This window comes from Hyla sarda, chromosome 12, assembly GCF_029499605.1.
Source record: "Hyla sarda isolate aHylSar1 chromosome 12, aHylSar1.hap1, whole genome shotgun sequence".
NCBI lineage: Eukaryota > Metazoa > Chordata > Amphibia > Anura > Hylidae > Hyla > Hyla sarda.
In genome coordinates, this window is record NC_079200.1 from 44,295,275 (window position 1) to 44,439,453 (window position 144,179).

At 45.4% G+C, this 144,179-nt stretch overlaps 1 protein-coding gene across 4 annotated transcripts; it reads right to left on the reverse strand.

Annotated features, from left to right (window-relative positions):
* Positions 1 to 7,801: 7,801 nt before the first annotated feature.
* On the reverse strand, positions 7,802 to 113,778 carry TLK2 (tousled like kinase 2). 4 transcript variants are annotated; one of them, XM_056547865.1, is made up of 21 exons: positions 113,021 to 113,776; positions 86,338 to 86,423; positions 76,688 to 76,759; positions 75,761 to 75,830; positions 63,760 to 63,803; positions 63,313 to 63,414; positions 60,599 to 60,691; positions 60,401 to 60,493; positions 40,095 to 40,205; positions 39,504 to 39,640; positions 29,613 to 29,765; positions 29,266 to 29,332; positions 29,062 to 29,159; positions 28,514 to 28,595; positions 27,661 to 27,752; positions 19,582 to 19,671; positions 9,822 to 9,991; positions 9,411 to 9,549; positions 8,812 to 8,923; positions 8,556 to 8,663; positions 7,802 to 8,451 (listed from the first exon to the last, which is right to left on the reverse strand). In XM_056547865.1, exons 2-21 carry the CDS (start codon positions 86,416 to 86,418, stop codon positions 8,278 to 8,280), a joined length of 2,088 nt encoding a protein of 695 aa, XP_056403840.1. In that variant the 5' UTR covers positions 86,419 to 86,423; positions 113,021 to 113,776; the 3' UTR covers positions 7,802 to 8,277. The 4 variants fall into 4 exon arrangements, with proteins under 4 accessions (XP_056403840.1, XP_056403839.1, XP_056403841.1 ...); XM_056547864.1 differs by having other exon boundaries at positions 75,761 to 75,833; XM_056547866.1 differs by lacking the exon at positions 63,313 to 63,414 and having other exon boundaries at positions 75,761 to 75,833; positions 113,021 to 113,778.
* Between the last annotated feature and the right edge of the window lie 30,401 nt (positions 113,779 to 144,179).

A 144,179-nucleotide genomic window follows, 5' to 3' on the forward strand; every position in this document is an offset into this window, starting at 1 on the left:
GGGGGTGTAAAGGTACATACCAGGGAAACATTTGGCCTGGACAAACTTGAGACCCATGGCAAATATGTTGTAGAAGCATTTGCACCAAATGTATAGCTCAGATGCAACGCGCTATTTCTACAGCATTTCTCCTGCAAAACTCGTCATGGTTCACCCTTTTACCCATTGGAAAAAATACTCTTCCTTCCTACTTTCTACATAACCCCTTAAAAGGGTAATCCAGAGAAAAACATTTTTTCCTCAAAACAACTGGTGCCAAGAAGTTAAACAGATTTGTAAATTACTTCTATTAAAAAAACTTAATCCTTCCAGTTCTTATTAGCTGCTGAATACTACATAGGAAATTCTTTTCTTTTTGGATTTATTTTCTGTCTGTCCACAGTGCTCTCTGCTGACACCTCTGTCCATTTTAGGAACTGTCTGAGCATCTGAGCAGCATATGTTTGCTATGGGGATTTTCTCCTGCTCTGGACAGTTCCTGACATGGACAGAGAGCAATGTGGACAGATAAAAAATAAATCCAAAAAGAAAAGAATTTCCTCTGTAGTATTCAGCAGCTGATAATTACTGGAATGATTACAATTTTATAATAAAAGTAATTTACAAATCTGTTTAACTTTCTGGCACCAGTTGGGAAAAAAAAAAAAAAAAAAAAAAAAAAGGTTTCCACCGGAGTACCCCCTTTAAGTTCAAAGACCATTTTGACCTTAAAGGGGTACTCCGGTGGTTAAGATTCTTGGCTATATTGCATCTTCTTTTAATGTTCATGTTTTTTTGCAATTGACATGTATTATATGTTTGTGTAGCATGTGTCTTTTTTTCTTACCTGTTTGTGGGCCAGGAAGTTCTGTATTGGATCTCACACTGTCGTCCAAAGAGTTGGCCATGTTAGGATTGGGCTGTGGACAACGCGTCAGGGCTTTTTTTTTCTCTGTTCTTTCAGAGCCCGGAGGACGCAGGTCTGTATGAGAGAAAGAAGCCTCGCCCCCTCATCTCCCCCTCCCGGAGGACGCAGGTCTGCATGAGAGAAAGAAGCCACACACCCTCATCTCCCCCTCCCGGAGGATGCAGGTCTGCATGAGAGAAAGAAGCCACACCCCCTCATCTCCCCCTTCCGGAGGACGCAGGTCTGCATGAGAGAAAGAAGCCACGCCCCCTCATCTCCCCCTTCCGGAGGACGCAGGTCTGCATGAGAGAAAGAAGCCACACCCCCTTATCTCCCCCTCCCAGAGGACACAGGTCTGCATGAGAGAAAGAAGCCACGCCCCCTCATCTCCCCCTCCCGGAGGACGCAGGTCTGCATGGGAGAAAGAAGCCACACCCCCTTATCTCCCCCTCCCGGAGAACACAGGTCTGCATGATAGAAAGAAGCCTCACCCCCTCATCTCCCCCTCCCGGAGGACACAGGTCTGCATGAGAGAAAGAAGCCTCGCCCCCTCATCTCTCCCTTCCGGAGGACGCAGGTCTGCATGAGAGAAAGAAGCCATGCCCCCTCATCTCCCCCTCCCGGAGGACACAGGTCTGCATGAGAGAAAGAAGCCTCACCCCCTCATCTCCCCCTCCCGGAGGAGACAGGTCTGCATGAGAGAAAGAAGCCTCACCCCCTCATCTCCCCCTCCCGGAGGACACAGGTCTGCATGAGAGAAAGAAGCCACAACCCCTCATCTCCCCCTCCCGAAGGACGCAGGTCTGCATGAGAGAAAGAAGCCACAACCCCTCATCTCCCCCTCCCGGAGAACACAGGTCTGCATGATAGAAAGAAGCCTCACCCCCTCATCTCCCCCTCCCGGAGAACACAGGTCTGCATGATAGAAAGAAGCCTCACCCCCTCATCTCCCCCTCCCAGAGGACACAGGTCTGCATGAGAGAAAGAAGCCACGCCCCCTCATCTCCCCCTCCCGGAGGACGCAGGTCTGCATGGGAGAAAGAAGCCACAACCCCTCATCTCCCCCTCCCGGAGGACAGAGGTCTGCGTGAGAGAAAGAAGCCACGTCCCCTCATCTCCCCCTCCTGGAGGACGCAGGTCTGCATGAGAAAGAAGCCTCGCCCCTTCATCTCCCCCTCCCAGAGGACGCAGGTCTGCGTGAGAGAAAGAAGCCTCACCCCCTCATCTCCCCCTCCCGGAGGACACAGGTCTGCATGAGAGAAAGAAGCCTCGCCCCCTCATCTCCCCCTCCCGGAGGACACAGGTCTGCATGAGAGAAAGAAGCCTCGCCCCCTCATCTCCCCCTCCCGAAGGACGCAGGTCTGCATGAGAGAAAGAAGCCACACCCCATCATCTCCCCCTCCCGGAGAACACAGGTCTGCATGAGAGAAAGAAGCCTCGCCCCCTCATCTCCCCCTCCCGGAGGACACAGGTCTGCATGAGAGAAAGAAGCCTCGCCCCCTCATCTCCCCCTCCCAGAGGACACAGGTCTGCATGATAGAAAGAAGCCTCACCCCATCATCTCCCCCTCCCGGAGAACACAGGTCTGCATGAGAGAAAGAAGCCTCACCCCCTCATCTCCCCCTCCCGGAGGACACAGGTCTGCATGATAGAAAGAAGCCTCACCCCCTCATCTCCCCCTCCCGGAGGACACAGGTCTGCATGAGAGAAAGAAGCCTCGCCCCCTCATCTCTCCCTTCCGGAGGACGCAGGTCTGCATGAGAGAAAGAAGCCTCGCCCCCTCATCTCTCCCTTCCGGAGGACGCAGGTCTGCATGAGAGAAAGAAGCCACGCCCCCTCATCTCCCCCTCCCAGAGGACACAGGTCTGCATGAGAGAAAGAAGCCATGCCCCCTCATCTCCCCCTCCTGGAGGACACAGGTCTGCATGAGAGAAAAATCCGGTTTGCATTTACATTGTAATAAGTCATATAGACGACTATGGCATGCATCAAGGTTGTAAACATACAGCCAAGACACCCGTAAAAAATATCCTGCAACGAGCCTGAATAAATTACTGGAAAAGAAAGGCAGTCACTTCATTTTCAGTAATTACTTTCTTGGTAATGACAAGCCTAATCATAGTATCTTGGTTATAGGACAATTTTTTGAAGCTGGAACTGGAAAAAGATAACAAGTGGGGTTCACCTGTAAGAGTTTTTTTTAATGCCGTTTACCCGTTCGGCACAAATATTTTGTTAACTATCTTACAGGTCATGATGTTACCAAAGGCTATGGCTGCATCTTCGCTATTCCAACTGAATGTCACTCTGAACAGAATGTCAGTCTGAACAAAAAACAAAATTCATAGATTGATTTTTCGATTGCCAGGTCCTTGCCACTTGCACGTTGCAATACGACAACCACTGACTTACATTAGCTGTTATGTTATATAGATTGTACTACTTTTGCTCAATAAAAACTATTTTACAAAACTAATTTTGCATTGTAACGCTGCCTGACCCATGGCCCATCCCCCCCCGATCCTACAGTTGTAAGAGGGAATATATTTGCAGGACTACTTGTAGTTTGGATCATAGTACCATTTTGTACACACTCTGCTTATTTTTTTGTTGCTTTTGTAAGAGATTAACATAAACTGCCCTTTTGACACTGTATTTTAGGACATTTTTTTTTTTCTTCCAAACAGAAAGTTACAGTGCTGGATAAGCATAAGTTGCTTATACGGGTTGCCATACATGTGACAATACCAAAAGTCATTCTTCACTTCAAAAATAAAACCTCTCTCTTTATGTTGCTTTCATTGGTGTAGTAGGCCCTTAGAACTACTCACAGATTTGTTTTAAGACTTAACTCCACTAACAAATAGTAAAGCAGCTAATATTTGTACTGTGGTCCAGATTTAATAATGTACCTGTGCCACACTTTGGCTTGTTCCTGGCTGTCTCTGTGGCGGTGGGGCATGGACTTTCCATTGTATGTATTATTAACTTGCATCTTTTTTTTTTTTTTTAAGCTTGCCAGAGAGTGAATGTCGCCCATGTGACTTTAAAATCTGATTTTAAAACAAAACATCAGATTGTGGTGCATACGTCTGTTGCAGCATAACACTTAAAATGGTACAAGGTCCAAACAAGCAGCATACTAGAAAATCAGATGTGTAGTGCTAAAATTACTATAGACTATGCTCCCCAAAAGTAAATACTCTACCACTGAATGGAAGACAGACATAGCGATATACTGGGAAACAACTTACCCCCTATCCAATCTCCAGCTGAGTGGGCCATCACTCTATAGATGGGTATGTTAACAGTCCTATACAGGAGTTCAACATATGGGGGGGGGGGTTTAGGATGGTATGGAGGTTGGGCAGTAGGGGGTGTGAATGCCCTTAAAGCCAAGTCTGCGTACTTTTACACTATAACAACAAATCTGGGCTTTTGCGCTTGCAGTTCTCACAGCACAGATCACATGTGAATTTGTTTGAAAATCCCAGTTGAAGTTACAGCAATGTAGAAAAAAAAACAACCAAAAACACCACATTTGCACCAAAAACATTAAACTTGCAAATGTATTTTTAATATCAGTATTTTTTTTTTTTTTTAATTCTTGGATGTTTCATCCTAGACTTTCAGTTATGAATTAATACACATTTTTTCCTTCAAGTCAAATGAACAGAAAAAAAACAAAAAAAAAAAAAACAGTATTTTATTATAATTATTCCTAGAGCAAAGTGAAACCCATATTAACAGAAACTAATCATTTAAAAAGAAAGCATGGAAAAGGAAAGGGGGGGGGGGAGCAGACAAGTACAGTAGGTTGTATTCTGTGAAGGAGTCTGGCGATTTTATGACATTTACACTCGTCACAAGTGATTTTTCCTTTAGGAGGAATGAAAATAGGAAGAGGTTTTAAGATTTAAAAAAAGCAACAACGGAAACCACCACGACCGCTCAGGAAGTAGTATTACCATGAAGCATTGCAAAATACTAAATTTAAATGAAGTTTTCTAGTTTGAGAAGGCACTCCCTTATTGTCTTGCACTGGCACCAAAGCCACTCATTTATTGGTTTATATCAAGTCAAGTTTCTGTTTTCCTTTACAGCGGTTTTGGTTTTATTTTTTTATAGCCAAAACGCTTAAATCCAAGAAGCAGTTTTATATTATCGTACAGCAATAAAAACAAAACTGCCTCCTGGACATAAGTGAAAGCTTGATGTGTAAAGGTGGCCATCAAAGGCTTCTTGTGGGACCTCAGTGAATTTTTATTTTTTAGAACTCATGAAGTAAATGATAAAAAAAAATAAAAAATAAAAACAATCAACAACATATTCAATTTTGTCCTGGTGATTGTTGAAATGAACACAGTGGTGGCTTTACCATAGAAAACATTAGCATTAGGCCATGGTCACACATAAAAGGATTAGTTGCAAGTTTGTAACTAAAGCTCAGTATCATGCATGGGTAATTCACACTGTGGGTTTGATGGCATATTGCAGATTACAAATTCTGCATGCCCTGTTGAATGCCATGGGAAATGATCGCAGATAGGTGAAAACCGCTGCAAAATCCAGAATTTTAGAATGAAGCATTTCTGTTTTACTAAAATAGACGCAAAAAATGGAAGAGCAATAGTGTAGAGCAACATTCAAAAGTTGCAGATTTGTTGCACGTTTTTAGTGAATGTTCCGTCCCAGAACCTGCACCATAGTATAGTACAACACATGTAAATGGGTTTTTGACAACCTCATACTAATGCAGATCTTTCCCTAATTGACTTTAAGGGAAGACCTGTTATCACTTTCATGCTGCAGCTTCTCCCTCCCCGAATAGACTTGATTGATATATATCTCTTCTTGTTAAAGTATAGGGTGAGATCTATCAATCAAGACCAGCAGGGTCGGTACCGCCCCAATGACTCATGGTTCAGAAAGTATGAAAGTGATGACACGTTCCCTTTAAAGGGGTACTCCGGCGCCAAGACAAACTGGGGCCCTCCAGATGTTGCAAAACTTCAACTCCCTGCATGCCCAGACAGCCGTTGGGTTTCCGGGCCTGCAGGGAGTTGAAGTTTTGCAACATCTGGAGGACCACAATTTGAGACCACTGCCTTAAAGGGGTACTCCGGCACTAAGACATCTTATCCCCTATCCAAAGGATAGGGGATAAGATGCCTGATCGCGGGGGTCCCGCGTGATCTTGCAAGCAGCAACCAGTTAGAATCAGTCCCCGGAGCGTGTTCGTGGTGCTGCGTGCATGATCACGGGGGTCCCCAGTGGCGGAACCCCCGCGATCAGGAATCCTATCCCCTATCCTTTGTATAGGGGATAAGATGTCTTCGCGCCGGAGTACCCCTTTAAGGCAGTGGTCTCAAATTGTGGTCCTCCAGATGTTGCAAAACTTCAACTCCCTGCATGCCCAGACAGCCAACGGCTGTCTGGGCATGCAGGGAGTTGAAGTTTTGCAACATCTGGAGGGCCCCAGTTTGACACCATTGTTTTAAGGATAGGCTGTGGATTTTAAAACCTGCAGCATGCTTAAATGTTGCAGATTTGTTGTGTAGTCTACACTTTTCAATGCACAGGCTAAAATGTACTGCATGCATTTAGCCACAGAATTGCTTCAAAATCCACCATGCCTGAACTCCCCCCTAAGCGTTCATGCTGCATAGAAAACTAACCCCACTGTGGTTTGGGGAAGCCATAGGTCTGCAAGCAGAAAGCAGTAAGAACAGAGGAAACACATTGGCCTGAATTGCTACACATCATTATCATGGCTTATTAGATGAACTAAGCAGCAGATGTTCTACACTCTGATCCAGACAGTTGGTTAAAGAACCAGCAGGCTAAAGGAGTCCTGAAGATACAAGAAAAAAATAAAAGAAATAAAAAAAAGCCAATTGTGTAATCTCTCATAAGATCTACATTTTTGTGCACTACTGCCACTGGTGTTGACTGCTGTGGCCCTCTGCACATCAGTCACATTTCTTAACTTTCAATACAAACACATGATAGTAGTTGTTACTAAGGCATCTATAATAATTTGGCTTCTAAGAGAATTGTCAACGATGACTTAAATACAAAAGTCACATTCTGCTTTAAACCTCAGTCACTCCAAGTGTATATGCCAAAAACAGCATTCTACGAAAAGGTGTAAACAGGCATATTACACGCCAGCATAATGTGAAATATTAAAGAAAAAAAAATTGAAGGATCAATGCAGAGGCATCATAACACAATTTTACGTGAACATTTTTTTAAATGATTTATAAAAGGTGCTGTGATAGAGGGATGAGCAACCCATCTGTGCTTCTGCTGTTAGAACACTAACCCAGAGAGTTAGGAAAGTACTTTATCGCCAGGAGAAAAAATAAATAAATATGCTAAAAGGGCTGCTTACCCCTAGTAAATACAGAAGAGTCTGACCTGACCACCACTAGATGCTGACTCTGTATCTCCCCAGACCTAAGAAAGAAACCCACTGTACCAACCTTCTCAACATCCCAAAAAGGTAACCGATTTAATTTGATACCTTTAAAAAAAAAAAAAAATTACGATAGGAAAGACCGATTATATATTGTCCCTAGTAATATGGATTTCACTTTAATAAAAACTAAATCTGCCAGATTAACCCTTTAGAGAGGGCTCAACACCTGCACATACTGAAAGCATCCAATGCGTAGAATGCTTTACCAGTAGGCCCCTCAATTTACTATGATGAAAATGAGTGGAATAAGTGATATATCCAAGTTTCCTAGTGGCTTGACTGTAAATGTTTTGTTGACAAAATGGATGTCTAGGCATGTGCAAGTGGTGGGTCCACTTCAATGGAGAGGTTAAAATCGTAACTCCTGGGAACAGGCCCTCCGATTTTTTTATTGATAAGGAGGAAAGAAAGCCATAGGATATAGTTTACCCTTTCTGGCTATTTTTCTTACGTGTTTAATAAAATGGATGAAAGGGAAAACAAAACAGGTTTAAATATCAACAAAGGGCAAGTACAGTCTACTAAGTTCCCGCTTCTGAAAACGTAATCAGTAAAAAGTCAATTCCGTGTATGCAACGGTTTTCGGCTGTATAAAGGGTCCAGAAGTCCATGGAGTGGGGTGGGAAAGGGTTTATGTCCATGTCTACAGCCTTGTTATTTGTAAGAGGTCCTTGCCAAAAGGATTCAGGCTCTCTCCCAGCACGAGTGTCAATTCTTACCAAGAATGCATCAGATTCAGAGATTTGTGGCTCTACTAAGCTGGAAAATAAAAAGTTCCATGGAGAACTCACTACTCTCCATCTAAAGGAAGAGAAGTATTCCAGAGTAGCCAAATAACTAACTGCTCTGCCAGCTTTGCCACTGTAATAGGGCAAGGTGCAACGTCTCGTGTTCCAGTCTTGCAGTCTCAGTTTGACAAGCTGTTGTTTGAAGAACCAGATGTTGAAGCTATTGCAGCAGTGGCTGGGCTACTGGTGGAGACTGACTTACGGATGTGTGGCAGTAGATAGGGGTCAGATGCCAGCTGGTGGACATCTATTCGATCTTCCTTCCTATAGGCAAGGCAACGACGGATAAAAGCCTGTAATGGACAAAAAAAGTGGAGTAAAGCTTTTTTTTTCTTTTTGAAGAAAATTTTGTATCAATTTTACACACTCAGCAAAGGTAGTTACACAGGTTAGTTACCTTGGCTTCTGGGGTGACAACTGGTTTTGGAGGAAATTGCACCTCTGTGGCTTTCAGGATGGTGTTCTCTTGTAATATGTCTTGCTGAGACTGGTTGTGACCAAATGGCTATTGGAAAACAATTTTAGAAAGGTCAATTAGCCAGGTAACAGGATATTTTATTGGTTGTTTTATCATGTTTGTGTTATACATCATGCAATGTCTACAAATAAATTAAGTTATTTACAGCAGTTAACCCATTTAAGACCAAAATTACCTTTCGCCCATACAGACACTGGTAGAATATTACACCTACAGACCACACATCCACTTTGTTAGAGATTTTGGGGGGTTCTTTTCCAACCACAAAGCACTCTGGAGGAAGATACCTGGAGGAGAAAAAATAAAAATCGGTGCACAATACTGAAACTGGGGGATTCTGACTTAAACTACTTGCCACTAGGTATGTAAGATAAAGTACACTGTACTCGCCTCACCCTGTGAAGCACTGCCACTCCAGTGTCTCTGCTTAATTACCCTAATAAGGTGCTTTTCTTAATGTTATAAACACATGATTGAAAGGTCCTCAGAGTCATCAGGAGAAGTAAACAGAGGTATGGGGGGCTGCTCAAAGATGGCACTAGACTGCGCGATTCCATTCTCCAGTCCACCGCTGCGCATCTCTTTCAGCTTCCAAGATATCAAAGAAGGACCTACCCACATATCACTTGCCGCAGCAGTGTCTCTTCTCATTCAGAGCGAGCAGGTCCTGCTCCGACATCTCGGAAGCAGAGGGAAGAGACAAGCTGCATGGTTGGGATGCATCACACTGACAGCATAACTCCTGGTTCACAAGCCATATTCAGTGATACTTACCAGTATGTACCAGCTCCTTGGGATGTGAGCTCCATGCCATCTACAGAGTTATAGCTATCATCATCCATTATTTTAGAGAGTCCAAAATCTGTGATTTTTATCTCTCCGCAGGCGGTACCATTAACCAAAAGAATGTTACCTAAAAATGAAAACAATACATTTTAGAACATACCAATTGCTACAGTTTCTGCTGGTTTGCATTGGAATTCCATAAGGATGCACTATTTTAGATAAGAATAGTCAACCAAAGGAGGAAAAAAAACACATGAAGCTTACTAGTAATGTCATTAAAATTAACAAAAGCCTTCTGACCAGATCATACCAAAATGTAAGGTCAGAATGTACTAAATAATAGAATGATGTAAGATTTTATGACAAACACCTAAATACTGAACAAAGAATACTACTTGCCTGGCTTCAGGTCATAGTGAATGATTGGTGGTTTTATCTCATTCAAGTACTTGAGGGCATTTACAATCTGCATTATGATGGAACGAGCCTCCTTTTCTGACATAAGCTTGTGTTGCTTCAAGTAGAAGTCAAGGTCGTTACCCTCGCAGTACTCTAACACTGTGCAGAACCTGAAAAAATATCAAGGTTATTTAAGAAGGAACTATTTTTATAAATTTAGCAGAATGAAATCGATTACCTTGAGGAGAAGACAGAAGCAGTTTTGTAACTGCTTGACTTTTCTTTTCCAGCCTACATAGTGCTCAACAAGCACTAGATAGGGAATAGAAAGAGCAGCTAGGCCACTGCCTCTACTGAAACTGGGGACAATGCGATTGTTGGCTCTAACGTGCTGATATGGGCATCTGGCATAGATCAGCACAGCAAGTGACTAAAGTATTAATATTTTAATAGCTTAAACCCTTCGCACACCAGGACATATATTTACATCCTATACATGACCGCGAGCTTCGGAGCGATGCTCGGGTCATGCACGGCAGGTCCTGGCTGCTGATGGCAGCCAGGGACCTGCCGGTAATGGCCGACATACGCGATCATGCGGATGTCCAACATTAACCCCTCAGATGGAGTGATCACTACATATCACGGCATCTGCTGCAGTGCGGCTACAATTTTGGCTGAACTGATGGCATGGCCGCAGGGATCAGACCAGCTAACATGGCGGATGGATGTCCACTCACCTGCCTCCCCCACCTTCCTGGTGTCTTCTGCACTGATCTGCCTTCCAGCACAGCAGAAGAAAGGCAATAATACTGATCAGTGCCATGCCCTGTGTGATTGCTATAATTAGTCCCCTACGGGGAGACTTTTTTTTTTGAAAATTCCCCTACCCCAATAAAATGTAAATTGTCCCCTTTTCTCATTTTACCCCCCCAAATTTTTTTATTTTTTTTTTAAAGGAGATTTTTTTTTACACTTACAGTAAAATCTTTTTCTTGGAAGATCCATTGGGGGACAGAGGAACCATGGGTATATCTTGCTGACACTAGGCATAACAAAAAAAAAAGTCGGCTCCTCCCAGCAGGATATACCCCACCTACTGACTCAGAGACGCTCAGTTTTAGTCCCAAAGCAATAGGAGGAACCGAAAAAAATACAGAGTCAGCAGGAAGCCCAGACAAACAGGAGAACCAAACAGACTGACAGGCAACTGACCCTCAGATCACAAACTAAAACCCAATGGGGGTGTGAAATGTGTCCCCCAATGGATCTTCCGTGAAAAAGATTTTACGGTAAGTGTAAAAAATCTCCTTTTCTTGTTCAGCTCCATTGGGGGACACAGGAACCGTGGGACATGCCAAAGCAGTCCCCGGGGCTGGAAAAACAATCAATCCGGAATTAAGCGGACGGCAAAGCCACCGCTGCCTGCAAAACCTTACGCCCCAAACTGGCGTTGGCAGATGAAGAAGTGTGCACTTGGTCTTCGGTGCACACGTTCACCAAATTTTACCAAGTGGCCGCCTTACACACCTGGAGAGCAGAAGCTCTGTTGAAGACAGCCCAAGAGGCCCCCACAGAGCGAGTGGCGTGAGCCGTAACCCGGAAGGGTGGACCCTTCCCCTTAGAACGATACGCCTCAGAAATGGTAGACCGGATCCACCTGGAGATGGTGGACTTAGAAAACCTTTGCGTCGGCCCTCCGGCAGAACCAACAGCGAATCAGATCGTTGGAAGGAAGAGGTGGCCGAAAGGTAAACCCGCAAAGCCCTGACCACATCCAAGTTAGGATGAGATGGAGCCAGACAGAAGGAGGGAAGAACTCCTCGTCTCAAATCTCCCTTTTATCTCCAAACTCCTGGAACGCTTGGTCTACTGCCGCCTTATCCGCTATCTCTCCGAGAACTCTCTCCTTGACCCCTTACAGTCTGGTTTCCGCTCCCTTCACTCCACAGAAACGGCCCTAACCAAAGTCACTAACGATCTTCTGACGGCCAAATCAAATGGCAATTTATCTTTACTGATTCTCTTGGACCTGTCTGCGGCTTTTGACACTGTGGATCACCAACTCCTCCTCAGTAGTCTCCGCTCCACCGCTCTCAAGGACTCTGCTCTCGCCTGGTTTACCTCCTATCTCTCTGGCCACTTCTTTAGCGTCTCGTTTTCAGGCTCTACTTCTTCTCCTCTTCCCCTTGCTGTTGGGGTTCCCCAGGGATTGGTCCTGGGTCCTCTACTCTTCACTCAACACATCCCCCATTGGAAAAACAATCAGTAGATTAGGTTTTTAGTACCGCCTCTACGCTGATGACACCCAACTCTATACCTCCTCCGCCAACATCACCCCTGCACTCCTACAGAATACCTGTGACTGTCTCTGCTATCTCAGACATCATGTCATGTCCTCTTTATATCTGAAACTAAATCTTTCTAAAACAGAACTTCTTGTCTTTTCTCCATCAACTGATACTGTACCTAACCCTGACATTTCCGTCTCAGTATGTGGTACTACCCATAACTCCAGGGCAGCAGGCTCGCTGTCTTGGAGTTACTTGACTCTGATCTGTCTTTCACTCCCCATATTCAGTCTCTTTCACGTTCTTATCACCTGAATCTCAAAAACATTTCAAGAATCCGCCCATTTCTCACTACTGAAACTGCTAAAACTCTCATTATTGCTTTGATTCACTCCCGCCTCGACTACTGTAACTCTTTACTAATAGGCCTTCCATTCTCCAAACTCTCTCCTCTCCAGTCCATCCTTGATGCCGCAGCCAGACTCATCTTCCTCTCCAGCCGCTACACTGACGCCTCCTCCCTGTGCCAGTCACTACACTGGTTACCAATTCAGTCCAGAATAAAGTACAAATTCCTCAATCTCCCACACAAAGCTCTCCACAATGCTGCACCTCCCTACATCTCCTCTCTCATCTCCGTCTACCATCCTACACGTTCTCTCCGATCTGCTAATGATCTCACACTAACATCTTCTATAATCCGAACTTCTCACTCCAGTCTCCAAGACTTAACTCGTGCTGCACCGGTTCTCTGGAATGCTATCCCTCAATCCCTCAGACTCAACAACAACAACGTCCATAGTTTCAAACGTGGCCTAAAAAGACATCTCTTCAGACAGGCCTACAACAGTCTCTAATTGGCCTCAACATATCCTCAATATATCCCCACACCTCTTGTTTGAATAGTTATTGTGTAATTTTATGTCTGATACTTGTCTTTGTTTGTACCCCATAATTGAAAGCGCTGCGGAATCTGTAGGCGCTATATAAATAAATAAAGAACGATATCCTCATTCAGATGAAAGAAAGAAACCTCCTTTGGCTGAAAAGAAGGTACTGGCCGGAGCACAACCTTGTCCTGATGAAGTACCTGGAAGGGAGGCTGACAAGAGAGAGCCACTAATTCCTACACCTGACGAATGGAGGTCACTGCAACCAGGAAGGCCACCTTCCAAGAAAGGAAATGAAGGGAAATATCCCGGATAGGCTCGAACAGAGCTGACTGCAAAGTGCCCAGGACTAAGTTCAATTTAAATACTTCTAGACCATCATCAGATGGTCCAAAAAACCCATTCTTCCCATACACCAAAATAGAATGTTAAAAGTGCGATATTACCCTCCATACACCTGTCTCTTCTTTTTTGTGGTTGCAGGACTAAGTTCAAGTCCCAAGAGGGAGTAGGAGACCTGTAAGGAGGATGAGCTACCCCTAGCAGAAAGGTGCGAACAGAAGAGTTAAAAGCTAGAGACCGCTGAAAAAGGATAGACAGTGCTGACACTTGAACCTTGAGGGAACTAAGTGTCAAATGCGTTTCAAGGCCCGACTGTAAAAACGCCAGGAGATTCGGTAGGGAAGAACGAATTGGAGAAAGAGAGTGGGCCTCACACCACCGAAAATAGGCTCGCCAAGCCCTGTGGTAAATCCTAGCCGAGGATTGCTTACGCGCCCTGAGCATGGTGCGAATAACCCCGGAGGAAAAACCACGGGCCCTCAAAGTCGTGGTTTCAACAGCCACGCCGTCAAACGTAGCGTAGAATTGGGGTGGCATAGTGGGCCCTGGGAAAGAAGATCGAGATGATCCGGTAGCCGAAAAGGAACATCCGCCACGAGTCGAACCACGTCGGCGTACCAAGAGCGGCGAGGCCAATCCAGAGCCACCAGAATGGCTGAGACGCCTTCCGCCTTGAGTTCTCAGCACACGGGCAGAAGAGGAAGAGGCAGAAACAGATAAGGAAGGGTGAACCGAGAATGACGAGAGCGTCCACGGTCAGCTCCAGAGGATCCCGAGACTTTTTCACGAAGGCCAGATCCTTTCGGTTTAGGTGGGACGCAAAGAGGTCCACGTTCGGAATCCCTTAGAATCGACTTAGAAAGTTCGCTTCCCAGTTCTCCACCCCTGGAATGTGGATCGCTGATATGGAGGGAACCAGGCGCTCCGCCCATATCAAGATCTTGGACACCTCGGCCATGGCAGCGCGGCTGCAAGTGCCCCCTTGACGGTTGACATACGCCACGGCCGTGGCGTTGTCCGTCTGAATGCGGACCAGGTGGCCCCGGAGAAGTGACTCCCAGTGCTGGAGACAAAGGAAGATGGCCCGGATCTCTAAGACATTGATAGGAAGACAGGCTTCCGATGGGACCAAGGCCCTGGACCGTCCGGTCCAGAAGAACACCCCAGAAGACCAGCCAGTTCAACAGAAGGAATGATCGACCGCTCAGGAGGAGAGCGGAGCCACCAAAGAAGCGACTGGCGAGCCGAGTCGGGTAGACTGACGCGACGATCCAAGGACAGGGGAGATCCGTCCCAGAGAGACAGAATGGCCCACTGGATCGGGTGGCAACGAAATTGTGCGAATGGAACCGCCGCTATGGCTGCCACCATTCTGCCCAGCACTGTCATGCAGAAGCGAATGGGCACTGGGTGTGGGCGCCTCAAGAGACTGACACCCTTCAGGAGAGCACTCCGCTTGTTTGGAGGAAGGAAAACCCGGACCTTCCCGGTGTCGAACTGGGAGGGAGAAAGGTTGGATTTCTCCACATTGATCAGCCACCCGAAACTGGACAGAGTCTGCAGGGTGACGTGGAGACTCTCCACATTTTGGACCAGGGACGGAGCCTTGATCAGTAGGTCGTCCAGATAGGGGAGGACCGACACCCCTCGGGAGCGGAGTAGGGCAATGACAGCCGCCAGGACCTTGGTAAAGACCCTGGGGGCTGTGGCCAAGCCGAAGTTAGAGCCACAAACTGGAGATACGGATCTGGAAGGGCCCCTGGGAGAGTTACCACGCAACCGAGGGTGCTGCCTAGGAGGGGGCGACCTGGAGCGCACGCGGTGGGAAGACCTGTGCTCAGGAGAAGAATCAGAATAAATGACCCTGGGACGTCTGTGAGAGCGCCATGCTCCTGTCGCCCCTACCTAGAAAAATAAAGAAAAAGGAGAGAAAACCTAAACTCTAACGCTATAAAATAATAAAATAGACCAGGTCTTGAGAAAACCAGACCTGTGCCTGCCTCCTAGGACACTAAGCTAAAATTGAGTGTCTCTGAGTCAGTAGGTGGGGTATATCCTGCTGGGAGGAGCAGACTTCTTTTTTATTATGCCTAGTGTCAGCAAGATGTACCCACGGTTCCTGTGTCCCCCAATGGAGCTGAACAAGAAATAAACATATTTGGTATCGCCGCGTGCGTAAATGTCCAAACTATTAAAATATGTTAATGTTCCCGCACTGTGAACGCCGTGAACGTTTAAAAAAAAAAAAAATTCTGTTTGGTCACATTTTACTCCCAAAAAAAATAATAATAATAATTATTATTATTATTAAAGATTTTATATACACAAATGTGGTATCAATAAAAAAAAAAAAAAAAAAAAAAAAAAAGTACAGATCATGGCACAAAAATGCGGCCGCTGAAAAAGTTATAGGTCATCAAAATAGAGGGATTTTACATGTACTAATTTGGTTGAAAAGTTTGCGATTTTTTGTAAACCGGTACAATAGAAAAGTATTGTAATCATAGGTATCATTTTAATCATATTGACCCATAGAATAAAGAAAACCTGTAATTTTTACCGTAAATTGTACGGCATGAAAACAAAACCTTCCAAAATTTGCAGTTTTCTTTTCAATTTCCCGACACATAGTATATTTTTGGTTGCGCCATACATTTTATGGTAAAATTTGTGATGTTATTACTAAGGACAACTGGTCACACAAAAAACAAGCCCTCAAACTCGTCTGTGGATAAAAATATAAAAGTTATGATTTTTATGAGTAGGAAAAAAAACAAAAACTCAAAATAAAATTGGCCTGGTCCTTAACCGCAAATGTACGTTTATGAAAGTCTATTTTTCCTGTGACTTATGCAAATGAACATTCATAAACGTCCAATACATTTTCTATCACCATGTCCGGTGGCATGGTGATAGAAACGTCATCGCAGCTGTTCTGGACCAATCAGAATGATCCCCTGCTGATCATTGTCAGTCAGTCAGATTTTGAATTTTCTCCTTCACTTTGCTGCTATTCCTGTGAAACACCTGGGTTAACACTTACTAAATGTCATTTTGACTACTTTGAGGGGTGCAGCTTTTATTATAGGGTATTTCTAATATAAAGGCCCTTCAAATCCACTTCAAAACTGAACTGGTCCGTGAAAAATTCAGATTTTGAAAATGTTGTGAAAAATTGCTGCTAACTATACAGCCCTAGCTAGAAAATAATAAAAGAAAAAATGGAGAGAGCTCCAGACCTGTGTCTGCCTCCTACTGACACTAAGCTAAAACTGATTAGCTCAGTGCCTCAGGAGAAGACTTTTTTTTTTGCCTAGAGTTAGCCTCCTAGTGGACAGCAGCATAATACCCATGGTCTCTGTGTCCCCCCAATGAGGCGACCAAGAAATGGGCTTGGTCCTTATTGACCAAGGACGTATATTTACGTCCTTGGCCGACTCCCGCGGTGAAAAGTTGAACGCCGCGTCTAAACCGAAAGTGAAAGCTGCCCGGCTGCTCAGCGGGGCTTATCGGGACTAGCGCAATGAAAATGCGGTGTCCCGATCAGCTGGGACACGAGTGGAGGTCCTCTTACCTGCCTCCGGCGTGTCCCCTCGGCGATTGATTGCTCCAAGCCTGAGATTCAGGCTTGAGCAATCAACCGCCAATAACGCTGACCATTGCAAAGCTATGGCTTTGCAGTGAACAGTGCTGGCAATCAGTGTGTGTGCAGTGTTATAGGTCCCTATTGGAGCTATAACACTGCAAAAAAAAGTGTAAAAAAAAAAAAGTTAATAAATGTGATTTAACCCTTTCCTTAATAAAAGTTCAAATCACCCCCCTTTTCCCATAAAAAAAAAAAAAAAACACCATGTAAATAAAAATAAATATAAACATATGTGGTAACTCCGCGTGCGTAAATGTCCGAACTATAAAAATATATCATTAATTAACCCCTTAACGACGCAGGACATATATTTATGTCCTGCGACGGCTCCCGCGATATGAAGCGGGATCACGCCGCGATCCCACATCATATCGCGTTGGTCCCGGCGCTCATCAACGGCCGGGACCCGCGGCTAATACCACACATCGTCGATCGGCGGTGTGCGGTATAAACCCTTTAGAAGCGGCGGTCAAAGCTGACCGCCGCTTCTAAAGTGAAAGTGACCCGGCTGCTCAGTCGGGCTGTTCGGGACCGCCGCGGTGAAATCGCGGCGTCCTGAACAGCTGGCAGGACACCGGGAGGGCCCTTACCTGCCTCCTCTGTGTCCGATCGGCGAATGACTGCTCCGTGCCTGAGATCTAGGCAGGAGCAGTCAAGCACCGATAACACTGATCACAGGCGTGTTAATACACGCCTGTGATCTGTGTAAAAGATCAGTGTGTGCAGTGTTATAGGTCCCTATGGGACCTATAACACTGCAAAAAAAAGTATAAAAAAAAGTGTTAATAAAGGTCATTTAACCCCTTCCCTAATAAAAGTTTGAATCACCCCCCTTTTCCCATAAAAAAAAATAAAACAGTGTAAAAAAAATAAACATATGTGGTATTGCCGCGTGCGTAAATGTCCGAACTATAAAAATATATCATTAATTAAACCAATGGCGTACGCGCAAAAAAATTCCAAAGTAAAAAAAAGCGCATTTTTGGTCACTTTTTATACCATAAAAAAAATGAATAAAAAGTGATCAAAAAGTCCGATCAAAACAAAAATCATACCGATAAAAACTTCAGTTCACGGTGCAAAAAATGAGTCCTCATACCGCCCTGTACATGGAAAAATAAAAAAGTTATAGGGGTCAGAAGATGACATTTTTAAACGTATAAATTTTCCTGCATGTAGTTATGATTTTTTCCAGAAGTGCGACAAAATCAAACCTATATAAGTAGGGTATCATTTTAACTGTATGGACCTACAGAATAATGATAAGGTTTAATTTTTACCGAAATATGCACTGCATAGAAACGGAAGCCCCCAAAAGTTCCAAAATGGCATTTTTTCTTCGATTTTGACGCACAATGATTTTTTTTTCCCGTTTCGCCGTGCATTTTTGGGTAAAATGACTAATGTCACTGCAAAGTAGAATTGGCGACGCAAAAAATAAGCCAAAATATGGATTTTTAGGTGGAAAATTGAAAGGGTTATGATTTTTAAAAGGTAAGGAGGAAAAAAAACGAAAGTGCAAAAACGGAAAAACCCTGAGTCCTTAAGGGGTTAAACCGCACAATCAATGGCGTACGCACAAAAAAATTCCAAAGTCCAAAATAACGTATTTTTGGTCGCTTTTTACATCATGAAAAAAATTTATAAAAAGCGATCAAAAAGTCCGATCAATACAAAAATGGTACAGATAAAAACTTCAGATCACGGCGCAAAAAAATAACCCTCATACCGCCCCATATGACGGAAAAATAAAAAAGTTATAGGGGTCAGAAGATGACAATTTTAAACATATACATTTTTCTGCATTTAGTTATGATTTTTTACAGAAGTACAACAAAATCCAACCTATATAAGTAGGGCATCATTTTAATCATATGGACCTACAGAATAAAGATAAGGTGTCATTTTTACTGAAAAATGTACTGCGTAGAAACGGAAGCCCCCAAAAGTTACAAAATGGCGTTTTTTCTTCAATTTCGTCGCACAATGATTTTTTTTTTTCCGTTTCGCTGTAGATTTTTGGGTAAAATGACTGATGTCACTGCAAAGTAGAATTGGTGGCGCAAAACATAAGCCATCATATGGATTTTTAGGTGCAAAATTGAAAGGGTTATGATTTTTAAAAGGTGAGGAGGAAAAAACGAAAGTGCAAAAACGGAAAAACCCGTGGTCCTTAAGGGGTTAAGTACCCAAGATTATGGCTGTTAAAACATTGTGTGGAAACTTGCTTTAATTGACACTGTCACCAATGAAAAACCTTTCTGATGTCACATGAGAAATGAAAAGTACAGGTCTGAATGTTTTGACACAAACCAAACAGGAGAAAAAGCAGGATGAAATGCATGCTTAGTGTGTTCTCTCCTGTGTCACATGACTGAGATCATCGCATTATGTAAGCCTATGGAACAGTTTGTCACAGACACAGACCAGGGAGAGAAGTGTGCGGAAGCAAGCAAACATTTGTTCACAATTAAATATCAAACGAAGAGTGTAATGTCCACAAAATGCATAGGCATGTCACAAGATGATGTTAATTTACACTCCCCAAAAAAAATAAAAAATAAAAAATTGGAATGAGATCAGCTACTTACGAGTCTGTGTCAAGAGAGAAATAGTCATATAATTTGACTATTCTGGGATGATCCAGCTCCTTGTGAATGCGATATTCCCTGCAGGCATGTCTGTGGAGATAAAGTTAACATATAAAACAAAATAAAAAATAAAAAACACTGTACTAAGCAATTTAGTTAAAAGGAAATGCTGCATATTTCTCCATTGACACCAATAAGAGACAAAATGCCCAATTAGCAATAAATTGTAAAGTTAAGCATTTTGATGCTGACAATATTCAACTACCGTATTTATCGGAAGATAATGACATCTTGCGGGTAATGGTGGATTTTTATAAAGATGCATATTCGTCCAAGACTACTTGCTCCGCGACAGCCTTGGAGGACTATGTTAGTCGGGTACGACTGCCTTCACTTTCTCCGGAACAGAGGGACAAGTTAGTGTCGCCCATCTCTCTGGAGGAACTGGAACTCGCATTGAAAGATGCGGCTAATGAGAAATCCCCGGGCCCTGATGGTCTGCCGATTGAGGTATACAAACGTTTCCAGGGTGTACTTCTGCCTCAGCTGTTGCGTGTATTCGAGTCAGCGGTGGACGAGGGTGCTTTGCCCAGCTCCATGATGGAGGCAATTGTTGTGCTCCTTCCTAAACCTGGAAAGGACCTATTGAATGCTGGGTCTTATAGACCTATATCTCTTTTATGTACCGATGTGAAACTGCTGGCTCGGGTGCTTGCTAACAGATTGGCTGGGGGGGTTTTATCGCTAGTACACGGGGATCAGACGGGCTTCATGCCGGGTAAGTCTACTGTGGATAATATACGTAGAGTCTACCTTAACCTACAGATGATGCAGGAGGGGAATGGGGCTAGGTCACTGGTCTCATTGGACGCTGCCAAAGCGTTTGACAGTGTAGAATGGGATTATTTGTGGACGGTCGTGGAGAGGATGAGATTTGGTCCAAGATTTCTGTCTTATGTTACATTGTTATATCGGTGTCCAGTTGCTAAATTGAGAGTCAATGGTCACTTGTCTGACTCCTTTCCACTGCAGCGGGGTACGCGACAGGGGTGCCCCTTGTCGCCACTGCTCTTTGCATTGGCTATCGAGCCCCTAGCCTGTCTCATCTGAACGTCATCAAATGTGAGTGGATTTAGGTATGGCTCTATGGAGGAGCGGATAGCATTGAATGCGGATGACATGTTGCTATTTTTGGGTGATCCTGCCTCATCGTTGACCCCGGTTAGGTCTATCATTTCTCAATTTGCCTCTCACTCCGGTTTGCTCATTAACTGGGATAAATCTGTATTAATGCCCCTGGACCCTTTGCTGGATATCCCGCAGATCTCTCTCTCTCAGTTACAGGTAGTGACTACTTTCAAATATCTTGGAATATATATTACTCCGTCTCTGCACGATTATATTCCTAGGAACCTGATCCCTATTCTGGACAAGAGCTCTCAGAAGGTAACCGACTGGTGTAAACTACCGGCTTCAGTGGTCGGCAGAACTAATCTGGCTAAGATGGTACTGATGCCGCAGTTACTTTATATTTTACAAAACTCCCCAGTGTGGATTCCGATGTCATACTTTATACGTATTCAGAGATTATTTAGCTAGTGGCTAGTGTGGGAAAGGGGTTCGGATAGGATTAGGCTGGAGACACTACAGAGAGGTAAGACTTCAGGTGGATTGGCTCTGCCTAATCCATGGTTGTATTTTATGGCTTTTCAATTACATCAAATTAGGGGTTGGGCGGGTTTGGACACACTGGGACCTACTTGGCGACTATTTATAGCCAAACATAGGGGGCGAGTTCCTATACATCTGCTGGAGATTGGAGCCCTGACTAGACCTCCTGACTCTTCTCCCACTACTGTCTTATTGTGCAAGCTTTGGGGCCACACGCGCAAACTGCTTGGCATTACTGGATGCACTAAATTTACCCTGTTGTGGCATAACCCTGGCTATTTTTTTCTTTTTCGGACGCCCGTTTTTTGGGAGAGGAAGGGATTGTGTAGTCTGGACCATTTGGTTACTTGGTTAGGTGTTTTGGGGACCTACAGGAGGAGTTTTCTTTGCCGCACTCTGCATTTTATAGGTATCTACAACTCTGACATGTTTATGAAACGCAAGGTAGATCGCACTCCATGGTGATTCACTCTAATAATGTCTTAGACTCGGTTGTGTTAAAAAGAGATTTGGCTGGGGTAATTTCCTGGGTGTATAGTGAATTGTTAAGCTTTCATCTTGAAAAATTTCCCCTGACTGTTCGAGGTAGGTGGGAAAGAGATATTGGTGAGTTGACAGATGGAGTGGTCTACTGTTCTGGAACTTACCCCTTGTATATCTTTGTCTGAATCTAATAGGCTTTCTCAGCTTTTTCTCTTACATAGAGTTTATAAAACTCCAGCTTTCCTTCACAAGATAGGGGTGAGATTTGACTTTACATGCCCAAGGTGTGGCGCACTGGAGGCAAACTTGTTGCACATGATTTGGGAATGTGCTCAGTTGGAAATATACTGGAGAGAGGTTCTCGCTCTAATCCGAACAGTGTATGGTGTGACCCTTGACTTCCTTCCTAAAGTGTGTGTGTTGGGTCTGATAGGGTGCGACAAGGTTTGAGACAGGGATATTATGTGTCTTATATCAGGCTAGAAAAATCATTGTGCAGTTCTGGATTAGACCAGACTCCTCCTGTAGTGGCAGACCTGGTAGCTAGAGTTCATGATATTGTTCGCTTGGAAAAAGGGATCTACCTAAAAAGGCAAGTGGAAAGGAAGTTTGATGGAGTGTGGGGCCCGTGGGTGAGACACTTCAACCCCCCTGATGATGAGCAATGATGGACTGTTCTGGTACTTTCTGGAGGTGTGTAGGAGTGTGGAACGGATGGTCTTTTGTGGCTAATGTCTTGGTCTGGTTCCGGATGGATTGAATGATGGTGATGTGCTGATGTTCTTTGTGCTGTCCCATATTCTGTCTTGTGCTTGTTTACTTGATTCCTGCTCTGGGGGGGGGGGGGGGGGGCCTGGCACGACCTACAATTATGTATTTGTCTATGTTGTCTATGTGGGAGGGGGAGGCGGACTGTTTGTTTGTTTGGGGGGGTGGAAGGAGAGGTGGCGGGTTGTTTGCATGTAAGCTGTTTATTTTCGGTGTTGGAAAAATGTAAAAGTTTAATAAAAACATCTGATAAAAAAATTAAAAAAAAGGAGGGGTGGGAGACTGGTACGGCGGAGCCGCAAGGGCCACGCCTTGCAGGAAAGTACGAACGTGAGAGTTGGAAGCCAACGGCCATTGAAAGAGAATAAAACGCTGATCCAGACCGGATTGCAAGAAGGCCAGGAGGCGCGGAAAGGAAAAGATAACGGGAGAGACGGACTGAGCCTCAAACCACCTGAAATAGGCCCGCCAGGTACGGTGGTAAATCCTAGCGAAGGAAGGCTTACGAGCCGCAGCATGGTGCAAATCACCCTGGAAGAATACCCCCGAGCCCTGAGAACCGCGGTTTCAACCGCCACACCGTCAAATGCAGCGACAGTAAATTGGGGTGGCAGAGAGGACCCTGGGAGAGCAGATTAGGGCAAACCGGAAGATGCAGGGGTACATAGGCGACCAGCCAAATTACATCGGCGTACCACGGGCGTCTGGTCCAGTCTGGGGCCACCAGAATGGCGGGAACGCCCTTCCGCCTTGGACTTCCTCAGAACCCTGGGCAAGAGAAGCAGAAGGGGGGGGGGGGAGAGAAGAGGTAGAGAAGACTAAAGGACAACCATGGAATTACAAGCGTCTTCACCGCCAGAGGGTCACGTGACTGCTATAAAGCAGGGAACGTCTGTTGTGGGGAGATGCGAAGAGATCCACGTCCAGTGTCCCCCAAAGAGCACAGATCAGCACGAACCACTCCGGATGGAGAGACCACGCCTCCAGATTCACGGAGGAGAAAATCCACTTCCCAATTCTCCACGCCCGGAATGTGAATCGCGGAGAGAGCAGGCACTCGAGTCTCGGCCCAGAGCAGAATCTTTGAGACCTCCCCCATCACTGAGCGGCTGCGCGTGCTGCCCTGGCGATTGATGTAAGCCACTGCCGTGGCGTTGCCTGATTGGACTCGAATGGGATGACCATGAAGGAGGATCTCCCAATTGAGGAGGCAAAGAAAAATGGCACGGATCTCCAGAAGATTGATGGGGAGGCAACCCTCCTGAGACCAGCGAACCTGGGCCATCAGATCCTGAAACACACCTCCCCAATCCAGGAGAATTGCATCGGTCGTGATGACCTGCTACCGGAGGAGGAGAAACTACCGCCCCTGGAGAACGAGGTGAGAGTGTAGCCACCACAGAAGAGACCGACGGACAGAGGGGGGCAGAAGACTCCGGCGATATAGAGAGGAAAGCAACTTGTCCCAACGGGACAAAATGGCCAGATGGAGAGGGCAACAGCGGAACTGGGCGAAAGGAACTGCCTCCACCCGGCCCAGCACCTCCATGCAGAAGCGAATCATTACAGGAGAGGGGCGCCGGACAGAAGACGGACACCCTCTGACAGGGAGCACCGCTTGTCCAGCGGAAGACTAACACTGGCAGCAGCGGTGTCGAAAAGGAGACCCAGAAAAACAAGGGACTGAGTGGGAGAAAGGTGGGACTTTTCCCAGTTGATCACCAAACCAAAGGCAGACAGAATCTGAACAGTGAAATAAAGGCTCTCCAAGTTTTGGGACCGTGATGGAGCTTTGATCAAAAAATTGTCCAGGTAAGGGAGGATCGAGATCCCCCAAGCCCGAAAAATGGCAATCACCGCCTCCATGACTTTGGTGAAAACCCTGGGAGCCGTTGCCAGGCCATAGTGAAGAGCCACGAACTGGAAGTGACCTGCTGGAACCGCAAAGCGGAGGATGGGCGGGAAAAATGTGAATGTGCAGATAGGCGTTCCGGATATCTACTGAGTAAAGGAACACCCCTTGATCCATGGATGCGACCAACGAGCTGAGGGACTCCATGCGAAAGTGGCATAAGCGCAAGTGGCGGTTGAGCAACTTAAGGTCCAGAATGGGGTGAGCAGAGCCCTCTTTCTTGGGGACTACAAACAGATTTGAGTAGAACCCTGAAAAACACTCCCCTGGAGGAACTGCAACAATTACCCCCTGAGTAAGGAGCTTACTCAAAGTGACCTGAAAGGCAGCCGCCAAAGAAGGGGAACAAGGAGGATGGGATCAAAAGAACCGGCCCCGGGGAAAGGAAGCAAACTTTAGCCAGTAACCATCCGATAGGACGTCTTGAACCCAGTAGTCCTGAACCTGCACCAGCCAAATGTTCCGGAAAAGAGACAGACGTCCTCCCACCCGAGAAGAGGATATGGGTGGCGGAGCCCCTTCAGGAAGAGGAAGGCTTACGGTTACCGGACTTGGCTGAGTAACAGCCAGCATGGTTGTCTTGTCTCCAGGAAGGACGTGCTTTGAAAGAAGGGTCTTTGCGTGCTTGGGAGGGCGCCTGCTTGGGAGGACGACCCAGTGCAAAGGACCGAAAGGAAGCAGTCTTCTGACCGGGGTCAGAACGGTGGGGTTTGTTTTGCGGCAGCAGAGAGCTTTTACCTTTAGTAGCTTCGGATATGATCTCATTCAGCAGTTTCCCAAAAAGCCGAGATCCTGAGAAGGGCAACTCAGATTTCTTCGAAGCAGCACCTACATCCCACGCTTTCAGCCACATGGACCGACAAATCGCAACCAAGTTACCTGAGGCAAAAGTCGTACATCGTACAGACTCCAAAACAGCCTAACAGAGGAAGTCCCCGGCCTGAAAGAGTTGAAGAGCGAGATCCGCCAAGTCCTCCCGAGGAGCGCTGGACAGGATGCCTTGGCACAGCTGAGAAGCCCAAACCGAGGTGGCCTTGGATACCCAGGCGGAAGCAAATGTAGGTAACAAGGACAAACCTGCCGCTTCAAAGGCAAACTTCGCCAAGTTCTTGATCTTCTTGTCCGCCGGATCCTAAAAGGATGCTGCATCCACCAGAGGCAGAGTAGTAGACTTGGACAGATGCGAAACTGGAGGATCAATTGCCAGCGGTGTCATCCACTTGGAAATCAGATCCAGAGTGAAGGCAAACAGCGCTTGTATCTTCTTGGTCCCCTGAAACAGTCTATCCGGATGCTTCCAAGCCGCGTCTAGCAAAGCATCAAATTCAGCATGAGAGCTGAAAGCCTTGGGGGAACGAAGAGGGCAGCGAAAATAAACTTCCGGATCAGGATCCGAAGTTCTTGGGTCCTCAAGGTTAGTTAAACGTGTCCCTGATGGCTGACACCAAACTGTCCACCATATCCGACACGGCAGAGTGCTCCTCTTGATCAGAGGTTGCGTCCGACACGTCATCCAATAATTTCCCTGTAGAGTGGGAGCGTGCGGAGGTTGCGTGAAATGAGGCGTATTTGACCTGGAACGGTAAGTCTGAGACCTGGGACGAACACCAGGGGAGCGGCCCCTAGAGATTGCTCTGCCGGTAAGCTGGGGAAGAGGATCGAGATCTACGGGAAGAATGGCTATCCCGATTGCGTTGCTCAGGAGAAGAGCCTGAAGAAAGCACTTTTGGGCGCTTATGAGAGCGCTTGGAGAGAGGGTCAGGAGAAACTGAGCGGGAACCCCTGGGGGAAGAGCGCAGGAAGACCGCTCCAAAGCCGAAACCACTGACCTGGAGACCCTAGCCAGATCGGAAATCAATTGGGAAAGGGAGGAAACCCACTCTGGAGAAAGGATGGGTAACACGCGTTCCAGGGGGCATCCTGAGAAGTACAGGAGGGATGGAGCGCGGGATGGAGCGCGGGGTGGAGCAGGTGGATTCGTTGGAACTACCAGGCATTTTGGTCTTTCAGCCCAAGAGTAGTAGGTGACTATGGCTGCGGCCGTCTGTCTGGGTGGAGGCTCGGGTCTGGGGTCGGACATAGGAGCTAGTAAACAGGGAAACAGCAAATAAAATGGAGCAATCTCACCCAGGTCCTGTGTCCCACAGCTGGAGCTGAGAAGCAGGCTGAACTGTCCTGAGGCTGGAGCTGAAGAGGCAGCCAGCTGAAGACAGATGATCTGCAGAGCAGAGGATGGAAGAGGAGGAGCGAGCTGCACAGACCTAGGGAGTGACCTCCACACGAGGATGGACCCCATTGGAGGAGAAGGGGGAGGAGTACCGCAGATGGACCCCCCAAGCATGCACACCTAGCTGATAGGTGCATCAGTGACCCTTGGTGCGCACGCAAGTAGACTACAGGTCAGAGCAGGAGGAGGGCGGGAGCCTGCCGGCATACAGGAAGTGGGCGGAGCTAAATTCCAGACAGGCTGCTGCGAAAAGTAAGCAGTGCCAGGGAGTGGGAGGGAAGCCCCAACAGTGCTGATAGTGAGCCCTGAGCAGATCACTATCCCCAGCACCAGAAGAAAGAAAAATTCCTCCAAATGCCCAGAAAAAGATAAGAGAAAAAAAGAGAGAATGAGGGAGGGGGGATTGAGAAATATACTCACCCTGCATACAGCCATACTCACCTAATATGTCTTCAGCCAGCTATGGTCACCTGCATCATACCAGGCTGAGACAGCAGGATAAGCATGGAAGATAGGGGAAACCAGACCCAAGGTGCAACCCAAGGCACTGGCCGTTGGCAGGAAGGGGTTAACGGTGCATACTCTATGCCCCGTATCCCTTATGGGGGAACAGGTAGCATCAACATGCACCAGGGGCCTGAAAAAGCGTTTTTTTCTGCAGTGACAGACAAATGCATATTGTTGTTCTTTAAAAACTGAATTATAAGTATTTGAATTGTATTCTAGGATTTGCTTGTCTTCAGGTAAGACTGGATAACTTGCACATTATCAGATGTCTTTTGTGAAGATCTATAGTATAATACCATGTTATAAACGGATTATCAATATAAAACTTTCCATACTCCAAATTTTCTGGCAAAATAACAAAAAAGAGGGCTTAGGGGGAAAAAAAATGATTAAAATAAAAAAAAAATGTTTTCCCCAATTTTTACCCCAGCCCTTCCCATCTCTACTTACAACTACAGATTCCCTTTAATTTAAATATTACTGTGCGGAAAATGCACCATTTAATACTTACTTGTGGTAATTCTCTTTCTTTTCATCCCTCCAGTTCTTATTCAACTGGTGGATTTTCACAGCTACGTATCTTTGCTCTGTTAGGTCAAATGCCTGCAGGATAAAAATAGAAATGCATAGATATTAAAGTGTCATACTGCCTAAATTAACAAAAAAATAAATAAACAAAAAAAAACACAAAACAATCAGGGTAGGGTGATCAGTGCTGTATTTTGCTGCTCAAAATCACTGTGGTATTTTGCTACCCAATGACTTTAATGAGAAAGAAAACACGCAGCAGTAAATACGCAGCATATTACAGCACGTGTGACCATACCCTAAAAAAAAAAAAAAACACCTTAGTGATGAAAGGGCCATAAACCAATGTACAAAAATAATCTTATCTAAAAACAGCTTGTTATGCCCCTTTCATACTACTGGGGAGAATAGTGGGAGAAAAAAAATAGTGCTTGCACCGTCTTTTTCTCCCGCTATTCTCTCTGAAAATAGAGGCGCCCGATGGACCCCATTGACTATAATGGGGTCCATTGGGACCAGTTATTTCCCGTTGCGCCCTGACAAAATGATGTCCGCCAAACTCAAAAAAAAAAAAAAAAGTGTGATGGCCGTAATTGACGGGGTGCAACGGTAGTTTGAATGTAGCCTTAGTGTTATCAATAAGAAACTTCTGGCAGTTACATTTTATTGACCAAAAGAAAAATGTGGTAATATATTTAATAATATTCAAGATATTTACTAAGGGAAACAAAGGAACTCTTACATTTTAAAATAAAAATTAAATGAGGGGGGGGGAAATGAGTCTCACAATCTTCTATTTTAGTTTTTTATTACTATAATAGACTGCACTTACTTACCTTATACACTTCACTAAAACCTCCTCTACCTAGCAGGTGAAGCAATAGATATCGGTCATTTAGCGTTGGATGGTCTTTAAATCTGTAAAAAGTTACATAAGCTGGAGTCAATATCTTAATGAAAATATTTTTCCTTTTAATTAAAACAAAGGATTACAAAACTAACCTAAAAAAAAAAAAAAAAAAAAAAAAAAAAAAAGCATTTAAAACAGTGACAAATTGAAGGACAGACTATTAAAACAACTTATCTTTGCAACCAAGCTAATACTGCTTCAATGCACAAAAAAATAAAAGCAATTAAGGCACCTTAGCAAATATTCTTTTCCCCATTTTGTGTATACGTCCCTGTGTATATACCCATCCACCTGACCCCCCCTACTCCTAGTTTACCCACTGAATTGCGCAGAGTTGGATAACCAGTTGGGGCAGAAGGTAGGTTCTATGACTGCAGGACCAGATTGTACAGTGTTCTGTTGGTAAACCTCCTGCTATTTTTATTTACTTATTTTTTTAAAGCAACAGTGGTGATCATTATGGAACCTACTTACTGTGAATTATCTTCATTATGTATTCGTTTCAACTCCCTAATGTGCAAATTCCTTACTCTTTCAAGACGTTCTAGCTCTGCTTGTATTTCAGCTTCTTCCTGCAAAAAGAAATGCGTTAAGAGGTTAGAGACAAAAAAAAAAATAATTAAAAAAAAAAAAAAAAAAAAAAAGGTCCTGAAACTTAAACAAAAACTTGTTTCTTACTTTTTTAAGGTGACCTAGTCGGAGTTTGAATATTTCCTCCTGTTCATGATACTCTGCTAAAGTTAACCTGTGAGTAAAACAAACCTTTATAAATACTCTAACACAATATGCAGTTCTGAGAAAATATAAAAAATATATTAAAACTATGGAGAAGATTCATCAAAACCTGTGCTGAGGAAAAATTGATCAGTTGCCCATAGAAACCAGATTGATTTTATTTTTCAGAGGCCTTTTAAAAAAAAAAAAAGAAAGAAGTGCTCTGATTGGTTGCTATGGGCAACTATTCCTCTGCACGAGTTCTGATTAATCTTCACCTATAAAGACAATACGTTTGTTTCTCCACTTACGTTTCATTTTCTGCCCCATTGGTCTTGTTTTTACGTTGCTTCTGCTCATTATTAGCTGGGGGAGTCTGCCCCATAGCAGGAGGCTTCCGCTTAGCCAACAATTTTCTTTGTCTCTCAATTTCTTCCCTTTGAGAGTTTATTCGTTCCTGCTGCCTAAAATAGAAAAAAAATTAACAAAAGCAGACCATTATCAGTAAACTTACTACATAATAAAAAAAAAAAGGGTCTATAGACACCTATATTAACTCCTAGAGGCTGCAGGGCATAAATGTACACCCTTGACATCTAGGACTTAAAAGGATATGTATCACGAAAAAAAAAAAAATATGTATCCCCTATCCGAAGGATTTATTTGATGGTTTATTACTTTTACACAATAAAAACTTTTTGATAAAAAACTATATTTACATTTTTTTTTATACAGACAATGCTGTGTGATGGCAATTTTTTTTCCGCGAGGAGTTGACGTTTTTAAATGGTACCATTTTGATCACTTTTAATTTTAGTTTTACATAGGTGGCATTGATATAAAGCCATAAATTTGACAGGGTTTATATAATTTTTTTACGGCATTCAATGTGCATGTTGAATAATATAGTTTTATTGCTTGGGTTCTTACGGACTCAGCCATACCAAATGTGTGTATATAATTGTTTGGGGGAGGGAAAGGGAGATTGTGTATGTTTATTTATTATTTATGTTTATTTAGGGGCCTTGACAGATCTGTACTGCAATATATTAAGCCTATCAGTTTAACACTGAAACAGTCAGTGTTTCACTGATACACATAGCAGATCAGACTCCCTCGGGCAGAGCCTGATCAGCTTCCGTGGCTACCAAAGAATTGTGAGAAGGAGAAAAGGCCTACAAGCCGAGCCAACAGAGTGAGATACACATGGGAGTAACCTGCAGGGAGTCTCTCATTGTAGGCAACTAAAGAATCAGGCCTACCTAAAGGAATGAGCCTGCAGAATGAACTCCAAAAGGTGTTTGTGTGGTTAGGGGGGAGGCTAGCCTGAGAACACACACTGGGAAAGGAAACTCCGGTAAGGGACTCTCGGAATCTGCATTTAGAGAAGAAAGATTGACTAGGTATTACATCTCACAGTGAACCCAGGTAACGGTTGTCGAAATACTATCGCCCTATGCCCGGGACATGCAAATCTGGGCAACTATATTTTTCATGCTTTTAGCCCTGTTTTGGGCACAGACGGAACTCTAATTTTAATATGGCAGTGCACACTGTGTATTCCCCCATCCCTGGTGGTCTAGTGGGGTGGATCAAAAAGTCCAGTTAATAACAAAATGGTACCAATACAAAAAGCACATTACGGTGGAGAACAACCCAGTATAAGGGAAAATTTAAGTTTTATAGGAGTCATAAAAAGGCAAAATTTTTTTTTTAGTTAAATATCCGTCCGGCTCCCGTTATTTGAAGCGCGCTCAGGAGCTCTCGGCGACCAGGACCCGCGGCTTGTACCAGACATCGCTGATCGGGCTGATGCCAGGTATTAACCCTTAAGACGCCGCTATCAAAGTTGATCGAGGCGTCAAACAGGAGAAAACAGTTGCCGGTTAGCTCAGTGGGCTGTACAGGACTGCCGCGGTGAAATTGCGGCGTCCTGAACAGCCGAGAGGACAGCGGGAGGCTTCTTACCCTTCTCCACGCTGTCCTATCTATTGCTCCATGCCTAAGATCCAGGCTGGGGCAGCAGAGCACCGATAACACTGATCAATGCTATGCTATGGCAAGGATTGCATGTAATAGTCCCCCTAGGGGGACTTAATAAATAAAGTGTAAAAAAAAAAAAAAAAGTTTATAAATGTGATTTAACCCCTTCCGGTCGGCTCATTTTTGCCCCATATGCGCTTTTAGGTCCGACCCGACCACGGTTTTAGGTCCGGTTGTAAAAGCCCATACGGGGTAAAAATGAACCGACCGGACCGAACGTTTCACTGCGGTGGGCTCAGTAAAATTAATTACATACGGGAGCGCATAGAAAGGCATACGGGAGCGCAAGTTTTTAGCTCTCCCCTGCCGTATGCGCTCCCGTATGGGGAAAAACGTAATGGAAACCCAACCTTAGATTGGCCACAATGTAAATGGCGTTAAAGAAGGGAGGAGCCGACTTTTCTTTTTCCTAGTGTCAGCGCCACCTAGTGGCAAGAGCATATACCCATCAGTTAGGTGTCCACCAATGAAGAGCGACCGAGAAAGATTTTTTTTATGCTTAACGTAAAATCTATTTCTCGGAGGATCCATTGGGGGACACAGACCATTGGTGTATGCTGCTGTCTCTAGGAGGCTTCACACTATGGCAACCAGAAAAGTTGGCTCCTCCCAGCAGGATATACCCGTCTCCAGGCCACTGAGCTAATCAGTTTTAGTCCCAGAGCAATAGGAGATGACCGACAGGTCAAGAGAAAAACCATGAACTGTCCGAGCAACTAGAAGAAAAGGTAACTGAACACCCTTCGGACAGATAAATAGGAACACCAGAAAAAGGATGGGAGCTGTGTCCCCCAATGGATCCTCCGAGAAAGAGATTTTACGGTAAGCATAAAAAAAAAAAATCTGCTCCATTGGGGGGACACAGACCATGGGACGTACCAAAGCCGTCCCTTGGGTGGGTAAGGAATCAGTCAGGTGGACGGCTGGACAACCGCCGCCTGCAATGCCCCATGGCCCAGAGTAGCATCAGCTGATGCAAAGGTATGAATCTGGTAGAACCTTGTGAAAAAAGTGAGCAAAGACAACCGCGTGGTCGCTTTACAGAACTGCGAGGCCGAAGCCACGTAGTGGAGGGCCCAGGATGCCCCGAAAAACGGGTGGAATGAGCCAAAACCCCGAAGGGTGGGATCTTCACCTTGCAGCGGTAAGCTTCCGAAATAGAAGACAGGATCCCCTAAAAATGGTGGCCGTAGTAGGTTGTTCTGTACGACGACCTTCCGGAAAAACAGAAAAAGGAGTCACACTGTCAAAAGGAAAAAGTGACTGAGATATAAGTCCGAACAGCCCTTACCACAACCAGGTTGTGGAGCAAACGCTCCCTGGGATGAGAAGGGACCGGACAAAAAGACGGCAGGACAATGTCCTCATTGAGATAAAAAAGTTGAAACCATGTCAAGTAAGAAGGACGGAAAACAACATGTCCTGGTAGACAACCAGGAAGGGAGAACGGCAGGAGAGCTGCCAGCTCCAACACCCTCTGAACAGAGGTAAGAGCACGCCACATTAAGGAACGCCACCTTCCAGGGAAGAAGGCTAGGAGGAATGTCCCTGAGAGGTTCAAGAGGAGCGCATTGCAGGGCACCTAAGTCCAAGTGTAAATCCCAAGGGAAGAAGGGGACCGATAAGGAGGGGCAGCGTGTGCCACTCCCTGAAGTAGGTCTGGACATGAGAATTGAACACCAGAAGACGTTGAAAAAGAACGGAAAGGGTCAACTTTGACCCTTAAGGGAGCTGAGAGACAAGCCTTGGACCAGCCCTTACTTGAAGAGAAAAGCGGTCGGGGAAAGGAAAACCACGACCGGAGAAAAAGGCAGAGTTTCATACCAACGAAAATAAGACTGCCAGGTATGGTGGTAATTCTTTGCAGAGGAAGTCTTGCGAGCCCTCAGTATGGTGCGAACCACTTGGGAAGAGAAAACCGCGGGTCCTTAGAACCGCGGTCTCAACCGCCACTCCGTCAAAAGCAGAGACAGTAAATATGGGTGGCACAGGGGACCTGAGATAGGAGGTCCGAGTGAGAGGGAAGGCGCAGTAAGTAGTTAGGAGTCTGACCGCGATGACATACCACGCCCGCCGGGGCCAGTCTGGGCCACAAGAATGGTGGGAACGCCCTCTACTGTGAGTTTCCTCAGGACCCTAGAATGAGAGGAAGGGGAGGGAACAGATCAGGTAGGGCAAAGCCCGACCAAGAGAGAGGAACGCTTCGGTTGTGGCGGGACGTGCAGGGGTCCACACCTGGAGCGCCCCAGAGGTTGCCGTCACCGGATGTAGGACCACTCGCCTCGGACGGCTAAGAACCAGCTGGGACCGACCACTTCCCAGTTGAGTATGTCCGGAATGAAGATCACAAAGATGGCCGGAAAGCTGAGCCCCGCCCAGAAGGGAATTTCCCAACGAAGCAAGCAAAGATAGAATTGCCCTAGTCCCAACATGTTGATGGGGAGGAGGACTTCTCGGGGGACCAAGGCCCAGACAGGCCGGTCCTTGAAAACACCTCCCCAGTCCGACAGACTGGTAGGAAGGGGCAGAAAGGAGCACCCCTGAAAAAGCAGGGGGAAACGTAGCCACCATAGAAGGGACCAACAAGACTGTCGAGAGAAGGAACTTGCGGTCGAGAGACAAAGGAGACCTGTCCCACCGGAAGAAAATCACCAGTTGAAGAGGTCAGTGATGAAGCTGGGGAAATGGCACGGCCTCCACCAACCGACCCAGAACATCCATGCAAAAGCAAATGGAAACTGGAGCAGGGTGCCGAAGTCATCGGACTCCTGACAAGTCAAATCGGGCAAAGGCCACGTCGAATTGGAGCCCCAGGAAAGAGGTTGGACTTGTCCTGTTTGACCATACACCCGAAGGGAGACAAAGTCCGGAGGTGGAGACTAAGACACTCCAGATTATGGGCCCTGGTTGGAGCTCTGATCAGGAGGTCGTCCAAGTAAGGAATCCCTGAAACCACTCTTGTCCGTAAAAGGGCTATCACAGGCGCCAGGACCTTGGTAAGGGCCCGCGGAGAAGTGGCCAGACCGAAGTGGAGAGCCACAATAGAAAATGACTGTCCGGAACTGCAAAGTGGAGGTACCGCTGATGACCAGAATATTGAGATGTGGAGGCATGTATCCTTGATGTCCACCGAGGAAGAAAAACTCCCCTTGACCCATGGACGCCAGCACCGAATGGAGAGACTCCATTCAGAATGTGCTGGGTGAGATGCTCGAGAACCAAGTTTGGGCGAACAGAAACGCCTTTCTTAGGGACCACAAAGAGGTTGGAATGAAAACCTCGAAAACGTCCCCCTGAAGGAACCTGGACAATTAATCCCTGGATGAAAGGGAACTGGAACGCGCCCCGAACTGCCTTCGCTAGAGAGGGGGACCGGGGAGTCCGGGAAGGAAAAAGCAATCCCAAGGAAGGGAGGCAAATTCGATCCTGAATGTGCGTGGTCCAGGCATCCCGCCAGAGTAAGACGACCAACCACCCGTGAAAAGTCGGTGGGTGGGGGCGATCCTTCAGGCCAAGGTAGGCCTACAGGTGCCTGATGGGGCCACAAAACGTCCGGAACGGTTAGCCGACCTCCGGGAGGGACGGGTTAGGAAAGCATGAGCCCCCTGCACGTGAAGGCGCCTGGCTGGACCTTTGTTGGTATCAAGGGTCCGCAGGACCGGAAGGAGAAGGACATCCGACAAAGTGGTTCTGCGAGCCTTATCCAGAGGCAATAAGGAGCTCTTTTCGTCTGTTTCCTCACTTCCGGAAGGCGGTGACCGCTTTCCAGGCATTAAGCCACATGGAGCAACTGAGGGCTACCAGGTAGCCAGTGGCAAAGGCAGCCCAGCGGCTGAGCATGGAAGCAGAACACAGAAAATCTCCAGCTGAGGAGCAATGGAGAGCTAGTGAGAAACATGCTGTCTCAAAAGCAAGTTTAGCCAAGGTTTCCACCTTCTTGTCCGCTGGATCCTTGAAGGCAGCTGCATTGGCCAACGGCAGGGTAGACACCTTAGAGAGGCGGGAGACCGGTGGATCCACAGTTGGAGAGGAGGTCATCCGAGCAATGAGGTCCTTGGCGAAGGGATACCGCACCTGAGCCTTCTTCGTTTCCTGAAGCTTCTCTTCAGGGTGCATCTAGGCGGATTCCAGCAGGGCGTCAAATTCAGAGCTGAAAGTCCTGGGTGCCGGACGGGCACAAAGAAAGGAGACTTCTGGAGCCACGTCCGAAGTTCCTGGGTCCTTTAGATGGGAGGTGTCTCTTATGGCCGAAACCAATGAGTACACCACATGAGGCATATCCGTGTGGTCGGAGGCCAAATCGGAAACCTCATCCACAAGCTCTGCAGGAGAATGGGAACGAGGTGAGGTAGAGTCCTGGAAGGGGTCGGGCACGATGAAAGGGAACTTCTGGAGCCACGTCCGAAGTTCCTGGGTCCTCTAGATGGAAGGTGTCTCTTACGGCCGAAACCAATGAATGCACCATGTACGACATATCCGTGCGGTCCTCTGAGTCAGAGACCGATCAGAAACTTCATCCACAAGTTATCCAGGTGAATGTGAACGTGTGAGGTGGCCCTGGAAGAGGGAGAGACCGACCTGGTACGCGGGTCTGGAGAGCCAGAGCGGCGACCATGGGAACGTCCACTAGGGGAGCGACATGCTACAAGTGGGAGCAACAGGGCGAAGCCTAGAGGGGAGCGCCCGTGCCTGCCCAAAGACTCGGGGGATGAGTAAGATGAACACCCCTATGACGCTGCGAGAGCAGCAGTATAGGGAGGGTAGAGGGACCCTCCGGAGAGTCAGTGTAGGGAGGGCCTCTCGAAGAAAGTCACCACATACCGGGAGACCTGAGCCAAGTCGGATATGGACCGGCAGAGGGAGGGAACCCAGGCTGGAGGGGTGGCCGAACCCACCAGGTCTGGAAGAACAACCGGGGTAGAATAGCAGGGGGATCTGGGGGGAGCAGTGGTTCAGCAGAACCGGATATTTTTTAAGTTACAACCTTTGTCCCTAAGGCAGCTGTGAGTAGCATTTTGCAATGCCCATGAGAACTGCGGCTGACATGAGAAAACCTCTGAACCAATAGCCAGAGGGGGCTGTGCTAAACACAGGGGGATCTGTGATTGGCCCTGCAACAAAAAATCCCTATGCGCGCGCACAGCACTGATTGAGGTTTAGTCCGCACCCTTATGCAGGCTTTGGCGGCCGAAGTAAATACAGGCCGGACCTTAAGGTCGCCCGCTCCCGGCCCCGAGCGCATATGCGCCTGCGGGGAAAGGGAGGGAGGGGGCGGGACATACTGTCGGCAGCCGCACTGCCAAAATGAAGAAAAGCAAAGCGAGGCTTACGGTCGGCAGCCGCGTTGCCAAGTAAGAACGGGCGCCGAGCACCCTCAAGGGGTGATATGCGCCACGGCTGCCTCATGCAGCCGCGGTAAAACTGTGAAACACCACCACACATAATAAACTGTGAAACACCACACATACATACCTGCTCAGCCCCAGTATAATAAAGAACCCCCCCATAAAGAAAAGGAGGGAAATCCCTCCTGGCCAGCCCCAACCGTCCCCATGTAAAAGAGTGGGCCAAAAATTGGGGGTCTCCAGATGTTGAAAATCCTCACCTAAATAAAAAATGGGAAAATACTCACCTTAGTCAGAGAAACTTGCCTCATGAAGTCTTCAGCCAGCTTTTTGTCACCTGCATCATGCCGGGCTACCATGTGTGAGCGAGGCGAGCAGGGAGGTAGGGGGACCCGGACCCATGAAGTACAACCCCAGGCGCTGACCGTTGGCGAGAGGGGAAACAGTGAGCCGCAGTTCCTGAGTCCCCACCTGAAAACAGGAAAGAAAATGGAAAAAAAAAAACTTACACATCCCTAAATCTAGGAAAATAATAAAACATAAGACCTGGTCTGGAGAGAACTCCAGACCATATCTACCTCCTTAAGACACTAAGCTAAAACTGATTAGCTCAGTGGCCTGGAGGCGGGTATATCCTGCTAGGAGGAGCAGACTTTTCTGGTTGCCATAATGTCAAGCCTCCTAGAGACAGCAGCATACACCCATGGTCAGTGTTCCCCAATGGAGCCGATAAAGAAAACCCAAATTTGCTAAATAGCTTTTTATTTTCAATATCACGCCATCATTTTTTTTTGTTTTTGTTTTGGTGCACATGTTGTGGAAAAATGAAAGGTGTCATTAAAAGTACAATCAACAGCTAAGGTAGAGAGAGACTTCAGCACTGCAAGCTTCCATTAGTAAATTCAGCTTGGATGAGCAAAATGTACACTCCCTCTCTGGACGTGTTCAGGTGGTGAAAAATCATTAGATAAGGTAGCAGGCAGAAACAGTTCAAAAGAATGGCAATGAAAGCACTCGCCACGTCAAGTGTGATAGATGATCTTAAGTTTAATTCCTAAGACTTTATACCCAGAGGGAGTGAGGGTACAGGGCGGCAGGATGGTGAAGGCAGGGGAAAGAGACTTAACACCGGGGCGATGTTTCATTGCCTAAGGAAAATGTAACTGGCTACCCTAGGCAAATCTCAAAATAGAGTAGCTAGAATAAATTATTCCACCCACAGAAGAGAGAAATGAAAGGAAGGCAGGCGCTTTGTATAAGAGGAGAAAAAAACAAAAACAAAAAACTAACATCCTGCAAGACACAAGGTACAACTTATTTTTAAGGGGATAATGTGACTGACTATACAGCAGGAGCAGTGCACTACACTGCAAGAGAGGACAATCCCACATAGTGCAGTCACTACACCTAAGGAAAGGTGGAATGTGGCTTAGCCTGGGACAAAGTTCTCTGCTCAAATAAGGATGGATGGTAAATGGTGGATGGATGGATGGTAAAAAAGTGTGTCGATATGGGACATGTCTCCAAAGCCTAGCGCGGCCAGAAGGTGTGGAACTAAATTTCCACTGGGAGCCAGAAGGAGTGCAGCAATCCTGCAGCCACAAAGGAAGCAGCCCATCCTATAGTAAAGAGCCAGACAACATGCAACCTGCCCCCCGTGCTGCACTGGACGGGACGGGACCGGACCAAGAGGCAACCAATGGGACTGGAAGGTGTGCTATCAGACTGGACAGTGCACTGGACAGTACATGGGAAGCCTGGGCCAGGAGGAAGGGAGATCACTGTACCACATTGCCTAGGAAGGCCAGAAGGCAGGCAAAAGGTGGGGATGGGACACAGCACTGCCACAATACAGTGGTCAAAAATATAGTCACCTGACAAAACCAGATAACCTGGAGAGGGGAAAAGACCATGACAGGGAAAGGAAGCTAAGAGAAATAAAAAGGAGAAAAAAACAGCCATGGAAGAGAGAGGGGGACCCTTAAGAAGGTGGAAAGTGGAATAGACCTACCCCTCCAGAGTTTCATTGGGGGCACCCCCTCTGTGTATCAGCAATAAGATCGACAGGTGCTAAAAGCATAGGGTGACCCACTGGCTTACACTACACTCACCAATTCAGCATCTTCAGGCGTGTGCAGGGTACATATTGTGGGGTATCGCACTCCAATCTGCAGGGGCAGAGAAGTGGATGGGTGGCTAGCAATGGAGAAAAGAACGAGGCAGCGTGCAGCCTTGTCTCCAGCTCCTGGCACCTCAGGGGTTATTGCATCTAGTGTGTAAGCCTACACAGCTCCCCTGAACAAGGTGAGAGAATGAACCTCAATCACCACCTGAAATGGAATTTAAAGTGTGTTTTGCTAAAATACTCTAAAAGGGTCACTATTATTCTGGCATGGCGGCAGAATACTGTGAAAATAAAAGTGCAATCCATTTTGCCAGAGACTAACTCCGAAATTCACGTGATCAACGGGCTTTTGGGTTTCCTATACAGAAAGTCCCATAGACTTCAATACTTCCAGGATGGGACGTCATGCAGTCCTGTATGATCACGAGTTTCCACAGTATCTTGCTACTGGCCAGAATAATAGTAACCCTGTAACTCCGTCCCCTTTTCATTACAATTTTTTTTCCAAGAGTAGTGCTGTGCAGAAAGAAAGTGAAGGAGGGCAGTGGTGTGGCCCTTGTATTCCCAGCAGCAGAACACTGATCAGAGGAAAGTGATGGGAAATCAAAGCTCAATGTATTTAACATGGTAATACATTAACATATGACATACAATACATATAACCATCAAAGCAAAATAATTTAGCTTACTTGATGAGGTTCTGAAAGGCATAACCATCGGTCCATTGCTCAGTGAAGGAGGCTCCATGGCGGACAGTAGTGAAGTGGCCCAAGCGGAGTCGATCCTGCATACTTTTGTCTCGACATGCCATCTTCTCTTGTTTTGACTACAAGAAAACAATAGTTTTAGGAAAATAGCATCTAATACAAGATTAGGGAAAAATGATGGAACCAGCAAAATAAAACATGCTGCAGCAGAGGAATCTGGGAGGCAAGGGGATGGGACAGCACGGGTCCAGCAGGAATACGGTGGTAGCTGGTTTTCAAATTCTCCTGCCAGATCCGGTTGTTGTATGCCCCAAATATGATGTGAATGCACCCTTAGGTGGACAGAGACTGAATTAAAGCATTTAGGTGGTAATATAAAGGAGTTTTAAACCCTGTGGTCTGCTTTTGTTGATCCATGGGGTTTGGTATTTCTATCTGTATAGTGGTGTCACCTTTCTCTGTACTCTGTTCTTGGAAGAAAAGCATTACTGGGAATCACATCATAAGACTCTATAATGGATTGCTGTAAAAGTTTACATAAATCTTAAAGTGGCAGCAGACAGCAATACTCACCTTCTCTATAAGTAGTTTTTTACTCATTGTAACACATCGGTTTAACCGTTCTTTGTACTTTTCCAGCATTTTCTTTTGCTCATCCATTTGCCGTCGGAGGTCACAATTTACCTACAAAGAGAATATAAGAAGAAAAAATTAAACAAAAAGATTTAAATCTAAGAGCAGCTGGCCCCCAATAGGCTATTACTTGTCAGTCTCAATCACCCAAAAGCTATTAACACTCTCAAATTCACACACTTCTAGTATCAGATGGCAGGATGAGTGGCATTTTCATAGGCATTAGATTCTCTACAAAGTGTGATAATTATCGATTTAGGTTTTACTGACATGGGTGTAATGTGGCTGCAAGTGCAATCTATAGATTTAACACCAAAACAAAAAGAAAACATGGACTACTTCGTAACGATTAGCCCACAAGACTGTGGACCATGCAGTTCTACAATCAACATTTCCAACTTGATAAACACCTTTTTCTAATAAGTCCCCAAAAACATAAGTAGCAGATAATCTAGAGAGGAGCTGGAGTGTTGCTGTACGCTGCTCCTGTGGGGCGAGGAAGTGATGGAGTGCTGCTATTGTGGCGGCATGAAGGTGCAGAGCAAGTTTGGGGGCCCTGAGACGGACACAGCCGGTGTGTGAGAGTGAAGTGATAGTGGAGAGTGAGATTTATGCTGAGAGGCTGGAGCCCCCTAAAAGAAAAGAAGAAGAATCCGACCTGGATAACATGCCTGCACCGTGGTGAGAGCACGGAGGAGCAGAAGTGGCATCGTGGTCGGGTCCCTTGGGACACATACCGGTGGTCGATATAGGACAGCAGGATGGGTGAGAACTTTCCTTTTTTAATTCTTACAATAACCTGGAGCCCATATGCATGGCTCAGTCAGACATAATTTATGGTTTAAATCTAAATTGTGAACATTTACTGAGTGCATTGGTTGCTTCTGAAATCTATAACTCTCTAACTAACATACTAATCCATACTAACCTAAAGTGTGAAAGGCTGCCTGGAGCATGGAACTAACGGAAGTACCATAACTAACAATGTAATCTGTTATATGGTTGGATTAAGATTAAAATTGAGCTACATTTTTCCTCAGAATAGAACGAAGTAATAACTGGACTCTAGTGGATAAAGTTATGTCTATTGGAAAATTGTACTGTATTATGGTCATATGTTGGAAATTTGAGAAGTGGAAAAGTGTGTTGGCTATAGTTGTTAAAATGCCCTCCAAAAGGAAGTCAACTACCCCCGTAAAAGAAAAGAAAAAAAAAATGCGGGGAGAATGGATAGAGATATAGATATATATATATATATATATTATATATATATATATATATTATATATATATTATATATATATATATATATATATATATATATATATATTATATATCGGCTATTTCAGACATTTTGGTGATGCCATATATATATTATATATATATATATATATATGGCATCACCAAAATGTAGGGATCAAAATGTCTGAAATAGCCGATAATTTATACAGATATTCCGGTAAAAGTTATCGGCTATTGGCCTGAAAGTTCACAGATTATCGTATCGGCCCTAAAAAAAAAAAAAAATCTATATCGGTCGATCCCTAACAAAATGTACAAGAAAATGTGTTAGAAGAGGAAGGCCCAACAGTAACAATGCAAGTGATATTGGAGGCAATAGGTAAATGTAACATCTATTGAAGGGTTAGCGGGACAAATAGGGAGTATAGGATCCGACGTCTCATTGATTAGGGAGGACATGAGAAAACAGAGAAAGATGTAAAGAAATGGAGGAAAGAGTATCACATTTCCAGGATAAAACACAAGCATTGAAAAAGTGGAAAAAGTTCAGGAAGAGAATAAGTTTTGATGCAAAAAGTAAGCGAAATTGAGGATAGATCTAGGAGAGGGAACATGAGATTGATAGGGTTCCCAAAGGGGGCTGAGGGAAAGGACGCGGTGCGCTTTATACAAAATTGGTTAACTGAAGAATGTGGGAAGGAAGAATTGTCCCCCACTTTTGGAATCGAGAGAGCACACAGAGTCCCTATGCGACCACCTCCACCAGGCAGTAACCCTAGAGCAATACTGGTAAGGTTGTTGAATGAAGGGGACGAGGAAATAATATTGCGTGCATTGAGAGAAAAAAATGGGGCTGTGTATAAAAGTAACAAGATAATGGTATTATCTGATTACTCACTCGAGACACAAAAAACGCATGGTTTTTAAAGAGGTAAAGAAGAGGATGCATTTTAATGGAGTTAAAATATCCCTAATATTCCCAGCTAAGTTACGGGTGGTATACAGAGAGACAATTTATATTTTTTTCAAAATCTGGAAGTCATTATACAAGTAGGAGTCTTAATTTAATGAGGAGGAATTGAATACTTATCTGAAGGGAATAGCACTACCTTAATATCTGTAAGGTGGGGCAGCATGAGCAACTCCCTGCAGAAAGGTCCGGATATGAGGATCAGACACCAGAGGACACTGAAAGAGAATGGAGAGAGCCGACACCTGACCCTTAAGGGAACTGAGAGCCAAGCGTTGTTCCAACCCAGACTGTAAAAAGGACAGGAGTCGTGGGAGGGAGAACACAACTGGAGAGAAGGAGTGAGATTCACACCATCGAAAGTAGGGCCGCCGCCAAGTACGGTGAAATTATCGCAGAGGAAGGCTTCCGCGCCTTGATCATAGTGCGGATCACTTGGGGAGAAAACCCCCTGGCCCTCAGTACTGAAGTCTCAACCGCCATGTCGCCAAATGGAGCGACCTGAGAGAGCAGGTCGTCCACTAGTCGAACCACGTTGGCATACCACGCTCGCCTGGGCCAGTCTGGAGCCACGGGAATGGCGGGCAGCCCTTCGCTTTGAGCTTCCTCAGGAACCTGGGAAGGAGAGGAAGAGGAGGGAAGAGATAGGGGAGGGCGAAGTACGACCATGGGATCACTAGTGCGTCTACGGCTAGGGCTGGGGGATCCCGGGACTTTCCAACAAACTTTCTGGTTGTGGCGGGACGCAAATAGGTCCACATCCGGAGTGCCCCAGAGTTTGCAGATCTCCACAAACACCACTGGATGAAGAGACCATTAGCCGAGGTAAATTTTACACTCCTATAATGTGAATTGCCGATATGGAGGGAACTGAGTTCTGCCCAGAGAAGGATCCTGGAGACCTCGGCCATCGCTGCGATATGCCACAGCCGTGGAGACTGGACACGAACAGGAGGCAAAAAGATATTTTTTAATGCTTACCGTAAAATCTCTTTCTCGAAGGATCCATTGGGGGGGCAAGCCATGGGTGTATGCTGCTGTCACTAGGAGGTTTGACACTAGGGCAACTAAAAAAAGTCAGCTCCTCCCAGCCAGATTATACCCGCCTCCAGGCCCTGAGCTAATCTGTATTAGTTCCAGAGCAATAGGAGAGGACCGACAGGTCAAGGAAAAAACACGAACTGTCCGAGAACCAGAAGAAAAAGTATAACTGAACACACCCTCGGACAGAGAACCAAGGAGGAACCCAAAACCCGTGTCCCCCAATGGATCCTTCGAGAAAGAGATTTTAAGGTAAGCATTAAAAAATCTCCTTTTTTCTATCGACTCCATTGGGGCACACAGACCATGGGACATACCAAAGTCGTCCCTTGGGTGGGGAGATAGTCAGGCAGACGGCTGTTCCACTGCCACCTGCAGCACTTTATGGGCCAGACTAGCATCAGCCGATGCAAAGTTATGAACCCGTTAGAACCTCGAGAAAGTGTGCAAAGACGACCAGGTAGCCGCCTTGCAAATCTGCGAGGCTGAGGCTTTGTTCTGGAGAGCTCAGGATGCACCAACAGAACGGGTAGAATGAGCCAAAACCCTGAAGGGAGGGACCTTCCCCCTACAGCCATAGGCTTCCTAAATGGCAGACCGGATCCACCGAGAAATGGTGGCCTTGGAAGTAGGTTGTCCCTTACGACGACCTTCCGTAAGGACGAAAAAGGAATCACACTGACAAAACGAAGAGGTGATAGAAAGGTAGGACCTAACAGCTCGAACCACATCCAGTTTGTGGAACAAACGCTCCTTATGATGAGAAGGAGCGGGACAAAAGGACGGAAGGACAATGTCCTCATTGAGATGGAAGGCCGAAACGACCTTAGGCAAAAAGGAAGGATCTGGCCAGAAGAAAACCTTGTCCTGGTGAATCACCCGGAAACTGAGAACGGCAGGAGAGAGCTGCCAATTTAGACACTCGCCGAATGGAGGTGATAGCAACAAGAAACGCCTCTTTCCAAGAAACGAGGCACAGGGGTTCCAAGGGGGCACCCTGGAGGACACCCAGAACCAGGTTTAAGTCCCAAGGGGGAGAAGGTGACCGATAAGGAGGGGCAGCGTGCGCCACTCCTTGAAGGAAGGTCCGGACATGAGAATTAGAAGCCAGAGGATGCTGAAAAAGAATAGAAAAGGCCAAAACTTGACCCTTAGGGGAACTGAGAGACAACCCCTGTTCCAATCCCGACTGCAAGAAGGAGAGAAGACAGGGAACAGAAAAAGTAACAGGAGACAAGACATGAGCTTCACACCATCGAAAATAAGACCGCCAGGTACGGTGTTAAATTTTCACCGAAGAGGGCTTACGAGCCCTGAGCATGGTGCGAATGACTTTGGAAGAGAAAACGCGGGCTCTCAAAACCGCGGTCTCAACCGCCATGCTGTCAAATGCAGCGACTGTAAATTGGGGTGGCAAAGAGGACCCTGAGACAGCAGGTCCGGATGAAGTGGAAGGCGCAACGGAGCGTCGTCCAGGAGCCTGACTACCAGTATGGCGGGAACGCCCTCCGCTTTGAGCTTCCTCAGAACCCTGGGAAGGAGCGGAAGGGGAGGGAACAGATACGGCAGGGCAAACCCCGCACTAGGGCATCCACGGCTAGAGTCAGGGGGTCCCGGGACTTTGACACAAATGGAAGAATCTTCCGATTGTGCCGAGACGCGAAGAAGACCACCTCTAAAATGCCCCAGAGGTCGCAGATCTGTGCGAAGACCTCCGGATGTAGAGACCACTCGCCGGGGTCGTATAAGGACCGGCTGAGGAAGTCTGCTTCCCAGTTGAGCACACCCGGAATGTGAATCGCTGAAATGGCCGGAACCTTGTTTTCCGCCCAGAGGAGAATCGCCCTCAGTTCCAAGATGTTTAATCGGATGAAGTGCTTCCCGGGGAGACCAGAGGCCTTGAACCGTCCAGTCCCTGAACACACCGCCCCAGCCCGACAGACTGGCATCTGTTGTAACCACCTGCCAGTGGAGGGGAAGAATGATCGCCCCTGAAGAAGGGGGGAGCGGAGCCACCAGAGCAGAGACTGACGGATCCGACGAGAGAGCAATCTTGCGATCGAGAGACAGAGGAGATCTGTCCTATCGAGAGAGAATTGCCAGTTGAAGGGGGCGGTAATGAAACTGGGCAAAAGGTACAGCCTCCATGGCCGCTACCATCCGACCCAAGACTTCCATGCAAATGCGGATGGAAACTGGGACCTGGGCCCGAAGGGAGCAGACTCCTGACAGGAGAGTCAGACATTGGTCCAGCGGAAGGCAAATCCGGGCAGAGGCCGTGTTGAATTGAAGTCCCAAGAAGATCAGAGACTTGGTGGGAGAGAGGACATACTTGTCCCGGTTGACCATCCACCCGAAGCGATCCAAGGTCTGGAGAGGGAGATCCGCATTCTCCAGGGTCTGGACACTGGTGGGAGCCTTGATGAGAAGGTCGTCCAGGTAAGGGATCACTGAGACTCCTCTCGACCGCAACAGGGCTATCACTGGCGCAAGGATCTTGGTAAAGACCAGAGGAGCAGTGGCCAGACCAAAGGGGAGGGCTACGAATTGAAAATTCCCCTACGGAACCGCAAAGCGGAGGTACCGCTGATGGTCGGGAAATATTGGAGCATGGAGGTAGGCATCCTTAATGTCCACCGAAGAAAGAAACTCCCCTTGTTCCATGGATGCCACTACTGAACGGAGAGATTCCATTCGGAAGTGGCGGATGAGAAGAGGACTGTTGAGACGCTTGAGGTCCAAGATTGGCCGCACAGAACCGCCCTTCTTGGGGACCACAAAAAGATTGGAATAGAAACCCCGAAAACGTTTCCCCTGGAGGAATGGGGACAATGACTCCTTGGAGAAGTAGGGACTGGAGGGCCTCCCAAAACTGCTTCGCGAGAGAAGGAGACCGGGGAGCAAGGGTCTGGAAAAAAAATAAAAAAAATCGATCCCTCGGAATGCAAATTCGATGCGGTATCCGTTGGACACCACGTCCCTGACCCAGGAGTCCTGAATGTGTGTGGTCAAGATGTCTTGAAAAAGTAAGAGACGGCCTCCCACCCGAGAAAAATCTGCGGGTGGGGGCTTCACTTCATGCGGAAGTGGGTTTGCGGTTGCCCGATTTGGCCGCAAAACAGCCGGAACGGTTGGTGTCCGACTTCCAAGACGGGCGCGCCCAGAACAAGGGAAGAACTTCTTGTCCCGTGAAGGCGCCTGCCCAGACCCCTTATTGGGGCCAAAAGTCCTAAAGGACCGGAGCGAGCCTTATTTTGAGGCAAAAAGGAACTCTTACCCCCCATCGCCTCAGAGATAATCTCGTCAAGGCACTTGCCAAAAAGACGGGTACCAGTAAAAGGAAGCTCGGTGAGAGACCTTTTGGAGGCAGCATGCGCATCCCACGCCTTAAGCCACATGGAACGGCGGAGGGCCGCTAGGTGACCAACAGCAAAGGCAGCACAACGGGCTCACTGCATAGAAGCTGTACACAGAAAGTCCCCAGCTTTAGAGCATTGGAGAACCAAAGCAGACAGATCCTCTGGGGAGGATCCCGCCAGAATACCCTGACGGAGTTGTGAGCACCACACCGATAGAGCCTTGGACACCCATGCAGAGGCGAAGGTGGGAAGCAGAGAAGAGCCTGCTGCTTTAGAGGCAAACTTTGCTAAGGACTCCACCTTCTTGTCCGTCGGATCCTTGAAGGCAGCCGCGTCTGCTAGCGGCAGTGTAGTAGCCTTAGAGAGGCGGGAAACTGGTGGATCCACCAAGGGAGGGGAAACTACCTTTGAGACAAAGTCCTTGGCGAATGGATAACACGCTTGAACCTTCTTCATTCCCGGGAAGCTCTTGTCCGTATGTCTCCATGCAGATTCCAGAAGGGTGTCAAATTCAGCGTAAGAGGTGAACATTTGAGGTGCTGGTTTAACACGATGAAAGGATACTTCAGGAGTCACGTCCGAAGATCCTGGGTCCCCTAAGTGAAAGGTGTCTCTTATGGCCGCAACCAATGAGTTCACCGTTTCAACTGTATCCAAGTGGTCCTCTGAGTCAGATGCCGAGTCAGAAGCCTCATCCGCCAGTTCACCAGGAGAATGTGAACGAGTGGAGGCAGCCCTGGAGGGGGGCGACCCTGATTGGGTACACGGCTCTGGCAAGGCAGAGCGGTGACTCCAGGAACGTCCTCTGGAGGAGCGACATTTGTGACCAGATGACACGGGGGCGGGACGCACGAGGGGAGCACCCACATCTACTTGAAGACTCAATGGAAGAGTCAGAAAAGGCACCCCTAGTACGCTTGTGAGAGCGTGAAGCATGTGGAGAAGAGAAGCGGGACCCTTTAGAGGGCCGGCGTAGGGCAGACCTCTTCAAGGCAGACACTATGTCACGGTAGGCCTCAGCCACCGAACGGGAGACTTGAGTCAATTCAGCCATACACTGGGATAGGGAAGAAACCCAGGCTGGAGGGGCGGCCGAATCCACCGGGACTGAAAGAGCATCCGGGGGTGCCGAGGAGCAGGCAGAGTAAGTCGGTACAGCAGAACCAGGCATTTTGGAATTACAGCTCTTACAGACAAAATGGGAAACTAACGCTCCAGTTGTCTGTTTAGAGGGAGGAACAGTTCTGGGTACGGACATAATGAAAAAAGAACTCTCTCACCCGAGTCTGTGTCCCCAGGGCAGCTGCTGTGAGAACTCCGCTCTAGTGTAGATAGAGAGGGAGAAAGAACCAGCCAATGGCCAGAGAGGGGAGTGCCAGGAGCAGGGGCACTGCTGATTGGCCCCTGCCACCTATAATCGTGCGCACAGCGCTGATTGGAGGCAATTCGCACTTCCAGTAAGCTCAGGCGGCCCTGTGGGCATAGCTAAAGTGCCCCGGCCGCCGAAGTAGAAATACAGTAATGGCGCCTGCTCCTTGCCCCGAGCGCACATGTCGTCCGCATATGCGCTCGCGGAGAAGTGAGCGGGCGACTATTATTCGCCGGCAGCAGTATGCTGCCGAAACTGAAAGTAAGTCGGCACTTCGTGCGCCCGTACAGTATAAACGCCGCGGCTGTCAGCCGCATAAGTAAAAGCACACACATACACACACAAGCTTAAGTGCATGTGAAGAACTGAGCCCCTTCATCCAAAAATGCCACTGCTCGCCCCAGAAATAAAGATAAAGCCCCTTGTCCAGGCCAGCCCCATTAGACCCTGAAGGGTGGGCCAAAAACTGAGGGTCTCCAGAGGTTGCAAGTCTGCACCTAAGGGAGAAAGGGAATATATACTCACCACAGTCAGAAGAACTTACCTAATGGAGTCTTCGGTGAGGTCTTCAGTCAGCTTTCTGTCACCTGCATCACGCCGAGCTACCATATGCGAGCGAGGCGAGCAGGGAATAGGGGGACCCGGACCCATGAGGTACAACCCCAGGCGCTGACCTTTGGCGAGAGGGGGTTAACAGCACATATACGCAATATCTGTGCCCCCTCAATCGCAATGGGGAAACCGCGAGCCGCAGTTCCTGAGTCCCCACCTAAAAACATGAAAGAAAAAGGAATAAAAAACTAACACATCCCTAACTAGGAAAATAATAAAACATAAGACCTGGTCTGGAGAATTCCAGACCATGTCCACCTCCTTCAGACACTAAGCTAAAACTGATTAGCTCAGGGCCTGGAGGCGGGTATATCCTGCTGGGAGGAGCCGACTTTTTTAGTTGCCATAGTGTCAAACCTCTTAGTGAAAGCAGCATAAACCCATGGTCTGTGTCCCCCAATGGAGCCGATCGAGAAAAGTAAATTGCCCAAAGCTCCAGGATGTTGATGGGGAGGAGAGCTTCCTGGAAGGGCCAACGGCCTTAGACCATCAGATCCCAGAAAACTGACCCCACCCACCCCCTCAACAGAGACTGGCATCCGTCGTGATGACCTGCCAGTGAAGGGGCAGAAAGGATCGCCCCTGTTGAAGAGGGGACCGGAGCCACCACAGGAGGGACCAGCAAGTCCTGGGAGGAAGAATGATCCTGTGATCGAGGGATAGCGGAGACATGTCCCAATGGGACAGAAGAGACCGATGAAGAGGTCGACAATGAAACTGGGCAAAGGGAACGGCTTCCATGGCCGCAACCATCGAACTTCCATGCAGAACCGAATGGAAACTGGAACAGGACTTCAGAGAAGATGAACTTCAGAGAAGATGACCGAGCACGGTGCTTGTCCAGCGGGAGCCAAATTCGGGCGGTTGCCTTGTCAAATTGGTGTCCCAAGAATATCAGTGACTGAGTGGGAATCAGGTTGGACATATCCCGTTTCGTCTGGGTGGTCAATCAGGACAAGGTCTGAAGAGTGAGACAGAGACTCTTGATTCTGGGTCCTGGTTGGAGCATTGACCAGGAGGTCATCCAGGGGATAAGGGACACACCCTGGGCTCGCAGGATGGTGATCACTGCAGCCATGACCTTGGTGAAGACCCTTGGGGCTGTGGCCAGACCAAAAGGAAGGGCCACAAACTGAAAATGGCCCTCCAGAACTGCGAAGCGGAGAGTGCTGGTGTGATGGAAAAGTGGGGATGTGAAAGACATCTCGGATATCCACAGAGGAAAGACACTCCCCTTGATCCATGGATGCCACTACAGACTGGAGAGGCTCCAAACAGAAATTACGTAGAGTAGGTGACTGTTGAGGCGCTTCAGATCCAGGATCGGGCAGACGTAACCCCCTTTCTTGGGGACGACAAACAGGTTTGAATAGAACCCCGAAAAACTCTCCTTGGGAGGAACTGAGACGATCACTCCCTGAGCGAGAAGGGTCCGAAGCGCGACCCAAAAAGCCACCACCAAGGAAAGAGAACAAGATCGAAAAACACGATCCCTTGGAAAGGAAGCAAATTCGATCAGATAGCCGTTGGAAATGACATCTTGTACCCAAGAGTCCTGCACGTGGGCAGATCAAACGTGCCGGAAGAGGGACAAACGACCTCCCACCCGAGAAGAAAGTTCAGGTGGGGGCGTCCCTTCAGGTGGAGGAAGGCTTACGGGTATCCGACTTGGCCGCAAATCTGCCAGAACGGTTATCCGATTTCCAGGAGGGACGGGCCTTGAAGGAAGGAGCCTCCTTATCCTGGGAGGGCGCCGGTCTGGAAGCCTGACCCAAGGCAAAAGATCGAGAGGTGGTAGACTTTCCTGCGGGAATCGGTACGGCAAGGCTTATTCCGTGGTAATAAGGAGCTATTACCTCCCGCAGCCTCAGAGATAATTTCATCCAGGCATTTCCCGAAGAGTCTGGTCCCAGTATAAGGAAGCTCAGTGAGAGATTTCTCTGAAGTGGCATTGTCGTCCCAGGCCTTGAGCTATATGAACAGATGAAGCGCTACTATGTTACCTGTGGCAAAAGCTGTACAACAGGCAGACTGCATAGAAGCAGAGCACAAAGTCTCCAGCATTGGAGAGCTGAAGTGCATGATCCGCCAAATGTTCCGAAGGGGCCCCAGAAATAATGCCCTGGCGGAGTTGGGAAGCCCAGACAGAAAGGTATTTTGACGCCCAAGCAGAAGCGAAGGTAGGAAGCAAAGGAGAACCAGTAGCTTCAAAAGTCAAATTTGGACAAATTTTCGATCCTCTTGCCCCCCGGGTCCTTAAAGGATGCCGCATCCGCCAAAGGTAGAGTAGTCTCTTTCGACAGATGGGAAACCGGATGATCCACAGCCGGTGGAGATGTCCATATTGCAATGAGGTCCTGGGCAAAGGGAAACTGCGCCTGAACCTTCTTAGTCCCTGGAAAGAGTTTGTCTGGATGCTTCCCTGCTGTTTCCAGTAAGGTGTCAAATTCATCATGAGAGCTAAAAACCTTAGGAGAGCGACGGGAGCAGTGAAAGGAAACTTCTGGAGCTAGGTTCGAAGTTCCGGGATCCTCTAGGTGGAAGGTGTCCCTGATGGCAGATACCAAGTTGTCTACCATGTCGGACGTGCTGGCTCGGTCCTCTGGATCAGAGGCAGAACCTGACGCATCTTCCAGCTCCCCAGGAGAGTGGAGGTGGGTGTAGGCAGCCTTAGATGAAGGCAAAACCGACCTGGACACAGACATGGAGACCTAGGACGGTGACCAGGAGAGCGAACCTTAGAACAGGGGTTTTTCCGGGAGACCAGGGAAGAAGAGTGAGACCTATGAGGAGAACACCAGTCCCAAGTTCTGGATTCCAGAGAGGAACCAGAGGAGAACACCCTAGGGCGTTTGCGAGATTGCCCAAAATAACGATCAGGGGATGGTGAGAGAGCCTCTCTTGAGGTCTGTTGTAAGGAAGACCTCTCCAATGCATTCGCCACAGAACGGGAAACCCGCGCCAGGTCGGAGATCGACCAAGAGAGAGGGAGGAAACCCATTCCGGGGGGGGAGGAGCATGTTCCGGCAGAACGTGCTCCAGGGATGCAGGACGTAGTGACCTATCTGACACAGGAGTAACAAAAAGGAAGACAGTAAAAAGAAAATGGAGCAGTCTTACTTGGTGTCTGTGTCCCTCAGATGGAGAGGAGAAGCAGGCTGTGTGTGAAGAGCCGACCCACAGTGCAGAGAGAGAAAAAAGGAAGGGAGCCAACCTAAAGAGCAGGGGGGCAGAGCCAGGAATAGTCAGGCCCTAAATGGACAAAAATAACCCCAGCAGAGCACACATCACACTGATCGGGAGATAAAGAGAATTATCTGCCCCAAATGGTGTAGGAGCTGACTAGAGTGTGTGCCCTACACGACTTCACATTAACCAACTTGCAGGTTGGGAGACACCAAGGAAATCTCAATATAATACATTTTGATCTTCAACAAATAGAAAATAACCAGGGCGACTCACGAAATGCGATTTCTTCACCACTTCTTTATTCAAACATGAAGGGTATACAAAGTGCAGGACACAGGTGGATGATAGACAGGGGGATGTTACTTCAGGGCTACGGTGCCATTCCGCAGGATATGCTTCAACTGGCCCACAGTTGGCCAGTTGAAGCATTTCCTGCGAAACGGCACCGTGGCCCCGAACGAACATGCCCGTCTATCGTCCACCCGTGTCTTGCACTGTGTATACCGTTCATGTTTGAATAAAGAAGTGGTGAAGAAATCGCATTTGGTGGGTCGCCCTGGTTATTTTCTATTTGTTGAAGATTTTACTTGGACTGTGCATTATCCAGTGAGCACTACCTGGCGTGGTTCAGCTAACAGAGGTAGAGATGCATCTGTGCTAAGTAATAGACGAGCTGAGCCGAGTAATCTTTTCTACTAAAGGATATTTTCTATAATACATTTTAAGTTGTCCTTCAAAAGGGTGGTGTAGTTGAGGAGCCATTAAAAACACTGAACTTTAATAAGTTTGACTAACTTAGAGAAGCCCTTAACATTATAGACTGGGATAATGTCCTTGAAAACAAGAGGAAATACCCTGAATGGGAGCTTATGGGAACAAAACTGTGAGGAACAGGAGAAGGACAATGTAATTAAATGAAAATTTAAAGGCGGCAATAAATAAAAACATAGAACCTACTAAAACGTTATCATTAAATAGCTATAGGCAAAAAAAATATGAAAAAACTGGAGACAGAACTATTGCTAAAGGGTAAAATAAACCATGACATTTTATTTAACTATATAATTTGTAAAAAGGTTCAAACAAAGTGTTGAACGCTCGTTCACAGCGCTGTACAATTACGGCGCTGTGTTCCTTGATCACCACGTCTCCGGACGTGGAACGGGGTGACTGTTGATATTTATCAGCAGCCATCTCGGCATATAGCCCAGGGGGGTCCTGAGTCCCAGGGGTGCCACCTCCTCCTATCCCCTGCGATTGGCCGATCACGACTGAAGAATCGCAACGCAGGGGTGGGAGGGGTGTCAAAGTTGAGATCCCCCCCGCTCTGACTGCCCCTGGAAGTACGGGCAGCGGGGTAAAGATGGCGGCGGCAGTTACCGGTGGTGGACAGTGGGGGCCAGGAGGCAGCAGAATGCAAGAAGCAGTGGCAGACAGAGGCAGCAGGGAAGATCTGGTAAGTGATCTTCACTGCTGCCTTGTAGTTTTACAACTACAACTCCCAGCATGCCCAGATAGCCAAAGGCTGTCTGGGCATGCTGGGAGTTGTAGTTTTGCAACATCTGGAGGGCTACAGTTTGGACACCACTATAGTGGTCTCCAAACTGTGCACTTCCAGATGTTGCAAAAGTACAACTCCCAGCATGCATTGAAAGAACATGCATGCTGGGAGATGTAGTTTTGCAACAGCAGGAGGTACACTGGTGGGGTAGTATGTTACCTAACAGTAGTAGTATGTTACCTAACAGTGTTTCCCAACCAGTGGGACTCCAGCTGTGGCATAACTACAACTCCCAGCATGCACGGTCTGTCAGTGCATGCTGGGAGTTGTAGTTTTGCAACAGTTGAAGGTTAGCCCCTGCCCATGTGAATGTACAGTGTACATTCACACGGGTAGGAGTTTACAGCGAGTTTCCCGCTTTAAGTTTGAGCTGCAGCAAATTTTCTGCAGCATCTCAAACACCCAGCAAGAAACTCACTGTGAACCCCCGCCCGTGTGAATGTACCCTAAAAACACTACACTTACACAAAATAAAAGGGGTAAAACACTACATATACACCCCCTTACACTGACCCCCCACCCCCAAATAAAAACTAAAAACGTCTCATACAGCAGTGTTTCCAAAACAGAGCCTCCAACTGCTGCAAAATAACTCCCAGTATTGCGGGACATCCATTGACTGTCCAGGAATGCTGGGAGTTTTGCAACAGCTGGAGGCCCCCTGTTAGGGGAACACTGCCATGTCTGTCCCTATGCAAAGCCCTAATTTAGGCCTCCAATGCGCATGTCGCTTTTTCATTTCAGAGCCCTGTCGTATTTCAAGGCAATAGTTTAGGGCCACATATGGGGTATTTCTGTACTCGGGAGAAATTGCCTAACAAATTTTGAGGCTTTTTCTTCTTTTAACCCGTATGAAAAGGTTAAGTTGGGGTCTACACCAGCATGTTAGTGTAAAATTTTTAAATTTTTTTTTTTTTTTTTTTTTACACTAAAATGCTGGTGTTGCCCCATACTTTTCATTTTTACAAGGAAAAAAAGACCCCCAAAATTGGTAATTTCTTTTGAGTACGGAAGTACCCCATATGTGGACAGAAAACGCTCTGCGGGCTTAAAACATGACTCAGGAGTGAGAGCGCACTATGTACATTTGAGGTCTAAATTGGCGATTTGCACAGGGGTGGCTGATAGTTACAGCGGATCTGACAAACGCAAAAAAAAAAAAAACACACATGTGACCCCATTTTCGAAACTACACCCCTCACGGAATGTGACAAGTGGTACAGTAAGCCTTAACATCCCACAGGTGTTTGTCAAATTTTCTTTAAAGTTGGATGTGTAAATGAAAAATCTGATTTTTTCTTCACAAAAATGCTGGTGTTACCCCAATTTTTTTATTTTCACAAGGGACAATAGGAGAAAAAGCCCCCCCAAATTTGTAACACCATTTTTTCTGAGTATATAAATACCCCATATATGTGGATGTAAAGCGCTCTGCGGGCGAACTACAATGCTCAGAAGAGAAGGAGCGCCAGTGGGCGTTTGGAGAGAGAATTTGGCTGGAATTGAAGGCCATGTGCGTTTACAAAGCCCCCATGGTGCCAGAACAGTGGGTGAGGTGAGCATTTACACCCCACAGGTATCTGACAGATTTTTGAACAGTGGTCCGTGAAAATGAAAACATTTTATTTTTCATTTGCACAGCCCACTGTTAAAAAAAAAATCTGTCAACCGCCAGTGGGGTGTAAATGCTCACTGCACCCCTTATTAAATTCTGTGAGGGATGTAGGTTAAAAAAAAATAAATAAAAAAAAATAGGGTCACATGTGGGGGGTCCACTGTTCTGGAACCATGGGGGCACAAGGCCCCCGACTTCTATTCCAACCAAATTCTCTCTCCAAATGCCCAATCGCAATCCTTCTCTTCGGAGCATTGTAGTTCACCCGCAGAGCACTTTACATCCACATATGGGGTATTTCAATACTCAGAAGAAATTGTGTTACACATTTTGGGGGGCTTTTCCTCCCGTTTCCCATTGTGAAAATGAAAAATATAGGGCTGCACCAGCATTTTAGTGAAAAAAAAACACAACATTTTTCATTTTCACATTTTAGTGAAAATTCGTCATACACCTGTGGGGTGTTTAGGATCACTGTACCCCTAGTTACGTTCCTTGAGGGGTGTAGTTTGCAAAATAGGGTGCCATGGGGGCTTCCTAAATAAGACATGCTCCCCAAAAACCATTTCAGCAAAATTCGCTCCCCAAAATCCCATTGTCGCTTCTTCCCTTCTGAGCCCACCGAACACTTTACATTAACATATGAGGTATTTCCTTACTCGAGAGAAATAGAGTTACAAATTTTGGGGGACATTTTTACCTATTACCACTTGTTAAAATGAAAAAAAAAAATGGGTCTACAAGAACATGTTAGTGTTAAAAATAAAGATTTAGAATTTTCACTTTCCTGTGAAACACCTAAAGGGTTAAACTTTCTGAATGTCATTTTGAATACTTTAAGGGGTGCAGTTTTCATAATGGGGCCCATTATAGGGTATTTCTAACAAAGACCCTTAAATTCACTTTGAAACTTAACTGGTTCCTGAAAAATTCAGATTTTGAAATTTTCATGAAAAATTGCTGCTAAGCTAAAAAGCCCTCTAATGTCTTCAAAAAGTAAAAACATGTCAACTTTATGGTAAACACAAACTAGACATATTGTATATGTGAATCAATATACCGTATTGATCGGGGTATAACACGCACTTTTAAAACTTAAATTTAAGGCAAAAAGCCTGCCTGCATGTTACACGCTGATAATCTTCTGGTCACTGATTTAAAGGGGCCGCAGCAGCGGCTGCTTGTTGAGTATTCGCAGCACGGCCGTGGCCACTTTAAATCAGTGACCAGCGGAGTCTCCTCCCCGCTCTGCTTTTAATTTTTCTTACCTCCCCCCTCCCTCATCATTCCCGCTTTTAGCTGCTTTTCAGAGTTTTTTTTTTTTTATATTTTCCTTACCTGGCTGCGCTTCGGCAGGCCAGGTCAGGCAGCGGGTCTTGTTGGCTGCGGTTAGTGAAGCAGATGAGTGACGTCCTCTACCGGCTTCTCTGCGCGGCATCAGAGACGTCACTTTTCATTTCCAGCAGTCGCCGCACTCCGAACTCTGACTAGCATCGGCAGCAGGAAATGAAAAGTGACGTCCCTGATGCCGCGCAGAGGAGCCGGGAGAGGATGTCATTCATCTGCTTCACTGACCGCAGCCCACAAGATCTGCCGCCTGGCCTGCCAAAGCACAGCCAGGTAAGGAAAAAAAAACACTATGAAAAGCAGGGAAAAGGGGGAATGATGAGGGAGGGGAAGAATAGCATAGGAGGAACATGATGGGGGGGATGATGAGACAGGGGAAAATTATGAGGGGGGGAATGATGGGGGACATGATGAGACGGTGGGGGATGATTAGACAGGGGGAAATGATGGTGGGGGGAGGCACTAAAGACTGTATGGCTAGTGGTGGTCTATGACAGGGGGAAATTATGAGACATGGGGGGGATGATGACACATGTGGAGTGGCGATGAGAGGGGTAAATGTGGCACAGGGACTGATAAAAGGGAAGGAATGATGTGGCACTGGAAGAGACGGGACCAAACTGAGGTGCAGAAGAAATAAAAGTTGGGGAGATGATGTGGAATTTAGTCCAAGTAATTTATTTTACATTTTATTTTTTTTTTTTACTTAAATTTCCCTGTTAAAATGGGGTTGCGTGTTATACGCCGATAAATACAGTATTTATCTGGATTGTCCACTTTCCTTACAAGCAGAGTTTCCAAGTAAAAAAAATGCTAAATTTTCAAACTTTTCATGAAATTTTGGATTTTTTTTCAACAAGAAATTATGCAAATATCGACAAAAATTTATCACCAACAAAGTAGAATATGTCACAAAAAAATCTCAGAATCAAATTCATAAGTTAAAGCATCCCAGAGTTATTAATGCTTAAAGTGACAGTGGTCAGATGTGCAAAAAACGACTGCGTCCTTAAGGTCAAAATAGGAGGAAAATCAAATGTCAGGTGAAATGCAGCGAGATAAAGGTAAACTCTCCCTTACATGTCATCTGTCTAAGGATGGGTTGACACCACATTTTTGCAACACAGTTCCTGTATCAGGTTTTTGATAAACGGATTACTCAAAACCTGACTAACTGTATCAAGATGTGCGTACAAATTTTAATCCGCATACGGTTGAAAATCGTATACGGTTTGAAAAATCTGGTCCAGTTGCATCCGTTATTTAAGAAAAAAAAAACATTTTTTAACTTTTCATTCCATTATGAATAGTTTCACTTGTTTGATTGAAATTACAATAAAAAAAAAGTGTGCAAAGTAAAAAAAAACGTATGGTTAAAACCGGATGGAACCGTACGCATATAAGGTTCTGTATGGTTCCAATTGACTCCCATGTTAAAAAAAAATTCAATACGGTTTTTTACCCGGACCAAAAACCATGGTAGGCTACGGATTTGGGTACTTGAAAAAAACTGACAAAACCGTACAGGATGCAAAACGGACACAACCTGATGCATCTTTTGGCAGAGAATGCAAATGGTTCCGTACGGTTTAAAATTTGAAAATGTATACGGGAACTGTATTGCAAAAACGTGGTGTGAAACCAGCCTAAGGCTGGGTTCACACTACGTTTTGTAGCTACGGTTCCCGTATACGGCTGTGAGGAGGGGGGCGGGGCTTAATCGCGGCACCCGCACTCAGCCATATAGGGGAACCATATTTAATGCATGTTTATGAACCGACCGGAGTGAACCGCAGCCTCCGGTCGGCTGCTTTTTCGGCCGTATGCGGTTTCCCGACCGTAGGCAAAAACACGGTCGACCACGTTTTTGCCTGCGGTCGGAAAACCGCATACGGCCAAAAACGCAGCCGACCGGAGGCTGCGGTTCACTCCGGTCGGTTCATAGACATGCATTAAATACGGTTCCCCTATACGGCTGAGTGAGGGTGCCGCGATTAAGCCCCGCCCCCTCCTCCCAGCCGTATACGGGAACCGTAGTTACAAAACTTAGTGTGAACCCAGCCTTAGGCTGGTTTCACACCACGTTTTTGCATTACAGTTTCCGTATACATTTTCAAATTTAAAACCGTACGGAACCATTTGCATTCTCTGCCAAAAGATGCATCAGGTTGTGTCCGTTTTGCATCCTGTACGGTTTTGTCAGTTTTTTTCAAGTACCCAAATCCGTAGCCTACCATGGCACCTCCGTCCGCCCTCAAAGCTAATCGGGCCCCGGCGGCATTTTGCCGTGGGTGCCACAATCTGCTCCATTGAGCTATCGGCAGTTACTTCAGCATTTTAGACAACGCGATCAACTTTTATCGTGGCATCTATAGGGTTAATGCCGGACATCGCCCGGATCAGAAATGTCCGGCATTAGCCAGTATGAAGAGAGCTCAGCTGAGCTCGCTTCATACTACCCCCCCCCCCCCCCCCCCCCCACACCCACTGCTGGGAGGAAAGACAGCCCGCGGCACACTAAAAGGGCCAAGTCGGGCCGCGTTGCAAGGGAGCTTAGCTTACTGCCAGAGCCAAGCTCTGCTCCCTTGTTCACCTAATTGTCAGCTCCCGTGTGGTGCAGACCGGCCCATTCATTGTGCGGCCCACTGTTTCTCCTCACAGTAGTGTTTACATAAATTGTAAAATCTTGCAAAGGGCTAAATCGATATATTGCAATATGCAATTATCGCATGCGATACATCGTGCAGCACCACTTTCAAAACAGAGTTCTAAAGCTCCAGTGTCAAACAGCTGCTGCCAAGGCAAACAAAATTATTGGGTGCATCAAAAGGGGCATAGATACACAGAACAAAAATAGTTTTACCACTGTACAAATAAGTAGTCAGACCACACATGGAATACTGTGTACAGTACTGGGCACCATTGTACAAGAAAGATATAGTGGAGCTGGAAAGGGTTCAAAGACCATACACCAAAGTGATAAGAGGGATGTGAGAACTACAGTACCCAGAATTATTGTGGCTTAAAGGGGTTCTCCGGTGCTTACACATCTTTTCCCCTATCCAAAGGATAGGGGATAAGATGCCTGATCGCGGGAGTTCCGCCGCTGGGACCCAGTTTGTAATCAGTCCCCGGAGCGTGTTCGCTCCGGGTCTGATTAAAGGAGACCACCGGGCCGGCGGCGTGTGACGTCACGCCTCCGCCCCCGTGTGATGTCATGCTCCGCCTCTCAATGCAAGAATACGGGAGGGGGCGTGATAGCTGTCCCCAGCGGTGGGACTCCCGCGATCAGGCATCTTATCCCCTGTCCTTTGGATAGGGGAAAAGATGTGTAAGCACCGGAGAACCCCTTTAAGGGTGACTTAACTATGTATAAATACATCAGGGGACAGTCCAAATATCTCTCCTCTGACCTATTTATACCCAGGACTGTATCTATAACAAGGGGGCATACTCTACATCTGGAGGAAAGAAGGTTTGTACACCAGCACAGATGAGGGTTTTTTACAGTAGGAGCAGTGAGATTGTGAAACTCTTTGCAAGAGGAAATGGTCATGCTCAATGAAAGTTCAAAAAGAGCCTGGAAGCATTTCTGGAGAGTAATATGACAGGTTAAAGGGGCAGATTTATCAAAAGTTGTGTTGAGTAAGTGTGGAGTAAGTGTGGACCAGTTGCCCATAGCCACCAATCAGACCGCTTTTTTAAAATTTTTAAAGTTAGTTTTTTTAAGACAAGATTTTAAACATGCAGATTTTTGTATCAAAAACTGTATACACCGCCAATATACATTAAAATCTTAATCGCATACAAATTATCTGTAAAGAAATGACAACTTTATCTTATAGGATGCAACAGTTACAAGCAAAACAAAGGAGTAACATCTTATGCCAAGGAAAACACACATGCAATGAGCACAGAAATAGACCTATTGGAATAATGTACCCTTAATAAGTCATCTATTCTCCCTTCCTTTTTTTCTAGGTCGGAGTTTTTGCTGTTTTCAAGAGCGGATATTTTATCCATTGTGAGGTCAGACTGAAGGGGGGAAAAAAAACAAAACACACATTTAGAGTTAGGTGTAAACATTTTTTTCTTCATAAATATGCATCTAGGTACTTTACAATTAACTTATTTACCAACCTGCGTTAGCCTGTGCTGGACGGAAATCAGTTTGATAGGGATACAGGAATGCTCTAGATTCACTGGTGTGGCAGAAGGAGGGCTACTTTGACTCTGCAAAAGAAATATTTCTTTATGGTCTATTCACATGTACAGTATTCTGCGCAGATTTGATGCGCAGGATTTTCTCCTGCAGATTTCAATGTAAACTGACTGACGGAACACAGCTTGAAATCCTGCGCATCAAATCTGTGCAGAATACCGTACGTGTGAATACACCCTTAGAAAACAAAAAGAGCAGTGAAAAATGATAAAATAAAAATAAGTAATGATTCTCTCTCAAAGACTAAAGAGCTTCTCTCTCAATTTAAACATGGGCAGTTCTTGTCCATGTAAATCAGCGGTATACTACTTTGCTTTTACACAACCTAAAATGTTGCTTCCCAGAGAAAGTCTACAAACTTTCAGGGCATCCTGTTTGCCTATGGTAGCCAAGAGCAATCAGTATCAAAATCATACTGTCATGGTGTCTGCTGACAATGAAATGTTTATAGTGGGACAAAGAAATAACATTATATACAGAAACAATACCAATATTAGATGGATCTGCACACAAAAAAAAAAAAAAAAAGTTACATTAAAGGGTGATTACAAGTTTCACATATATAAAACTTGTATAATAAAAAGCTATGCAACTTTTTACTTAACTTTGTCTATCTGCCCTTCAATATTTTCAGCAACTCTAATTGAAAAAGCTTGACAGCAATCAGAGCCTGAAAGCCTGTCCTGAAAAGGATTCAGTTGGGAAGATCTGGGTTCAAACTACATAATCTCCTTGAACAGTGTTTCCCAACCAGTGTGCCTCCAGCTGTAGCAAAACTACAACTCCCAGCAAGCACAGACAGCCGTTGTCTGTCCGGGCATGCTGGGAGTTGCAGTTTTGCAACAGCCAGAGGTACCCTGGTTGGGAAACGTTATCCTAGAAATTAGGGATTGACCGATATTGATTTTTCAGGGCTGATACCGATAATCTGTGACCTTTCAGGCCGATAGCCGATAACTTATACCGATATTCCAAACCAATAATCGGTCGATCCCTACTAGAAATTATGATGCAGCATTGGAGCCCCATTGCGGTCAATAAGATTCTACTGCACACTAAGGAATATCAGCCGCAGAAATTCTGCCAGCTTACATGCATAAGTAGAGTGTATTCACATACATGTATTCAGTTGTCTGGCAGTGTGCACCAGAGGGAAACTGATTGTAGAACTGATCCTATTCATTTGAACGGGACAGTTCACAATCATCGGACAGGGGAACGCAGCTTGTCAAGAAACAATGGATGCCAGATGCTACACAACTGATGCATGTTGCAATCAGTTGTGCCATTAGTTGCTTTGAGATTTAGGCTGAGTTCACCTATGCCGGACATATGTGGACCCAACCTTAAAAGAAATCTGTCAACTAAAATTATGAATAAAGCTCCATTGTCAAGGAGGCTATGTGAGTCGCTGCATCCCGCTGACTGACATGTGCACAGCTCAGTGCTGGAAGCTAAAACCTTTACATCGATTAATAATGTCAGGGAGAGGAGGGAGAAGGCATGCAGTGCATGCTGTGACATACACATCCTTCTTTTACACTTGAGCTCTTAGCATGATCTAGAGCTGACCTTTAACTTCTTTGACATTAGTCAAAGTTGCATAAATGGCATAGCCTCAGAAGCCAAGCTGTTTACATAAACAGCGTAGGTTACAATTATACAATATTTGCGCAACTCGCATAAATGTGTATGGGAGTTACGCAAATTGCGTAAGACAACTGAATTGGTGTTTTCAACTTCCAGACCATCTCCAGTAGCCGCAAACAGGCCGGATATAGCCAGGAAGCTATCTTTTTATTTTATCGGAAAATATCTTTAATAAACTAATGCTTTGAACCCATTTTAAAGCATAAAACAGGAGAATCTGCCATTAGTATCTTATCTTGGGAACATAAGGTTAAGTATATGGCAGATTTACAGCTTTTAAGACAGTCTGCACATTAGGATATGTTATCTGAAAAGAAAAAGGTGAAAACGTGAGAAGAGAAAAGATCCACAGGACTACTTCTATATCCTACAGAAGCAAACAAGTGTTATTTTTTTTAAATGACACTAAACTATGATCTGTAACTAGCCTACCAATGGCAAAGAATGTTTCTAAAAAAAGAAAGCTTTTTGGTTAGCACACGTAGGGAAACCCAAGCTGCATGGGAAATTGTAGTTTATGTATTTTCATTATAGTAATTATGGTAAGTAAATATGATTTATGCTGGTAGCAGAGCGTCTCATCAAAAAAACACCAGCTAAAAAAATTGGGGAAAAAAAACATTTGTAGGGGATTCTGTATCTAATCCCATTCACTCAAATTTACCTTTTTAAAAGGCGTTCAACACATTAGATGCAAGTAGGACAAACACTTTGGTGGAACTGTGACTATCGTGAGTAGGTGTCCAGATTTGACATTCTAAACTTTACCCAGGGGTGTCTGGCACACAGAAAACGTGTACACTCAGCTGTGCATGTGTACAGGAAAGTAAGGAGAAATAGCTGTTTAACAAATGAACATTTGTTTAAAGCCATCTAAGATGTAACACTAACATTGCAGAGGGGAATGCATCAAACCCGCACTTGAGAGCATAATCAACTCCAATTGTTTTCTAGGCAAAAATCATTAACAATTAAGATTTACCGGTAAGGGTAATGGATTTGATAAGGAATGTTGCGGTGAGGATCTGGCAACCGGTGGAACGCTTCTGCCTGGACTTGTCCCCGGGCCACTTCCCCCAGCAAACTGCATTAAAATAAAAAGATAAAATGCGTTCAAGAATGAACTTAAAACTACTCTGCAGAAGTCTATACTGACAGCTCCAAACAGGATATTCATCTCCTGCACCAGACTCTGTGTGCAAGTTTTTTTTATACATATTTTCTAGAGGAAAACCAAGATTTTATTTTTAATGTGTCAATGTTAAAGAAGTCTTCATAACTCCTTATATAATGTGTCCACCTGGATTCAGCACAACTGATGTTGTATACTGTGTACTGTGATAAAAAGATGATTTGTTAGTAGATTAGTATTCACTTACCAGGGAAAAAAAAACAAAAAACTAACCGTAATATGAAAAATTATTCTTACCTCAAAATAATCACTAATTTTATGTCCTCTAGGAGTGTTCTTCCCTAAAATATATTAAAAGAAACTATTCATTTTAAAGCAATACCATAAATACATTCTCCTTTGTGAAACAAAAAAGCAATCAAATTACTTTTGTATTTTCCACCTCCCCTTATAATAGCCATAATGCTTTAAATTTTCCACCAACAGACCCATATGAGGGCCACCAATTGTACTTCGTAATGACAACCAATCATTTTACCACAAAATCTACAGTGAAACTAAAAAAACAAACAAAAAAAAAAAATCAATTTGTCACTTTTGGAGGCTTCCATTTCTACGCAGTGCTCATTTTGGTGAAAATTACACATTATCTTTATTCTATAGATCCATACAACAACTATAGTCAATATATGTTGTGTTTTATTTTACTACTTTACTACTACTTTTTACTACTTTATTATGCTGGGTGGGTGGGGTGTCCCTCAATGAAGGCTAAAAGAAAGATTTTACGGTGAATACAAAAAAAAATCTCATTTTCTCAGTAGCTCTTCATTGGGGGACACCTTATTGACGGAATGTACCAAAGCAGTCCCCAAGGGCAGGAAGAACAATCACCAGAGAAAGGGAAACAGTCCAGAGACCGAATCCACTTGACCATAGGGTCTGCGGACGAGACCCCGGGCCAGAGACCATGAAGGCCCAGAAACTGAGCTCTAAGAAGATCCCCCGTCCATGGAGATCGACTAGGACGCCAAGGGAAGAGACCGTCCATAGTAGATACTCTAAACCTACGGTCCAAATAGAGAGACAAGGAAAGGTCGACCACGAAGCCAGATGTCCTGGAAGCATCCTAGACATACATGAGAAACAAAAAATGGAAAGGGGCACAACAAAAAAGGACAGAAAACACGCCAGGGCAGCATACGTCCAAGCAGAAGGGAGCACAGAAGGTGGGGACCAGAAAACCACTGGAAGAAAAGAAGAGACGGCTCTAGGGAGGTGTGGTGCAGAAAAACAATGGCCCAAAACCCCTGTCCCAGAGGCCCACTGGGAGGTGAAGTCAGCTTGACTGGTGTAATCCGGAAAACCGGAACACCCCCCCCAATCTCGGAATACATGGACCCCAAGGGATGAGACTGAAAGCAACAACGGATAAACGGTCAAGAAAGGAGCGGAAAACCCTTAAAAGTAGCATCCCGGAACACTGGAGTGGCCGACAAGGGAAATGGAGGGTCCCGAGACTCCTGGGAGACTTACATCTTGAGAGTAAGTAAACCAAACGTCAACAAAACGCTCCGGGTGACCAAATGTCATGTCGAGACAAGAGGAAGTGTGAAACAAAGACAGCCTCAAAAATGGGCTAGCGGGGAAGTCTGGGCAGGATCGTTACACATGCCTGAGACCCCAAGCACCACTAAGTCCCAACAATCAGGAGGGCCAACTAGAGGAAAAGGCACGCCACAGCAACCAGGGATAGAATCAAAGACAAATAGACCAACCAGCCTTGGACCCCAGTGGTCCAAGCGGACCAGAGCACTCCAAAGCCACATCCTGTCAGGGCGGGAACAGATGGAGAAAAAAAATGGAACCCAGCTGGAACTCCCAGGTCCTGAGCACATGAAGGTTACTCCAGACCGAAGTGTCAGTGTAGCGCAACTGACACTGTAAAGAGAAGGATGAACACAGCCTTCCAGGGAGAATGTGCCAAGGGAGGAGGAGAGCAATGGCAGGACCCAACAACAGGTGGTGGCAAGGCCGGCTGTCGCCGTGCCCTATAAGAATGCATAAACTCCTCCAACAGAGAAGAGTGAAAAGGCTGCGTGAGCAGCAGTAGAGTAGAAAGTGCTGAGAGAAATAGGCCTCCAGAGGGCAGCAAAACAAGGAGTGGGCGAGATTCGAATCAGCCACTGACCATGCCCAGCTCCCTGATCCCCGTACCCCCTGTAGAAAGGGGATCGTCAAAGTGCGCCAGGCACTGTAGGAGCAGGAAAATGACACTCAACAGCAACAGACAAAGTACTGGGTGGACAAGATCCCCAGGAACCCTGCGACAACATATCGAGGCGTAAGGGAGCCAATTAGTGGCCCCAGTGGGATCGAAACCCTGGACACAGGCGCTGAGCAAGAAGAAAGACGAGACTATGAACGCAAGAAAGAAGCACAAAACACGACCAACAGCGTCAAAAGGCACGCCCCATCAGGGCGAAACCCTGGACCAGGTGGACTAAGACAACGACTATCTGATTGACATATCTAAAGGGTTAATGACTTACATCGGCCTGATGTGCAGAAGCCAGGACCCACTGAGTATGAAGCATGCTTGGCTCCTGAGCACACTTCAAACACCAGGAGTGGGCATTGGCTTACATTTACATCCTGCATCCCAAAAAGGGTTAAAAGAATGAAACAAAAAGACTAAGCAAAATGTTGGCCATTGCCTTTATGTTACACAAGGTCCTTTTTCCAGAGCAGCATATGTTTGCTATGGGGATTTTCTCCTGCTCTGGACAGTTCCTGACATGGACAGAGGTGTCAGCTGACAGCACTGTGGTCGTGACAGAAAGGAAATCCAAAAATAAAAGAATTTCCTGTGTAGTATACAGCTGCTAATAAGTACTGGAAGGATTACTTTTTTTTTTATAGAAGTAATTTACAAATCTGTTTACCTTTCTGGCATCTGTGGATTAAAAAAAAAAAAAAAAAAAATGTTTTCCACCGGAGTACCCATTTAAGGCCATGTTCACACTTTCAGGTTTTCAATTGCAATAACTAAATACAAATCCAGAAGTTTATATAAAACTGAGATTTTTCAATCTTTCTTTTATACAATTCCTCTAATTATTATCTCTTCTAATTATCATTATCATGTTCCTGGCTTTGTATTCAATAATTGCAATTAAAAACCTGAATGTGTGAACAAACCTTTAACCCCTTAAGGGCCAAGGACGTACCGGTACGTCCTTGGTCCTGCTCTTCTGATATAACGTGGGGTTACACAGTAACCCCGCGTCATATCATGGCGGGCCCGGCGTCATAGTGAAGCCGGGACCCGCCTCTAATAGCGCGCAGCGCCGATCGCGGCGCCGCGTGCTATTAACCCTTTAGCCGCGCGCTCAAAGCTGAGCCGCGCGGCTAAAAGTGAAAGTGAAAGTTCCCGGCTAGCTCAGTCGGGCTGTTCGGGATAGCCGCGGCTAATCGCGGCATCCCGAACAGCTGACAGGACAGCGGGAGGGCCCCTTCCTGCCTCCTCGCTGTCCGATCGCCGAATGACTGCTCAGTGCCTGAGATCCAGGCATGAGCAGTCATCCGGCAGAATCGTTGATCACTGGTTTCTTATGAGAAACCAGTGATCAACATAGAAGATCAGTGTGTGCAGTGTTATAGGTCCCTATGGGACCTATAACACTGCAAAAAAAAAGTGAAAAAAAAAAGTGAATAAAGATCATTTAACTCCTCCCCTATTAAAAGTTTGAATCACCCCCCTTTTCCAATAATAAAAAAAACACAGTGTAAATAAAAATAAAAATAAACATATGTGGTATCACCGCGTGCGGAAATGTCCGAATTATAAAAATATATCATTAATTAAACCGCTCGGTCAATGGCGTGCGCGCAAAAAAATTCCAAAGTCCAAAATAGTGCATTTTTGGTCACTTTTTATATCATTTAAAAATGAATAAAAAGTGATCAATAAGTCCTATCAATACAAAAATGGTACCCTTAAAAACTTCAGATCACGGCGCAAAAAATGAGTGCTCATACCGCCCCATACATGGAAAAATAAAAAAGTTATAGGGGTCAGAAGATGACAATTTTAAACGTATTAATTTTCCTGCATGTAGTTATGATTTTTTCCAGAAGTCCGACAAAATCAAACCTATATAAGTAGGGTATCATTTTAATCGTATGGACCTACATAATACATATCAGGTGTCATTTTTACCGAAAAATGTACTACGTAGAAACGGAAGCCCCCAAAATTTACAAAACAGCGTTTTTTTTTCAATTTTGTCGCACAATGATTTTTTTTCCCGCTTCACCATAGATTTTTAGGCAAAATGACTGACGTCATTACAAAGTAGAATTGGTGGCGCAAAGAATAAGCCATCATATGGATTTTTAGGTGTAAATTTGAAAGAGTTATGATTTTTTTAAAGGCAAGGAGCAAAAAACGAAAATGCAAAAACGGAAAAACCTCCGGTCCTTAAGGGGTTAAAGAGTAGCTCTCACCATCCTTTATTTTTTTTGCTGTCTCTGCCTATTGCCCATCTATCCCTAACCAACTCCCTGCCTTTAATTTTTTTTTTTTTTTGTACTATCTGAGAAATGCCTTTTTGTTTACCTGGTAGTGTGCTCACTTACCAGGCAGACTTCCCGTGCAGGCACAACGTCACTGATGCATGCAGGGGCCCGACTTCCACCCTTAGCTCATCTATACAGGGTGCCTCCAGCTGTTTCACCACTACAACTCCCAGCTTGCCCTGACATCTATTGGTTGTCAGGGCATGCTGGGAGTTGTAGTGGTGAAACAACTGGAGGCACACTGTGTTGAAAACAATATCTTTGTTACGGCCGCGTGACACGCTACCCCGAACCCCGCCGCGCAACTAGCTCCCCAGCCCACCCCACAAAAAGACATACCCAAGTGCAGGACTTAGCAGCAATGGCACGTGTATGAGGGAGGCGGGGCTGGCGTGCGAGCCAATGCGCGCATTGTAGCAACAGGCAGGTAGCGAGTGCAGGCTGACTGAATAAGGTCCGATTGCCTGGCCGGCATTGGTCCTAATTCAGTCGTGACGTCACGGCAGGCTGCAGCCGGCCACTAGGAGGGAGACCCCCTAGTGGCCGGTTTTCAAATGTAGATTAAAATATTTTAATTAAAAAAGAAAATACCGTAATATTTAGGTAATACTCTACCTAAAACAGAAAACTCTGTGTGTGTGCGCGCTAGAATTTGACGATTTAAGGCAATTAGCATTGTCTAGAGGAACCTAATGGTTTGTGTCAAGGGAAAAGGTTTCACTTTTTTTTTTTTCTTAAGTAGAAAAACATTTTAAAAAAAATAGGATATCTTTCTGGTACTGACTTGACGAATAAAGATAACGTTAATTTTAACTACACATGGAATCGCATAAAAACTATAACAGTTTCACTCCATATTTTATGGCAAACTGAAGGGTGCCATTACAAAGTACAACTAGTCTTGCAAAAAATAAGGCTGGGTTCACATCATGTTTTTCCCTATACGGGGCACATACGGCTGGGGGAGCTAAAACCGGGCGCTCCCTGTCGTATGCAGCCCGTATGTAATTCATTTCAATGAGCCAACCGCAGTGAACCGGTCAGCTCATTTTTCCCCGTATGCGGTTTTCTACCGGACCTAAAACCATGGTTGACTACGGTTTTAGGTCCGGTAGAAAACTGCATACGGGGAAAAATGAACCCGGTTCACTCCGGTAGGCTCATTGAAATTAATTACATACGGGACCGCATACGGCAGGGATACGGGAGCGCAAGTTTTTAGCTCCCCCCCCCAGCCGTATGCGGTCCCGTATAGGGAAAAACGTGATGTGAACCAAGCCTAACATTTGCTGGATTCATGAAGGGGTTAATATAGTAAATATAGAAAGGATTTCAGAATTGTATTACTGCTTTCCTCTTACAAAATCTATTCCTGTATTTTGAATACCTATAAGGCATGTAAATAAACATTTAGCCCAGATTCTACCTTAGTCAGTGGAAGCAAAATTGCCAACATGAATGCAGGTGCGAGAAAAGGAGATTTTTGTTTACTTACCGTAAAATCTCTTTCTCGAAGGATCCATTGGGGGACACAGACCATGGGTGTATGCTGCTGTCTCTAGGAGGTGTGACACTATGGTAAAAAAAAAAAATCGGCTCCTCCCAGCAGGATATACCCGCCTTCAGGCTCTGAGCTAATCAGTTTAAGTTCCAGAGCAATAGGAGGAGACCAACAGGTCATAGAAAACCCAAAACTGTCCGAGAACCAGAAGAAAAACATAACTGAACCCACCCCCGGACAGAGAACCAAAGGAAAATCCCAAAAAGGGTGGGAGCTGTGTCCCCAAAGGATCCTTCGAGAAAGAGATTTAACGGTAAGTAAACAAAAATCTCCTTTTCTCTATCGGCTCCATTGGGGGACAGCGACCGTGGGACGTACCAAAGCCGTCCCTTGGGTGGGCAGATAAGCAGTCAGGCAGACGGCCGATCCACTGCCGACTGCATCACTTTACGACCCAGACTAGCATCAGCCGATGCGAAGGCATGAACTCGGTAAAACCTCGAGTAAGTGTGCAAAGATGACCAGGTAGCCGCCTTGCAAATCTGCGAGGCCGAGGCTCTATTCTGGAGAGCCAAGGATGCCCCAACAGAACGGGTAGAATGAGCCACAACCCTGAAAAGGAGGAATCTTCCCCTTACAGCGATAGGCTGCCGAAATGGCGGACCGAATCCACCGAGAAATGGTGGCCTTGGAAGCAGGTTGTCCCTTGCGACGACCTTCCGTAAGGACAAAAAAGGAATCACTGAGGAAACGAAGAAGAGATGGAGAGATAAGACCGAACAGCCCGAACTACATCCAGCTTGTGTAGTAAGCGCTCCTTAGGATGAGAAGGAGCAGGACAAAAAGACGGGAGGACAATGTCCTCTATGAGATGAAAGGCCGAGACCACCTTAGGCAAAAAGGTAGATCAGGCCGGAAAACAACCTTGCCCTGGTGGATCACCAGAAACAAAGAACGGCAGGAAAGAGCTGCCAATTCAGACACCCTCCGGATGGAGGTGACAGCAACAATGAACGCCACTTTCCAAGAAAGGAGGCGGAGAGACACCTCTCTAAGGGGCCACAGGGTACACCCTGGAGGGCACTCAGAACCAAATTCAAGTCCCAAGGGGAGAGGGTGACCAATAAGGAGGAACAGCATGCTCCACTCCTTGAAGGAAGATCCGGATATGAGAATTAGAAGCCAGGGGCAGCTGGAAAAGAACAGCAAGGGCCGAAACCTGACCTTTAAGTGAACTGAGAGACAACCCCAGTTCCAACCCCGACTGCAAAAAGGAGAGAAGACGGGGAACCGAGAAGGTTAGCGGGGAGAAGTCCTGAACTTCACACCAACGAAAATAAGACCGCCAAGTACGGTGGTAAATTCTTGCGGAGGAGGGCTTACGAGCCTTGAGCATGGTGTGAATGACTTGGGAAGAGAACCCGCGGGCCTTCAAAACCGCGGTCTCAACCGCCATGCCGTCAAATGCAGCGACTGTAAATTGGGGTGACAAAGAGGTCCCTGAGAGAGCAGGTCCGGGCGGAGCGGAAGGCGCAGTGGAGCGTCGTCCAGGAGCCTGACTGTCGGCATACCACGACTTTCGGGGCCAATCTGGAGCTACCAGAATGGCGGGGACGTCCTCTGCCTTGAGCTTCCTCAGCACCCTGGGAAGGAGCAGAAGAGGAGGGAATAGATAAGGTAGGGCAAACCCTGCCCAAGGAATCACTAGGGCTTCCACGGCCAGAGCCTGAGGGTCCCAGGACTTGGACACAAAAGGAAGGATCTTAAGATTGTGCAAGGACGCGAAGAGGTCCCGTCCGGAATGCCCCAGAGGTTGCAGAGCTGCGCAAAGACCTCCGGATGTAGAGACCACTTGTCGGGGTCGGGTGAGGACCGACTGAGGAAGTCCACTTCCCAGTTGAGCACTCCCGGAATGTGAATCGCCGAAATGGCCGGAACCTTGCTCTCCGCTCAGGTGAGAATCTTTGTCACCTCGGCCATGGCTGCCGAGCTGCGAGTGCCGCCCTGTCGATTTATGTACGCCACGGCCGTGGCGTTGTCCGACTGAATGCGGACAAGACGGGACTGAAAACGGGACTCCCAATGAAGAAGACAAAGAAGAATCGCCCGTAATTCCAGTATGTTTATCGGAAGAAGGGTCTCCTGGGGAGACCAGAGGCCCTGAACCGTCCAATCCCTGAACACGCCACCCCAGCCCGACATCCGTTGTAACAACCTGCCAGTGAAGGAGAAGAAACGACCGCCCTTGGAGAAGAAGGGGGGAGCAGAGCCACCAGAGCAGAGACTGACAGACCCTGCGAGGGAGAACAATTTGACAATCGAGGGACAGAGGAGACCTGTTCCATCGAGAGAGAATCACCAGTTGAAGGGGGCGGTAATGAAACTGGGCAAAGGGTACAGCCTCCATAGTTGCCACTATCCGACCCAGGACTTCCATACAGTGCGGATGGAGACTGATACCTGGGTCCGAAGGGAGCGGACCCCTGACCGGAGCGCCAGACGTTTGTCCGGCAGAAGACAAATTCGGGCAGAGGCTGTGTCGAATCGAAGTCCCAGGAAGGTTAGAGACTGGGTAGGACGGAGGACTGACTTGTCCCGGTTGACCATCCACCCGAAGCAAATCAGAGTGTGGAGAGCGATGTCCAGATTCTCCAGAGTCTGGGCTCTGGTTGGAGCCTTGATGAGAAGGTCGTCCAGATAGGATATCACCGAGATTCCCCTCGACCTTAACAGGCCCATCACTGGCGCAAGGATCTTTGGAAAGACCAAAGGAGCCGTGGCTAGACCGAAGGGGAGGGCTACGAATTGAAAGTGCCCCTCTGGAACCGCAAAGCTGAGGTACCGATGATGGCCCGGAAATATTGGCACATGGAGGTAGGCATCCTGATGTCCACCGATGAAGGAACTCCTTGTTCCAGGGACGCCACCACCGAACAGAGAGATTCCATTCGGAAGTGGCGGATGAGAAGGTGACGGTTGAGACGCTAGAGGTCTAGCGTTTGTGGTCCCCGTCCTTCTTGGGGACCACAAAAAGATTTGAATAGAAACCCCGAAACTGTTCCCCTGGAGGAACGGGGACGATAACCCCCTGGAGAAGCAGAGACTGGAGAGCGGCTCGAAATTGCTTCACCAGAGGAGGAGACCGGGGAGCCCGGGATCGAAAAAAAGAGATCCCTCGGAAAGGAGGCGAATTCGATCAGATAACCGTTGGACACCACATCCCTGACCCAAGAGTCCTGAATGTGTGAGATCCAGATGTCTCAAAAAAGCAAGGGACGACTTCCCACCCGAGAAGAAACCGCGGGTGGGGGCCTCACTTCATGCAGAAGTGGGTTTGCGGTTGCCCGATTTGGGCGCAAAACGGCCGGACCGGTTGGAGTCCGACTTCCAAGACGGGCATGCCCGGAACGAGGGAGCCTGTCCCACGAGGGCACCTGCCCGGACCCTTTGCTGGAGCCAGAGGTCCGAAAGGAAAAAGGACTTCCTTTGGGAAGAAGGGCGAGCCTTATTTTGAGGTAACAAGGCATTCTTACCTCCCGTTGCCTCAGAGATAATCTCATCAAGGAGTTTGCCAAAAAGACGGCCACCCGTAAAGGGAAGCTCAGTGAGAGACCTTTTGGAAGCGGCATCCGCATCCAAGCTTTAAGCCACATAGAGCGGCGGAGAGCCGCTAGGTGACCCACAGCAAAGGCAGAACAACGGGCTGACTGCATGGAAGCTGCGCACAGAAAGTCCCCAGCTTTAGAGCATTGGAGAGCCAGAGTAGATAGCTCCTCTAGGGGGATCCCGCTAAGATATCCTAAAGGAGCTTTTGGCACCACTACGACAGGGCCTTGGACACCCATGTCAAGGCGAAGATGGGAAGAAGAGAAGAGCCAGCTGCTTCAGAAGCAAACATCGCTAAGGACTCTACCTTCTTGTCCGTGGGATCCTTGAAGGCAGCGGCATCTGCCAGAGGCAGTGTAGTCGCCTTAGAGATCCAGGAGTTTGGTGGATCCACTGAGGGAGGGGAATCGACCTTAGCGACAAAGTCCTTGAATTGTCTTGATTCCCGGGAACCTCTTGTCTGGATGTTTCCATGCAGATTCCAGAATGTCGTCAAAGTCAGAGTGAGAGCTGAACCTTTGAGGTGCTGGCCTAGCACGATGAAAGGATACTCCTGGATTGACATCCGAAGATCCTGGGTCCTCTAAATGAATGGTGTCTCTTATGGCGGTCACCAATGAGTTCACCGTTGCAATTGAGTGCAAGCTGTCCTCTGAGTCAGATGCTGGCTCGGAAGCCTCATCCACAAGTTCACCAGAGGAATGTGAATGAGTAGGGGCAGTCCTGGAGGGGGGGCGACCCTGACCGGGTACGCGGCTCTGGCGTGGCAGAGCGGCGACTCCGAGAACGTCCTCTGGAGGAGCGACGTTTGTGCCCAGATGACGGGGGGGGGGGGGGGGGTTGGGGGGACGGGAGACTTGGTTCAAGTCAGCCATATACTGGGTCAGGGAAGAATCCCAGGCTGGTGGAGCGGCTGAACCCACCGGGACCGAAAGGGCATCAGGGGGTACCAGGGTGTCTGGGGGAGCAGTGGAGCAGGCAGGGCAAGTGGGCTCGGTAGAGCCAGGCATTTTGGTACTTCAGTGTTTACAGACAAAATAAGTCTGTCCCCTGGCAGCTGCAGTGAGGAGGACGGCTCCGTGCAGCTAGTGTGAGAAAAGGGCGGCCAATAGTAGAGGGGGGCATGCCTGCAGCAGAGGCATTAACTAAATGGCCCCCCTTCTGACTGAAATTCGCGCCCACAGCGCTGATTGGAGGCTATAGCGTGCCTCAGAAGAGCTCCGACAGCCCTGTGGGCGGACCTAAAAACAGGCCGAGGGGGAACAGAGCGGGCGGTTAATACGCCGGCAAGAGACTGCCGGAGAAGACGAAAGTAAGCCGGCGCTGAGAGCGCCCGGCTCGTAACAGCACCGCGGCTGTCAGACGCATATAAGGCGCTGCCGGCGAAAACTAAAGTAAGCCAGCCCGTACTAGCGCCGCGGCTGTAAGCCGCATATAAGGCGCTGTTCACCGTAACACACACCGTGCCAAACATAAGATACATGCCCCCTCAGAGTGCCACTGCTCCCCCAGAATTTAGTCCACAATAAAAGTCCATCCCCAGTAAGCCAGCCCAACCTGAAAAGGTGGGCAAAAACAGGCGGTCTCCAGCAGTTGCAAGTCCGCACCTGAGGAGAAAGAGGTAAAGTACTTACCTCAGTCAGAAGAACTTACCTAATGAAGTCTTCAGTCAGCTTTAGTTACCTGCATCACGCCTGGCTGCTATGAGCGAGCAGGAAAATAGGGGGACCCGGACCCATGAGGTACCAACCCAGGCGCTGACCGTTGGCGAGGGGGAGGGGTGAACAGCGCATATACGCAATGTCTGTGTCCCCTTACTCGCAATGGGGAAACAGGGAACCGGAGTCCCTGAGTCCCCACCTGAAAACAGAATAGAAAAGGGAATAAAAAAAAAACTAACACGTCCCTATACAAGGAAAACAAAAAAAATCAGAAGACCTGGTCTGGATAGTTTCAGACCATGTCCACCTCCTTCAGACACTAAGCTTAAACTGATTAGCTCAGAGCCCGAAGGCGGGTATATCCTGCTGGGAGGAGCCGACTTTTTTTATTACCATAGTGTCACACCTCCTAGAAACAGCAGCATACACCCAGGGTCCGTGTCCCCCAATGGAGCAGATATTTCCTTCATCTATTCTTTACAGCAGTCAAAAATGTCTATTTCATAAACAGTAGGAAACACTACTCCTTTGTATGAACTGCTTTCAAAACCGCACCTCTCCGGTCTGTTAAAGGGGTTTTACACGGATTTCTACAATAGGCCATCATTATCAGAATGGTGGCAGTCTGACTTTGGGCACCATCAACAAGCTGATTGAGGGGGCCACAGCTCTCAAGGGAGCACTGCATCATTTTAACTACCAGGCATAGCACCAGATATTTTGTAACATGCATCATGGAGTCCTGGAAAGTACCTGTAACAAAACATCATACCACGTCAATGACTCTGTATATTGCCGCTGGTCGGGGTGACCAGAGATGGTTGTTTCTGCCTTTGTCACAAAATTTCTTGTGGCTTCTCTGTGAGAAGTCAATTCAACTTCATCTCATGTCATTTATAAATTTATATGATAAACGTAATGGCTATTGGGACTGCAACATGGACATTACCTTGACTTGTTTCATACGGTTCTGCTTTTCTCTTGCGGTTCCTCTGGTCATTCTGTTTTTTCTCTGGAGTCTGCTAAAGAGAGACCTTTTAGAATGACACAGAAATATGCACCCTCTGTCCTGCTATATAAAGGGAAATCCTGCTCTCGTCTTCAGAAAGTTTACAAAACAGATATTTAAAGAAAGAAGAGCGTTCAATTTCTACATTTAGCCACTTTCAAAAACACTGCAGGTTTGAGCCACTGCAGAAAGTGCACCGCTGTTTAAAACCGCAGTAAGAAAAACATTGTGTAAGTACCTTCAGTGTTTCTTAAAAAAAAAAAACTAGAGAAACTATAAATTTATATAGTGGAAACTATTAATCCACTAAAATGGATCATGATGGGGGTTGTAGTTTTGCAACAGCTGGAGAGCCTTGAAACACTGATAAGTTTAAAAGTGATATATCACTAATGTTACAACACAGAAAATTTTCTATCCTATACTGCAGCCCTTTACAGCAAACAATCCTACAACTTTCCTGCCAAGTCTTACTAACTAAAATACAGTTCACTACATTCTCTGTGCTCTCTACTGAACCTTACATAACCCAGTAGCATTGGTGATCCCATTAGGAAAAAAAATAAGTTCAGTTTCTGCAGGAGGGGTATAGCCTGTGTGTGAGGAGCTAACTCTTTTTTTCATAAATGTCGCCTCTTAGTGGCACTAGCCTATGCTAACAGTATTCTGTGGAATCCCAACCCACCCACATGACATAGAAAAATTCAAGTTTACATAGGACAATCACAAATATTTAAAGCACAAACATCTAAAATAGACAAATGAAACAGCTTTTCTAATGTGATGCACTAAGAAGAACTCATATTTTAATAAAAGTAGCAAACGGAATTGGGGAAAAAAAGGGGAGTGAGAGAGAACAGGTCTCACCTCAAGTTCTTTGTCGCTCAGAGAACCCAGGCTACAAAGACTTTGGTTAGAAGACTCGCTATTCAACTGTCCCTAGAGAAAGAAAAAAAAAATTATATATCAGATTTTGGCTGTTGTAATAATACAGAAGAGCAACAACCAACCACAATATAATCACACGGAAAACATTGACACTCTAATCTAGGTTTACATTGCAGTTGTGCTCCGTCCTGTACTGGGCCCATCTGGCTAAGTTTTTCATGTGTAATGGCCCAAAGAGGGGTCGGAGCACAACTCACTCGACCGGGTCACCCCGGGTCCCGACTGATTGCATTGACCTGAATAGGGTCCACCGGGCATCCAGTAGTTTACCGGAGAAAAAAAAAGTGCATGCAATATTTTTACCAGGTAAACTCTGGAATTGCCAACGGAGCTCCCTTCAGTGGAGTCTGACAGGAACGCAAACTTAGCCTTACATTGTAAATCACTTCTACATGCAATAATGGACTCGAGATTATACAACAACATTTGGCGCGTGTGAATCATGAAAGTCTCGGCTGCAATGCAACATCAATGGTTCCCTAAGGGATATAAAGCTAATTACTTTGCGAACATTAAGCCCTTAACGACCACGGACTGAGCGCACTTCGTATCTGCGGGGTCCCGGTTGCTATCAGCAACCAGGACCCACAGCTTATACCGGACATCACCGATCGGGCTGATGTCCGGAATTAACCCTTTAGACGCTGTGATCAAAGTTGATCGCGGTGTCTAAAACGGGAGAATATGCTGCCAATTAGCTCAGCGAAGCAGTTCGGGACCGCTGCGGTGAAATTGCGGTGTCCCGAACAGCTGAGAGGACAGCGGGAGGTGCTTTACCAGGCTTGAGCAATCCAGGCTTGAGCAATCAAGCGCAGAAAACAATGATCAATGCATTCGCATAGCAATGCATTGAACAGTGCCTACAATCAGTGTATGCATTATAGCCCCTAGAGGGATCTATAACACTGCATTAAAAAAAAAAAAAAAAAAAGTAAATAAATGTGATTTAACCCCTTCCCTAATAAAAATCAGTATCACCCCCCCTTTTCATATATAGTGTAACTAAAAATAAAAAACAAACAAGTGGTATCGCCACGTGCGTAAATGTCCGAACGTCAATGGCGTACATGCAAAATGACGTACGTGCCAAAAAATTCCAAAGTCCAAAATAGCATATTTTTGTTCACTTTATACCATTTAAAAAAAATAAAAAAAATTAATAAAAAGTGATCCAAAAGTTCGATCAAAACAAAAATGGTACCGATAAAAACTTCAGATCATGGCGCAAACAATTAGCCCTCATACATCCCCAAATACGGAAAATTTAAATAAGTTATAGGGGTCAGAAGAGGACAATTTTAAAAGTATACATTTTCTGCCATGTAGATACGATTTTTTCCAGAAGTAAAAACAAAATCAAACCTATATAAGTAGGGCATCATTTTAAACATATGGACCTACAGAATAAAGATAAGGTGTCATTTTTACCAAAAAATGTACTGCGTTGAAACAGAATACAACAAAATAAAACAATTCTGGGGTAGTATTTGAATTTTTACAGCGTTCCCCATGTGGTATTAAAAAAAATATATAATTTTATAGTTCAGGTTATTACAGACTAGGCTATACCAAATAAGTGGGTCTTTTTGTTTATGGTTTACATTACCGGTATTTATTTTGTAAGAAAAATGTATATAACCTTACTTTTTATTATTCCCACACAATTTCCCAATCAATTATATTATACACTACATCTAATTTCTTCTGTCACCATAAAGTGTCAGGCAAGCTATTTAGCCCTGCAAGACACAGCAGAGGAGGTGCAAATATGCCATATACCTGCATCCCAGCGATCATGCTGCCATATGCTCAGAAACCACTTCGATGTCATAATCAAATTAAACAACGGCATCTAAGGGGTTTAACCCCTTATGGACTCAGCATTTTTCAGTTTTTGCACTTTCGTTTTTTCCGCCTTACCTTTTAAAAATCAAACCTTTCAATTTTCCACCTAAAAATCAATATTATGGCTTTTGTTTGCGCGCCCAATTCTACTTTGTTCCCCCCCCCCCCCCACATTAGCTCGGTCGGGAGTCCCCCCCCCCCCACATTAGCTCGGTCGGGAGTCCCCCCCCCCCCCCCACATTAGGTCGGTCGGGAGTCCCCCCCCCCCACACACATTAGGTCGGTCGGGAGTCGTCGTCGTCCCCCCCCCACACATTAGGTCGGTCGGGAGTCGTCCCCCCCCCCCCCCACACACACATTAGGTCGGTCGGGAGTTCTCCCCCCCCCTCATTAGGTCGGTCGGGAGTTCTCCCCCCCCCCCTCATTAGGTCGGTCGAGAGTTCTCTCTCCCCCCCCCCCCACATTAGGTCGGTCGGGAGTCCCCCGTCCCCCCCCACACACATTAGGTCGGTCGGGAGTCCCCCCCCCCCCCCCCCACACACACATTAGGTCGGTCGGGAGTCCCCCCCCCCCCACACACACATTAGGTCGGTCGGGAGTCCCCCCCCCCCACACACATATTAGGTCGGTCGGGAGTCCCCCCCCCCACATTAGGTCGGTCGGGAGTTCCCCCCCCCACATTAGGTCGGTCGGGAGTTCCCCCCCCCCCCCCACATTAGGTCGGTCGGGAGTTCTCCCCCCCCCACATTAGGTCGGTCGGGAGTTCTCCCCCCCCCCTCATTAGGTCGGTCGGGAGTTCTCCCCCCCCCCCTCATTAGGTCGGTCGGGAGTTCTCCCCCCCCCCCCCCACATTAGGTCGGTCGGGAGTTCTCCCCCCCCCCCCCACATTAGGTCGGTCGAGAGTTCCCCGTCCCCCCCCCACACACATTAGGTCGGTCGGGAGTTCCCCCCCCCCCCACACATTAGGTCGGTCGGGAGTTCCCCCCCCCCCCACACATTAGGTCGGTCGGGAGTTCCCCCCCCCCCACATTAGGTCGGTCGGGAGTTCCCCCCCCCACATTAGGTCGGTCGGGAGTTTCTCCCCCCCCCCCCCCCCCACATTAGGTCGGTCGGGAGTTCCCCCCCCCCCCCCCCTCATTAGGTCGGTCGGGAGTTCTCCCCCCCCCCCCCCACATTAGGTCGGTCGAGAGTTCCCCGTCCCCCCCCCCCCACATTAGGTCGGTCGGGAGTTCCCCCCCCCCCCCCCCCACACACATTAGGTCGGTCGGGAGTCCCCCCCCCCCCCCCACACACACATTAGGTCGGTCGGGAGTCCCCCCCCCCCCCCCACACACATTAGGTCGGTCGGGAGTCCCCCCCCCCCACACACATTAGGTCGGTCGGGAGTTCCCCCCCCCCCACATTAGGTCGGTCGGGAGTTCCCCCCCCCCCCACATTAGGTCGGTCGGGAGTTCCCCCCCCCCCCACATTAGGTCGGTCGGGAGTTCCCCCCCCCCCCCACATTAGGTCGGTCGGGAGTTTCTCCCCCCCCACATTAGGTCGGTCGGGAGTTTCTCCCCCCCCCCCCACATTAGGTCGGTCGGGAGTTCCCCCCCCCCCCCCCCCACACACATTAGGTCGGTCGGGAGTCGTCGTCCCCCCCCCCCCCACATTAGGTCGGTCGGGAGTCCCCCCCCCCCCACACACATTAGGTCGGTCGGGAGTCGTCGTCCCCCCCCCCCCCCCACACATTAGGTCGGTCGGGAGTCGTCCCCCCCCCCCCCACACACACATTAGGTCGGTCGGGAGTCGTCCCCCCCCCCCCACACACACACACATTAGGTCGGTCGGGAGTCGTCCCCCCCCCCCCCACACACACACATTAGGTCGGTCGGGAGTCGTCCCCCCCCCCCCCCCACACACACATTAGGTCGGTCGGGAGTTCTCCCCCCCCCCTCATTAGGTCGGTCGGGAGTCCCCCCCCCCCCCCCCCACACACACATTAGGTCGGTCGGGAGTCCCCCCCCCCCCCCACACACACACACACACACATTAGGTCGGTCGGGAGTTTCTCCCCCCCCCCCCCCCCCACATTAGGTCGGTCGGGAGTTCCCCCCCCCCCCCCCTCATTAGGTCGGTCGGGAGTTCTCCCCCCCCCCCCCCACATTAGGTCGGTCGGGAGTTCCCCCCCCCCCCCACACACATTAGGTCGGTCGGGAGTTCCCCCCCCCCCCCACACACATTAGGTCGGTCGGGAGTCCCCCCCCCCCCCACACACACATTAGGTCGGTCGGGAGTCCCCCCCCCCCCCCCCCACACACATTAGGTCGGTCGGGAGTCCCCCCCCCCCCCCCCCACACACATTAGGTCGGTCGGGAGTTCCCCCCCCCCCACATTAGGTCGGTCGGGAGTTCCCCCCCCCCCCACATTAGGTCGGTCGGGAGTTCCCCCCCCCCCCCACATTAGGTCGGTCGGGAGTTCCCCCCCCCCCCACATTAGGTCGGTCGGGAGTTTCTCCCCCCCCACATTAGGTCGGTCGGGAGTTTCTCCCCCCCCCCCCCCACATTAGGTCGGTCGGGAGTTCCCCCCCCCCCCCCACACACATTAGGTCGGTCGGGAGTCGTCGTCCCCCCCCCCCCCCACATTAGGTCGGTCGGGAGTCCCCCCCCCCCCACACACATTAGGTCGGTCGGGAGTCGTCGTCCCCCCCCCCCCACACATTAGGTCGGTCGGGAGTCGTCCCCCCCCCCCCCACACACACATTAGGTCGGTCGGGAGTCGTCCCCCCCCCCCCCACACACACATTAGGTCGGTCGGGAGTCGTCCCCCCCCCCCCCCCCCACACACACATTAGGTCGGTCGGGAGTTCTCCCCCCCCCTCATTAGGTCGGTCGGGAGTCCCCCCCCCCCCACACACACACACATTAGGTCGGTCGGGAGTCCCCCCCCCCCCCCCACACATTAGGTCGGTCGGGAGTCCCCCCCCCCCACACATTAGGTCGGTCGGGAGTTCCCCCCCCCCCCACATTAGGTCGGTCGGGAGTTCCCCCCCCCCACATTAGGTCGGTCGGGAGTTCCCCCCCCCCCACATTAGGTCGGTCGGGAGTTCCCCCCCCCCCCCACATTAGGTCGGTCGGGAGTTCCCCCCCCCCCCCCACATTAGGTCGGTCGGGAGTTCCCCCCCCCCCACATTAGGTCGGTCGGGAGTTCCCCCCCCCCCCCCCCCCACATTAGGTCGGTCGGGAGTCCCCCCCCCCCCCCACATTAGGTCGGTCGGGAGTCCCCCCCCCCCCCCCCACATTAGGTCGGTCGGGAGTCCCCCCCCCCCCCCCCACATTAGGTCGGTCGGGAGTTCCCCCCCCACACATTAGGTCGGTCGGGAGTTCCCCCCCCCACATTAGGTCGGTCGGGAGTTCCCCCCACATTAGGTCGGTCGGGAGTTCCCCCCCCCCACATTAGGTCGGTCGGGAGTTCCCCCCCCCACATTAGTAGGCAGCATCCCCACACTAGTAGGCAGTTCCCCCCCCCCCCTCACAGACATACAGTCTCCAGCCATATACAATGTATGGCTGGAGGCTGTATGTCTGTACTGCCCCCACAGTGTTCTGATTACCGCTCCTCCGGCCCGGGCTCACATCTACTGCTATGGACCATAGCAGCAGTCCCGGGCCTGTAAGAGCGATGACCGGATCACTGAACAAGATGACGCGCCGCCGGTCACTCACCAAGCCCCGGCCGGCGTGCATCCTCCTACGTCTCTATACAAGACGACCCCCGACTTTTCCGAAAAAAAGTCGGGGTTAAAAAGTCGTCTTATACGCCGGAATATACGGTATATAGGTTTTATTTAATCGTACTTCTGGAAAAAATAACTACATGCACAAAAATGTATACGTTTAAAAATGTAATCTTCTGATACCTATAACTTATTTTTCCGCATGTATGAGGGCTAATTTTTTGCGCCGTGATCTGACGTTTTTATCGGTACCATTTTTGTTTTGATTGGACTTTTTGATCGCTTTTTATTCATTTTTTAATGGTATAAAAAAATTACCAAAAATAAGCTTTTTAGGATTTTTTTTACGTGTATGCCATTGACCATGCGGTTTAATTAACAATATATTTTTATAGTTTGGACATTTACGCACGTGGCGATGCCACATATATTTATATTTAGTTTTATTTACATCGTTTTTTTATTTAATGGGAAAAGAGGGGTGATTCTGACTTTTATTTACACTTTCTTTTTGCAATGTTATAGCCCCCATAGGGCTATAACATTGCACACACTAATCTCTTACACTGTTCACTGCCATGCATGAACATGGCATTGATCAGTGTTATCGCCACTCTACTGCTCCCGCCTGGATCTCAGGCACGGAGAAGTAATTCGGCGATCGGACACGCAGGAGGCAGGTAGGGATCCTCCTGGTGTCCTGAAAGCTGTTCGGGACGCCGCGATTTCACCACAGCGGTCCTGAAAAGCCCGACTGAGCTGCCGGGATGCTTTCGGCTTAACTTCAGATGCAGAGGGCAACTTTGATTGCCGTGTCTGAAGGGTTAATACCGGGCATCTCCGCAATCGGTGATGTCCGGTATTAGCCGCAGGACAGACCCGATATGATGCTGGGTCACTGCATGACCCCGCATTATATCGCAGGAGGTGGTGCAGGACATAAATATACGTCCTGCATCGTTAAGAAGTTAAGCGCTAAAATTAGGTTTCTCTGCTTGTGTTATTTAGGGCAGACTGACATACAACAGCTGACCTCCTGCAATATTAGGCACAGGAGTCATGTTACCTCCGCCCTAAAGACAAAAGAGGCATTGTGATCATTAATTAGAATATAATACAGTATATATTTACTTTAATATAAACACAAAGGAACGTAGCACTTCATAGTGGTTACAATGAAGTAAGGGCGACAGCGAAATAGGGATCGTAATTTTTATCTGACTATGCTACAGGGGCTGTAAAGTTAATGCAGTTCATAATATAGTGTCTGTACCTGTGTGTGACGGTTTTCTCACAATTCTTCTGTGATTTTTAACCCAATATTTATTTTTATCAGCATACAAAATGACTGTTTTATCAGATTTTTCCCAGGTTGCAATGCGGCCGAGACCTGACTCACTGACTAGTCAGCTGATGACAGGGAGCCTGTCTGCTTCAATGGGTGGAGGGATCACTTGGTGGGAGAGAGATAAATCTGCAACTAATGCAACAGCTGTAGGCACCCTGATTGAAAACCTACTGGTCTTTCGAATGGATGCAGCTCATTCATGTTTCAATGGGTGGGGTGGCTGATGTGTGGGAGGGAGGAAAATGGAATTATGGGATTTGTAGGCAAAAGAAGAAAAAATTCAAACAGGAAATACCAGTTCACAAAAAGCTAGCCACAGTGTTATGGTAATCTCACAACACGGCCATTTAGCCCCAAGACAAGAGCAGATCCTTCCTAAGCATGTCCATTACTGTCTGCCAGGTACGTACTAAAATCACCTTATGGTGGAGAACACCTTTAAGACTTTCTTTAGAAATAATACATTGAAAAGGCATTCATCGTGATATTTATACACACACGCTATATCAAATACTAAGGCATCTTTCCCATGACAGTTTGATATGTATCTTTGCAATCTCTTAAAAACAGAGTCAATATTACTCAATGCAGCCAAAAACCTGGCAATTTTTTTACATACACGGATTTTCATCGAAAAATGAAATTGAAGAAAAAAAAATAATAATAATAATAGTTATTATGATTAATATTAAAGGAGATGTCCGGTGCAGACTTTTTCTATTTCATCCTGCCTGGGCTACTTCCTTTAGCCCGGTATATCACACGGCGCTTCAGCCTATCACCAGACGAGGCGGGACATTGCTGCGGCTGGTGATAGGCTGAAGCGCCATGTACCGGGCAAAAGGAAGTAGGAAGCAAACAGCCCGGCTGACCGATCAGCTGTTGCGGAGCTCCAGGGGAACGTAGGGAGGTAAGTGAAAGTTTGTTTTGTCTTTTTTTGCAGCCTGGGCAGGATGGAATAGAAAAAGTCTTCGCCGGACATCTCCTTTAACCCCTTAGGGACCAAGGGCGTACAGGTAGTGCATTTTTGGTCACTTTTTATATAATTTATCAATAAGTCCTATCAATGCAAAAATGGTACCGTTAAAAACTTCAGATCACAATGAATGAGCCCTCATACACGGAAAAATAAAAAAGTTATAGGGGTCAGAAGATGACAATTTTAAACGTATTAATTTTCCTGCATGTAGTTATGATTTTTTCCAGAAGTCCGACAAAATCAAACCTATATAAGTAGGGAATCATTTTAATCGTATGGACCTACAGAATAAAGATAAGGTGTCACTTTTTCCGAAAAATGTACTACGTAGAAACGGAAGCCCTCAAAAGTTACAAAACAGCGTTTTTTTTTTAAATTTTGTCGCACTGATTTTTTTTTTTCCGTTTCACCGTAGATTTTTGGCCAAAATGACTGACGTCATTACAAAGTAGAATTGGTGGTGCAAAAAATAAGCCATCATATGGATTTTTAGGTGCAAAATTGAAAAACTCAAAATTGAGTTATGATTTTTTTAAAGGCAAGGGGCAAAAAACGAAAATGCAAAAACGTAAAAAAACCCGGTCCTTAAGGGGTTAAGTGCAATAAATATAGAAAGAAGACAATCCTGCACTCACCGCTCCGGTACACTGAACGGCTCCTCTCACAGGCGTAACATCCGATAGGCAGGTATATTTGGCGTGGGGCGCTCAGAGGCGAATGCCTGCGGTTTCACGCAAAGGATTAACGCGCTTCTTCCGTCCTTTGCGTGAAACCGCCGGACAAATTGTTTTACACCTGTTACCCATCGAGTGTATCATTTACTGTTCCGTGAATAGTGTTCATACTGACACCCAGATTAGTGGTGGTGCCACTCTGACTTATTTTTTGCTATACATGATTAATATTAACATTAGTATTTTTGACAGGAAACGCCATGTAAGCTACACTGTCACAATGAAGAAATCTGTATTTGTCTAGTCACTTAAATGGTTATTGTCATGTTATAAAGTGATGGCATAACAATGCTAGGACCCCCTAGATCGTGAAGGGGTGCAGCACTGTGTCCCCCTTTGTTGTTTTTTGTGGATGTTTGAGTAGAGCTATGCTGAAATTTACTGCACACCCAGGTCACTGGGGTGCTGCTGTTTGGGGGGGGGGGACTGCCTCGTAAACCTCAAATATCTTTGATTCCTCACCCTGTGAGGCCACATGCCTCCTAATAAGCAAAGAATGCTGGAATCAGCGTGTCAGCTATGTTACCCTGCCTTTAGCAATGGCAGCCTAAGGCTGCTTTAACATTATAGAATTCTCCGTTTTAATGACTCATTAACAAAACCATTAAAAACGTCTGTTAAACGGCCGCTACAAAATCCCGGCCGTGACAGCAGAAAGTACAGGGAGAAATAGTGCATGCACTATTTCTACCGTTACTTTCTCCCTTCACAATATAAAGTCTGTTATTAATAACGGGCTATGACGGGTAGTGTAAAAATCCCATAGACTATAATGGGATTTTGTAATAGCCGTTTTTAATGGTTTTGTTAACGGGTCATTATAACGAATCTTTAAAACAGGGAATCCTATAGTGTGAAAGCAGCCTAAGAGATGTAATGGATTCCCTTTAACCAAAGCCAAACAGGTCACACGCCTAACCACCCAATTTTTTAAACCATGTAAATTACCTTTGCAACCCCAGCTCCGGTAAATCTTGCTTCCAATAATTCCTGGCGCCGAGGGTCCAGGCTATGCAATTCTTCCATCATTTCCTCTGCAACGAAAAAATAAAAAGACGTGTAAATTAAACATTTAAAGCTCTAAGCACTAATACAGTATGAAATATGACATTATAAAGTGTTTAAATAATTTTAGACTTGGTACATTAGGTACTATAATAATGTATGAAATAGCCATGCATGAGGACTATGAGGACCAATTGTTCATGCAAAACAGTTTCAATAGATTCTCCTAAAGCAAGTGCATGGATTTTTAGTGGCAAAATATTTCTGCAGTAGATTTGAAAGTATAAAGATGCCCATTTCACGGTAAGCTAAATTGCTGCATCCAAATGGCGGACCCTGGAAGAGCAGGGGGAGTATTGAGTCTAATTTTAATACCATCATGAAATCATGAATCACACTATATACATACATATACACACACATATACCCCCTCAAGGAAGCAATGGTGCAGCACACCAGTTTAAGCAAAAAACATAATGTTATTACTTATGTCAAAAAAGCAGCAATGTCTTAGCTTTTCTATAAAGCCATTATCAAGCTTGATGATAGATAGATTTTATATAAAAGAGGCTGGGATACCCGTTTAAAGTAGGTGAAACCCAAGGGGAAGTTTCCTAGGGTTAAATTTAGAAAAAGTAAACTCCACTGTACAACCTCATATTTGCACAGACTTCACTAACATTTTTTAAAGGTTGTGTATTACATGTAGTTTAAAATATTAGTGGGTGAACAGACAAGTGTATATTTCTATCAGTAACACATAGGGGCTATCTGGTCCAGGGGACTACACACCCCATTGGGGGGGGTATTACTATCCTCCAGGTATACTTGTTGCCAAGTTCCTCAGGTAATAATCCAACATGGCAGGATATATATACATTTTTCTTCTTCATTTGAAGAGCAGTTTTAATCAAAAGTATAAATGGGCACTGTCAGATACAAAAACTTTTGATATGTTGTAAAGCATGTATAACCAATAGGTTTTGCAATTGCTTTAATCAGAAAATTTTCAGTATTTCATACTGAAAAAGCCAGTCAAAGAAACCTGGACACATACTAGTCCTGCTGTGTCCATGCGTCATCACCTATGTCATGGACACTTCCTTGATTGACAGCTGTGACCGCAGGGCTCAGAGCTGGAGGAACAATCCTCCCACTGTCAGCTTGTGTCCCGCTACTGTCAGTGAGGACAAGCTGGGAGTTGTAGTTTTGCTAATGCTAGAGGAGATGTGAGCAGACAGCATCCTGAGGGAGGGGGCAGAGACCTGCACAGTGAGGCCCCGCCCCCTCCCTTTGAGAGTAGTGAGCAAAATTAAAAAAGTGTAATAAAAAAATAAAAGGTGCTAGACACAAATTAGATGTACATGGGCAGGATTAGGTACTGAGTGATATATCATTTAAAAAAAATGTGTTGGATCTGACGGGTACGCTTTAAGCTAAGTGTTTAGAATGGCAGGTTTTATTCAACAATTCTGCCACGTGGCCTCCAAAACTCCCCAGTAAAAATGGAGCTTTGAGTAATACAATACAGCTACTGGCAGTAATGTATAGGGACTCCCACTAACCCAAAGCCCTTTAATGGTTGACCTCTTTCCCTTACCTGACTGTAAATCAATGCAGACAAAGCCTCCTTCTGCAAAGAGGAAACCACATGTAAAAACACATTTCACGTAGTTCATTTGCCTCTGTATTCCCTATTAAAAAGGTATTTCATAAGCGTCGCACCCTGACCTCCCTCCCTCTATTTATTAAATGTGGCCTTTCTCTAAGAGCAGACACCATTTTACCTCGCTCACCACATACCTCCCAAAACAGCTGCTGCCAAGAGAAGGGGGAAAGTCTAAGATGGATTAAGCTACTATTCATATACAAGAGCCTAAATTAAACTTGCAATGTTCATTACAGGAAGATTTATTGACATAATCTAATCACACGGACAAGTCCCAAAGCTTCGTATACAATGTGATCACAAGGTATTGTGCCTGGCTTACATATAATGCTGCGGTCACATGATTAGGAAGAATAACAATGTCTGTACAAATTATCATTGTAAAGAATCCAGCCAGGCCTACATACAGACACCAGTCATCCAACTCCTTGGAGATACAAAAGTCTCACCTAGTTAGAAATTGTACCTTTAGCTGTGTTACTTTTCCCCATATAACATGATACTTTTTCGTGACTATAGGAGAAAGCCAGAAAAATCACAGAAAAATCCAGTTAAGAAGAGAAAGTCACATGCAGGTCAAATGCCCGACCGCTCTATGTACTCCTATGGGCTGTGACTGTCATGCAGCATATCTATCACAATTGTTGTGACAAAAGTCTGTGTGTAGTAGCCTAACCTTACGCTATAATGTCGATGTTTGTAGGATACCTGTTTATTTAAATCTACTAGCAACTTTGTAGCCAGAGGCTAAAGTCATCAGGATACAGATTTGCATATAGATTTGCATGGAAGAACCCCATTAAAAACGACGTTTGATATGTTGCTCAGAAGTGTCAAAAGGTAGTTGATCGCACCGGCCTCACTTCTCAGACCTGTTGCCATCAGGAGATATGAGCTGCGTGTTCCCCAGCAATATGCTCCCCTCTCAGGCTGGATGGCAAGGGATACATACACGCCGCCGCTCATCTCAGTAACCCAGTCTGGCCTCTGCCATGATCCTCTTCCTGGCTGCCGGTGGTCGGGGAGTCATATTGCACTCAGCCAATCACTGGTCACAGGGAAGGCAAGACTCAGGCTGAGCGGTAGTGTGATGTTTTTGGCCCCAGCACCAGGAAGAAGACCAAAGCCGAGGCCAAAAACGTCACACTGCCGAGGCAAGACTTAACTGCGGACAGTGATTGGCGGGTGCAGTATGACTCACCGACGACCAGCAACCAGGAAGAGGATCATGGCCGCAGTGGGTTACCGGAGGAGCGCCGGCAGATATAATATTATATTATATATATATATATATATATATATATATATATATATATATATATATATATATATATATATATATATATATACACACATATTTGTATGTATGTATGTATATATATTTATTTATTTAATTTTTTTACACACTTTACTGCCAGCAGTCTGAAAATTTTACATCCCATAGTACTACTTTTCCTATTTTTCTAATAAAATATTGTTAATAAAAATAAACATATATTTGGTATCGTGCCATGTGAAAATGTCAAAGCCAGTAAAATAAAATGTTTGTTAATCTGCACAGAGAACGGCATTAAAAATAAATAAATAAATAAAAATAAATTATAAAACGGTAAGGGACCGGGATAGTACCACGCGTTTCGGCACGACCTTCGTCCAGGAGTGGCATGCGTAAATGTCCTATCTGTTAAAATACGGTTAACATTGTAAATGTAAAAAAATAAAAAACACCAGCATTGCTGATTTTGGTCACATCACATGTCAAAATAAAATGCCATCAAAAAGTTCAGTCAAAATAAATATGGTTCCGATAAAAACTACAGATTACAGGCAAAAAAAAAAAAAAAGTTTACCAAATAGCCCTGTATATGGAGATATTGGAAGGTTATAGGGAGTCAGAATAATGCAATTTTTAGCATACTTATTTTGCTAAAAAAGTTTGAGCATTTTTTGGGAAAATAGAACAGTTTCAGTAAAGCATGTAAAACATTGGTATAATTTTAATCGTATTGACCCACAGAGGAAAACATCAGTTTTACCATAAAGTTTAGTGTAAAAAAAGACCCTCCTAAAAGTTGCAAAATTGCAGTTTTCTTTTTATACTCCTCACACAAAGTAAATTTTGGTTGAGTCTTACATTTTATGGTAAAATGAAAAGTTATTAAAAAGTACATTTGGTCCCACAAAAGACAAGACCTCATATGTGTCGGTGGATGAAAGTTTTCAAAAAGATGCCCCTTAGAAAGCGAGGAGGAGAGGCCTATTCTGCTGGGCTGACGTGGTTGACCCCCGCACTCACTTCCCTCCTTTGACCAATTGGCTACTCGTTGGGATCTCCCTGCCTCTGAGGAAACCCACTATACGCAACTTTGTCATTACCTCTCCTCTAGACAAACTCGCTAATTGTCTCCCTGCCTACGGTCTTCAAGAGGTTGTGTAGGGGTGGTACCCGATATTTATTCTTTTTTTCTCTTAACCAGCCACTGGGTTCACATGTTGTGGCTGTGAAATTTGGCAGAAAGCGGGCAGACATGCGTTTTTCCAGCAGACTGGTGAAGCTTTGAATGTTATTGGTTCACATGGGTTTATAAAATATGTCTGCATTTAAGGCTTCTCTTGAATTTTTCTAAAAAAATTAAATAAAAAATAAAAAACACTTTATATAGTTCCCTGTGCACTCCACTTTACCACTGTGGAGTCCTCCAGTCTCTGCTGCAGTCCTCCTCTTCCTCCTTGAGAGGACATTGGCTCTCATTTACTATTCTAAACCCGACTTGTTTTGTGGGGTTTTTTTGGCGCATCTTTGTCTGCGACATGTCGCAGACATCGTGCGCCAGTCTGCGACATGATGCAACATTTTTTCCCGACGGACCCGATGTGGATTCTTCCAAACCCGAAAAAGGGGCGTAACTCGACATTTCTGAGCTTTCCCATGTATTTATAAAGGTTTACAGGTTTACAACCTTGGAAACCAAAACCAACAAAACCCTTGTGCGACAATACAGGATGCGACATAATAAATACCAGGGGGAAAAAAGCAGTCGGGTAAGAAAGCAACATAGACTTACAACCCGATTTTCTAAGTAAATGAGGGCCCATGTGTTCTCTCAGCCCAATGAATGGCTCAGGCAGGTACCGGAGAACATGAATCATCATCAGATGGCGGAGGACTGCAGTTTGAGACTAGAGGACTTGATAATGGTGGGTAGTAAAGTATGCAGGATTTTTTGTGTGTATTTTCAGTGGAAAGAGGCATACAACAAATGGGGGAGCTCAAAATTGGCAGTGTTATGAATTTTGTTGAGAATTCACAGAAAAATCTTCAAATGTGGATTTGCGTATTGCCGCTTCGAGCAGGCACCTGTAAAGTCAGCATACAGCGGTCCTTCAGCGGCAGATCGGCAGCGTAATACGCGCTGGGGATACGCTCGCGTGAACGTATCGTTCACACACGCAGGTTTTTTAGCGTGTTTTCCACTGCGTATTTTAAAGTGGGCGGGCTCTTCTCGGCTGTCCGCAGCCGATTTTCCACGGCGGAATGTACACTGCGGAAAATCCACCTCAAGCCCCATTGAAGTCAGTAGGGACGGTGTCAGATTTTCCGCAGCGTAAATTCCACCGCGGAAAATCTGCTGCGGACAGCCGAGAAGAGCCTGTCATCTTTCGAATACGCAGCGGAAAACCAGCTAAAAAATCTGTGCGTGTGAACGTACCCTTAGGCTATGTTCTCACACGGTATTTTGGGAAATACAGGTGTTTTTCAGCTGAAAGAATGGATCAAATGCAAATAAAAAGCTTAAAAACCAATTGCTGTGTAGTGTTAAGGCCTATTTACAATACGTATATTCAGAGCAGAATTCCACTTTGAAATTACGGTGCAGCAGCCTACCATTGTTCTCAATTGGATTCTGCTGCACCATTCTCTCTGCAGAAATGTATGGATGCCAAACTCTGCCGAAAAAATGAAAGTGTTTCTTTTGCATTGCTGTCTAAGGAGATGGCACATTTCTAGCACTGGTTTAATTTTCACTACAGATGGAATCCATCTGGAAGGTCTCAGGGCAGAGACTCCTTAGTTTAATTGAGCCTATAGAGCCCAAATTATATGGGCCAATATTTGACTTAAACTCAAAGGGGACATCCAGGAATAGAAAATCAAGAGCTAATTTCTTATTTTTTTTTTATTTTTATTTTTTAAACTTCCACTCTCTCCAAATTGAGTGTGGTTCTGCAGCTCAGTTCCATTGAAGTGAATGATGCCAAGTTGTAATACCACACACAACCTAGGGACAGACGTGGAGCTATTTTTTAAATAAATTAGCTCTGTTTTTCTATTTCTGGATAACCCTTTTAAACGAAAGTTTAAGTAGAGCCTATCGTAAGACTTTAGGTTGGAATGGAGAGGGCAAAACACAATTGCTAGATTGTTCATGCAGCCCTCTGCTTATATCATTCTTGGAGAAAAGCCACCACTAGGGGAGACTGGCAGGGTTTTCCCCTTTTTCTCTACATCCATAAAACAAAGGTTTGGTCGAGCCAGATGTTCATGGAGTGATCTGGAGATATAGCCATTAACCAAATAGTTATCATGTATGTACAGCCTGCTTTATATATACATCCTAGCCACACTGTGCATTGACAGCATGTTTACGACCACTATATCCACACAACATATACTGGAAAGTTGCATAATAAATAAAATAAAAACCAAGAGAACAATGTATTGAACGAACCATTTATAAGAACTGAGGATCATTTGCTGTGAAGACGCAGGAGATTAAAAGTACCATACATTATAGAAAGCTGATGTGGTAAGGGTGACCATTATCTCTATAAATATCAAGCTGTCACATTAACCAGTCCTCCTCTGCTTCAATCCCTTCAAAGTAAATTCTGACAAATCACTGACATTTTTACAAAGTATCGTATCAGATTTCAAAATGGTGGCATGTCTGCCTGCTCAACAAGATCTAAAATGTCTCCTAGGAACATTCATTTTGGCTGACTACTAGTTTGCACTTGTTCTTATACCGTATGATGGAGACAAGAGTCATAGGATGCTCACACTAAGGCTGGGATGATACGGCACAATTTACTAACTGAATTTCTTTCTACTTCCATACAAAAACCATGGCACACAAGTAATCTGAGGCAGATCTAGGGTTGGGCGGTATGACCAAATTTGTGTATCACGGTATTATTTAAACTTTTGCCTGTTCTACGGTATATAACGGTATTTCCTAGCCCCCCCCCCCCCTCATATTAATTATCAGCCCACATCCCCATTGGGGTAAATACTTCCATATCACCCGCAAGCGCTGCCCTCCTCGCCCTGTTTGTTGCGGCCGCCGGCGCTGGCACTCTATACTGTGCGGTATCCCTATGCCCGGGCTGCAAAAGGTAAACAAAATAAACTTTAACGCACCTACGTCGGCCTTACACTGGGGACGGGAACGTTGGACAGCCGTCAGCCTATCACCGGCCGCAGCGATGTTTCGCCTCGGCTGGTGATAGGCTGAGCTCACTGTCATGTAAGAAGCCGGCTTCTTACATGACAGTGGGCTCAGCCTATCAGCGGCCGAGACGGAACATCGCTGTGGCCGGTGATAGGCTGACGGCTGTCCCATGTTCCCGTCCCCAGGAAACAAGTGAGGCCGGTACCGGACCAACGGGAGGCAAGTTAAAATTTTGTTCATTTTTTGCAGCCCGGGCATAGGGATACCGCACAGTATAGAGCAGTGGTCTCCAACCTGCGGACCTCCAGATGTTGCAAAACTACAACTCCCAGCATGCCCGGACAGCCAACTGCTGTCCGGGCATGCTGGGAGTTGTAGCTTTGCAACATATGGAGGTCCGCAGGTTGAAGACCACTGGTATAGAGTGTCAGCGCCGGCGGCCGCAACAAACAGGACGAGAAGGGCAGCGCATGCGGGTGACATGTGAGTATTTACCCTGATGGGGACAGCGCTGGGCTAATAATTAATTGGGGGGGGGGGGGGGGGGGGAGAGAACAGCGCACATAGGATTAGTTCCCCGATGTGGGGACAGCGCAGCGCTGGGCTGATTTATTCATTCCCGAGGGGGAAACTGGTATTGCGGTATGGGTTAAAATTCATATCGTGCAGCACAAAAATTTCAGTACTCTGTATGAACCGGTATACCGCCCGGCCCTAGGCACATCTAAGCAGAATTTTCAAGTTTCTGACTAGGATTATTTTAGTAAGTAAATTCTGCACTGTGAATCTAGGACTGATGTAGCTTAAAAAAATATAAAATTTTTTTTACTAGATATTAAAAGATGAACTTGTCCAAGGAAAAAAAAAAAAAAACCAAAAACACATGTAGATATCCCCAGAGGGGGATTAATCTAATGCGTGAACCCTAATGGATACAGAGTCAAATAAGCACACTTCAGTCTCGTCTTGACGCGTTTCCACCAGGAGTCATCCTGGCTTCCTCAGGAGACAGAACATCAATAGACACAACTATAAACTTATGTAAACAGTAAATTAATAAATCACAAGAGATACAAAGTAGGCCAGGTAGAAGTCTATGTGCCAGGGCGCCATAGGTCCAACAACAGGGATAACAGATAAACGGTCCAATCCAATGAAACAATACAATAGCACAGCTCAGGTTAAATGATACCACATAGTCTAATGAAACTAAGTAAACTAACAGCACAGTTTAAATGAGCTTAGACCAAAGTATCTCCAAGAGGTGTCAACGGAAACAAAAAAGATAAACCATTAATTGGATCACTCCCGGAACCCTAGATAAATAGGTCCCGGACCTGGCCTCCTCCTTACAACTGTAACTGATTATAAGGCATTGTGAACCTAACCTTGGGATTGGATCAGAACTGTTTTAGTCAACTAAATCTCCAGCAGATTTTAGACCAAAATGTTATGGGCTTATTCACTGATCTGAGGGAGGCAGTACCGGAAGTCCAAAACGGTAATTGCAGTTGTCCCTCCCAAATACTTCAATTAGGTTTCCATTCATTGATAAAATCGGAGGGGATTTTCATAATACTTTTCGTCAATGCAGTTATCAAAACCTATGACTAACATTTTTCATTAACTAAATGAATACCGCTATATTCATATATCATTTTTTTTTTATTATCAATTTTTGAAAACATAAATTTTGCATCCGTTTTTTTTTTTTCCCAAATGAATCATACTGAACACAATGGAAAAACACAAAATTTCCAATGTAGTTTATCTTTTACAGACTTGTTTTAGGCCTCTTCATGTCTCAAAAACACCTTTGAAAATCATTGTGGGAGATTTAATAAAATTTGTGCAGAGGAAAAAAAAAAAAAAAGGGGGGGGGGCAGTTGCTCACAGTAACAGCAACCATATCTTTTTTTTCATTTTTCAGAGACCCTTTTTAAAATGAAAATCAAATTTGATTAGTTGCTATGGGCAACTGCACCACTTTTCTAACACACAGGTAGTGATAAATCTCCCCCAATATTCTTGTCTTGCACTAGTGTAAAAAAAATAAAAAATAAAATAAAAATCTCCATAGGTTTACACAAAAAATGTTCCTTAAGTATTTTTTTTGCTACAACCTCTGAAACATACTGTATGAAATTCTGTTTCCTCTGTCAACTTGTTCACAGCCTATATGACTCCGCTTTGCAGACTGCCTTGTATCTGCTTTGTTTACTCAACCTGCGTGAGCTGTCCTCCAAGGTTTCTCTACCCTTGTCTATAAACTACTCTATGTATAAACACCCTCTGCTATCTCCAACATGGAGAAAAAGTTGCTTCCCTTTGCATTCAGGAAATAAAACAATAAAAATTCTGTGAAAAATTATTAAAATCTTTCCAAGCCCTTTAAAAAGTAAAAGAACCTAAAACAAATCTTGGACATTCTGCTTCATAACTTTTTATTTTTATGTGTTTGTGTGCGCTGTTAGAGGACATGTTAACAACTAGTGGCAATGGCCTATAACAGGCAGATTTAATTTCTCAGAAACCCCTTAAAAGGGAAATAACCTGACTGGTTGCTATGGGAGACTGCTTACTTTTTTTTTTTGCATTAGCTTCTCTAATAAATGTATTGCACATGAAGCTTACTATTCAATGTTCTGCAAAGTTAAAGGCGTTATGCAAATATTAAATGTTATCCTCAAGCTACAGGATAAGTGATGTGTCTCATCAGCGTGTCTGTCCACTGGAACCCCTACTAAATCACAAGACAGGATAAAAGGGTACCTGTCAGATACCACATTAAAAAAAAAAGAAAACTGTTATACATGATCAGGTACGGAGTAACATATATGTAATTTGTATGTCTCCATCACCCATATTTCACAAAAAAATAGCATATTACTGCTGCTCACGGTCTTTTCAATTGTGTCAAAGGGTCCCTCTCTTGCCTGCACTGTGCTGACTCCTCCCCCTCCCTCACTCTGCTGATTCAATGCTCTCGGGAGCAAGCCTGACAGCCCTGTTCTGTAACCTTTTCCTCTCTTGATTTATGCTGTACACACACATACAATGATTATTGTAGATTGCCTGTACTGTACCACCACCATTCACAATATGGCGAGTGTATAACTTACATCTTCCTATGTCATTCATGTGTGTCATCCATAGGCAGTCCTATAATGCTGGGACTTGTAGTTTTGGAATAGTTGGAGGTACAGTGTTTAGATAACTCTTTTTAACAGTGTTGCCTTCAGCTGTGTTCCTCCTCTATAGAGCAGGGTTGTACTGCCCTTTGATAACTTCTAAATCTGACCCATGCAACATCTCAAACATTCCACAAAAAATTGCACATTAAAAATCAGTGACCACTACACAAAATGATCTAAATAAGAACACCATATTAATGAAATGTAAACGTAAATGTTGCATGGGGACAGCCGACGACTTTTCGTGTAACAAATTTAGACGAAAAATAAAAAGCTGGCTAAATGTTGTATGTGTTAAACGGACAAACAAGTCACTGTTTTAACCCCTTAAAAGGGGTACTACGGTGAAAAAGTCAGAATTATGACTTACCGATAATTCGGTTTCTTTGAGTCCACCATGACAGCCACCAGAGAGATGGTCCCCTTGGACCTAATAGGAACAGAGAGTTTAAAAGCCCCTCCCCTCCAAACATTCCTCAGTGTTTTACAAATTACCCTTTAGGGACAGGATAAGATGAATAGGTAACACAAATATAATAAAATAATATAACAAGGGGGGGGGGGGTATGAAGGGGCCGTCATGGTGGACTCAAAGAAACCGAATTATCGGTAAGTCATAATTCTGACTTTTATTCTTCGTCCACCTTGACAGCCACCAGAGAACTACTAAATAAATAATTTAGGGTGGGACAATAGCATGTAGAACTTTCCTACCAAAGGAAAGAGCCTGACTATCTGAATTATCAAGCCTATAATGCTTAAAGAAAGTATGGGAACTAGACCAGGTGGAAGCTTTGCAGATTTGATCTATAGAAGCAGCAGATTTTTCAGCCCATGAAGTAGACATGGCCCTAGTAGTGTGAGCTTTAAGTCCTTTCGGGACTGGTTCCCCTTTAGATACGTAAACTTCAGAGATGACCGTTTTTAGCCACCTCGCAATAGAGTCCTTTGAGGCTTTTTTGCCTTTGTTAGGCCCCTGAAATTGTAAAAGTGAGTTGTCTTTTCTCCAAGGATTAGTTACTTCTAGATATCTTAACAGACATCTCCTGACATCTAGAGTGTTAAAAGTTTTTTCTTGCTCATTCCTAGGATTGTCACAGAAAGAAGGGAGCACAATCTCTTGTGATCGGTGAAAATTAGAAACAACTTTTGGTAAAAAGGCCAGATTCCACCACAGAGTCACTCTCCGAGCAGTTATAGCAATCAAGAAAGCGTTTTTTAAAGTAAAAAATCTTAGGGAGATTTCTTCCAAAAGTTCGAAGGGAGTGACTGTCAGCCCTGAAAGGACCCAATTCAGATTCTAGGAAGGAGTCCGTACTGGAATCCTAGGTTTAATTCTGACTAAGGCCCTATAAAGCCGCCACCTGGACTTTAAGGGTACTTACCAATAAACCCTTTTCAAACCCTTCTTGTAGGGAGTCTAAGATACAGGGGATATTAGGTTTGGAAAGATTCAATCTTTTAGGAGACATCCAGTCAACAAATTTGTTCCAGATCTTCATATAAATTTTAGATGTAGAAGGTTTTCTACTTTTTTGAAGTGTAGCAATTACTTTTTTAGACAGACCTTTTTGCTTTAAAAATCGACTCCTCAAAATCCAAGCCGTGAGTTGTAGATTTTGAATTCCTTGATGCAAAACTGGTCCCTGGAGGAGAAGATTGTCCATCAGAGGTAAGGGATAAGGGTGGTCTATAGCCAAACTTTTCAGAAGGCAGAACCAGCCCCTTTTTGGCCAAAAGGGAGCCACAAATATTACTGTCAGCCTGCTGTCTCGAATTTTCGCTAGTGACCTGGCAATTAAAGGAATTGGAGGGAACGCATAGGCCAGAGGAAAGTTCCAAGCTTGGGCTAGAGCATCCACTGCTTCTGGATTGTCCCTTGGGTTCAAAGAAAAAAAAAATCTCTCCACTTTCGCATTCGTCCGAGATGCAAACAGATCTATACATGGGTTTCCCCATCTGTTTACTAGAGACTGGTAAATCAGGGGATTTAGGGACCATTCCCCTGGGTCTAAAGTTTTCCGCCTCAGGAAATCCGCCACTAGATTGCAGGAACCCTTTAAATGCACTGCCGTGATGGAGGCTACATTTGTTTCTGACCAAACAAAAATTCTTGCAGATAGCGCTTGTAGCGCTGTGTGTTTTGTGCCACCTTGGTGTTTGATTAACGCTACTGCGGTAGAGTTGTCTGAATACACCTTTAAGTTCTGATTTACTACCAGATGCTTGGCGGCTTGTAGAGATTCCCATATCGCTCTCAACTCCTTGTAGTTTGACGAGAACTTTTCCAGATGAGGAGGCCACTGACCTTGGAAGTATTGTTGGTTTATGTGGGCTCCCCAGCTCCAAGCGCTCGCATCTGTAGTTATAATTGTTTGGTCCAGGAACCAACAAACCCCCCTCTGAAGGTTTGCTTTTTTTCAGCCACCAATTCAGAGACCTCGATACCCTGGGGGATAGATGAAATTTATTTTCTAGGGAAAGTTGGGTTTTTTCCCATACTGACAGAGTCAAGGCTTGCAGCATACGTGAGTGGAACTGAGCCCACTGGACGGCCGGGATAGTAGAAGTCATGGAGCCCAGTATGGACATGGCTTCTCTCACTGAAACCAACTTTTTCCTCTGAAATTTTTAGATTTTTTCTTAAAAGAGAGGTAATTTTTTCCCCTGGAAGGAACGTGGTTCTCAATACAGAGTCCAGAGTCATTCCCAGAAATAATTTTGTGTGGCTCGGAACTAGATCCCATTTTTCCAGGTTTAAGATCCAACCTAATTCCTGTAGACAACAGATTACTTGATGTTGATGGATTCTTAGAAGCTCTGGAGAACCTGCTGATATAAGCAGATTGTCCAGATATGGGATGATAATATGTTTTAGTCTTAAAGAGGCAGTTACCTCCACCATTAACTTTGTGAAGAGTCTGGGGGCTGATGCAATGCCGACGGGAGGGCTACAAACTGGAAATGAAGAATCTTCTCTTTGAGACGCACTGCAAATATGAGATATTTCTGAAAATCTGCATGAATTGGTACATGGTAATATGCATCTTTTAGATCCATAGTTATCATTAAAGCCCCTGGGGCAATCATTAGGATTGCTGTTTTCAAAGATTCCATCTTGAATTTTTTTGTACACAATGAACCTTTTGAGGAACTTCAAGTTTATGATTGTATGATATGAGCCATTTGGTTTCTGTACTAGAAACAGGAAAGAATAGTGACCCTTGCCCTGCTCCGAGACAGGAACGCGGGAAATGGCACCCAGATGAAGATTTTGGACACCCTCTAACATCCTGGACTAAAGAGTAGGAGAAAATTGGTTTGAGACTAGAAATCTGGGAGGAGGGAGAGACGAGAATTCTATCCTGTATCCTGACTATCAGATTCAGGATCCAGGAGTTTGAGGTTATTGTTGACCACTGATGAAGAAAAAATCTCAGTCTCCCTCCCACAGGTATCATCTCATTGTTTTTTGGGAGGTTGGGAGGGGTTAAGGATAAAGTATTTTCCTTTATCCCCTTTTTGGTAGCTCCACCTCCCCGACTTTCCTTTACCTCTAAAGTTTGAGAACTTGTTTCTTGTTTGGGGCCAAAAAGTTTTTTGCGGTTGGCTAGGTTTCTCATCAGGAAATTTCTTTTTCCTACCTGCAGCCTTCTCAAGGATATCGTCCAATGGTTGGCCAAACATTACTTTACCTAGACAGGGAACACCACATAATCTAGATTTAGAAGTGTTATCACCCGTCCAGTTTTTAAGCCATAAAGCCCGCCTTGCAGAATTTGAGATGGCGGCCAATCTAGCGGCCATTCTGACCGTCTCCACTGAGGCGTCTGCAAGAAAACCTGTTGCTAACTTCAACATGGGGATAGATGAAAGGAGATCCTCTCTAGGTGTTTTATTTTCAATATGATCTTCTAATTGAGAAAGCCACATACAGTGCTCTAGCCACACTAGTGGCGGCGATGTTTGGATTTAACATTGCTGAAGTAGAGTCCCACGTTTTATGAAAGAGCCCCTCCATTTTTCTATCCAATGGGTCTCTCAGCTGAGAGGCATCTTCAAAAGGGCAAAGACATCTTCTTTACAACTTTAGTAACCTGAACGTCTATTTTAGGTATATCAGACCATAGGTCAACATCTTTATCATCAAAAGGAAACCGAGATCCAAACTCTTTAGGTAGTACCAGTCTCTTCTCCGGCTCCTGCCACTCATCAACAATAATACTTTTAATATTCTCATGAATGGGAAAGACCATTCTTTTCCTGGGCCTCAGCCCACCAAACAATTCATCCCGAATAGTCCTAGGATATTCTTCATCCTGAATACCCATGACGTCTCTAACCACTTTAAGGAGAGTCTCAGTATCTTCAGATGCAAAAAAATATTTCGTATTTACTGGCTTAGAGGGTCCTGGAGAAATTTCTCCTTCTTCCATACCCTCTATGTCGGATCTAGATACAAGATCCTCCTCCCCAGAATCAGAATCCAGAACCACTTTGGGTCTCTTAGCTGGAGGCTGAACATCTGCGACTTTGACCAGACTCTTACTGCCACAAGGAATACCAGGTTGTAAATTAGGCATATAACCAGATGAATACTGAAGAGGGTTACTAGGTAGGTAACCAGTAGCAACAGAAGAAACATTAGCTGGCTCAGCACTGGTGAAAGTCTGATATACATTAACAGCAGACGGAACATTCATGGATGGCTGACTTCTAGAAGATGGAGTTAAATTAAATCCGGCCAGAGATGACCATTTCTTGGCAAATAAGTGATCGCATATCTTCAGAAATACACGTTTTCTCTTCTTGAACCGCTTTAGATATACAATTTTTGCATAATTGTTTTTTTTTTTTATATGTCTCCGGAAGTTTAGCATAACACAAAACGCATTTGCGAATTTTTGCTTTAGGTTTTTGTGAAGGTTCCTTATCTCCCTAAGAAAGAAGGAACCACAAATCAGAAGCTAAACAAAGAAGTATTTGCAGCAGAAAATATGCAGGAAAACACTCACAGCTGGAGAAAGAAGCTGCTCCATAGCATCAGCCTTGGAGGAAGCCTGTGAATCCATGGTAGCCACAGGACAACAGACACAGGTAACACCGATTTTCCTACCTTTATCCACCAGGAAATTCAAATTTCAACCTTGTGACATCACATCCGCCCGGCCGACACCTCCATACAGCCCGGAACTTCCGCTCAAAGAGCCCTGCTTCCCCCGGACAGAATTAGGCGCTGCACACTCACGTAGCGTCCCACGGGGAAGCCCGGAGGCCGGGCAGCAACAGTCCATACACCGCTGCAGACCCCAGGAGAGAGCCGACAGCTCACAGAGCCCCCGCCGACAGTCCCCTGGAGCGCCGCCGACCCCAAGGAGCTGGTACGGAGGTACATGTAGCCCGCGCGGGGCACATGGGCGGAGGATACCGCAGTATCCTTAGCGTGGGGATATATAGCTCCCAGGAGCGCAGTCTCCCACGCACCCAGAGGCCGGGACTGGTCCCAGCAACTACGGGGGAAAAATGGGTTAGGGGCTCCAGAGGAGACCGCAACCCTCCCCAGGGAAAAGATAAAAGTAAAGAAACCCTAAGTCCACAACAGACCCGGAGCTCTGTCCTGGACCTAATTAGAACAGGAAAACACTGAGGAATGGTGGGAGGAGAGGGGCTTTTAAACTGTTCCTGTTCCTATTAGGTCCAAGGGGACCATCTCTGTGGTGGCTGTCATGGTGGACGAAGAATAAAACAAACATTTTCAAATCAACCGGTGCCAAAAAGTTAAACAAAATCTTAACCCTTCTAGTACTTAGCTGCTGTATACTACAGGAGGAAATAGAGTTGTTCTTTCCAGTCTGACCACAGTGCTCTCTGCTGACACCTCTGTCCGTGTCAGGAACTGTCCAGATTAAAAGCAAATCCCCATAGCAAATCTCTCCTGCTCTGGACAGTTCCTGACATGGACAGAGGTGTCAGCAGAGAGCACTGTGGTCAGAATGGAAAGAACGTCACAAATTTCTCTGTAGCATACAGCAGCTGATAAGTACTGGAAGGGTTAAGATTTTTAAATGGAAGTAATTTACAAATCTGTATAACTTTCAAGCACCAGATGATTTTAAAACTTTTTTCCCCACTGGAGTACCCCTTTAAAGGACAAGCCTATTTTGGCCTTAAAGGGCATCTGCAGCAAAAGACAACTTATCCCCTAGCCACAGGATAGGGGGATGTGTGTCTGATCGTGGGGTTCCGACCACTGGGACCCCCGCGATCTCCCAAACGGGTCCCCGCATTGCTGCTATGTGTGTACGGTACACCCCCCACCCCACATACAGTTCTATGGGAGAAACGCTGCCTCCCCGCCTCTCCCATAGAGATACATGGAGTTGGATGTTTTTATGCAGTGCATGGTAAAAATGTTTTGTGTTTATTCTGTAGCTCAGTGCGATTAAAATGATACCTGATTTATAAAGTTTTTCTATTATTGTACTACTTTAATAAGAAGTCAAACTTTATTGAACAAAATCTGTATTATGGCCCCGACATATGATCAGCATCGACATACAATGCTTTTTTATGTCGGGGCCATCGCATTAAGTGCTGCCGGATAGCAGCTTAATGTTCCCCGTGTGGTGCGGTAAGTATTACTTACCTCTCCACGATGCTCCGGGGTGCCCTCCGGGTCCAGCGCTGGTCTTCTGGTGTCTTCTCGGCCCTCTTCGATGACGTCAATACGCTGCTGCACACGTCATCCAATAGGAATGGCGTACGCAGCGGCGTAATGACGTCGCTACGCAGGCCCAGTAAGGCCTTGCGGAAGACAGCAGAGGACCGGAGAAGACAGCAGAGGACCGGAGAAGACAGCAGAGGACCGGAGAAGACAGCAGAGGACCGGAGAAGACAGCAGAGGACCGGAGAAGACAGCAGAGGACCGGAGAAGACAGCAGAGGACCGGAGAAGACAGCAGAGGACCGGAGAAGACAGCAGAGGACCGGAGAAGACAGCAGAGGACCGGAGAAGACAGCAGAGGACCGGAGAAGACAGCAGAGGACCGGAGAAGACAGCAGAGGACCGGAGAAGACAGCAGAGGACCGGAGAAGACAGCAGAGGACCGGAGAAGACAGCAGAGGACCGGAGAAGACAGCAGAGGACCGGAGAAGACAGCAGAGGACCGGAGAAGACAGCAGAGGACCGGAGAAGACAGCAGAGGACCGGAGAAGACAGCAGAGGACCGGAGAAGACAGCAGAGGACCGGAGAAGACAGCAGAGGACCGGAGAAGACAGCAGAGGACCGGAGAAGACAGCAGAGGACCGGAGAAGACAGCAGAGGACCGGAGAAGACAGCAGAGGACCGGAGAAGACAGCAGAGGACCGGAGAAGACAGCAGAGGACCGGAGAAGACAGCAGAGGACCGGAGAAGACAGCAGAGGACCGGAGAAGACAGCAGAGGACCGGAGAAGACAGCAGAGGACCGGAGAAGACAGCAGAGGACCGGAGAAGACAGCAGAGGACCGGAGAAGACAGCAGAGGACCGGAGAAGACAGCAGAGGACCGGAGAAGACAGCAGAGGACCGGAGAAGACAGCAGAGGACCGGAGAAGACAGCAGAGGACCGGAGAAGACAGCAGAGGACCGGAGAAGACAGCAGAGGACCGGAGAAGACAGCAGAGGACCGGAGAAGACAGCAGAGGACCGGAGAAGACAGCAGAGGACCGGAGAAGACAGCAGAGGACCGGAGAAGACAGCAGAGGACCGGAGAAGACAGCAGAGGACCGGAGAAGACAGCAGAGGACCGGAGAAGACAGCAGAGGACCGGAGAAGACAGCAGAGGACCGGAGAAGACAGCAGAGGACCGGAGAAGACAGCAGAGGACCGGAGAAGACAGCAGAGGACCGGAGAAGACAGCAGAGGACCGGAGAAGACAGCAGAGGACCGGAGAAGACAGCAGAGGACCGGAGAAGACAGCAGAGGACCGGAGAAGACAGCAGAGGACCGGAGAAGACAGCAGAGGACCGGAGAAGACAGCAGAGGACCGGAGAAGACAGCAGAGGACCGGAGAAGACAGCAGAGGACCGGAGAAGACAGCGGAAAACCGGAGATGACCAGGAGAGCCCAGCGGAGGCCCGGGCTCACCATTGGGAGCAGCGAGGACACCATCGCGGGCGGCCGGGACAGGCGAGTACAGCTTCCTATACTTTACATTGCATGAATCCCTCAACATACGATGGATTCGACAAACGATGCCTCGTTTGGAACGAATTACTATCGTATGTTGAGGGACCGCTGTACAGAGCTGAATGAGGGCTTATTTTTGTGCTGTGATCTGTAGTTTTTATTGATACCATTCTTGTTTTGATGGGTTTTTATAGCTTTTATGATTTTTCCAAATATATGATGAGATTAAAATAAATCCATATGTATTTATTTTTGGACTTTAGAAGAAAACAAAAGACAGAGCTTCCCATTGGGCAGTATGTTTGGTACTGTTGGTGGACAGAGTGAGTAGTATATCATGACCACTCAATTTGTCAGGTTGTGTTTGTCACACAGGAACCTTAAAAACCTTAAAATCAAGTTAGAAAAACAGTGCAGCCGTCCTGATTGTTCAAGTTGATGTGCTTCACACTCGATATGCAGACTCGCAGATAGAACGGGGATAAAAAATAAAATTTTGGGATTATCGGCGCCAACCGTTTGTGGAAGAATGTTCAGAGCAGACTGATTGTATCAGATTTTTGGACTTGAGGATTTATTTCTATTCCCTTTACTGGCTATTATAATTTAAGCAACATATTAACACATAACACGGTAAACAGTTTGATGATTTTCCTCCATATAGTCATTGACCGTGTCTGATTGTACAAAGGAGACATAAATTGGAGATGTGCAAGGTAGGAATAACCCAGTGAAATATAGTGTAGAATTATAACTACAGCAAACCAGCCTCTCTATTGCTATAATTTTCCAACTTACTGGTTACTATCGGCAATTGCTCCAGGTTTCTTTTACACTAGTTTGATACAAATGTTCTTTTAACTATGTGAAAACTAACAAAAATAAGCAAAAGAACTGGGTAAAACACAGGCCAGAGTGCCAGCCAAGCCTGCAAAAACACCACAAAACTAGTGTATGCAGTTGTCCATAACAAACAATGAGGTCTTAATAAGATTAATTTCAGACAGTTACTATAGGTGACTGCTCCACTTTTGGTGGAGATTTGGCGACCCTCCAGACCATAACTTATGTGTATCGCACAACATGCAAAGATCCCTTCTCCATCACAAAATAAAAACAAATAAGGTAAGGTCAGCTGTCTATCAATATTTTTAGACAGCTCTTTTGGTCTAAATTTGTTGCAGGAAAAAGTCACAGGCTGTCCACGTGTGACTTTTTCTGCGAAATTTCATTTAGACCAGGGGTCTCAAACTAAGCTGGGGGCCACTGGAGGTAGCAGCTTGGTGAGGCTGGGCCGCATGCGCCCCTCACATATAATGCCACCATCCACCAGCAACACCGCCCACCAGCAGCAGCACTCTCATCATCCACACCATCCATAGATTCCCCACATTAGGTAGCCTTAGCACAGATTCCCCACCTGGACTGCGCTGCTTTTTTTTACTTCTAGTATGAGTTTTTTCTTTTTTGCCTTCCTCGGGATCAACTCAACTCAGTAGGGACTTACTAGGGATAAAGGTTGAACTTGATGGACTCTGGTCTTTTTTTCAACCTTATGAACTATGTTACTTACATCTGCTGGCAGAGGTGCACGCTGTAATTGACGTCATCGCACGCGCTGCGCAGGACATCGGCATCCCTGAGCGGCGCTCGCAATGACGTCACTCACCGCGCACACCTCTGCTAGTAAGTCCCCGCAGGCAGATGTAAGTAGCAGTTTAGTGACGGGGCAAGACTGGTTGCCTCGTCATATGTGCACCGTGTCCCATGTAGCAGTATTTGCCAGTGTGTGAAGTCTTCCGACATTTAGTCCTGCTTGCCCAAAGCAGGGCTACATGCCTGAAGAAATCATCTGCCCGGCACCCAGAACTGCATGTCCCGGGCGTCGGGCAATACAAATTCCAGATCTCTGGTGTGGGCCGCAAAATTTTGTTCCGTGGGTCACAAATGGCCCGCGGGCCAGAAGTTTGAGATCCCTGATTTAGACCTTTTAAGTTTCCTGACCATGAAGTGATCTTTTTTTAGACCAATTTGTGCAATGGTCAGTGTATATCATGTGCGACATTTTGTGAAAAACATCACAAAAGTTGCACAGGCCAGATTTAGAAGTTATCACAGGGCAGGTCGACCCAGCTCTATATAACTCTATGCAACAATTGTATTAAGGTCTGAGAGACATTTAATACTGTTGCACGGCCGGCACTACTCCAACATTTAACCAGAGGAGTTCTGTGGTCATTCATCAAAGTCTGCGCGCCATTTGAGTAATTTGGCGCACGGCCACCACTTTGACCATGACATTTTTGCTCTAAAGTCAACAAGAAGAAAGTACTGATATAATATATGCTCCACTCTGTCAGCAAATAATAATAATGTAAAGATATGTATTGAGTCCATAAAAAGATAAAAGTGGTACAGCTCAATCATCAATACATGGCTACACATAGAAATTAGAAATTCACAGCACTGGTAAAACGTCCATTTATTTCTTCTTATTAAAATCCATAGAAAATCAAACAAGGTGCAAGTCCATGTGGTGAGGTCGTCACCTCCCCCTCTCTGACGCGTTTCCGCCCTACCGGGCCTTAGTCATAGCCTCTATGACTAAGACCCGTAGGGCGGAAACGCATCACAGAGGGGGAGGTGACGACCTCACCACATGGACTTGCACCTTGTTTGATTTTCTATGGATTTTAATAAAAATAAATAAATGGAAGTTTTACCAGTGCTGTGAATTTCTAATTTCTATACTGTTAAGTGGTGACTGAGGACTACTACACGTGCACGGAGGAGGTGAGCGCTACCCATTTACCCTTTTTTTGCACATGGCTACACATATATCATCCCCATCGCGCTGATGTAAGGTAGCAATGTGTTCAATTCATATATTATATATATATATATATATATACATACACATATACATACACATACACACACACCATAGCCTGCAACGGTTTCTTTCCTGAAAAAGAAATTAAAATGCAACCCTACAAATCTCATACACCATAATGTAAGTCAATCGGCACCATCAGAATACATTAGCATCCAGCACGGTAGTTATAGAAAAAAAAAAAACTGAGCAATGCTCTGAGGGTGAGGCCACATGTAAGCACTCCACTCAAGAACCACAAAGGCATGCAGTTTAACCACCAATCTGAACAGTTCTGCAATGTGATTCTTGCCAAGCTGTTCTATAGATATTTAAAATACTTTAGCTGCAACAAAATATTGCTATAATGCACGAATTAGCAGAACGCAATAGACACTGAGGGGGGGGGGGGGGGGGGGAGTGGAATTTATCAATACTTGACACCAGGAAAAAAATTAAATAAACACAAAGCATTAAGAAGTCAGCAATTTCTGCCAGAAATTGTATTATTTGTTGCTAAAACAGCAGCAACTTTTTACACTTTTTTCTGGTGGCAAGTATTGAGAAATTGCCCCACATTGCCCCAACCTGTATGGGTACAAAAGAAAAAGAAGCGCTCCATAGTGCATTAACCGGGCAAGTTGATATTCACAGTAGTTTACTGGAAGCGCTTACCCGGTAGGTTGTGCTAGTATACCAGGCACAACACTGTTAAGAGTTTCCAAAATGCAGCCAGTCCCGCCACCACATAGGTGTAACGAATACAGTAACCTCCAAATACTCCCAAGGGACTTCAATAGGCGCAGAAAGGGCGAGGAGTTATAGATGTATAAGCGATAGCATTTATTTGCAGAACAACGCGTTTCGACGCCAGGACGGGCGTCTTTCTCAAGTTCATAGCAAATGTTAACAAAGGAACATATTTATACAAAAAACGGACAAAAAAGTAATCAACTCACAATGGGTGATTGCTCCGTCTGTGCCAAACAGGAAGTGGTCATCAGAATCACGGCGCACAGACGGAAGTGATAAAACGGACTACAATACAGCGATTCTGATGACCACTTCCGGTTTGGCACAGACGGAGCAATCACCCATTGTGAGTTGATTACTTTTTTGTCTTTTTTGTATAAATATGTTCCTTTGTTAACATTTGCTATGAACTTGAGAAAGACGCCCGTCCTGGCGTCGAAACGCGTTGTTCTGCAAATAAATGCTATCGCTTATACATCTATAACTCCTCACCCTTTCTGCGCCTATTGAAGTCCCTTGGGAGTATTTGGAGGTTGCTATAAAACCTGTATGGAGGAAGAGTGGTACAGTTAACCATAGCAACCAATCTAATTTTTTTTTTAAAGATACCTCTGAGAAATTAAAGAAGCGATCTGGTTGGTTGCTATGGGTAACTGTACCATTCTTCCTCTACACAGGTTTTGATAAATCTCACCCAACGTGGGAGAATTTCTCAATGCTTGCCGCTAGAAAAAAAGTGTAAAAAGTTTCAGTTTTTTGTGCAACACTCCCAATTTTTTTGCACCAAACAAGAACATTTTTGGCTGAAATTGCTGACTTTTGAATGCTTTTTTCCCTCCTGGTGTCAAGTTTTGATAAATTTCCCCCCCTCATAATGTCTGTATTGTGTACTGTTGTACATCTCCCCCATTGCTTTTCGGTGTGATGCTTGTGTGAATGACACCTGTTCACCATCTATTACTACACTCTATTGCCCTAGGACAGTGTTGCTCAACTTGTAGTGTTACAGCAGTTCAAAAACTACAACTCCCATCGTGCCCCGACAGTGTGATGCTTATGTTAACTGAGTCTAAGCACTGCCCATTGGCAGTGTTTTGATCTAGGAGAATGGGGGAGATTGACCAAGACCTGTGCTAAGGTTAAAGTTGCTGAGTTGCCCACAGCAACCAATCAGATCGCTTCTTTTATTTTTTAGAGGCCTTTTCAAAAATGAAATCTGCAAACTCATTGGTTGTCATGGGTACAGGTTTTGATGAATCTCCCCCAATGTTCCTCAACCAGTGGCTCTCCAGCTGTTTTAAAAACTCCAACTCCCATAATGCACTGACAGCTTAGAGCAGTGTTTCCCAACATGTTTCTCTTGCCATTTCTAAACTAGGACAGCACCCTCACAACCTCTGGTTCACAAAACTCCAACTCCCACCCTGCCCTACAGCAGCGTTCCTCAACCTGTGGCTCTCTAGCTTTAAAAAAAAAAAAAAAAACACAAGGTTAATTGCAGAACATTATTTTAATCTAGATTAATTTAGAACAGCGTTTCTCAAACAGTGTGCCTTTGCAATGCTGAGAGTTGTAGTTTTGCAATGGCTGGAGGCAAATGGAATCTGCATAAAAATTCTGCAGTAAATTCCGCAGAAGAGAATTGCCCATTCCCTTCAATGGAATTCCGGTAGTGGAAATTGGGACAGCGGAATCCCATTGAAGTGTTTTGGCTTTAAAGGGGTACTCCGGTGAAAACCTTTTTTTCTTTTAAATCAACTGGTGCCAGAAAGTTAAACAGATTTGTAAATTACTTCCATTAAAAAATCTTAATCCTTCCTGTACTTATTAGCTGCTGAATACTACAGAGGAAATTCTTTTCTTTTTGGAATTCTCTATGATGACATCACGACCACAGTTCTCTCTGCTGACGTTATCATAATATTAATAACTCTTTATTTATTGAACCCAAGTCCCCAGCACTGCAAGGCAGCAGTGCTAACCACTGAGCCACCATGCTGCCCTTAGCATACATCTGCTATGCATGGTTGCTAAAATGGACAGAGATGTCAGCAGAGAGCACTGTGGTCGTGATGTCAGTGTTCCAAAAAGAAAGGAATTTCCTCTGTAGCATTCAGCAGCTAATAAGTACTGGAAGGATTAAGATTTTTTTAATAGAAGTAATTTACAAATCTGTTTAACTTTCTGGCACCAGTGGATTTAGGATTTAGGTCCAAAGGATAGGGGATAAGATGCCTGATCGCGGGAGTCCCGCCGCTGTGGACCCCCGTGATCTTGCACGCGGCACCCCATTTGAAATCAGTCCCCAGTCTGATTACCGGCGACCACAGGGCCGGTGGCGTGTGACGTCACGCCTCCACCCCCGTGTGACGTTACGCTCCGCCCCTCAATGCAAGCCTACGGGAGGGGGCGTGATAGCTGTCACACCCCCTCCCATAGGCTTGCATTGAGGGGCGGAGCGTGACATGAATTCAGCGAGCGGAGATTCCGTATGGCGGTCGCCGCTGAAAATACTTCGGCGCTAGGGCCGCGGGGCACTGAGCCGTCACCATTGACAGCTATGCAGTGTCGCGGAATCCGCGCAAAGAATGAACATGTTCTTTCTTTGCGTGGAACAATTTCAGTGGCGGAATCGTCCACCGCTGAAATTCCGCTGTGTGAACGGGTCTCGGAGACTCATTCACACTAATGTTAAGTTCACACCATGGAATTCTGTAGTATGAACGAACCCTAATGCTATAGGGCAGTGTCCCAAACCTGTAGCTCTCTATCCCTAATAGCCGCAGTCTATTGCTCTAGGGCAGTGTCCCCTATAATGTGGCTCCCTAACTGTTTCATAAACTACAACTCCCATTGTGCCCCCCCAATGTTCTAGAGCAGCATTAACCATCATGCCATGACAATCCAGGACAGTGCCCTGTTATGACAACTTCCATCCAAGCCCTGACAGCACACCTGCGGCCTTTGGCTGTCAGGATATGGTCAGAGTTGTAGTTCTGCAACAACTGGGGAGGTTGGGGACAGTGTTCTCGTGCACGACTGCAGCAATGGATGGCGATGCAGTGAAGGTATGATGAGAGTTGTAGTTTTTGAACCAGAGAGCCACGGGTTGGGAGACATTGGGGGAGATTCATCAAAACTTGTGCAAAGTTAAAAGTTGTTCAGTTGCCCATAGCAACCAGATTGTTTCTTTCATTTTTCAGAGACCTTCCTAAGGCTATGTTCACACTGCGGAACTGTAGCTGATTCTCCGCTCGTGGAATTCAGCGAGCGGAGATTCAGCCTGGCAGCCGCCGGCGGCAGTAGGACCGCGCGGCACTGCGCCGTCACCATGGATGGCTATGCAGTGTTTGCAGACTTCCGCGCAAAGAATGAACATGTTCTTTCTTTAAGCGGAACAATTTAAGCGGCGGAATTGTCCGCTGCTGAAATTCCGCAGTGTGAATGGGTCTAGCGGAAACCCATTCACACTGATGGTAATGTTCACTGTGCGGAATTTTACTTGCGGAATTCCGCAGTGTGAACATGCCCTTAAAATGAAAGAAGCAAGCTGATTGGTTGCTATGGGCAACTAGGTAACTTTCTTTGCACAGGTTTTGATAAATCTCCCCCATTGTTCTCAAGCAATAGATGGCCATTTGTTGGTGTTGTGCGGGCATAATGGGAGTTGTAGTCTTCCAACAGCCAGGGTCACGAATGACCGCTCGAGGATAGTTAGAGATGATTAGAGATGAGCGAACTTACAGTAAATTCAATTCGTCACGAACTTCTCAGCTCGGGGGTTGCTGACTTTTCCTTAATAAATTTAGTTCAGCTTTCCGGTGCTCCGGTGGGCTGGAAAAGGTGGATACAGTCCTAGGAAAGAGTCTCCTAGGACTGTATCCACCTTTTCCAGCCCACGGGAGCACCGGAAAGCTGAACTAATTTATGCAGGAAAAGTCATCAACTGCCGAGCCGAGAAGTTCGTGACGAATCGAATTTACTGTAAGTTCGCTCATCTCTAGAGATGATAATAGGAGCAGTGGTCTCAAACTGTGGCCCTCCAGATGTTGCAAAACTTAAACTCCCAGCATGCCCGGACAGCCGTTGGCTGTCCGGGCATGCTGGGAGTTTAAGTTTTACAACATCTGCAGGGCCGCAGTTTGAGAGCATGATGGGAGTTGTAGTTTAGCAATAGCAGGAGATCCACAGGTTGGGGGACACAATAGATAAGTGTATACTTTGCTCTCCCATCCATCTCCTGTGATTCTCCAGTTGCAGTTATTGGATTTGTATCCAAGCCCATCACAATGTATCTAATGTATCTCGGCCTCCATGAATCCAGGCCCTACTTCCACCATAACTTTCCAAGGACAGCCATCATGTAAACTTTATAGACATGATGGAGCCTGCAGGGAGGTGACACGGAGCCCATCACTGGGGCCAGCCGTGAGGTGTGCGAGGTATGGCGGCTGATGGATCGGTAGGCCCGGCTGTGCGCCCCCGGCCCTCCCTCTCCCTTCAGCCCCGTGTCTTACCTGCAGCCCTCGGTGTGTCTGCCCCCGGACCTCGGGGTGTCTCCCAGCTCGGAGCCCCCTCGGGGGGGATGGGGACCTCGCTCTCGGCTTCACCCTCCTCCTCCTCGCCGTCCTGTTTTCTCCAGGCTCCAGTCACTAGGCCGCAAATCCCCGGGCTTTCCTAGGCGCGGAAGCCGGCGCCGCACCTCACCAGCACGGGGAGTCCGTCATGGGGGGCGGGGGAGGAAAACTCCGAACGACCCCCCCACCCCAGGGAAAGGAATTTTTGTCTCCCCCCCTCCCCACCTGGAAAAAGACGATATTTTTACGTCACCAAAATACCGAAAAAATATTTAGTATTTTACGTCAAATAGGGGGGGGGGGGGGCGACTGATGGAGGGGGGGGGGTGAGGGTTGATGAGGTAAAACGTGAAGTAAATTTTCTTGCAAAAGGGATCGGATCCGCTCCGGAACCACCCGCCCGACTTAATCCGGATCGGCTCGGTTCGGATTATCGGGGGGTAATGGGTTTAATTAGTGTAAACACGATAGTGAAACCGCTGGATTTCTCGCGAGATTCGGAGCACCACAGTGCGCGTGCACGAGGGGTGAGGGAGGAAGAAAAAAAAACGCGCCAAGTCCAAGGAGGAGGAGGGGGTGCGCGTACCCGGGCCGTCAGGTGGATGCGCCCTCCGCGGGAGGGGAGGAGAAACTCTGCATTACTATTGGTCGAAAGTAGACATGTGGGTGAGGCCCAGACGGCCGCGCCTCCATAGAGAAATCGGGAAAGACGCTACGTGAATGGTTGGTAACTACTGATGGGCGGGGCCAGGCTAACTCCCGCCTATCGCGTTGAGGCGGGGGAGAGGAAGGGTTTTTTTTTCTTTATAAAAAAAAAAAAAAAAAAGCTGAATGGCTAAAACTAGTCACGTGAGCTGTTATTCACACACTCGCCTTGTAAGGACCGAACAGGAGGGGAGGGGACTGATAAAAACGAGATGCTTATTGGCTGATAGAGGAACGTGAGACAACGCCCACCGCTACCTTTCTGTCCATTTAACCAATGGGCTGTAGAGGAGGTGAAATGCATTATGGGAAGGCTCTGGTCTAGACACGTGTGGCCAACCTGACCTAGTTGTGGGGTGATTGATCATCTTCATAGAGGCCTGCTGCTGCTGGATCTATGGGCAGTCAGTAAACAATTGCTGTAAAATGAGCTAAAACTATAAAAGGGGAGCCCCTTTATTACCCCCAAAAATACCAATATGTCTGCTGGTTCATCAACACTAGATCCAAGCAAGCTGAAGACAACCAAGATAACTGCTAGACACCTGCTATCTAAACACATGCAGAGATCAGGGTAAACCAGTGTCTCCTAACTAGGGTGCCTTTAGCTTTTGCAAAACTACAACTCCCAGCATGCCCGGACAGCCAACGGCTGTCCGGGCATGCTGGCAGTTGTAGTTTTGCAACAGCTGGTTGGCGCCCAGCTGGCGGCATTGAGGTAGATAGTAGGCATGAATATGTACGACATGCTTATCTCAGGCACTAGAGCAGTGATTGCTATCCTGTGGCCCTCCCGATGTTGCAGAACTACAGTTCCCAGCATACCAAGACACCGAAAGCTTTCAGGCCATGCTGAGAGCTATAGTTTTGCAATAGGTTGGACATTGCCGAGCTAGATAATTTATTTTCTTTTGGAGAGAGGCTAGTTTGCATGATAATACCCATGGACCGTATGTTCACATTGCGGAATTCCGTTTGGGTTCTCCATGGAAATTCCACTGCAGCAGAGTCCCGTTGAATTCAACAGGATTATGCTGCGCTGTGCACATGGCGGAAATTTGCGTGCCAGATGTTTCTGGCACGGAAATTCCTAATTCCGTGTCTGCAGAAAGAATAAACCTGTTCTTTCTTTCTGTCTATGAGACAGCGTATTCCCGTGCCGACATACTGTGCCAGAGCCGCAGTCTCCAGAATGTACGCACAGAGATTTTCTGTGTGGACATTCCGTAGTGTGAACATAGCCTACAGGTATGTTCGCACTGGGGAATCTCTGCTTAATGAATTCCGTGGAGATTCCGTCTGGCGGCGGCCACCAAAAATACTTCGGCGGTAGGACCGTGCGGCACTGCACCGTCACCATTGACGGGTATGCAGTGCTTGCACCCTGCCGCGCAAAGAATGAACATGTTCTTTCTTTGCGCAGAACAATTTAAGCGGCGGTATTGTCCGCCGCTGAAATTATGCAGTGTGAACGGGTCTCGCGGAAGACCCATTCACACTGATGGTAATGTTCATTGTGTGGAATTCCACTCGCGGACTTCCGCTCACGGTATTCCGTGGGAATTCCGCAGTGTGAACGTACCCTAAGTTTCCATACACCGGAGGGGCCATCCAAACATCTGAACTTGTCACCTATCCACATTCTTATAGGTTGATCCAATAAGAATACTTTTTTTAAAAGGCCACTGAAAAATTAAAGAAGGTGTCTGAATGTTTTTTATGTTATCCCCTATTCTTTGGATAAGGGAAAAGATGTCTAGGGGCGGAGTACCCCTGTATGTCTCACTCCAAGTGTAGACATGTAGAGTAAACAGTATCTAATGCATACCACCCAATCACTTATTCACAGTACTAGGTTTAAGTTGTTTAAGTACTAGGTTTAAGTTGTTCATGTTGAAATCCAACTTTATGTCGCAGTAAACTGGTGCTTCCTCCAAGATCTTCAAGGAACAACAAGGAATTTTAGGGATTTCCATGCATTCAGTTAGCCATAACAATTAATTTTTTAGGCTACACAGTTGTGAGTTTTACTTTTGTAAGGTGAGTCATATATTTTTAAGACATCATTTGGCCCGACATATGGGAGGCTAGTATGCCAGTTTTATGATTACGGTAAATAAAATTACAAAGTCTTATTTTGCTCCAAAAAATACCAACTTTTCTGTGTTTTAGTCACTTTTGCAACTCCTCTGCCACGGCTCGTGTCTTCAGTATAAAAGGGTGTGGTTTAAGTGTAGTGAGTTTTTAAGCCACACTTATGTTATGCGACTTTTTAAAAAGTAATAGTTGTAATAATAATAATAATTGTGTGTTATTGTGGCGCAATAATAATCATTAATAATCATTCATTTTATTTTATTTTTTTCATTCATTTTTTTTTTTTTTTTTTGCCCCATTCTGAGTCCAAAATTACTTATTCAACTTTCCATTTTTTTGGGCGAACAACATAATGTATTGTATATATGTCTTTACAAAAGTACATTTCTGACTAGGTATGTCAAATGCACAGGCTTCTGGTAGTCTAAAGAAAATGGCAGCCATTGGCCGCATGTTCCTGAATACAATTATAGTCAAACACCACAGCGCTCTCATATCTTCAGTGAATTGGTGGAAGAACATCATTTTATTTCACCAACACCTGCAACGTTTCGACCCTTGCATAAGTCTTTTTCAATTAATTGAAAAAGACTTCTGCCAAGGTCAAAATTTTGTGGGTGTTAGTGGAATAAAAGGATGGTCTTTCATTAAAGGGGTACTCCGGTGGGAAAAAAAAAAATTGTAACTCAACTGGTGCCAAAAAGTTAAACAGATTTGTAAATGACTTCTAATAAAAAATGTTAATCTTTCCAGTACTTATTAGTGGCTGTATACTACAGACAAAATTATTTTCAAATTTGGATTCTTTTTCTTTCTGTCCATTGTACTCTCTGCTGACACCTCTGTCCATTTTAGGAACTGTCCAGAGCAGCATATGTTTGCTATGGGGATTTTCTCCTGCTCTGGACAGTTCCTGACATGGACAGAGGTGTCAGCAGAGAGCACTGTGGACAGACAGAAACTATATTCAAAAAGAAAAGAACTTCCTCTGTAGTATACAGCAGCTGAAAAGTACTGAAAGGATTAAGATTTTTTAATAGAAGTAATTTACAAATTTGTGTAACTTTTCGGCACCAGTTGATTTAAAGAAAAAAGTTTTCCACCGGAGTACCCCTTTAATCCACTGAACGGGGGTTCCATGTGGGTTCCATTTAACAAACAAATTTTATCGCATTGCCTATTGCTGTGTGTAAATGGGCCTTGAATGCTAGCTTGGCATGTCAGCAAGTAGTATAGTATGATAATATAAGCAAATTGAGAGATCTATTGTATAAGTAGCAATAATCGTGATCATTGTATGGTAAACTCCTCCCCCCCCCACACCCCACATAGGACATCTTCATTCATATTAATTAGATGATCAACTAATTTTACTGACATTCTTGTAATGTGTGTGACCATTTTAGGGTCTGAGTAAAGGGTCTGAATACTTGTGTCATTCTCTGTTCACTTGTCATAATGGGGTATTGAGTGCAGAATGATGGGGAAAACTTTTCTTTTTTTATTTTAGCACAAGGCCGCAACATAACAAAATGTAGAATAAGGGTCTGAAAACTTTCCAAATGCATTGTTATCAGTTACCCAGTACAAGCTGGGGAAAAAAAAGTGTGACATTTGGGATTAGGCAAACACAATTTTAAGCACTTTAAATGGGCACTGTCAGATCCCCAAAAAATGTATACGTTGTTACTGATGAAAGTTAAAGCCCTTTTGTAATATGGTTGTTTAAAAATTTCTGAATATTTGATAAAAACGGCTCCTGAAAATCCCACTACTAATCCCACCCTTCCCTGAGAGAATTTGTAACACTGTGAGTTATTGAAAATATATTTTTTAAATAACAATTATAGGTGATAGAGGCATACCACTTAGATGTACATGGTCAGGGAGCAGGAGAAAAATTACTGCTTGTGCCATCTTTTTGTCCCGCTATTGCCATAAAAAAATAACGGCGCTCGGCGGCCCCCATAATAATAAATGGGCTATAACAGCTGTTCTTGACGGGGAGCAACGGCAGTGTGAAAGGGGCCTAAAGGGTCTCTTTAGAGGGGTCCAAAATGTTTTAAATATTATCAATCTTCCTACTTGGGGTCCCTAATTTGGATAATTTATGTCTACATTATATGCAGGGCTGGATTAAGAGCATCATGGGCCTGGTGCTGAACATTGTGATGGGCCTTTTTTATCAAAGTATATAAAATGAAAATGCAACACAAAGCAATTTTGTCACGTGTTATGCACATGTTTCCCACATTAGGTAGGTAGCATGTTCCCCACTTTAGGTAGGTATTCGTTTCCCCAGATTAGGTAGGTAGCATGTTTCCCACATTAGGTAGTATCAGGTTCCTCACATTAGGTAGTAGCAGGTTCCCCACATTAGATAGTAGCAGGTTCCCCACATTAGGTAGTAGCAGGTTCCCCACATTAGATAGTAGCAGGTTCCCCACATTAGGTAGAAGCAGGTTCCCCACATTAGGTAGTAGCAGTGCGGGCCGTTTCTGCAGGCCGCTTGGCCTATTTTAACGCAGGGGCCTGGAGCTGCGGCTCCATCTGCCCCTAGGTTAATCCGGCCCTGATTATAGGCACAGATTTTTAAAGGGTTTTTCCCTCTTTTGAAACAGCACAACTCTTATCCATGTTGTTGTAGCTCACCATTACAATTAATGGGTGTTACTGATAGAAATCCCATATCAAATTTCAGAGCAGAGCCCTCCCACCCCTTAACAATAACATAATAACATAGAATGACTTGGTATGTCTTACTTGCCAAAAAGAATTTCAGGATTAACATTTTAGATGGGTGATTTTTAGCTTCATTGAAGCATAAAATTCCAAGAATATATACATTCAAATTTTTTTGCTACAGATTCTCATTTTGTGAGCAGCCTCAGGCAGAACCAGGAGCTATTACATATATACTGCTCAAAAAAATAAAGGGAACACTAAGATAACACATCCTAGATCTGAATGAATGAACTAATCGTATGAAACACTTTCGTCTTCACATAGTTGAATGTGCTGACAACAAAATCACACAAAAATTATCAATGGAAGTCAAATTTATCAACCCAATGAGTATATTCAGAGCAAGGTCTTGTCACCAGTGGGGACTTCAGGAATCTGTACTGAGGCCAAATTTGTTTAATATCTTCATTAGTGATATTACAAAAGGTCTTGGTGATAAGGTATTGGTCTTTTTGCAGATGACACAAAGATATCTAACAGGGTTGATGTTCCTGGAGGGATCCGCCAATTGTAAAAGGATTTAGACAAACTAGAAGAATGGTCAGAACTCTGGCAACTGAAATTTTATGTGGATAAGTTCAAGATAATGCACCTGGGGCGTAAAAACCCTCGGGCAGAATATAGAATATTTTAGGGCTGCAACGATTAATCGATGTAATCGATTAAAATCGATAACGGGATTCGTTGTCGACGAATCCCGTTATCGAATAATCGCCCGATTCATTGTCTGTCGTCAGTGGCGGCAGTGAATGAATGAATGAAGCTGACATGTCCCGCATATAGGCTACATTCGTTTATTCACCGCTGCCCTGCTCCTAGTGCAATCAGCGCAGCGCCGGGACGTGCTGCTCATCTCCGTCGGGTACAGAGATGAGCAGCAGAAAATAGGCATGTCCCGGCGGGTCGCTAGGAGCAAGACAGCGGCGGCAGCAGGGCCCCCTTTAGCCCCCACCCTTGTAGACAGCTCACCTACAGCTGTCCTCTGTCGGGGCTGCCGTTCCGCTGCTCAGTTCTAGTTGATCGCCGCGTCTAAAAATTAAAGTAAATGCTTCCCGGCAGCTCAGTGGGGCTGATCGGGACATCGTGATAAAATCGGGATGTCCCGATCAGCTAGGAAGCGAGCGGAGACCCCCTTACCTTACTTCGTCGCGTCCAATCGGCGTTTGATTGCTCCAAGCCTGAGCTACAGGCTTGTGCAATCGAGCCCCTATCTTGCTGATCCATGCTAAGCTATGGCTTTGCAGGGATCAGGGTAAAAGATCAGTGTGTGCAGTGTTATAGCCCCGCACGGTCAATGGCGTACGCGCAAAAAAATTCCAAAGTCCAAAATAGCGTATTTTTGGTCACTTTTTATATCATGAAAAAAATGAATAAAAAGCGATCAAAGAGTCCGATCAATACAAAAATGGTACCGCTAAAAACTTCAGAACACGGCACAAAAAATGAGTCCTCATAGGGGTTAGAAGATGAGAATTTTTAACGTATAAATTTTTCTGCATGTAGTTATGATTTTTTTCCGACCTATATAAGTAGGGTATCATTTTAACTGTATGAACCTACAGAATAAAGATAAGGTGTTATTTATACCAAAAAATGCACTGCGGAGAAACGGAAGCCCCAAAAATTTACAAAATGACATTTCTTCAATTTTGTCGCGCAATTAATTTTTTTCCATTTCGCCGTGGATTTTTTTAGTATAATGACTAATGTCACTGCAAAGTAGAATTGGTGGTGCAAGAAATAAGCCATCATATTGAATTTTATGTGCAAAATTGAAAGCGTTATGATTTTTAGAAGGTGATGAGGAAAAAATGAAAATGGAAAAACCCTGCTTCCTTAAGGGGTTAAACAAATTGTTAAAACTGCAGGGGGAATAATGCAAAAAAAAAAAAGCCATGGGTGAAATCATTAACTGATCCCAGAAAGTTACAGATTTGTAAATTACTTTAATTTAAAAATCTTAACCCTTCAGGTACTTATCCGCTGCTGTATGATCCACAGGAAGTTCTTATGATTTGCTCCTGCTCCTGCTCAGTTCCTGAGACAAACAGAGGTGTCAGCAGAGAGCACTTTGGTCAGACAGAAAATATATTCAAAAAGAAAACAACTTCCTGTGGAGCATACAGCAGCTGATATGTACTGAAAGGATTACGATTTTTAAATAGAAGTAATTTACAAATCTGTTTCACTTTCTGGCACCAGTTGATTAAAAAAATTACCAAAGTTCCCCCTGTAACCCCTTAACGACCAAGGACGTAAATGTACATTCTGGTGCGGCGATACATCCTGTACATGACCTCAAGCATCGGAGCGATGCTCGGGTCATGTGCGGCAGTTCCGACTGCTGATAGCAGCCAGGGACCCGCCGGTAATAGCCGACATCCATGATCGCACGGATGTGTGTCATTAACCCCTCAGATGCCGTGATCAATACAGATCACGGCAGTGCGGCTACATTTTATGCTGATCTGATCGCCCGCAGCACAGCCACGGGGATCAGATCAGCTAAGATGGTGGACGGAGGTCCCTTCACCTGCCTCCACCGCCTTCCCGGCTTCTTCTGCTCTGGTCTGAGATCGAGCAGACCAGAGCAGAAGATAGCCGATAACACTGATCAGTGCTATGCCCTTACGGTGCTATGCCCGTACGATGAACGGCGTGAACGTAAAAAAAAAAAATTTATAAAAGTTTTATATACCAAAATATGGTATCATTAACAAGTGCAGATCATGGTGCAAAAAATAAGCCCTCATTATGCTGCTTATATGGAAAAATGAAAATGTTATAGGTCATCAAAATAGAGGGTTTTTAAACGTACTTATTTGGTCAAAAAAGTTAGATTTTTTTTTTTTTTAAGTGCAACAGTAATAGAAATGTAATCATTTTAATCGTATTGACCCACAGAATAAAGAACACATCATTTTTACCGTAAATTGTGCGGCATGAAAATAAACCTTCCAAAATTTGCAAAATCGCAGTTTTCTTTTTAAACTCCCAGCACCCCTGCTGATCATCTGATTACTAGGACAAGCTGCAACACCGGGTAGAGCTGTCAAGGATGGCTGCGGATTGGGCCTTAAAATGTGCTTGACTGCTGCTGTATACTGCTGTCGACACAATAAATATTCACCAGACAAGAAGTTGGTAGAAAACTCTTTCTCAGCAGGAAGCTCAGGAGCTGTCCACAGGAGTTCTCAGAGTTCTGTTTATTACACAGAAGTACATTCGTTTTTACATTTGACAAAAAGGGGAGGTTAGAGATCACGTCAAAATCATCATGTTATATTTTGATTGGTTATTTGAGTATTGAGTCTGTGTATATCTTAGCATATTAAACATTCATTTCTTTCTTGGCTTTAGTTCACTTGTTGCCATCCCCCTATTCTACCAGAAAATTCTGTATATCTCTCTGTCCTTCTGCACCGTCTATATGTCTTCAAATATTTTGTGTTCCAATTTCCATCCTCTTCTTATCTCACTTCTCTTGGCCTCATCCCAAGGTCATAAATGAGTCCCTCATCTTAGTCACGAGCAGATAGCAAGCTGGTATATAGGTGAAGAGTAGGTAACAAATATCTTTCAGCAGCATTAGCAATAGCATATAAGTATTAATATATTGATCAGTCATCAGAATCATTTTAATCAATTTGAACAGAGCCACAACCAAGTGTTAGGAGCTGTGCCTTGTCAGTAAAAATAAAATGTAGCCACAGGGCTTGCACACGTGGCGCAGAACCCTCAGTCAGCTGATTGGCTGGGGTGTTGAAATTAGAACCCGCAACGATCATCGCCTATACTATGGCTGACCATCAAAATTAAAACTCTTTAAAGGGGTACTCCCACCCTAGACATCTTATCCCCTATCCAAAGGATAGGGGATAAGATGTCTGATCGCGGGGGTCCAGCCGCTGGGGACCCCCGCATTATTGCATGCAGCACCCACCTGTTTTTTCACCGGAACCGCTGGAGGGTCTGAGTCGCGACTACGGGAACGGAGGTCCGTGACATCAGGACTACGCCCCCGTGTGACATCACGCTTGTCCCCTCAATGCAAGTCTATGGGAGATGGCCGCCACGCCCCCTCCCATAGACTTGCATTGAGGGGATGGGCGTGACGTCACACGGGGGCGGAGTCCTGATGTCACGGACCTCCGTCCCGTAGTCGTGACTCAGACCCTCCAGCGATTCCGGTGAAAAAACAGGTGGGTGCCGCATGCAATAATGCGGGGGCCTCCAGCGGTGGGACCCCCGCGATCAGACATCTTATCCCCTATCCTTTGGATAGGGGATAAGATGTCTAGGGTGGGAGTACCCCTTAAAGGGAAGGTAGCACATCTGCTGGTGGATTACGTTGCTACCCATTGAAGTCAATGGGTAGCAACATAACACGCTTGAAGATATTCCGTAATCGGATTTTCATTTGTGGCAAACCCGCTATGGATGCGCTATGCGTGAGCCTACCCTTATGGTCAGTTAATGCGGCCTTATTTTTGCTGCAGATTTGCTGCAGCAGGTTTTGCCGTTCATTGGGGGAGGTATTTCAAAAACTGTGCAGAGGAAGAGTTTGGCTCTGTTCACATTGCGTTTTTAGTTTAACTGATGTGTTTAACATATATGTTTAACTGATGAATTTTGAAGTGCTTTTTTTCACTCACTTCTTTACACATTTAACAGATGAATGTGATGAATTTTCTATCAGTTAAACATATCAGTTTTTGTCAAACTAGATAAACAGATGGGCAGGGACATTGGATGGGCGGTTCAGTGGATTGTCCTTTGTGCTTCACTGTTCCACAGAAAGGTGCTGAAATGCTTCCTTCTGTGTATTTTTTTCTAAAATCTAGATATGCTTATTTTTAATCACTTTATATAGAAGAAAAAATAAATTATAAAAAGTGAGTAAAATGTCCCAACAAAACAAAAATTGTACTGATAAAAACTACAGATCACGACGCAAAAAATAAGCCCTCACACATTTCAGTATATGGAAAAAGAAAATAAAGTTATAGGGGTCAGAAGATGACAATTTTAAACATACTAATTTTGGTACATAGAAACATAGAATGTGTCGGCAGATAAGAACCATTTGGCCCATCTAGTCTGCCCAATAATCTGAATACTATGAATAGTCCCGGGCCCTATCTTATACGAAGGATAGCCTTATGCTTATCCCATGCATGTTTAAACTCCTTCACTGTATTTGCAGCGACCACTTCTGCAGGAAGGCTATTCCATGCATCCACTACTCTCTCAGTAAAGTAATACTTCCTGATATTATTTTTAAACCTTTGCCCCTCTAATTTAAAACTATGTCCTCTTGTGGTAGTTTTTCTTCTTTTAAATATGCTCTCCTCCTTTACCGTGTTGATTCCCTTTATGTATTTAAAAGTCTCTATCATATCCCCTCTGTCTCGTCTTTCTTCCAAGCTATACATGTTAAGGTCCTTTAACCTTTCCTGGTACGTTTTATCCTGCAATCCATGTACTAGTTTAGTAGCTCTTCTTTGAACTCTCTCTAGAGTATCTATATCCTTCTAGAGATACGGCCTCCGGTACTGCGCACAATACTCCAATTGAGGTCTCACCAGTGTTCTGTACAGCGACATGAGCATTTCTCTCTTTCTACTGCTTATACCTCTCCCTATACATCCAAGCATTCTGCTAGCATTTCCTGCTGCTCTATTACATTGTCTTCCTACCTTTAAGTCTTCTGAAATAATTACTCCTAAATCCCTCTCTTCCGATACTGAGGTCAGGGCTGTGTCAAATAATCTATATTCTGCCCGAGGGTTTCTACGCCCCAGGTGCATTATCTTGCACTTATCCACATTAAATTTCAGTTGCCAGAGGTCTGACCATTCTAGTTTGCCTAAATCCTTTTCCATTTGGCGGATCCCTCCAGGAACATCACCCCTACTACATATCTTTGTGTCATCAGCAAAAAGACATACCTTACCATCGAGACCTTCTGTAATATCGCTAATGAAGATATTAAACAATATTGTTCCCAGTACAGATCCCTGAAGTATCCTACTGGTGACAAGACCTTGCTCTGAATTTTCTCCATTGACTACAACCCTCTGTTGTCTGTTACTCAGCCACTGCCTAATCCACTCAACAATATTGGAGTCCAAGCTCAATGACTATAGTTTATTGATAAGTCTTCTATGTGGGACAGTGTCAAAAGCCTTACTAAAATCTAGATATGTGATGTCTACTGCCCCTCCGCCATCTATTATTTTAGTCACCCAGCCAAAAAAATCAATAAGATTTGTTTGACATGATCTCCCTGAAGTAAACCCATGTTGTTTTTCATCTTGCAATCCATGGGATTTTAGATGTTCCACAATCCTATACTTTAGTAGGGTTTCCATTAATTTCCCTACTATTGATGTCAGACTTACTGGCCAATAGTTGCTTGATTACTCCTTACTACCTTTCTTGTGAATGGGCACAACATTTGCTAATTTCCAATCTTCCGGGATGGCTCCTTTTACCATTGATTGGTTAAATAAATCTGCTAAGGGTTTTGCTAGCTCACCACTAAACTCTTTTAATAATTTTGGGTGTATCCCATCAGGCCCCTGTGATTTATTTGTCTTCACTTTAGAAAGCAAATGTAGAACCTCTTCCTCTGTAAAGACACATGCATCTATCGATTCCTTAGTTTTTCTCTCTAATGGAGGTCCTTTTCCTTCTTTTTCTTCTGTAAAACTGAACAGAAGTATTCATTAAGGCAGTCGGCTAGCCCCTCATTCTCTTCTACATATCTTCCTTCCTTTGTTTTTAATTTAGTTATTCCTTGTTTTGATTTCCTTTTTTCATTTATATATCTGAAGAATGTCTTATCCCCTTTTTTCACAGACTGAGCTAGTTTTTCTTCTGCCTGTGCTTTAGAAGTTCTTATAACTTGCTTGGCCTCTTTCTGCCTAGTCTTGTAGATTTCCCTATCTTCATTGCTCTGGGTTGTTTTATAATTACTAAATGCTAGTTTTTAGTTTTTTATGATTTTGGCCACTTCTGCTGAGTACCACAGTGGTCTCTTCCTTTTTCTGCTTTTACTGACAAGTCTAGTGCAATTTTCTGTTGCCTTCAATAAAGCGTCTTTTAAGTAGTCCCATTTCTCCTGAACTCCATGTAATTTGTTCCAGTCTGATAGGGACTCATTTATGACTAATCTCATTTTTGAAAAGTCTGTTTTTCTAAAATCTAAAACTTTTGTTTTTGTGTGGTGTGACTCCTTCACTGTTCTTATATTAAACCACACTAATTGGTGATCACTAGATCCCAAGCTTTCGCCAACAATAACATCATATACCAAATCCCCATTTGTGAATACCAAATCCAAAATGGCCTCCTTCCGCGTTGGCTCCTCAACCACTTGTTGTAGAGATAATCCCAGTAGGGAATTTAGAATATCTGTACTCCTGGCAGAACTTGCTATTTTGGTTTTCCAGTTTATATCCGGAAGATTGAAGTCTCCCATAATGATAACTTCTCCTTTCATTGTCATTTTAGATATTTCTTCAACTAGTAGATAATCTAATTCTTTAACTTGGCCAGGTGGTCTGTATATCACACCTACAGGAGTTACTGCATGATTACCAAACTGCAATGTAACCCAAACTGACTCTGTGGTTGCCTCACTAACTTGTATTAGGTTAGATTTTATGCTATCTTTCACATATAGGGCCACTCCTCCTCCTTTCTTGCCATCTCTGTCTCTTCTGTATAAAGAGTACCCTGGTATGGATATGTCCCAGTCATTCCTTTCATTAAACCATGTCTCAGTAACAGCCACTAAATCTACATTCTCAGATGCCATTATTGACCCAAGTTCATTGATTTTATTACCTAGACTGCGGGCATTTGCAGACAGGACTCTGAGCTTGTCATTTCTTAACTTCTGGGCTACTAACATGGTCTGGCATTGTTTTGGGGGGCAATTGGACTCATGGATTTTCACTCTTTTGCCCCCCCCCCCTTCCTAGTTTAAATACTCCTTAGCAAATTCTTGGAATTGTTCACTGAGTACATTTGTTCCTTTGAGAGAAAGATGCAAACCATCTTTTTTGTACAGTTCCTTTCCATTCCAATTAGAGCTATCATGAGACACAAAGTCAAATCCTTGCTCTTGACACCATTTACTAAGCCATAAGTTGAACTCTTTAATGTGCGTCTGCCTATCATGCTGAACATTATGCACAGGCAGAACTTCAGAAAATGAAACAGTGGATGCAAAATTCTGTACATCAGTACCAAGTGTGATAAAAGATTCCTTCACCTCTGAAACTTCATTGCAAGCCAGGTCATTTGTCCCTAGATGGACAAGAACATCAACTACCCCTTCCTGCTTTGCTTGCTTAACAATATTAAGAATACGTCTTCTATCTCTTCTAGCAGTAGCTCCCGGGAGACATCTCACAAAACCATTTTCCTTAAGCTCCACACTTCTTATGATTGAATCACTAAGCAACAGCTGCTTTCTTTTAGATTTTACTTTATCTTTTTTGTCCTTGGCTTCAGTCTTGTATACATTAGACATAGGGGTCGATGGTTCCACACCTTCTGGGCTTGAGCCAATATCTGTTGCCCTTACATTCTGAAAGTGCTGCAAATGAATTACGGAGAACCACAGACTGTGGGATATGTCTTCTATCCACAACTCTAAGTCTTCCCGGACCAACAGTAACCCATCTGCCATTTCTAGGGGTCCTCTGTGGCAGTGGAGTTGCAGCAGCCCCAGTCTAAGTTTGTTTAACGGATAATTTAAACATCTCAGATTTCAAAAATGCTATTTCCTGCTGCAGTAAGGAGAACTGTCTACAGATCTGACAGCATCCAAACTGTCACGATGCCGGCTGGCAGGAGGTGGATCCTCTGTGCCAGAGAGGGATTGGCGTGGACCGTGCTAGTGGAGCGGTTCTAAGACACTACTGGTATTCACCAGAGCCCGCCGCAAAGCGGGATGGTCTTGCTGCGGCGGTAGTGACCAGGTCGTATCCACTAGCAACGGCTCAACCTCTCTGACTGCTGAAGATAGGCGCGGTACAAGGGAGTAGACAGAAGCAAGGTCGGACGTAGCAGAAGGTCGGGGCAGGCAGCAAGGATCGTAGCCAGGGGCAACGGCAGGAGGTCTGGAACACAGGCTAGGAACAGACAAGGGAACGCTTTCACTAGGCACAAGGGCAACAAGATCCGGCGAGGGAGTGCAGGGGAAGTGAGGTATATATATGGAGTGCACAGGTGAACACACTAATTAGAACCACTGCGCCAATCAGCGGCGCAGTGGCCCTTTAAATCGCAGAGACACGGCGCGCGCGCGCCCTAGGGAGCGGGGCCGCGCGCGCCGGGACAGGACCGACGGAGAGCGAGTCAGGTACGGGAGCCGGGGTGCGCATCGCGAGCGGGCGCCACCCGCATCGCGAATCGCATCCCGGCTGGAGGCAGTATCGCAGCGCACCCGGTCAGTGGATCTGACCGGGGCGCTGCAGTAACGAGGATGAGGCGAGCGCTCCGGGGAGGAACGGGGACCCGGAGCGCTCGACGTAACAGTACCCCCCCCCCCTTGGGTCTCCCCCTCTTCTTGGGGCCAAAGAACCTGAGGACCAAAAACTCAATTTTTTCGTGATGAGGTCCGATGCACATTAGGAGGGGTTCCGTGCGGTAACGCACGGCACAGTCCAATCTTTCATTGTTAACATAATTGATGTAGAGGGGTCTGGCGAGACTGGTCACAGGGATGTTGAACCTGTTGATAAGAGAGGCCAAAATAAAATTTCCTGCAGATCCGGAATCCAAGAAGGCCATAGTAGAGAAGGAGAAGGTAGAGGCAGATATCCGCACAGGCACAGTAAGGCGTGGAGAAGCAGAGTTGACATCAAGAACTGTGTCACCTTTGTGCGGAGTCAGCGTACGTCTTTCCAGGCGGGGAGGACGGATAGGACAATCCTTCAGGAAGTGTTCGGTACCGGCATAGTACAGGCAAAGATTCTCCATGCGGCGTCGTGTCCTCTCTTGAGGTGTCAAGCGAGACCGGTCAATTTGCATAGCCTCCACGGCGGGAGGCACAGGAACGGATTGCAGAGGACCAGAGGAGAGAGGAGCCGGGGAGAAAAAACGCCTCGTGCGAACAAAGTCCATATGCAGGCGGAGCTCCAGACGCCTTTCGGAAAAACGCATGTCAATGCGAGTGGCAATATGAATGAGTTCATGTAGGTTAGCAGGAGTTTCTCGTGCGGCCAGAACATCTTTAATGTTGCTGGATAGGCCTTTTTTAAAGGTCGCGCAGAGGGCCTCATTATTCCAGGATAATTCGGAAGCAAGAGTACGGAATTGAATGGCGTACTCGCCAACGGAAGAAATACCCTGGGCCAGGTTCAGCAGGGCAGTCTCGGCAGAAGAAGCTCGGGCAGGCTCCTCGAAGACACTACGGACCTCAGCGAAGAAGGACTGGACTGTGGCTGTGGCAGGATCATTGCGGTCGCAGAGCGGTGTGGCCCAAGACAAGGCCTTTCCAGAAAGGAGACCACGGCAGAGTCTAGAGTCCCCATCAAATTTGTCCGGCAGGGACAAGCAGGGGTTAGGAGCGGCCGGACGCTGCGGAGGAGTTGCAGGAGCCGGCGGAGGAGATGGTTGTTGCAGTTGCAGTTGCTGTGTCACGGTGGTCAAGTATGCCAGCTGGTGATTTCGTTGGGTGATCATTAGGGAAATGTCGGCAAGACTTGACAGCGGCACCTCAGCGGAATCCATGGCCGGATCTACTGTCACGATGCCGGCTGGCAGGAGGTGGATCCTCTGTGCCAGAGAGGGATTGGCGTGGACCGTGCTAGTGGAGCGGTTCTAAGACACTACTGGTATTCACCAGAGCCCGCCGCAAAGCGGGATGGTCTTGCTGCGGCGGTAGTGACCAGGTCGTATCCACTAGCAACGGCTCAACCTCTCTGACTGCTGAAGATAGGCGCGGTACAAGGGAGTAGACAGAAGCAAGGTCGGACGTAGCAGAAGGTCGGGGCAGGCAGCAAGGATCGTAGTCAGGGGCAACGGCAGGAGGTCTGGAACACAGGCTAGGAACAGACAAGGGAACGCTTTCACTAGGCACAAGGGCAACAAGATCCGGCAAGGGAGTGCAGGGGAAGTAAGGTATATATATGGAGTGCACAGGTGAACACACTAATTAGAACCACTGCGCCAATCAGCGGCGCAGTGGCCCTTTAAATCGCAGAGACCCGGCGCGCGCGCGCCCTAGGGAGCGGGGCCGCGCGCGCCGGGACAGGACCGACGGAGAGCGAGTCAGGTACGGGAGCCGGGGTGCGCATCGCGAGCGGGCGCCACCCGCATCGCGAATCGCATCCCGGCTGGAGGCAGTATCGCAGCGCACCCGGTCAGTGGATCTGACCGGGGCGCTGCAGTAACGAGGATGAGGTGAGCGCTCCGGGGAGGAACGGGGACCCGGAGCGCTCGGCGTAATACAAACCTCCCAAAAGTGGAACCTAAAATAAATGCACAACAATTCATGCACAGAACCAAGTCTGCCATTTTAAATAGGAGAAAAAACAAAAAAAATAATAAATAAAAACTTTTTTTTTTTTTTTTTTTTTTAGAGTGTAGCCACTTCCAGCCAACCTCCTGACTATCTCCTGCAATATCTCTACAATGCATGTAGTTATAATTTTATAATAAGTAGTAAAATAAAACCTACACAAATTGGGTGTCTTTGTAACCGTATGGACCCACAGAATAAAGATAAGGTGTCATTTTTACCCAAAAGTGCACTGCGTAGAATCGGAAGCCCCAAAAGTTACAAAATTGCATTTTACCTCAGTTTTGGAGAACTGTGGCTTAACATTTTCCATTTCCCCTGTGCCTGGGCTGCAAAAACTAAAAAAAAAAAAAAGAAAAAAAAACTTTAACTCACCTTCCTACGTTCCACCGTTGTGCCAATATCGGTGTCCTGGTCTTCCGGTGGTGGTTTTCTTCCTGGTTCCTTGGCTCGGGGACTCATACGGCGTTCAGCGATGTCCCGCCTTGGCCGGTGACAGGCTGAGCGCAGTCATGTAAGGAGCAGCAGAGAGAAGGCGGGGCCAAGGATCCTTACATGACAGTGCACTCTGCCTATCACCAGCCAAGGCAGGACATCACTGTGGCCGGCAATACACCGAGCCCAAGAACCAGGAAGAAGATCAGTACTGGAGGACCGGGACGCCGATGTCAGCACAACCAGGAAACATAAGACGGTGAGTTAAAGTTTTTTGTTTTTGGAGCCCGGGCATAAGGGAAATGGAAAATGTCACACCACAGTTCTCCTTTAAGTGAAATTTAATGCATGTGTATGCCCCTGTATTGATGATCTATTCTTCAAGCCTCCTAATATAATAGTTATCTATTGTACTAATTGTATATGGGAAAAAATAAATAAATAAAGGGGGCAGTAGTAGCTGTGATATGTCTGAGGGCCTACATACACATACCTATTATTTTTCTAAAATGTATGAGAAGCTATAACGACACAAAAGTGGGCAAAGCTTTACTTTTTTGGTGACAGAATGCAGGTTTCAGAAACTGAAGATTACATGTTCTGCATGTAGTATCGCTATGAAAGGTCAGTCTAAAGGGAAACCTACATGGGATTTGTTGACATTGCACTTTATTTGGTTAATCTACAAATAAGAATGTATATTAGGAATCATGCACATGACTCCATATGTTGCTATACAATGCTCCTTTAGATGCTGTATCTATGGAAATATTCTTTCCTAGGGGACAAAAGCTCTAAATTTACAGCATCCAATGTAGCGTGCAAAGGAAAAATATATGTATGCCTCTATTCAAAATGGATCCTTAAATATGGTTGTATTAGGAGGGGTGTCTTAAGTTTTTTCTGCAATGTATGTGTGTGTGGGCCGCACTCTTTATTCACTACATTCAGGAGAATTAGCTAATTATAAATTTACACTTCTTACACCAGTATGAACCATATAGCATGCTTTTGTCCCTGTTTTTTAGATCATGTGTATGAACATGTGAACCTGACAGAATTGATGACATCTATTTGGTATGCTTCGGAATCCGAATCCCATGTGGAATCCCATAGAAGTCTATCAGCTTTAAAGGGGTACTTCACAGGAAAACATTTTTATTTTTTAAATCAACTGGTGCCAGAAAGTTAAGCAGATTTGTAAATTACTTCTATTAAAAATAAATCTTAATCATTCCGGTACTTATCAGCTGTGGTATGATCCACAGGAAGTTCTTTTCTTTTTGAATTTCTTTTCTGTCTTACCACAGTGCTCTCTACTGACACCTCTGATACCATGTCAGGAACTGTCCGGAGCGGGATAGGTTTGCTATGGGGATTTGCACCTACTCTGGGCAGTTCCTAAAATGGACAGAGGTGGCAGCAGAGAGCACTGTGGTCAGGCAGAAAGGAAATTCAAAAAGAAAAGAACTTCCTGTGGATCATACAGCAGCTGATAAGTACTGGAAGGATTAAGATTTTTAAATAGAAGTAATTTACACATCTGTTTAACTTTCTGGCACCAGTTGATTTAAAAAAAAGTTTTTTTTAGTGGAGTACCCCTTTAATTTGAGGCGGAATTCCACATGCGGAAATTCTGCCAGGCGAATGGACCCTAAAGCTATCTTGGCATCTTTTTGTTAAAGTAAAATGTCGCCGAATTAAAAACCTTAATGTGACTGCAAAATGGTATATCACGAATAGTAATACTTTTCTCAAAGAGACGCTGTCATATCAAAGGTATTTTGCATTGTCAGAGAGACATATCCAAAGTTTTGCATGCTTAGTACGCTCTCTTTTGACTGTATTAAGTTACATAGTTACATAGTTAGTACGGTCGAAAAAAGACATATGTCCATCAAGTTCAACCAGGGAATTAAGGGGTAGGGGTGTGGCGCGATATTGGGGAAGGGATGAGATTTTATATTTCTTCATAAGCATTAATGTTATTTTGTTCCAGGAATGTATCTAATCCTGTTTTAAAGCTGTTAATTGTTCCTGCTGTGACCAGTTCCTGAGGTAGACCGTTCCATAAATTCACAGTCCTCACGGTAAAGAAGGCGTGTCGCCCCTTGAGACTAAACTTTTTCTTCTCCAGACGGAGGGAGTGCCCCCTCGTCCTTTGGGGGGGTTTAACCTGGAACAGTTTTTCTCCATATTTTTTGTATGGGCCATTAATATACTTATATACGTTTATCATATCCCCCCTTAAACGTCTCTTCTCAAGACTAAACAATTGTAACTCCTTTAATCGCTCCTCATAGCTAAGATGCTCCATGCCCCATATTAGTTTAGTCGCGCGTCTCTGCACCCTTTCCAACTCCGCAGTGTCCCTTTTATGGACAGGTGCCCAAAACTGAACAGCATATTCCAGGTGAGGCCGTACCAATGCTTTATAAAGGGGGAGTATTATGTCCCTGTCCCTTGAGTCCATGCCTCTTTTGATACATGACAATATCCTGCCGGCTTTGGAAGCAGCAGCCTGACATTGCATGCTATTCTGTAGTCTGTGATCTAAAAGTACACCCAGATCCTTCTCTACCAGTGACTCTGCCAGTTTAATCCCCCCTAAGACATACGATGCATGCAGGTTATTAGTACCCAGATGCATAACTTTACATTTATCCACATTGAACCTCATTTGCCAAGTGGATGCCCAGACACTTAGTCTATCCAAGTAATCTTGTAACTTATGCACATCCTCTATAGACTGTACCGTGCTACAAAGCTTGGTGTCATCTGCAAAGATAGAAACAGAGCTGTTAATACCATCCTCTATATCATTGATAAGTAAATTAAACAACAGCGGTCCCAGTACTGAACCTTGGGGTACACCACTAATAACCGGGGACCAATCAGAGTACGAATCATTGACCACCACTCTCTGGGTACGATCCATGAGCCAGTGTTCAATCCAGTTACAAACTAAAATTTCCAAACCCAAAGACCTTAACTTACCTGTCAGACGTCTATGAGGGACAGTATCAAACGCTTTAGCAAAATCCAGAAACACTATATCCACAGCCATTCCTCTGTCAAGGCTTCTACTCACCTCTTCATAAAAGCAAATTAGATTGGTTTGACAACTTCTATCCTTAGTAAACCCATGCTGGCTATCACTTATAATACAATTATCCCCTATGTATTCCTGTATGTAATCCCTTATAAGTCCTTCAAACAATTTACCCACAATGCACGTTAAACTTACCGGTCTATAGTTTCCTGGGGAAGACCTAGAGCCCTTTTTGAAGATTGGCACCACATTCGCCTTGCGCCAGTCCCTTGGCACAATACCAGACACCAGAGAATCTCTAAATATCATGAACAGGGGTACAGATATTACTGAACTTACCTCTCTAAGAACTCTTGGGTGTAGTCCATCCTGTCCTGGGGATTTGCTTACATTTATATCACTTAACTTACCTTGTACCATCTCTACATTAAGCCAGTTCAGTACATTACATGATGTGCTACCAGCACTGACCTGGCCAATGTCAGCTCCTTCTTCCATAGTGTATACAGAACTAAAGAACCCATTCAGTAGCTCCGCCTTCTCTTGATCGCCTGTGACAACCTCCCCATTATCATTATTAAGGGGTCCTACATGCTCTGTCCTTGGTTTTTTTTGCATTTATATATCTAAAAAAATATTTAGGATTAGTTTTGCTTTCTTTGGCCACCTGTCTCTCATTTTGAATTTTTGCTGTTTTTATTACATTTTTACAGATTTTATTAAGCTCCTTGTACTGTTTAAATGTTATAGCTGACCCATCAGTTTTGTATTTTTTGAAGGCTATTTTTTTGTTGTTTATTGCTCTTTTAACATCATGTGTTAGCCATGTAGGATTTAGTTTTAATCGTTTATATTTGTTCCCCTTTGGTATATATTTAGCTGTATAGTTATTTAGAGTTGATTTAAAGATGTCCCATTTACCTTCTGTATCAGTATTTGAGAACACCTCCCCCCAGTCTATGTCCTGTAGTGCAGCCCTCAGCCCAGGGAAATTTGCCTTTTTAAAGTGATATGTTTTTGCCTTCCCCGTCTGTCTTTGTTTTCTACCTTTTAAGTCAAAAGTAACTATATTGTGGTCGCTATTACCAAGGTTTTCCCGCACAGTTACATTACCAACCAGCTCTGCGTTGTTGGAAATGATCAGATCCAACAAGGCATCACTTCTTGTTGGGTCCTCCACAAACTGGCCCATAAAATTATCCTGCAATAAATGTAGGAATTGTCGCCCCTTTGTAGTTTTAGCCAACCCCGGACCCCAATCTATATCTGGATAGTTAAAATCTCCCATTATTACCACTGTACCTGCCCGGGCGGCCCTCTCTATTTGTTTATGAAGCCGAACTTCTATCTCTTCAGTGATATTAGGGGGTCTGTAGATTACACCAAATACTATTTTTTCAGTATTTCCCTCCTTTTGTAATTCTACCCACAATGATTCCACATCCTCAGAATCATCACACACTATGGCATCGTTCACACTGACTTTCATACCACTTCTTACATACAGACAGACTCCACCACCTTTTCTGTTCATTCTATCCTTGCGAAACAATGTAAACCCCTGCAGATTGACAGCCCAGTCATGCGAGGAGTCCAGCCATGTCTCAGTGACCCCAACTATATCAATATGTTCCTCCAGTATCAAGGCCTCAAGCTCCACCATTTTATTTGCTAGGCTTCTGGCATTTGTGAACATACACTTTACATTTCCATCCTTTATGTTATTGGGGTTAATGGGATTCAAGGGTGTAAGTTTTATTTTCCTATGAAGCTTATTCCTATTAACTATTCTAACCCCTCCCTCCGCTCCACCCCCAGGTACATTTATAATTCCCACCTCTCTATCTACACTATCTTCCCCCTCTTTGCTGTAGGTTCCCTCCCCCCAAGTCCCTAGTTTAAACACTCCTCCACCCTTCTAGCCATCTTCTCCCCAAGCAAAGCTGCACCCTCCCCATTGAGGTGCAGCCCGTCCCTACGGTAGAGCCGGTAACCGACAGCGAAGTCAGCCCAGTTCTCCATGAACCCAAACCCTTCCTTCCTACACCAGCTTCTGAGCCACTTGTTTACCTCCCTGATCTCCCGCTGCCTCTCTGGTGCGGCTCGTGGTACTGGTAGTATTTCAGAAAAGACTACCTTGGAGGTCCTTGCCTTAAGCTTGCGGCCTAAGTCCCTGAAATCATTTTTAAGGACACTCCACCTACCTCTTACTTTGTCATTGGTGCCAATATGTACCATGACTGCTGGGTCCTCTCCAGCCCCGCCCAACAACCTGTCAACCCGATCCGCGATGTGCCGAACTCGTGCGCCAGGCAGACAACACACTGTTCGGCGATCCCGGTCTTTGTGACAGATTGCCCTGTCTGTCCCCCTAATAATTGAGTCCCCCACCACTAGTACCTGTCTGGCCTGCCCTGTACTCCTCCCTCCCTCCTTACTGGAGCAGACACCCCCCTGGCGGTCAGAGGCAGTATCCTGCTGCAGTTCTGCTAGCTCTGTAATGGCATCCCCCTCATCTGCCAAGCGGGCAAATTTGTTGGGGTGTGCCAGTTCAGGACTAGCCTCCCTGACACTTTTTCCCCTACCCCTCTTTCTAACTGTAACCCAGCTAACTGCCTGACTGTCCTGCAACTCCGTCCCACTGTCCTCCCCCACCTCTATTCCCGAGAGTGCCTGCTCAGTGAGCAAGAGACTCCTCTCCATGTTGTTAATGCTTCTCATTGTTGCCAGTCGCCCCTCTAGATGCAGGATCTGGGCTTCCAAACGGACAACTAGCACACATCTCGCACAACAATATGCACCCTCAAACTGTTGTTCAAGGATTGCATACATTGAACAGGATGTACATACATTGAACAGAGGCAGCCTCATAATGTCAATTTATGGGACAGTTTCTCTCTCATAGATGCAGAACGAGGAAGAGAAGCGCACTTCCCTCTCATTTTTATGATTGATAGGGGTTTGAACACTCAGACCCTGACCGATAAAAACATTTCACTCTATGACATGTTAAACGCTTTTGTAATGAGAGATACACTTTAAAAAGGTACCGTATTTTTTCGCTGTATAAGACGCACTTTTTCTTCCCCAAAACTGGGGGGGAAAAGTTGGTGCGTCTTATAAGGCCATCACCGGCCGGGACCCACGGCTAATACAGGACATCACTGTATTAACCCTTCAGACGCGGCAATCAAAGCTGACCGCCGCGTCTGAACCGAAATTAACACTAACTCGGCTGTTCAGTCGGGCTGTTCGGGACCGCTGCAGTGAAATCACGGCGTCCCAAACAGCTTACAGGACACCGGGAGGGACCTTACCTGCCTCCTCGGTGTCTGCTCCGTGCCGGGATCCCCTGAATGGCCGGCGCTCTCCTTCGTCGTCATCACGGAGAGCGAGGATACCGGGCAGCAGAGACGTTCCGGAGCGACGGGGACACCCCGGGGACGCGGTGACAGCGATGGAGGGCGACATCCAGGGTAGCGGTGACGAGCGGTGATGGGTCCGGAGCGGCGGGGACACTTGAGTACTAGCTCCTATACCAGTGGTCTTCAACCTGCGGACCTCCAGATGTTGCAAAACTACAACTCCCGTTGGCTGTCCGGGCATGCTGGGAGTTGTAGTTTTGCAACATCTGAAGTTCCGCAGGTTGAAGATCACTGTCCAATACTTTACATTGTATTTGGTTCAGAATCTTTATTTTCTAGATTTTTATCCTATAAAATTAGGTGCGTCTTATATGACGAAAAATACGGTATGTCGCAAACAGCTTCATACAAACGATGAATTTCATGAACAAAAGATGGATTTATGATTTACTGATAATTCGGTTTTCTTGAATCATCACAATAGCACCACATGAGATTGCCACCCATTCATCCTATAGGAACAGGAAGCACAGAAGAGGTTAAAAAGACCCCTCCCCGGATAACCCCTCAGTGTTTATAAATTACTTAAGAAGCACAACTTAAGGGAGGGATTAAAGTGTGCTGTTGTGATGATTCAAGAAAACCGAATTATCAGTAAATCATAATTCCATCTTTTCTAAACTTCATCCCAACCAGTACCACGAGACATACCAGATAAATGATGTCTAGGGAGGGACAACAGCTTGTAGCACTTTACGTCCGAAGGCCAAGTCTTGAGACGAAGCCACATTAAGCTTGTAATGCTAGAAGAAGGTATGAGGAGTGGATCAGGTCGCTGCTCTACATATCTGCTCTTAGGAAGCTGATGATTTTTCAGCCCAGGAGACCGCCATGCCTGTAGTAGAATGAGCCCTGAGATGATTTGGTTTACCTGCTGTCCTGTAAGCTTCAGAAATTGCAGACTTGACCCATCTTGAGATTTAGTAACTTTTGTACCTTTGTTAGGGCCCTGAAACTGGATTAAAAAGGTTAGAGTCTTTTCTCCATTCTTTGGTGACCTGAAGATAGAGACGAATAGTTCTTCTCACGTCTAAAGTATGAAAAATCTTTTCTTTCTCATTTTTTGGAGATTGGCAAAAGGTAGGAAGAATCATGTCCTGTGATCTATGAAAACTTGTTACCACTTTGGGTAAAAAAAGCCGGATCCAATGTGAGAATGTTTCTGTCATCAATTGTCAGGTAAGGTTCGTTTACAGATAAAGCTTGAAGCTCACTTACACGCCTCGCTGTTATGGCCACCAAGAACCTTCTAGAGATGCTTTGAAGAGGTTGAAATGGTTCCTTAGTTAGCCTTGGCAAAACTAGATTTAAGTCCCAGGGAGGAGAAAGATTAGTAATCTAATTCTGGAAATTGCTGAGAAAACCACTTGATCCATTTATGATCAGCAATGCAGGTGTCAAGAAGTCATCCTAATGCTGATGTCTGTACCTTTAAAAGGTACTAAGGGTTAAAGGGGTACTCCCGTGTAAAACTTTTTTTTTTAAATCAACTGGTGCCAGAAAGTTACAGATTTGTAAATCCCTTCTATTAAAAAATCTTAATCCTTCTGGTACTTTTTAGGGGCTGTATACTAAACAGAAATCCAAAAAAGAAATTTCCTCTGATGTCTTGACCACAGTGCTCTCTGCATTTTAGGAACTGTCCAGAGCGAGAGAGGGAGAGAAGATCTTCTCTTAAGGGAAGTGGGAAAGGTTGATCTATCGAAAGTTGTTGAAGAAGCGTGAACCATCCTCTTTTTGGCCAATTTGGGCAAATGAAAATTATCTGAGACTTTCCCTGACGGATGTTCTGCAGAACTCGAGATACTAGTGGGAATAGAAGGAAACCATATGCTTTCTTGAAGGTTCATTTTTGCTGCATGGCATCCACCCCATCTGGGAAATTGTTTGGACAAAGAGAAAAGAGAAGGCTCACTCGCCGATTTTTCCTGCTGACAAACAAATCCACTTCTGGACAACCCCATTTTGATACCAGGTGATCGAAGATTTGGTAATTTAATTCCCATGCTCCCGGATCCATCCAGTGTCTGCTTAGATAATCTTCTTGTATGTTCTCTTTCCCTTTCAAGTGAACAACAGTAATGGACAATATTTTGTCTTCCGCCCAGGCAAACAATTTCTTTGAAGGGGCTTGTGTCTCGTACACCCTTGTGGTGTTGTCCGAGTAGACTTTCACGTGGTATTCCTGAATGAGGGTCTCTGCTGTCTTCAATGCCATAAAATGGGAATTATGGCTTACCGATAATTCTGTTTTCTTGAATCATCACATCAGCACCACAATGGGATTGCCCCCATTGATCCTAAAGGAACAGGAAGCACAAAGAGGTTAAAAGGCCCCCTCCCAGACAACCCCTCAGTGTTTACAAATTACTAAGAAGTATACATATATATATATATAACTAAACATAAGTCAAAAGAAGAAGGTCCGGCACATTAGGTGGTGGATAAAATAAGCTTTCCTTTATTCATAAATCTTGACACGATTCACATACAGAAAAGGTCTGATGTGTTTCACCTACGTTGAGGCTTAATCGTAGACTAGCAAACATATAACAAACAGTGCTAAAATACTATATCAAAGGGTCACATGACCTCTTACATCATTAAAACCAAACGGACTTGTGGAAGACCCGGTGTGGATGAGAATCACCTTTTTATTTGCTTGTCCCCCATTCAGACTTGTCCAAATGGGTATGTAGCGTTTTTAACTTTTTTTGTGTTTTATACAAAGACTGGTTTAAGTTATTGCATATACGAACTGTGTAATATTAATATCCAATTGTAATATTTTAATATTTTGAAAGCCCTCCATAGTTGACATATTCAACCATAGTTATTATTTATGGTTTATGCACACCATACAATATTTATTAATTTATCCAAAGTTCTAATTCTACATATTATTATACTTTTCTCTATTTATTATTCACTATTAATTTATATATGAAGACTAGGAATCAGATGTTACACAGTTCGCATTACATGTCAACTATATATATATATATGTATATATTTGTGTGTCTCCCCTAAAAACACTCCTACCCTATTAAGTATTATTATATTTTTTTATTTTACCAAGATTTAATCACATACTAGTATAGTTAAGGGCATGTTACAATGAGGTCAATTCTTTTATTCAAACCCTGTGGATGTCTCGTTTCCAGCAGAAACATCCAATATGTTTCTCTGTTATAAAGACGTCTTTTCAGATCACCCCCTCTGGGCCCTAACCTGACTTTTTCCACACCTGTGACTCGCAATGAGCTTGTGTCTCCTGCGTGAATATCTCTGAAATGTTTGGATAGCATGGACACAGTTACATTACTTCTTGCATCTGACACATGTTTTCTAAACCGCATTTTTTGTGAATTACTACTGCAGCCCGTGTATTACAAATAGCTACGGAAGAAGTAGTTAGTAGGTTCAAAACGAGGGGATACAAAGACAAATTATTGAAAGATTCTGTTAATAAGATCAATAAAATTGACAGGAAAGATCTAATAATGTATTCCAACAAAATACACAAACAAAATAATAATAAAAGAAAAAATAAGAAAAGGAAACCATACTTTGTAACAGCCTATAGTTTACAGTTTGATCAAATTAGAGGGATTATTAATAAATATGTTCCTGTGTTGGAAACTGATCCTCTACTAAAAAACATAGTGGAGGACGGTGCTATAACAGTATCATGAAGGGGTCCCACAATAGGCTCTAACGTTTCACCCAGCCTATTTTCCAGTGAAAGAAAAAGGAAAAATAATAAAAATTGGCTGGGTGCAATGGGGTGTTGGAGATGTGGACACACCAGATGTGTGACATGTAGCTATATTGAACAAACCAAATTAATTATCATGTCACACAGGGAGAAGCTACAATATTAAAGATTATTTAAATTGTAATACTAAATCAGTTATATATGTAGCCAAATGTGTGTCCTGTAATATCCAATGCACGGGCTGCAGTAGTAATTCACTAAAAATGCGGTTTAGAAAACATGTGTCAGATGCAAGAAGTAATGTAACTAATGTGTCCATGCTATCCAAACATTTCAGAGATATTCACGCAGGAGACACAAGCTTATTGCGAGTCACAGGTGTGGAAAAAGTCAGGTTAGGGCCCAGAGGGGGTGATCTGAAAAGACGTCTTTATAACAGAGAAACATATTGGATGTTTCTGCTGGAAACGAGACATCCACAGGGTTTGAATAAAAGAATTGACCTCATTGTAACATGCCCTTAACTATACTAGTATGTGATTAAATCTTGGTAAAATAAAAAAATATAATAATACTTAATAGGGTATTAGTGTTTTTAGGGGAGACACACAAATATATACATATAATATATATATTTGACATGTAATGCGAACTGTGTAACATCTGATTCCTAGTCTTCATATATAAATTAATAGTGAGTAATAAATAGAGAAAAGTATAATAATATGTAGAATAAGCACTTTGGATAAATTAATAAATATTGTATGGTGTGCATAAATAAAAAATAATAACTATGGTTGAATATGTCAACTATGGAGGGCTTTCAAAATATTAAAATATTACAATTGGATATTGATATTACACAGTTCGTATATGCAATAACTTAAACCAGTCTTTGTATAAAACGCAAAAAAAGTAAAAAAAAACGCAACATACCCATTTGGACAAGTCTGAATGGGGGACAAGCAAATAAAAAGGTGATTCTTATCCACACCGGGTCTTCCACAAGTCCGTTTGGTTTTAATGATGTAAGAGGTCATGTGACCCTTTGATATAGTATTTTAGCACTGTTTGTTATATGTTTGCTAGTCTACGATTAAGCCTCAACGTAGGTGAAACACGTCAGACCTTTTCTGTATGTGAATCATGTCAAGATTTGTGAATAAAGGAAAGCTTATTTTATCCACCACCTAATGTGCTGGACCTTCTTCTTTTGTTGATTGGACTTTTGGCCGAGGGCGGTACCGGCCGGTCCCGGGCACAGGTGAGCAATCTGTATGTTCAATGAGAGCCGTCTACACAGTCTCCATTGTATATCTAAACATACGTACACTACTTAGGGAGGGATTAAAGGGTGCTGATGTGATGATTCAAGAAAACAGAATTATCGGTAAGTCATAATTCTCATTTTTCATCTCATCATCACATCAGCACCACAATGAGACATACCAGATAAATGATGTCTAGGGAGGGACTACGGCTTGCAGCACTTTCCGTCCAAAGACCAAATCCTGAGACGAGGCTAAATCCAATTTGTAGTGTTTAAAGAAGGTATGGGGGGTAGACCAAGCCGCTGCCCTGCAAATCTGCTCCAATGAAGCAGAAGATTTTTCAGCCCAGGAGACTGCCATTGCTCTGGTTGAGTGAGCTTTTAGATGTTCAGGAACTTGTTCCCCAGATCTTCTGTAAGCCTCAGCAATAGATGACTTCACCCATTGGCAATAGAAGCTTTAGAGGCTTTCTTCCCTTTATTAGGGCCCTGGAACTGAATAAAGAGATTTTGATCTTTTCTCCAATCCTTGGTCTGTTGTAAATAGAAGAAGAGGATAGTTCTTCTGACGTCCAAGGAATGGAATATTTCTTCTTTTTTATTTTTTGGAGAATTACAAAAAGTTGGTAGGATAATATCTTGAGACCTGTGAAAATTTCTCACGACTTTTGGTTAAAAAGCTGGATTTAGTTTCAGTATAATTCTGTCTTCAAGCACAGTAAGGTAGGGTTCTTCAATTGACAATGCTTGAATCTCACTTACTCTTCTTGCTGTTGTAATGGCAGTCAGGAAGACTGCTTTCCAGGTTAGGAATTTTATTGAAGAGTCTGAAAGTGGTTCAAAAGGTTCTTTGGTGAGACTAGAAAGTACTAAATTAAGATCCCAAGGTGGGGAAAGGTTAGATATTTTTGGCTTTAGTCTTGACACAGCACCAACAAATTTTCTGATCCACTTATGTTCTGCGATACTTGAATCAAGAAAGCAACCTAAGGCTGCTGTCTGTACCTTCAAAGTACTGATGGATAATCCCTTGTCAAGTCCTTCTTGAAGAAAGTTTTAAATTTGCGGTATATCAGGGTTCAGAGGATTAGGAGGAGAGGCACCATACCAGGAGATTTTTTCCATTGTTTCCAATAAATAGCTGAAGTTGAAGGTTTCTTGTTTTTTAATAGAGTATCTATCACTGAGACAGGCCCCTATGAATTAACACTGACCGCTCAAAAGCCAGGCTGTTAACTACAGATCTGCTAGATTTGCTAGATCCTTGAATAATAGAGGACCCTGCAAAAGGAGATCTTCTCTTACTGGAAGAGGGTAAGGGTGATCTATGGATTGGTGTTGAAGTAGAGTGTACCAACCTCTTTTGGGCCATCTTGGGGCTATGAATATCACTTTGGCCTTCTCCATTCGTATCTTCTGTAGAGACCTGCTGATCAGAGGGAATGGAGGGAACGCATAGGCTATGTTGAAGTTCCAACTTTGTTGAAGGGAATCCACTCCCTCCGGGAGATCGCCTGGAAACAGGGAAAATTATTTGTTTACCTTTCGATTTTTTCTTGTGGCAAATAGATCCACTTCTGGAATGCCCCACTTCAAGACATTTTGACATGATGATTCAAGATTTGATGTTGAGAAGCCTTCAAAGCCTTGAATACAGCTTTCAGTTCTCTGAAGTTGGAAGAGCGCAGGCGAGTTTCTTCTGACCAGGTGTCCTGAAGGTAAATATCCTGAACATGTGCGCCCCAACCTTTTTGACTGGCGTCTGTTGTGACCATCACCACGGGAAGGGGAACCCGGGATACTCCTTTTTCCAGGTTTTTTGCTGCCATTCTTACAGACTCAGCTGACACATCCACTAAAAAAGCAGTAGCTAGCTTTAACATAGGGATATAGGAAAGAAGTTAATCTCTGGTTCTTTTATTCTCAATATGGTTTTCTAATTGACCCAGCCACAAAAAAGAGACCTTGCAACACTTGTTGCTGCAATGTTTGGATTTAATAAAGCTGATGAGGCATCCCAATTTTTCTTAAGGATCCCTTCCATTTTCCTATCCAAAGGATTTTTAACTGTGAGGACTCCTCAAATGGGAGAGATGTTTTCTTGACCACT

What these genes read in the sequence shown, in the direction of transcription:
- TLK2 (XM_056547864.1), bottom strand. Translation starts at nt 86,418, where the DNA reads ATGATGGAAGAATTGCATAGCCTGGACCCTCGGCGCCAGGAATTATTG. An exon ending in TTCTCTCTTGACACAGACTC is followed by an intron (nt 9,992 to 19,581) that starts GTAAGTAGCTGA and finishes ATATTTTTTCAG; the next exon opens with GTTCTGCACAGTGTTAGAGT. An exon ending in TTGTCACCCCAGAAGCCAAG is followed by an intron (nt 8,452 to 8,555) that starts GTAACTAACCTG and finishes TGTCCATTACAG; the next exon opens with GCTTTTATCCGTCGTTGCCT.